Source organism: Idiotropiscis lumnitzeri, chromosome 1 (assembly GCF_059441095.1).
Source record: "Idiotropiscis lumnitzeri isolate Australia: NSW breed Sydney's pygmy pipehorse chromosome 1, RoL_Ilum_1.0, whole genome shotgun sequence".
NCBI classification, from domain to species: domain Eukaryota; kingdom Metazoa; phylum Chordata; class Actinopteri; order Syngnathiformes; family Syngnathidae; genus Idiotropiscis; species Idiotropiscis lumnitzeri.
Genome location: NC_142391.1, coordinates 9,473,412 through 9,595,307, shown reverse-complemented (window position 1 = coordinate 9,595,307; position 121,896 = coordinate 9,473,412). Strand labels below are relative to the sequence as shown.

Genomic DNA, 121,896 nt, shown 5'->3' with positions numbered 1-121,896 from the left:
TATTGTGATTCAGGTTTAATTTAATCATTTGTTTAACTGACACCTGGCAAAAACACAATCGTGGCAGCGCATAAATATAAAAGCCCAATTCCAATATCCCCTTAACCTGCATTAATGAACTATAAAAGCTGCAATTGCGCAAATGTTTCCATACGACGTGCACTGTACTTTGATTGTGCTGCGCTAATTATCACCTGAACCAGACGGGAAGTCTAACATTTGGGTTCAAGTTGGAACAATCGAGGCCCCTGGAAAAGCCGCAAATAACCTAATGATAATGTCTCGCTGTAATGCTGGTGGTCATCGGAAATATCCCGCTCATTCATTTTGTTTACCTCTTGACTGTAATCACTGTCAGTCATCCAAATAAAAACTTTAAAAATAGACATCTGTTTGGTGTTTTCTTACAAGGAATGCATTACATTACAGTACCTCGTCTTTTTTTTTACTACCGGTAATTTGGTTATTTTCATATATATATATATACATACATATATCTCGTTGCACACTTGAGTACAATGACAATAAAGGGATTTCTAATTCTAATTCTAATTCTATATATATATATATATATATATATATATATAGAGAGAGAGAGAGAGCGAGAGAGACTGATATGGTATTTACATTTTTTATTTGGTTGATTATATTATTCACGTTTTGACACTTTTTATTCAGGTTATAATACAATCTTTTTATAATTATTTATAATTACTCAGTTGATAAATACCGAATAGTGTGAATATTTTTGTAGATTATAGCAGACATTTTTTTACGTATTGGCAAATTATTTCTAGTAATGATTTGACAGATTTTTTTTTAGTCAATGAGTCAATTTATTTAGTCAATTTTGTGAAGTATTTGTTTACTTCTGTAGTCGTTTAAAAATGTTTATGTGCGTATAGTCATTTTATTTCGTCAATAATACGGAATAAACCGTAGAAACCCTGCATATTTGAAAATTAGAAAATATGACGAACATGTTTAATTATAATCAAAAGAGGAACTCTTCCGCGGATGAACGTCAGAGGATAAAGTCCGCTCGAGAGAGGAAAAAAAGAATGAACACGTATCATAATGTTGTACGTCCATCTTGTGGTCAAAACGCAGCTACACGGCGTTGTCTAGACGTCTTGTGATTGGTTAGTAGGGAGCGATTTGTTTACCGTGTAGACTCACGGGATATGAATGCTTTTGGCCGTGCTAATAATGGGTCAAATTTAAAACCGCACTACAACTCCCACAAACCATTGTTTAACCCCTCGACAACATTGCGTTGGCTCGCTCCTGCATATCCTAACTGTATATTGATAGTGGTCAACACAATAATACAAAACATTATATTTAATAAGGCTTTAAGAACGATGATAATAATAAGATATATTAAGCGCAAACGTGATTGTAGTTTTCTGGAAGGACCACTTTTGTTGAACGACTGGATTTAAACACAACCAAGCTAGGATAACTATGCGATAAGTACGAGTTTCATAAACCGTGTGACGCATTCCAGCACAGTACCGACACACGTGGCCGTCATTGGAGAGAAATATTATGATGCTTATATTGCAGTATCCCTGCAAGCCATATTATTAAATCCCATCATAACAATTAGCTTTCACCTTGCTAGCTTAACATTTGGAATGGACGTTTTCTTCTAGCGTTCAAATGGAAAAGGCACAATGCTCCACATTGTACCAAATAGCAGGAGACACATCAATAAGACACAGAAAGACCTTGCAGGCAACCACTCCTAAGTCTACTGACAAAACCACCACCAAGGATAGACACTTGACAGATGATGACACTCAGCAAATCAATGGGACTTATTACAGTAAAAGAAGAAGAAGCTCCACCTGTGATGAGCTCACCAGCAGAGGACTTCTTCTCTTGGTGGCTGGACTGTCCTTCTCCACACGCCTCTATAAAATAAAAGAGCCTCCTCATGTGTGGTGAGTGTGCAGAACTTCCATCCTTCCATTGAATTTCGGTTAACTACATGGCTCACTATGCTGCCTTACACGAAAAACGTCTCATTATTTTAGATGCTTATTGTGGCTCGTTTCTGTTGTCTTTAAGCTGGGACGAGACACACTTTGGGAAAATGGGAAGCTTCTACATCAACAGGACTTTCTTTTTTGACGTACACCCACCTCTGGGGAAGGTGAGATAATTGGTCTGAATTTCACCCAGGGGAAGGAAATTTAACACTTTAACATTTTTTGGGCTTTTTTTCCCAGATGTTGATTGGACTAGCCGGACACATGAGTGGTTATGATGGCACGTTTCCATTCACAAAGCCAGGAGATAAATATGAACATCACAACTACTGGGGGATGAGAGGGGTATGTTACTCACATCATTTGGGAATCATACCTTATAGGAGACCTACGGTGAAAAAATAATGTGCAATTTCTTGTTTACAAATAGTTGGGTCTCTAGAGTGCCTGATCACGTATTAGCTCTTTCTATGCCTGTCATTACAAAAAGGGAACCTCTTGCGTGCCTTCTAATTTAGAGCATTCTGACTGAAGGCTCACAGAATATTGTATATGCAAAAACAGAAACTACCAAATGAAATATTAGACTCTCTTCTTTCATCACACAAGAAAATTCATGTTTATTGACTTGTCCAGCACATACACATAGTAGAGTGTACTTTCAATTACTTTCATTGTTGCATTTTTTCCCACCACACTCTTGGTTCTGTTTCTATGAATAAAAATCACTCTAGTATATCTGCTTTTCTAAGCAAAATGCTTTTTTTCCCCTCCAGTTATGTGCTGGCTTGGGCTCCTTTCTCCCCATCTTTGCCTACCTCATCGTACTGGAGCTTTCTCACTCTCACTCAGCTGCTCTCATCACTGCTTGGCTGCTCATATTTGGTAGGTCCCAACTCTAAATCACTCCAGTGGTCCTATGTGAATAATCTATTACTTCCTAATGTCCGCTTCTTCCCAACAGACACAGGCTGCATCACTATTTCTCAGTACATCCTGTTGGACCCCATCCTCTTGTTCTTCGTCATGGCCGCAGTGCTCAGTATGGTCAAGTTCAAGCAGCAAAATGACAGGTTCCTAAGCTTTTGCGTCACATTCTTCCTTCAGCAGCTTTGCATGTAATACAAATGTCTCCAAGTGCACAAGCGTATTAGAAAGAAAATAAAATCTGGATATTATTGCATTTTGTGGTACATATTATATACATTACATTTGGCAGAAAAAAAATGTTACTAAGTATTTTAATTGTGGAACTCTACAAGATGCTTAACAAGCTGTTAAATGTATTTTTTTGTCATGTTACTTTATTAGTGTAGACATTTTTATTGTAATACTGTAACTTAATTCTTGTAAAACTAAATTTAAATTGTTATATTTTCTGGTAAAATGAGACTTTTCATGTCTTGTAATATTGTGAATTTATTCTCTTTAAAATCGTGTATTTTTTTCCTTATATATTTAGTAATTGATTGTTTATCGTGGTTAATGGGGACCAGAAGCACTGTGAATGGTGATAAACCGCAAAGTGGAGTTTGGCTTTTTTTTAATTATTATTGGTATTATTACTACGTTAAAGTGTTGATTTTTGTTATAAAATTGGCTTCCCATAACTATAATACCATGGTACATTTTGACCCGAGGTGCAATCCCGATGGATTCATGCACTTTTAAACCCACAAAGAAGACGCACTTTCGCAGAAAGTAATCATCGATTAACTTTTGCTTTGCACAATTACATCAACAAAAACCTTAGGACAAAATGCAATGCAGGATTCTAGTTTAGGTAAGCTACTTTAAGACAAATTTTACCAAACACTTTTAACATTTCATTTGCCGATGTTTTGTCGTACTGAGCGAGTCGTGCTTGTCAGGCACCTCACAGCTTCTCAACACAGCTATTTACGATCCGCTTATCCGACTCGTCTCTGACTAACTGAACGGCACATTTCAATAACGTTGTGAGTTTCCAAACATAACGTTGTTTGAATAGTGCCGTTTGTTTAGTAACGTGGATGTGACTGGTGAGATACAACAACAAGGGTAAATGGTTGGTCATCGCAGCCAATCAGCTCACGGGATGAATCCACTCGTGCTCTCATTGGTCGATATCGCGGCGGGTTCCAATCATCCGCCTTGTATGAGCGCCCGTCGAGGGTATGTACAAAGCCTCCGCGTCGACTCGACTCTTTGAAAGAACGAATCATTCTGCAACATCGCTGCTGACATGGCTGTATTTATTTATTTGTTTTATGAATATTTTGGAAAAACTTGCGAAGCACTGAGGCTGCAAAATGTGAACCGTGAAGTGACGAGGGGACACTGTATACTGTATTACAACTTTTTTGTTTGAATTTCTTATAATACAAGTTTGTTTTTTTTTTTGCAGGTATTTCAACTTTATTCTCTTAAAGTCTAGTATTTTTCTTGTTAGTGTGACCCAAATGCTTCGTCTCGATACGTGTCAAAGCAATAAAAAGAAATGTTCCTATTGGTGCATGTCACTAACACAGATTCTTGTTGACTTGTATCTTTTCCAGACCCTTTTCTGCACTCTGGTGGTTTTGGATTGTACTCACTGGTGTCAATCTTGCTGGAGCGCTGGGGGTGAAGTTCGTTGGCCTTTTTGTTATCCTGCTGGTGGGACTGAACACGGTTTCAGACCTCTGGAGGCTTTTAGGAGATCTGGACTTGTCACTGGTAAACGGCTGCATGCAATTAACTGAAGTGATGAAGGTGCAGACGAGTATAATGCAATGTTGTTTCCTGGTATTAGGTGGACGTCGCAAAGCACCTCCTGGCTCGGGTTGTGGCGCTCATCCTGCTTCCCGTCTTCCTCTATGTTACAATATTTGCGGTCCATTTTGTGGTGCTGAGCAAAAGGTGAGTGTTATATGCAGGTTTTTATGTCACACATGGCATTGTTTGATTCATCACAGTTGCACTCTTTTTCAGTGGACCAGGAGACGGTTTCTTCAGTTCTGCCTTCCAGTCTCGTCTCATCGGGAACAACCTGCACAACGCTTCAATGCCTGAATGTAAGTGTGATGTAACATTTATTATTCACACTACATGAGCTGACACTTGTGTAGCTTAATGGGCGACAGGGTTTGAAAACAAACTGCAGAATAGTAAATTTTATGCCCGTGACACATTTGGCTGTTTTGCTAATTCGTCAGTAAATGAAAAAAAAAAAACGGTGTTTCTCGTAAATGTTTTTTAATGAAATAATTCCTTGTTTATGGAAGCAAATATGTTGTCCGTCTTGTGTAGACCTGGCGTATGGCTCCACCGTTACTTTGAAGAACCTTCGCATTGCTGGAGGCTACTTGCACTCTCACTGGCACTTGTACCCAGAAGGAGTTGGAGCAAAGCAGCAGCAGGTCAGGAGGACACACGGAAACATTGGCATCATTTATAATGCAGTATCATTCAGTAGCTCACAAACGTGTCTACTCACTCGGGGTTGAACCAAACAATAGCAAGTTAGCCTCACTAGCTTCGGCTATTCCGCGAGTCTGAATCCAGCCTTTCCCGCTTTAATGCCAAAATGTTAATTATCTGTGGGCAACAACTGTGTGATAACGAGAACTTTATTCTTATCATAACACACTCCAAGCAACATCATGACACTATGTAGTAACAATTGTTGATGATTTTTTTTTGGAGTTTGCATCAAAAAAATATGAAAAAAAAATCACTGCTGTATAGTACATGCTGTATATACATTCCCCTTTTTCCTCGCTAGGTTACAGCCTACCTGCACAAGGACTACAACAACTTGTGGTTGGTTCACAGGCACAACGATACAAACTGTAAGGAGCCTTTTCTACCTGTAGCTGTATTTTTCAATCACATTTATTAAATTTGTTATTTTTTCATAGCTCAGTCCAAGGCCCCTGATTTGGTTCGCCATGGTGACATCATCAGATTGGAGCACAAAGAGTCAGTGCTTAAAATGGAAATTGCTTTGTATCCATTGTTTCATATAAGTAAATAAAACGACATAATCTTTCCCTCGTTCTCTCAGGACAACTCGAAACCTTCACAGTCACCTCCACGAGGCTCCACTGACCAGCAAGCACTTCCAAGTGACGGGATACGGCATTGTGAGTAAGATGATGAGATGTTTCATATTCCTCACATATTTTTTTTTTGCCTGACATTTCAATGTTCCGACACGGCAATGACTCCATCCTTGTATGCCTGAAATAACTCCTCGCAATTGGGACTTGTCTGTCCTTAGAATCATACAGGTGACACCAATGACCTCTGGCAAGTGGAGGTGTGCGGAGGTCGCAAAGGTGACCCAGTGAAGGTTCTACGTAGCAAAGTTCGCTTTCTGCACAAAGCAATGGGTTGTGTGCTTTTCTCCTCTGGGAAAACACTCCCCAAGTGGTAAGAATCAGCTCATCCGCTTGGACCCTCGAATAATTCCAATTTGGGAACCCTGACCGCTTGCTTGTCTTCAGGGGCTGGGAACAAGTGGAGGTCACCTGTAGTCCTTACTTGAAGGAGACTCCAAGCTCTCAGTGGAACATTGAAGATCATGCCAATGCCAAATGTATGAACCGCTTCTCTATTTCCTTCTTTCTTTTGCTTTGCTTTTTCAAATCAAGCATTTAACGTTTTGTTTCTAATTCTACTCGTGATCTTGACAGTGCCTAACATCAGTCTGTCAGTGCTGAAGCCTCATTTTCTAGAGATCCTAATTGAGTCCCACATTGTGATGATAAGAGTAAGTGAAAAAAAGATACTTGCAGCCGTATGCAAATGTAATGATTATATATATATATATATATATATATAATTTATATAATTTTTTTTAATTTAAATTTTTTTTTTTTTTTTTTTTTTTTTTTTTTAGGGTAACAGCGGTTTAAAGCCTAAAGACAATGAGATGAACTCCAAACCCTGGCACTGGCCCATCAACTACCAGGTGAGCTGTGATGAAATTGAGTGTGACTTGCATAAACAATTACAAGCAAACACTGCCTGTCTCTCACACAGGGTCTGCGATTTTCAGGCGTGAATGAAACAGAGTATCGTGTGTACTTACTTGGCAACCCTGTGAGTATTCAGCTAGAAACATTTCTTCCATTGTGGGCTATGCCGGATTAGCACACTTTAAATTGTTGTGGTCAAACTTTTTAAGGTGGTCTGGTGGCTAAATCTGGCAAGTTTGGCATTATACCTGATTCTGGCAGCAGTCGCTTCAGTTGCCTTCCAAAGAGGCATATCAGTGTGCCAAAGGAGAAGAGGTAGGATATATTTGGGAGTTCTGTTCAAGGGTACTGCTAGATATGCTTCGGGATCCGGGATGGGTACAAACTCAGCCCCACGGTCGGCATTAGTGAACCTCACCCAAATACATATACATATATATACATTTATGGTGATGGATTGTGTTTTGATTATACCTTGGGTCCTACTAATTCTGTGCAAATAATGATATCAGATGAAATGGCTTATTTTCTGGCTTTCAGATCATTGTTTTGTGCTCATGAGGGGAGGAGGCCTCCTTTTCCTTGGCTGGCTATTGCACTATGTACCTTTTTACACCATGGGCCGGGTCCTCTACTACCATCACTACTTCCCTGCAATGCTATTTAGCAGTATGCTGACAGGTAGCACGACCCGTTAAAATATGGCCGCTCATTGTGCTCGAAAGGGTTCAAATATGGAGCAATGTTTGCTGTTGACAGGAATTACATTGGATTTCGTGTTGAACATGGCCGACCTTCTGCTCCATCCACCGTATTGCGACAGGCTGCAAAGAGTTGGGGAGGCGTTACTTCTGGTAATTGTTCTTTACAGGTGAGACATAATATATTTCACATTGCATTGCTCAAGGGTCGCGTTTGATTTTTAAAATGGTCAAGTCATTCTTTAATGAGGTTATAAAAAAAAAATTCAGGTAAAATGTGCGTGTAAAAATTGTTTATTTTAATAATAAAATAATTATTCATTCTCGTTTATTTAATTTGACAATTGTTTCATAAAATATTTTTTCCATATGCCAAATTTATGTGTAAAATTATTTTTATATTTTTTGTCATTTTTATTTCATTTACATCGAATTATTGAGATTTTAATTATTATAATTGCCTTATTACTTTTGAGTATATGAGTTGAATTAATAACAACCAAAAGAAAATGAATGACTACATGTACTGATCTAAAAAAGTCATGTTTAGTTCTAGTATTTATTACTAAATTATGATTAACCTTTTTTTTCTCTGTCAAATGTATATTTTATTTCTTATTAAAGATTTTTTTAAATTAAATCAATACAATATAAATAAAAATTAAATCCATCTCAATTAGCCCATTTGAGGAAAAACTGCTAAATTAATATAACAAATATTACAGGACCACCTGTATTGATAGTAATAATAATCGATGGCCGGGAAAGAATGCTGCAGCCCGTACGTGGTTCGCGGGCCATATTTTTCTTTCCCCTGCTTTATAAAATAAATTGGTTAAGATAATTTTCATGTATCCTGAATAATGGCAGGCAGTCTTTCTCTTTGCCAGTTTCTACCTGTTCCACCCGCTCACCTATGGCATGACGGGGCCTCTGGCACACGAACCAGGCAGCTCAATGTCCGGATTGAAGTGGATGGAGTCCTGGGAGTTCTAACGAGTTTTTAGTAAACATGACTCTTAAGTTATAAAACAAATCGTCTTGAGACATGGAGGACTTCAACGAAATGGTCGATTATTTCACAGTCTTATAGTGTTAATGAAAGTGTTTTGTCACAGTACTGTACCCAGTCAGGGTTTATTTGCGTTTACTGTTTTAAGATAGCAGACTGGAGGCCAAACGTAATCAGTGCCAACCTATGGCGCATTGCGTCATAATTATAGCATCATAAATCTAGAATGATCTTAAGTGCCTCAAAAATCTTCAAATGTGATGGTATTTTGATCTGGATTTTTAGTGATGTGGTTTTATTATGCTTTTTATGCATATATTACAGTCCATGTTAATAAACCATGATATTCTTTTAGCCTGTGTTTTCGAGTACTTCAATTGTGATAAGCTCCACCCATTTTCTTATTATGGTTCTAGCTGAGCGAGAGCCTATTCCTGATGACTTTGAGACAGACCTGAGGTACACCCTGGACTTTTTGCCAGCCAATTACAAGGCATATATAGACAAGTAACCGGTCATAAAGCTTGCCTCTCAGTAGAGATGTATCACTTCAAAATACTGGTTGATGCTACTTTTCCTATTCTGACAGGCTTATGGTGGCATTTTAGGGCCCTCTAAAAAGTGCAGAAAAAGCCCAAACATGTGAGACTTTCAGCAAATTGGTTCAGCACGACAAGAAAAAAAAGATTACTTTATTCAATTTATATAAAGTGTGTTTTTTTTTAGTGGGGGGGTGGATTTGATATTGAAATCCCACATGAGCTTCGGGAGAGATGCAAACACCACATGGAACCAAGAGTTGACTTTACTGAAGTAGATTTTTCAGGTCTATGTAAATTTGAAAACAGATATCTGTACCTATACTTCCTTGGTCAAGATAAGCATTGTCAATTTTTTTTTAACCTCCACCAATGATGATGACACGCCGTGAAAAAACATTAACAATGACACAAATGGCCTTATATGTACTTATTTATGAAAATAGGTTTCTGCGGCTCCATAAATGATTTGTGGCAAAAATTTAAAAAAATAAGCAGTTAAAAAAAAATCTTTGCCTAATATGAAATCCCACACACATATAGTTAAGTTGTATTTTTCCATCTGTCATCAGCAGCTTCGTTAACATTTTTTGATAGTGAGTTCAAAGTTAGCAAAGCTTTGGATCATGTTTTGATGAAAGCCAGTTCACTTATTTGTTTCTTTTTAATACAAGAAACTATGAAATGCAGTACAAGTGGTTTCCTTTTTTTGTTGTGTACGATTATCAAAATGCATATTGTGGAAGATTGACAGCGGAAATGTTTATTTGTGTACGTAATTACATTTCAGTCTGTACTTTTTTTTTTTAATTATTACTTTAATAACATTGGTGAATCACAGCCAACTTTGTGCCGTACCGCCAACTGTTTTGTAGGGCCCTAGCGTCAGATAAGGGGAATTACACACTGAACGTTATTTGGAATACGCCTCCTGCTATTGGTTGACTTAAGTCACGTGTTCTTTTCGAAGATGGCGTCTCCAAATGGAGGTAAATTCTAAATCTCTACCGAGATGTTTTGTATCTATGTTCGTATTTCGGTATTGTTTCGGCTTGTATCTCGCCCTCTATCCAACCCAAACGCCACAACGGGCCAAAGCCTACACATTCGTTGTTTATGTCTGCTGATAGAATTTCAGTTTTACGCGAACACTTCAACTGGACTTGGTTGTTTGTGTTTGTCGAATGTACGTTCAGCAGCAAGAGTGGACATTTGACACACGCAAACAGCTAAATGTGTTAGTTGCTTAGCTGCTACAAATGAACGTTTCTGCTTGTGACACACTGAGGTTAAATCAGTAATTTATATTATCGTTAAACAGCGCCTGCACACTTGTGCGCTGTATAGACATCAATGTTGGACTGATCAATGATATTGTTGTGTTGATTTAACGTTGTCGTGTGAATGCTGATATTTTTAACGCATGTTGTTCCTATTTTTACAGTTAGAATTGTCTTTTTTTTTAAATTCTGGATGGTACCAAATTTCCCTTTACTGTTCAAATTTAGGTATCTAGTAACAGGAATGCTTGGACTCATATAAAGGCATAATTATGTTATATTGTGGGCTGGGGGAATAACCAATTTCCCTGAGCTTAGGTAAGACACAAGGCCTCATGCTCTAGCCACTCGCCTACTCTGTATACAAACACAATGCTGCTCAGCTTCTGTCTAAGAGACCACAATGCTAGTGATGTGTTTTGAGCAGAATTTTTAATTTCTTAACAAATTAGAAATAACCGCTCACAAATGCCAGTGCAGCATGAAAAGAATTTCATGCTATTCAATACAACACAATTCAACTTTACTTGTATAGCGCACACACAAACGCAATGTTTTTTTGTTTTTTTTTATTACTTGCTTAAAATGGACATAAAACGTCACCTGAATTTGCTCAGAGCAATTGACAAACAGTCTGCTTAAACTAATACCACACAAGCAATTAAACGTTTCTGACTTAAATGGACACAACATACTCAGTCACAGTGCAGGGTCAAAAACAAACATTAACCCCCAAACTAATGATAGAAGAAGTTTGAAGGTGTTGGATAAAGCTGTCTTGCCTTCCTCTAAACACTCAGCATGTCCGCCGCCTTTTTTTTTTCCTATTCATCGGAAGTAGACGTGAACCAAACCACGCTCAAAAAAGCTCAGAAAGCCTACTCTTAAGAAATGTTAACAAGCATGAAGCTAGAAATGGTCAAGCCTTGATGTTTTCCATTACATGGTAAGACAAATTGTCTATACAGACAGAAATTTCAACATGGTCACTGTTTCTTCTGATAATAATTATAATAATAATAATAATGCATTAAAATACCTTCAAATAGTAAGCCATTTTCTTGTCCTTATAGCTGAAGATTTTGAAAACTCTTTGCTCAGTTATGAGAAGCTGGACAGAGCGTCGCCCGACCTTTGGCCTGAGCAGCGTAAGGCCTACTTTTCTTTTCTCTTTTATTGCATTGTTTTTGATTCTTTAAGTAGCTTGTTTTTAGTCCAAGTCCTCTTTTTCGCAGTGCCCGGAGTTGTTGAATTTGCTGCATCATGTAAAAATGTGAGTTTCTCTCGTGAGCGCCTCAGATTTTTTGGGACGTTATTCAAATCCAATGCTTGTTTGTGACTCCGCAGCCCATCACAAATTCACCGCCCAAGTGGATGGCCGAGCTTGAGATCGAGGACATCGAGATGTTAAAAGGTAATACACTGAATACAAAACATTGCAAGAAGAAGTGGGGGGAATCTGGAAACTTTACCTGTGTGTATTTTGCAAGAGGCAGTGGTTAACTATTGAAGAGGGCGATTGAACCACTTCTAAGAACTGTCTTTTGTGCCACCACATTTGCACAGGTCCCCATGTTTTGAAACTGTGACGAGAGATCACACAAAAAATAAAAAAATAGAAATAAAATAAACATATGGAATAAAACACACTTTCCATTTTTGTGGAAACATTAAGGATTTATCCATTTATTAATTTGATATAGATACAGGCTACATAATTGTCGTGGGGATATTTTTGGCCCCAGTTGACCTAGAAAATATTTTCATTATCATTTAAAATGAACAGGATGTAAGGATGAAATGTTTTTTCCCCTGCAGAGTTGGGTAGTTTGACAACAGCTAATCTCATGGAAAAAGTCAAAGGCCTTCAGAACCTCGGTTACCAGCTGGGTTTAGAAGAATGTAAGTACCATGGGCAACTCAAGCGCTTTGCAAAAATAATGTTAATAACAATGGCTTCCATGCAAGTATGAAAACATGTCGAAAGTGTTGAAAAGGTTGAGTTAAAAGATAACACACGTAAGTTATTTTTGGCCACTAGATGGCGACTGTTGCCTTCAAATTGTGAATTGCAATTAAGCACAGCATGATCCTAGGTACAAATGTGTATTTGGAATGAGCTGCTCAAGCAAATTGAGCGTCAAAATCTCAGATTTAGGTCAATCTTGTTACAGGGGGAAAGGTTAGTCACACAGTCACGACTATGAGTGCTGATAATAAAACAAGTGATGGATGCATGCAAAATCGAGTTTTTAATCCTTTCCCCTTTTACTACCTCCATTGTCATAATCCCGCTGGAGTGTGGATTAGAGAGCTCTAGCTAAGTGCTCAAATTTTCCAAAGCGAAAATGGCTGTTTATTTTTCCGGTGAAATAACACAAAAGTTGAGGCTGGTGACAGAGATCGTCTCGTTCATAGGGTGATCATTTTATTTTATGTTTTCGTATACAAAATGCCAAAAATACATTTGAAAACAAAGCACATAAAGAAAAAAAAAATGCTTCCTAAATTTTTTAAAAGAATGTACAGTGCACAGAAAAGATTTAATAATTGATTCGAAAAATGCTTTAAAAGAGATCAGTTATAGATGGGGGCAGCATCGTTTTTAACTTTTTTAGACACTTATAAGCATTCACATTTGTGGCTGACTTCACTTCTGTTGCCAGCTTTTCATGTGCAGCACAACAGCTAATTGCTGCTTCACCATGTTTGCGTTGAACTCTGGGTTACATTAATCAACCGGCGTCTCCATACCTCAAAGCCCACTGGGTTTATATTTCAGGAGCTTGTCTTTCATGTATTCAGGACCTAAGCCATTTAGTGATTTTTAGACCAGTAGCAGAACTTTAAAGCATATTCTACAGATGACGCAAATTGGAGCGTGAGGCTGCAGTAACATTAGTCAATGTGGAAAAACTTTGTAGGATCCCTGAGTAGCTTTAAGGCAGAGATTTTGCTTTGAGCTTTTATTGTAATCACATTATTCCATTAATGGTTTCAGCACTAGAGCAAACTGCAAACGGGCAAATGTTCTTTGTGCGCTAACGAGTATACGGTGTAGTAGTATGGACAGCAGTCAAGGAACACTCGTGGCTAGTTGCTTATTGAGAAGAAGCTGATAACGTCGCCTGTCACGATGTCACACATGACTGTGTTGTCGGAGGCATATTTACTTTGAACAACTGAAAAGGGGTAAACACGAAGCAAAGGGTTATGTGGATTGTGCAGCTTTTGTTTACAACTAACCTGGAGGTGCAAGTAATCTAGTTGGTATAAAGATGTTTGCTGTCACTGGTGGAGGACTGGAAGATTTGCAATCCTGTCATGCAGCCGTGCTTGATGGGACACAATGATGGTTATTATTGGTGTCAGAGCTGCCCTGTAATGGGGGACCTTTTTAAGGCTCTCTGGTTTAATTTTCTCCTTTTCCTGGCTGTCAGGCGAGAGCTTGTAAATCTCAGCTACTTTTTCATCACGTTTGCGGTCTTGCTCAGGACCCGTAAACGAAACTCGGTCGAGAGCGAGGGCGACGGGATTTACTGGCCCTCCCCCATGGGCATGGGGACCATTAAAAAGGAGGCTGCTCAATGGACAGGACACAATCAAGTAGCGAAAACTCAGCCAGCCTCCTGTAGTAAGAAAGGCAACCCGAGCTAGTTTTTAATAAAATGTATATATAAAAAAAAAAAACATTCCCTTGAGCAACGGAGCCCGTGTTGATTTTCTTTCCTGTAGCGCCATCATACTCTCATGTTAATTCATCAGCATGCATGCACTGGGAGGATGTAGCACATCCTTAGCCACCCCAACTGCCCCCGCCCACTTCCACCGGTGCCTCCAACAATGGCTGCGTGACGCTGGCCGAGTCTATTCCCATTGGGGTTTGACGCGTGCCTCTTCCCCGAGCCCAGCTGTTACTCCTCCCCGTGATGAATGCTTCAGTCGCGGGCCGCTGAGTGTGGGCAGCAGGCACCGCGTCTCCAGGGAAAGCCCAGTGCTGTGGTAAGTGCTGTTATTGGAGGTAATTGAAAGTCGAGTGTTCCTTTGGGAGGCAACTGAGGGGATCCAGCTTATGATTTTGCCGAGGTGGTGACGGTGGTAGTCTATCCTTCTCGTGTGCTCGAGGATACTGGCGAACACTTGCACTGGTTAACATGCTTTTAATTAAAAGTATCTACACTCGGCTTTGTGTCAAGTTGCACACTTTCTATTATAGGTTAATGTCATCCCTAAAGAATGCTAATAGACTCACCTGTTGACCAGTAAATGGACTTGCAAGCACATTTTGAGTGAGTCTAAAGAAGGTATTGGCTGAGCCGATCACTGTGGGTGCAGGAAGCATGACAGGATGCAAAAGTCCTTTTGGATCTCTTGTGACATGTCCCGTTTGTCACAACAATAATCAGATGTGAGGTTTTTTTGGAGTTGCCATAACCTCAAGAGCAGGAACTGTGGGCTAAGCCATGATATTTATGCAAACTTCATGTTTTCTTAAATACTGTTACTGTGGGTTCAAGTTGTTTTGTGTTAACTTGTATTTAGAAAAAAAATCATCCAAAAAAGAAAGTGTTTTATGGCCAAATTGGTGCGGCAGTTATTTGTCGTTTTTAATTGTGACATTGGGCATATTCTACTTCCCTACTTCAAACACTCTTAAAAACCTTTGCCTGACCTCCTTTGTCATCCAGCTATGTTTGATTTCATGATTAGAAAGTAGATGCCGGTCCGACTCTGAATTGTTAATAGATCAAAGTCGAATTAGAGCGCCTGTCGTCTGCTCTCCCCATCTCGATGCCACCCGTGTAGTCCTGCGCCGACCCCTGTTGCTTCCGCTTATGTGAAGGTGAGCCTGAAGGTCACCCTGCCCTGACAGTTCCTAATGGCCCCTCTTTCGGCACCTCCTCCTCCGCACCCCCAGGATCAATCTCCGGCCTATTAGAAGCGTACCGCCGTTGAATATGATTGCATTCACTCGGCCCAACTGGCACTAATGTGCCGCCGTCAATCCATCAGGGCGGGCTGACCAAACGACGGGCGGTTATGAAGTGCCTGTGCTGACAGCCGCTGAATGAGGATACCCTTCTTCGCCCTCTTCCTCCTCCTCTTTACCACTCCTAATACGCTGGGCTCATCTTTTCCCCACGAGCCAATTTCTTCACTGGCTCTATGCTATAAATGGCTGTGTGGTTTGCGACTGAATCTGGCTCCTCCATTTTCCTCTTGACTTCTTTTTTTTTTTTTAAGTAGCATTCCACTTTAAAATCACCTGGACTGTTGTGGTCCGGTGTTGGAAAAATAATTTGGCAGATGTTTTCCCACCAAATGACCCCAATGTGTGCAGCAGCCTGTTCATACCCTCGACAGCATCAGTGTTGGCGCTGTGTGAAAGGAGAAGAGGCAGAGCTTTATGAACACACACACACACACTCACACACACACACCGCTCCTCGTCTCTGCTTGCCTGCCTGCCTCCTCCCTGAGCAGATCGGAAATGACACCTCATTTCCATAAAGGCATTAGGAATTCATTGAATTTTCCTTCCCAGCTAATCATAGTCCGGGTGTAAAACCTTTTAGGCTTTTTAATGAATGATTCTTGACTGATTGCCTATTAATAAGGACACCTCTTGAACAGGCATAGTAAGGGGCCGGGGCTGGGAGGTGCAGGTGTGTTTGTTTAGGTGTGTGTATGTGTGTGTCAATGAGGCGAAAATGCACCGAGGAGGAGTATCCGCCCACCCCCTTCCCCCTTCCCCGCCCCGACTGGGACATAAAGAGGAACCAGTGGCTCCCTTGGGAAATCACAGCTCGTGTCTGCATCTTAAATATCCCTGTGAAGTATCAATAAGTGGGTAATTGAATTTTGAACACAAACATGAGCGTCAGGTGTATGCATCGCTAGGCGGAGGGTGGCGGGGGCTTGAATGTGTGCGAATGTTTCCATGCTTGTGTGTTTCAGCTCCTCTGCGTCTCCCCTCAACACACACACACAGGGAGGGGTGGGGGGGGGGGGGGACAAAAGTGGATGTTAAAGCCATTAAATAAAGCTTACAGGCCATAATAGCTGAGCAGCACTTGGAGACGGGCAGCGAGGGTCAGATAAGTCCTCTTAGCTCTTAATGAAAGTGAATGAGGGGCAGACGGGGCCGGGGTCCAGGACTCCTGTTAACCCAGGTGGTCATCTGTCTTTGGGGCTAACAGGGGTCCCGCATCGCACTGGGAGCGTGCCATCCAGCGGGGTGTGCAGGGGTGGTGGAGTGATGATTACTCTCATTTCATACGCAGGGGAATTGCGGTCCAGGGTGCGGGGGTACACTGTGACACAATGACACCCAGATCAATCACCATAAATGCGCGCAAGGAAGATGTTTCACTGCAGCGTTTCCTTTTCATTTACATTCCAACCACTTGTGATTTACTCCAAATGAAAATGATTTAATGGTGCAGAGCACGTAGAATACATTTCACTTGTGACACAGAATTTCTTTTAGGTGTCTAACTCCAGCCAGGCCTTTTTCATTTCGAAAAAAGCCACCATTTTAAATAGCAGCAAAACCCATTCATCTGTTTACACATGTACTTTAATCTTCTTAACGACTATGTATTCAGGAGTAAGCTTGACTTCTATAGGGGATTATAACAGTCTGGAGCCAGTGTAGAAATAGTCAGCCCCCACTTTGGTGACGACCCATCCAAGCTCTCTTTGCAACGGAGTACAACTTCCAAAGTCAAATTACTAAAAGTGGAATTGCTACAAAAATCATCAACATACTAGACTTCAGTTTAGTGAAAAATTAATTAAATCCCAATCTTTTTTTTTGTCTATCACCTCGTGTGGAGTAACTGTCATGGCCAAGAAAAGTGCGGTGATAACCAGAAATGGTTGTTATAACAACATAGGAAATGCGTGTGTACCTCTTGGCTGCTCAGTACAATATGGCTTTTGCAATAAGTTCATTAATAATTGGCAGAGCCGGGCACTTGACCCTTTTTTGCCCTCCGGCCGCGACCAGCCGGCCTTATTCTTAAAAATCGTCAGCCCCCGACGCAGTTCTCTGTCTGTTTGTTGTGTCCTCCTCCTTCTTATTCATCTCCTTCTACTTCTTCGTCTGCTTCTTCTTCTTTTTCCTCTCCTTTTTCATCTCATTCTTCTTTCTTCTCCACGATCATGCCAAATGCAAGTACACACAGTTGGTAGTGGCACTTTTGACACGTTCAGAGGAAATTTTTGTAATTTTTCCAATTTTGCCGAGTTGGTTGAGATGAACTTTTGGCCGCCTCTTGACCACAATGACACACATGAGGGCCGATTTGTGGGCCGGACTAAAATCCACCTCTGGCCTGACTTAATCAAAACCTTTTTTGAAATTTGTCACCCCCCCCCCGTCCCCCAGTCCTCGCCCTAAAAATGGGCGTCCTGAGGGCCGGACCGTTCCGCCCCCGGGACCGACTGCCCTGCTCTGGTAATTAAAATTAAAAAAATAAAAATAAAGATCAAAGTTAATGGGGAGTTCATAATAATACAAGGCTGACTCACTCAGAATTTTAATGTTGTGTAAGTCATCGCCTGTACAGTTAATAACTGTTTTGTGACCAAAAGAGATTTTATATTCTCTCAATTATTCTACGTGTGCCGGAATGAATTGTGTTCGACTTTGGAGGTTCCCCCTTTCCTCGTTGCAGGAAATAACAACAAATTACTTCAAGGCAATACATAGTGAAATGTCAGTAATTGCGTACAGTCTTCAGTTCCCCAGTGGATGCACGTACCAGTTAAATGATAATGAGATGGCGCCAAATCAGCAGGGCAAGGAACAAGCCCCGGCAATCCATAAGGTGTCATTTAGTATGGATGGCAGTGGTAACAAGATGCTGATTAACTTAGTGCAAAATTAGTAATTGACCTTTCTAATCAACTAAACAAATCTCTAAGTTCCCCTAATCAGTATTGATCTCGCCTGTTGTATGACAAAGCGTGTTCGTGCGTGCGTGTTGAGTGCTTATGCTTTAGAGGTGAGTTATTGTGATTGGAGTTTGTTCATCTCGTGGCCTCTCAGCATTGCCCTTTATCTTTTGCATCATTTGTTTTTGAGCCGTTGTATGCAAAAAAAAAAAAATGAAAACTGTCTTAATTCAACTCTTTTTGCTGCCATTTGTGCTATTAAAATCTAATCTATGAGGGAACATTGATCTCAATCTGAATTCATAAAATGAAATAAATACTGATTTACATTTTCCCAAGTTGTTTTTGCGCACGAAAAAAGTCAGATTGCTTCTCCTTATACGGCCCATCACAACTCATTTGCAGATATTGGTACGATAGCGCCATGGTTTACAGGCAACATAAAACTTGTTTCCGAGGACAAAAATTATTTGATAGTTAGTCTGAGTTTCTCAACAGGCGGCGCATGAAAACTAAGTGCTGATTTATGCAGTGAGTTGTAATTAACGAGACTCTTGGTGGTGTTGTGGGGCCTCGAGAGGCGTGGCACGTTCAGCTCGGGCTCATCAGAAGCTGAAGAAAAGACGAGAGGAGAGAGAGAGATCACGACATCATAAATGAAATATAAAAATTAACCGCTGCAGACAATCCTCAAGCATAACTGCTTCTAATAAGAAAGTGCGGGTTTTGGGGGGGGGGGGTCATCCTGGTGTAATTGCGTTCAACCATTTTGATGACTGTTCCAATCAGACGCATCGTATGCGTGTCCAGCTGTGCCCCAGATGTTTAGGGCAATGGGAAGAGATGGCAAAGTGCAAAATTAATTTGCGGCATTTGAATTAGCATCGTCTTTAACCTAATGGCAGACACCTCAAGGTGACGTGGAGCCCGCGAGAACCAGCGGCATTATAATTCCATACTGGGCACCTTATCCGAATTACCAACTAGGCCCGGCTTTTTTCATTAGCCGCCGTGTGCGGGAGGGGAGGGGAGGGGTCTTTGTTGCAGTAGACAGTTGTCTCTTGCAGGCATTATGAAGGTGGATGACATTCTGCTTAATGCCGTTTTGTAATCAGTACTCACTGATGCCCCGTACATTTATATTGTGTGATGTGCAAAATGAAGTCACGGAGGTAATTCCAGCTCGGCAGCTCATAAAAGCACCAGCGGAGCCAAGAGCTTCTTCTCATCTTCAACAAAGAGTGATTACTGTACCTGGATGGTGTCTCTCCGGGTTCTGTGATGAAGTGGGCCATAGCAGTTATTGGTTGCCCTCAAAAAGCAACTTCCAAATAGGGACATATCTGTTATTGATCCCTCGTCTTACTCATCTGATACACTTCTAAAAACATGCACTCTTTAAATATGACCTCAGTACACATTCAGTGTGTTCTGTAATTGGGACAAAGGCTTGAACCCAGGAAACGGAATGCCCCTTGTCCTCTGCACGGTGCCCCCTACAACCGCCACTGCTCTACAGCTCACGCAATTCTATTGGAAAAAACACGTACGCAAACTAAAGTGAGTAGAGTCGCAAAGAGCTGAAATGGTTTTTAGACATTTTTTTTTGGCCTATTCTTGAAATTCTCATGAATCCTTATCCAATGCCATTCAATATAATTTAACATGTTTTCACATTTTCTGTGCAATAACAGTTAATTCTTTCTTAAATATGTTTACAAAAAAATAAATATTGACTGATTCGAAATAATTATATTGTGAAACCAGCTCTATTATGCACATTTTTTTTCATCTTTATATTGACCATTTATTTGATGTTTCCGTAGTTGTTGACCTCTTATTAAAAATTGAGTGACATTAATATTTTTTTTGATATTGTGCCATGCACACAATAATACGCCCACCCAGCCCGCCTGGGTTTGTACGACACCAAACAATCAGTTTTTGATGTAAAACCTTCCCTTACAATACGCCTTTTTTCATTTGAAATCATGAGAGGTAATGTTTCAGAAAAGCCTAATGTCAAAAAGCACCGGCTTTTACATCAACTTCTTTTGTCAGTTATCTCGCACATGATCATGCCCCTTAATGACATGATAAAGTGAATAGAGACATTTCGCCTCTCGGTATTCTGCTCTTCTTATCTTGATGCTTTGCATACATACATAATGTTCAGGCACGAGCACATCGGAGTGCTTGTGCAATCAAGCGATTCACAAGGCTCCTCTTTTTTCTTTTTTTTTTTTAATGTTGTTTACCGTGTTGTGAGTGAACAGATGTTTGTGTAAATTACCTTCCCAGTGTGACACTGCGCGTATTAAATTCATGCTTTGCATCACTAATGGTGCAGCTCAAGAATGGATGGAGCTGCGAGGTAATGCTGATCACAAATTGCCTGAAGTTGCTTGGTGCAAACTTGTCTTGAATTGGGTGTTTTTTTCCCCAACACTTCTTAAAATTTAGTGTCTTGTTTTTTTTCAGCCAGAGAAATGACCAGAGGGAAGTTCCTGAACATCTTGGAGAGGCCAAAGAAGTGACATCTAAAGACTTTTTAATAGTTCCCTCCCATAGTCCTGCAAGATGAATTCAACTAAGTGTTGCCCCAAAAATATTTTTTTAAAGTCCCGGTAGTTAAAAAAAAAAAAAAAAAAAAAAAAGGATTTTGATATAGAAAACCAAGCGCAAGAAAAGATGATTTGTTCATGCAGAAAACCTTTCTCTGGCTTTTGTCCTCTCATATTCTGTATTTATTTACTTTGTACTTATGTTCAGATGACCTACCCAGGTTCAGTCCTTCTTTATTTATAATCATATCCATGTTAACATTGCATTAAATGTTGTTGCTTGTTTTGGTATATACGAACTTTCAAGTCATTCCAATTCCACAAAACCTGAGTTTGAAAGTGAATGTTTAATTAGGGCAATAACAGCCAAGGAAGGAGCGTCTCACTGCGCCACCAGTGCAGAGCTTTTCCTTTAATGAGCTTTGGAAGCAGGGTCGCTTATACACAAAACATTGCGCAAAAATAATATTGCTCATTGTGGTCACCTTTAATCAGAGTTGACGTAATTACTAGGACCATTTCTCTTCTAATTAGCACACTTCAGCATTGTCGGAGCGAGCGGTCAGGCAAAAAGAGAATCAGACAGGCATGCCCAAATGGGAAACAAAAAGAAGTTGGTCGGCCATAATTAGGTAAGACAATGCTTCCGACTGTTCCCGGCTGGAGATGTCGCTCAGTTTCTGGCCGCTCGCTGCCAACAAGTTACACTTCTCCCGGGCCTCTAATAAGCCCCCAGTCGTCTTTCCGATTCACACGGACAGAAGCCGCCTCTGCTTCGGTGACTTCACCTCCCTCACCCACCCAGGTCACCCATCTGAACAACACAGATCATTTGTACAATTTTGCAGGCCACAGAGAGACGCTGTGTCTCGTTGGAGCGGACCAATGTGGCGATAATAGTCCTCGTTTTTTATAACCTGGAGTGTAGTCTCTCAATTTGTGGCAGTGAGTGTGTAATATGGAGTAATTCACTGAAAATAAGAGCTATATATATATATTTATTTTTTTTATATGGACTCTCATTTTGAGGTTAGAACTGGCCCTGAACTACTCCCGTTGACATTGCACTGGAGGTTCAGTTTTCACGTTTAGTGTATATTATGTGTCCTAATTTTTCACCACTGGTTTAGGATTGGTAATCTACAATCTCAAATGTTACTTTCGTTTTATGGTTAGTCTGTATTTTGACATATCCACAACAGTCCATTCGGAGTTTAGGGTTAGTTTATATTCAGAATAACACTTCAGGTCACATTCATCAGGGTTGCGGTTGGTGTATACAAGATGTTTCAGAATTTTTCCAGGACTGGTGTTACAGAATATAGGTTTCAAAAAGTCAATATGAACCAGATGCTCAACCAGTATGTTTCAAGAAAGACCCTGTGGCATTTCCTGCGTTCAAATGAGTCGAGAGTTGTGGCAGTACTGCTTCACCATGACAATGGCTTGAGCATCTGACAGTTCCTGGCTGAGAAGAACATTGCCATACTGGATCCACCTCTCAACTCACCTGACCTATTTTTTTTTTGTTTGTTTGTTTTTTGACAAACTCCAGCAGATCATCAGGGGGACGTGTCAGCGGAAAGGATCCCAAAAGAATCCCCCAGGAGTGCATAAAAACTTAGTTTTGATTTGAAATATATTCTTTGTGACATCGGTCCTGGCACTTTTCTGACATACCTATTTTGCAGGCAAAGGCTTTAATGTAGTGTACTTGCAACCTTTTGTCTTATAGTCCATATGTCGTCGATTCCAGCCCAGAAGAAAACCATAAAAAAAATCCAGCCTCAAATAACATTGGTCAACATTTTTTTTAAATAAAAGATGCGCTTACTTTTCTATATCTTTTTTTTTGTTGTTGTTGCGCTGACTCCGAATCTGCCTTTGTTTTTCTCTTGCACATCAGGTCTTCATAATGTAATATATAAATATATTTATTAATATGAATTAAGTATTAGGTTCAGCAACAGGTGGATTATTTTTCCTGAAACGTCACAATGCATAGAAAAAAAGTCATTTTTTTTTTAATCTGAGTCAAATATACGATAATCTACACATAAAAACCTTCTCTGATTAGATTTTACTGTTGACCATGTGTAATCAATAAAGTAAACAATATTTGGTTCCCACAGTGAATTTATCTCTAATCCCCAGCTCCAAATTGACCACGTCAGATGATAATGTTCACGTATCACTCCCCATGCGGCGCTGACATGGGAACTATACTGACACTATCAATATTGCCTGTCACCACGTTTGGCCGGCTCACTGTCCGCAGGCCTGCTCCTCCACATGGAGGCAGACGGCCTGGCGGGGTTGCTCCGAGCCTTAACCCTACATACCCTGTGAGCCCCAACAAATGTCAGTCCGATGTGCCCCCCAGTTCTTAAATTAGCCGTCAATTAGTGCAAATTAATCAAGTCCTTGCCTAATTAAGCAATGTCTGTGGGCAGCTTCCAAACATGCCAGTAATTATAGTAAGGCCATGAGAAAGCTGCTGACCTTGCAAAAACTTTTTTTTTGTATTTTTTTTTTTATAAGGGGGGATGCTGGTGACTCTGCTCCACATGGGTGCTGTCATCAAGTTGAAGCCATCTCCCGGAGTTTTTTCCACTGCAGCGCACCATCGTCATACATGGTGGTGCTCTTGTTCCTCTTCAGACTTTTTTGTTTCACAGCATCTGTTTACTTGTTAATCCGCATGCTCTTTGATGGGCACCACCATTTACACCAGATAGATACTGTAAATCTTCCCTTAATCTGGAGCCTTATTAGGCGGCGTCCTCTGCATACAAATCAGCATGCCGCCGTGCACATGCGGGAGATTAGAACAAGCCGAAAAGTGTTGCTCTCCATCAACAAACAAACAAGTCGCTTCTGTAGATGCGCTGACCATGACACAAAAATCACTTAAATCTTCACTTTTGGGAATGCTGCTCTTGACTTTGGTTTGTTCCTGTTTAGCAAGGTTTTAGGTATGTGTCATTTTATTTCATGAAACCGTGACTGTGAGTTTCAGGACTCAGACTGAGCCATTTTAGTTGACAACATTTTAGTCATGATATACAATTTGACCCTTATTAGTGTATCAATCAATGATAGTTTACCATTCCCTTCAGTTACATTCATACCATCAGTTTATTTGAACAAGTCTGAGAAGATACCGTTAAAGGGGACTTTTTTTTATACTGACAAGACACATTCATCAAACTCTGTTCAACAAGCAAGATTAAAGCGGTTTACACTGCACTTTGTTTTAATAATTTGTGTTTGTGTCATGATTCTTTAATGAGTCATTTCATACAGACATGGTTTTATGTGTCAGCAGTACTGCTGTTTGTAGATAATGTATTTGGCTTGCTTACCGCAAACCAAATACATTCAGTAAGGTAATGGAAATGTTTAAGTGTTGTCAACAAATTTTAGCCAGGCCCAGCGGGAATCAATCAGAATGGACAGATGACTCACTCCGGGCTTGATGGAACAATGATTTCTCAGCAATGTGATTTGCTTGCTTTGGTGTGAAAGGAATGAATTTCATTGATGTTGACTTGTACGAGTCACCTGTTCTTTTCTTAAGACTTTCTTTTAGCATTCAGATCAGTTGTTATTTGATTTTTCGTTTTTTAAAATACGTAGTTAATATAAATTAAGTGTGCGAATTGATGTGGGGTGGCCAGATTGTGACCACCACATAGCTCCGCCACTGACCAGGCCACCCCCCTCATCCTTTTCCATGTTAATAAATGGCTGGATCCCAACAGGCTGATGTTTCATTAACATATCCTAATAACATTGATTTCTTCATTAATGGAATTTCCACTAAATAGGCCCTAATTACTTCCAACAGGCCCGGCACTAATTGGAGCAGCAATATGTTCCTGCCTCCAAATCAGCGGCTCATTTCCAAATGTTTGATGTGAATTACCACTTTGTTAGTGGATCAGTGGATGTGCACACAGTGATGACTCTCGAAGTCAATATTGCACTTTCTCAGTTGTACGCTGAAGATGATATGGTAATGTAGGCAAAGGATGCCAACTGACTGGAGCACCTGAGGTCAGTATTATAGTAAATAAATACTGCGCCATGCATTTAAATGTGCTGTTAATTCTCAACTGTTAAGGCTGTTTTCCCAACAAAGCATTGACGAGTCCGTCACTGCCAAGTGAGTCAAAACACATTAGGAGGCATGTTTTACTGCAGCCGTTGTGCCAAACGGCTCTAAATGGCAACACAGTGCATTTGAAAAGTAATAGATGAAAGTATTGTCGATTACTGTTATTATTTTTATTACTATTGCATTCTCAATGGCAAACTGCTTTTTCAGTATTTTTTTTCTCTTTAGTGAAAAACAATATGAATTGGCCAAGATCCCCTCTCCCTCAAAAATGTGCTGCCTCCGCCAACAAATAGTTGAGTAATATTTCAGATACACTTCTTTTCATTTTGTTTTGTTTTGTTTATTTTTGGTTGAATAATTTGATAAGGGACCAAATTATAAAAATGCATATTTTTATTCCATATTTGTTACACTATTAAGAAATAATTTGGACACAAGGCACCCAGGACTGTGACGTATAAGAATTCAAATTTTCCATCTTGCAGCCGAATGTATTTTCGTTAAAAAAATGCTTATATTCGCGTTTAGAATTGCATGCTATCTTTTTCTTTTTATTTTTTTGTTTTAACCTTATCCTCTCGGGATTAAGGCCCATTTTGACATTTTCATCAATTTTTGGATGAATGATCGATAATTTTCTGTATACATGTGAAAGGTAATAAAACAAATTCTATGCAATTTTTTGTATTATTTGTAATAACAATATGCATTATTATTGTTATTAAAAATAACAACAATAATAAACCTATAATAATCATAAATATAATAATTATTAATATTTTAATAAAATCTATTAACAAATTCTAATGTGATTTGATCTGTCCCTTTCCCAGCCTCTTTTGCCCAGCCACATGTATCATCTTCTTGTCTTCTGTCTACTCTTTAATCTGCTGCTGTGGGATTAACACGCGGTGCGAGACCCTCGTATGCAGCCAGCAAACAAGCACACACAACACGCTGGCTCCACGTCGTCTGTCCACCCGTCGTGTTTTGTGGAGGGTCTTTGATTATTTGCGTGTGATGAATACCCAACGCGCACACACACAGCATCTGGAGATATATTATGCGTCGATGAGCTGCAGAAAAACAAAATGAGAAAGTGTTTTGGGTGAGGATTTTAGTTCCCCAAAAAGGAAATTGATGTTTAAATGCACCTAATTTTAAATTATATTCCCTTTCCTACCGTAAATTGCTTGTGTCTTTCTAATCACAAGATTTTATGAGTGTGAGGAAAGGGCGTCTGTCTGTATGCATCCATGATGATCCACAGGAATTCTGAATCCTCGCTGCTGATTGGCTGCTGGGCCCTGCCGCTGGACCTGTTGGATAAAGGGACCATTTTGTAAAGAAGCCCCCGCATGCACTTGTTGTGCACAGAGGACCATGCACTGGGGAGCAGCCTGTTAGATACACACACAAAAAAAAAAAAAAAAAAGAAAGAAAGAAAAAAAAAAATCCTTGCCGAAGCCAAGCCACCATGACGGGCAAACAAGGCGCGGTGTTGTCGGCAACTTTGAACTCCGTGGAGACGCGAAGACCTCCTCTGGGCGCAAATGGAGGCAGCAGCGTCAACAACCAGCAGCATTCGGCCAAGACCACCGTGATCCACCCGCCCAGCAGGTGTACGGGCTTTGGCATCCAGGAGATCCTGGGACTCAACAAGGAGCCCTCCGCGGCCCCGAGGAGCCCGCTGAGCTCCTTGCCGGCAGGGGCGCATCTCATCGCGGCCAGGTCCGTCCTGGGCCACGCTGGCATGGGTGTCGGGATGGGATTAATCGGCCCCGGTGGGATTCCGGCGTTTTACCGCCAGCCCGCGTTTTTGGAGGGCGTGCTGGACCCGCAAGATGTTCTCCTGCGGCCGCACAACAACTCCTCTGCAGGGCGGATGGACGCCGTGCAGTCTGCAAGCTCCGGTCAGCCTTTCTTTTCATCAGTTCATGCTGGAAATCAGTTTGCCTTTAGGAAAGAAAATGCATTTTTATTTTGTAAAACAACGAAACAATATAAAAAAATGACTTTTAAATTAGTGTATTTTGATTTGTGGTTGTATTAAAATGGCAATTGTCTTTTTTATTTTTGTCCACGTAAAATATTAATCAAATGTAGTATTGTCATTTTCCTTGTGCAGACTCGGAGGATTTGTCCTCCAGTGAAAGAAAACTGTCCAAGTCTTCAATAGCTCAGAGCAAGAAACGCAAGAAAAGACGACACAGGTTAGTGATGATTTCAGCATTGAAAATCTGCTAGAAAGAAAGAGAGAAAAATAAATGTCAATGACAATTTCTGATGTACAACGTTTTTTTCTGACATCAAACTATTTCGCCTTTCTTGTGCCATAAAGAATTCTAAAAATAGAATAACAATTGATACAATTTGTTATACGATATGTTAAATGTAATTCATTTATATTGATACTTTTTTTATTATAAGCACCATTTTTGCAGTAAATATTTGCTCTAATTAGGTGTGCATGGTATGCTTGAGATCACGACATGTTTTACCCGAATATAATTTGGATATATTTCAATTTAAAAGAAAAGATATGTAATTCCATAAAAAATGGGGAATGATTGGGTTTGTGTTTGAATTGAGCATTGGATTTTTTTTTTTTTGTTCAAAAAGGACCATATTCACCTCGTACCAGCTTGAGGAGCTCGAAAAGGCCTTTAACGAGGCCCATTATCCTGATGTGTACGCACGAGAGATGTTGGCCATGAAAACAGAATTACCTGAAGACAGAATACAGGTCAGACTCATTCACACACACCTAGGCCTACATTGTCACCACAAATCAAAGATTTTCCCCAATTTCGTATTTAACAATCCTCCACTTTACATTATGTACATTTATATATTTTAGCACTGTTTTAATCTCAAATAAAACTGGTTTATTTAATTATATTTTGATATAACTCTAAGGATTTAAAAAAGATGTACTATAAATTACAATCACCTGTTGAAGTCTTTTGAATTTCTGCTTTTGCCTAGACACCTCCATCGCAATCTTAAATATGTATACAGTATTTATATATGTATATATGTATACATGACATGTAGGTATACATACATATATATATATATATATATATATATATATATATATATATATATATATATATATATATATATATATATATATATATGTATATATACATACACACACACACACACACATATATATATATATATATATATATATATATATATATATATATATGTATATATACATACACACACACACACACACATATATATATATATATATATATATATATATATATATATATATATATATATATATATATGTATGACATGTATATTACAAATATCTGCTTTTACTCTGAAAACCAATGATCATCACATGTGTTAGACTTGACCTGTAATTGAATCATAATTTTCCTGTTTATTTTTTCAAATAATGTCCTGTTTTTTAATTAAGGGTTGGGTATTAAAACATGATCATCAATAATCAGCAAAATAATTGACAGGTTATTTACATTTGTGTGTATATATATATATATATATATATATATATATATATATATATATATATATATATATATATATATATATATATATATATATATATATCTAAGCCAATTAGACAGATATCGTTTTGTATCGCCTATAATGTAAAAAGATCATTCGTTCATTGTTCGTTCACACAACGCTTTATTATGAGCATTTGCACGACATTTGCATGAATTTGACCATTGCAAGCATAATACTCAGTTTTGATTGACACTGTCTGAGGGGAAATTTAGGTTTTATTATGGTTGTAATGTGCACCATACGTCATCAGAGTCAGCTGTTTCCAATATTTTTGGCTGCTTTTATTTGTGTACGAGAGGAGCAAACATCAAGCACAAAACAAGAAATATTGCGAAATCCCCAAAATTTTGGGGGTAAAAGTTTTTATCAGTTTTACCGTAAAACAAATCTAAGCGTACCTAATGTTCTGGCCTGTGAGAGTTCCAAAATGCCCCGTTTTAGTGTGGCGACGTTTGCACAAGTTTTCCATGCACCTGTGCACGTTGCACGTTGCCGTTGCTCATCTCTCCGACACCTGAGTGATGCCTTCCCTCGACCCAGGACACATCGTTTCTCTTCAGGCTCACTTGGAAAGTGAAACAATTTGTTGTGTGGAAGCAGACACTAACGACCTAATCAAGCGATCAAGGCGGCAGAAGATTGCGGCGTGACCTCTGCACCATCCATCTGCCTGCGCAAACCCGCCTTTTAATCTCGTTTCTCATTAAGGCCCCGCAACACATCCCAATAAATAATAGCACATGCAAATAATTTAAATAAATAAATAGGATCGGGCTGGCTTCTCTGCTAAATAAAAATTAACACCCAATTTCTGCTCATTGAGTGTAATTAGTTAAATGAGACCGGCTGCGGGGGCTGCTGCGCAAGGGGGATGGCAGCTCAAATGAAATAAGTACATTGAATTTATTAGCGCGGGTCAATGGCGTTGCTCCCCCGAGTCCCGCTAGTTTAATTTCCCGTGATATTTGCCCGCCTGGCCGCCATCGATCGGGCCTGAAATTAACTTATTTTTCAATCAGATGGCGGTGTGCCCCAGGGTAGCTGCTCTTCCTCGCTTACTTCAAACGTCATCTGAAAATTGTGTTATTTCCACAAACGTTATGGAACCAAGGCACATCTTTGACATCAGAAAAAAAAATCTCGTCACTCCTCTAAACAAAAATGTCAGCAACATTATTACCGTTTGGATATTTGACAGCAATAGAAAAAAAAAACTCCCCAAATGTCTTTTTTGACACAAATGTAAATATTCAAAAGTGTATTTTAGGTGCTACGAAATTTGTATGTACTGAGGCTGTACCAAGTCAAGTTTGACTTTCAGGTTGAACATTGTGTGTTAAATCAAGGGACCGTAGCCACCGTGTCCCAAGAACTATCTCTGTTCCCACCACATTTGCTCCAAGTTCCTGCAGAAACATGCTCCCCATGAACGATCATGGAGGCTGATCTTGAAACAGTAAAACAGTCCAAGTCAAGTACTGTATTTTTATTGGACAATGGAGAATGTGTTGACATAAGGAGCTTGAATCAGTCTTTCGAACTGTCTATGTTTCCACCACATTTGCGCAGATCCCGTAAAAAAAACAAAAACAAATTGTGTTGTTTTTTTAAATGGGTCATGAGGAAAATATCAAAACAGTGAAAGAGTAAAATCAAAAAAGAATAATCCCGTTAACATATGGAATTGAAGTCACAGGTGTGCAATTTACACCAGCAAAAATCCCAATTTCCCTTTTTTCTAAATCATTGACTCAGGATTAATGAGCACTTTCACAATGCCAGATTGGTTATTAATTCAATTTGAAAAAAATAGATGAAGTTTATTTGGCAATATCTAACCTGTATTTGACTTTACCATTCCACTTTGTCATTTTTTACATCAAGTTGAGATCTGCAGAGGTTCCCAACCTACCAATGCTCAGAATTTTCAATAGTAAACTTTTGTTTCATAGTTGCTTCACAGTTTTTCATAAATTCAACATGGCCCTCTGAGGACTTGCTCAAAACAGAAATAAGACATGTGCCACACCCACGACACATGTTATCTGACTGATTGCATCGACACTTGACATCTATTTTCCGCAGTTGGCGCCACCTTAAAAAAAAAGAAACAACTCATACGATTTTAAATTATTTTCATAATGAATGCATTCTGTCTGTAATATTTGACTATATTTTGTTAATGGCACTATATGGAAATTGATCAAACATGCTTGTATTTTCTTAGCAACATATAAATAATAATAGCAGATAGTCGGGAAAAGGAGATATTTTTGCACATACAGTCCATTTAATATATTTCATGAGTAGGCTTTTTTGCAATGATTAGTTTAAAAAAAATAAAATTTATATATATATATATATATATATATATATATATATATATATATACACACACACACACACACACCCACACACACACCCCGGGCCACAAACTGAATCAGGAGGTCGTCTGATGTTTCCAGCCTAGTATTGTACTCCATTTTGCTTCAATTACTTCAAGACATGATTAATCAACAATTAATTCCCGCACGATTGAACTGATCAGTTAATGGACTAATTGGTCATTATGCCCCGCTCCAGCGTGTACGACTCTTAACAGGTCCATCATTGTTAATGAGTTCCTCATTAGAATGTACTCATCACTGCCATATTGAGCACAAGTTTATAACCTCCCAGAGTTGGGGGGACTGGCGTCAACATGACTTGACCCGAGTCAGACTGAAGTCTCCAAGTTTAGGATTTGCTCGGCTACAACTTATGAAAGACTCGACTAAGAAATGTGCGAGCAGCGTTGTGACCGAGCAAGCTTGCATGACTTAAGTCATGACTCGCTTAACTCGAGTCATTTCTTGACTTGACCTGCTTGAAAATAAGCGGGCACTCAACTTGACTTGAGATTCTATTCCGTCGACGAGAAACAGCTGTCGGCAGAATGCGCTCCAGTTGTTAGTGAATGCAAACTACAAGCATAGTCAGAAGGTTGTTGTGTCCTTCCAGGTGTGGTTTCAGAACCGCAGAGCCAAATGGAGGAAACGAGAGAAGTGTTGGGGTCGCAGCACCGTCATGGCCGAGTACGGCCTCTACGGGGCCATGGTCAGGCATTCCATCCCTCTGCCGGAGTCCATCCTCAAGTCAGCGAAGGACGGCATCATGGAGTCCTGTGCCCCCTGGTTGCTCGGTGAGTCGCTCTCCTCGTCGTCTTCCTCTTCCTCATTCTTACGTGCTCATCCATCCATCCCTACTTTGAATGCTGACATTGGATAATTAGCATTTACCGACATCCTCCTAGCGATGCTTCCTTCCTTCCGACTCATCGAATTTCCTCGGATTAATATCAAGATGCGGCCAATGCCAACGACTCTGTGATTGGGTCCTTGTGTTTGTTTTTGGCAACCCTACACTGCTAACTTACACGAGAAAAGACTTGCTAAGCTTAACGGAGTCTATGCTTGAAAGTTTTTTGGAGATGTTGCAGAACCCTGTGGAGCACGGAGGCAACACCGAGTAACACAGTTAAGGTCCCAAAAAAAAAAAAAAGACTGCACGTTCTGCCGCTCTTTGTTTCATCGTAGTTAGGCTCAGTCAATGCATCCTTGACGCCACGCTACAGGATGGCCGAGTGGTCTAAGGCGCCGCGTTCAGGACCCAGTCTCCCCAGGAGGCCTGGGTTCGAATCTCGAATTTCCCCATTGTGGGACTAATAAAGGGAATATTATTATTACACCTTCTCAGCTTCCAACTTCACATTATGAACTATTGGGGTCATCAAAGGGCAGCGGAATATATACAAAATGTTTTTTCTTGCTATGGTTGCCTTTTACTGCAATACTAGTGTGGCTCATCCCACCGGATACAAATTCCTTGTGCGTTTCTGGCATTCTTGGCCAATAAAGACGATTTTGATTCCTTCTTTTATGAATTACCTTTGCTTCATTCATTCCGACTGACCAACATTTCTTTCGGCCTGCCTTCCTAAATTTCTTCCTTTTTTCCATCTATCCATCCTTCATCCTTCCTCCCCTTCTCTTACTTTTAAAGTTTCCTATCAACCTTACAACCTTCCTCAATTCTTTCCTTACTACATTCATCTCTTTCTACTGTTCAAGTCTCGTAAGTTCCTTCAGATTTGATCTCCTTCCTTCCTTCCTTTTTTCCTTCCTTCAATTCTACCTGCTAACCTTCCTTCCTTCCAACTCAACTACTTCTCTAACCTCAAGCATCATTTTCTCCAACCCTTCCTACTTTGTCCCTGTCTTCCTTCCTATCAATGTAGAGTCTGTTCCTTTGTAACATTCCGATCCATGCACTGTCAGTCTGTTCCATCCTTCCTCCCGTACTTCCTGCCTTCCTTTCTTTCTTGCTTCTTTCCTTCATATACTAGGCTACATCTATTTTCTTCCTCCTATATCAACTAGCTGTTTTTTCATGTTGCACCTTTCTGTGCTGTACTTCCTCACAACCTACCTTTCAAGTCAGTGGTACTTAAACATTTCTTTCTTTCTTTCTTTCTGTCTGTCTGTCTTTCTTTCTTTCTTTTTTTCTTTCCTTCTTTCTTTCTTCCTTTCTTTTTTTCTTTCCTTCTTTCTTTCTTTCTGTCTGTCTGTCTGTCTGTCTGTCTTTCTTTCTTTCTTTTTACCACCTTAAAAAAATATATATTTGTCTCCGGTATCAGCCACTAAAACATTAATCACAGTTTGAACATGTTATTTTTTTTAAATATTGGAAAATAAAAATCCAATTAAAATGTATTGCATGTAAAAGCTATTCATTTCACGCATAAATGTTTGGAAATGAAGTGCACAAAAGTTAAATGCAAATGTATTTCACTTAAAATCTGAATTGAGCTGAATTGTACTTAACAAATGCTCTGCCGTGGATTAAAAAATGTTCAAGCCACTGTCACATTATGCACGGCTTGAAGATTTAATTCAGTGAAACCACTTTTGGTATGCATCGAGCATCATCCTTTATGTTTTCTGCAAAACCGAACATTCCACGTTCTCCATTCCATTGAATATGTTCACCCTCTAAGCTTGTTCCTTCACAGCTGTTGTCTTTTGCAACATTCTGTTCTAAACCACAACCTTCTTTGCTTGCTGTTTTCAGTTCAAGATGGCTTACCAATCAACAGACGCTATTCTAAATCTGAATGCCCGCAACTCTTTGCAGGGATGCACAAAAAGTCCATGGAGACCCCGCCGCCCCCTCAGCCGGCGGCCGGCAAGTGTGACGAACCGCCGCCACCGCGGCCCAGCTCTCAGAGGGCCGAAGACTCTGAGGTGGAGGAGAGGAGGTCGAAGGGCGAGTCAACTATTTCTAAAGAGGAACTGAGAGAGAACAGCATCGCTGCTCTTAGGGCCAAAGCACAGGAGCACAGTGCCAAAGTGCTCGGGACAGTTTGTCACGACAGACTGGACGAGGATGAGCAGGAGAAGTCCGCCGCCACTCGGAGTCCCGCCGAGGAGGCGCACAGCCCTTAAAGACTGAACACTCAATACGGGGCGCTCGCCACTCATCGGCTCTTCTAAAGCAGCCTGCATCTGGACTCTCACGAGGATGTTTCACTGCTACACAGAAGATGCAAAAGCACTTTTTTTCTCTAATTTTTACATCCTGAATGTTGACATTTTCAATGCAAACCATCCAGCAGTCGGTCCTCTAAAAGGAGAAGGAATTCAATTGTTGTTCTGTGTTATGCTGTTTATCAGGGGTTCTCACACTTTCTGGGTCCAGGGACCCCTGATAGTAAAAAAAATTAGAAGGACCCCCCCCATTAATTTTGACACCAATTAACCATACCTCCATGTGCACCCGTCAATGCCCTGGGAATTGTTTTTCATCTCTTGAATAACTATGACCTGTTTGATAGAAAGAAATGTCCCGAATTCAACTGAATTAAATATAGTATTCATCCACTGCACCACTTAGTGTTTCCACTTTTGCAATTTGGATGCTATATTTAGCAACTCTTCTGATCGCTCTTGCGACTACATTTCGAAAAAGTGACTAGCAAGTTCAATTCTCATTGAGAAAAAGACAAATCATTTTCACATAATTTTCCGCATGACAAGATGAGAGCCCGATTGAAGGCAGTCACTGAGTCAGAAGGGCAGAACATTGCCAAAGATATGTTGCGCATTTAAAGTTGCAAAAGATGTGATTTATCTACTACTTTATCCCCAGGTATGTGTTTTCAAGATGCAAATATTTTGGCTCTCCAACATGAACAAAAAAAAAAAGTGGAAGAACTAAAAATGCTGAAAGCATGCAGGATTATTAGATCTGGCATGCCACAATCATATCAAATCTTTTAACTGTCCAAAGGAAGAGGTAGGGAGGAGTAATTGCTGTAGTATTTGTTTTATTGGCACACCAGTCCCCATATGTAGGCAAATACGTGAAAAAAATGTTCCAACATTTTTTTTTTTTAATTATTTTGCAGACCCCCAAATTACAGCTCATGGACCCCCTGTGGTCCCCGTATCTCGGTTTGAGAACCTCTGCTGTATATGACTGCTGTTTTCCATGGCACCATTTGTTCCACTTCCAAAAATGTGTCGCTCACAGAGCCGCCAAAAGAAATCATCTTTTATTATTAAATGTGACTTTCTGGTGTCCGTCGTGGAACTCTTCTTCGGTCTTAACTGGTCTGACACTGCAAATCGCCTCTTCAGTGCAGAAGCTACTTGTTGATGCTCTGCTGGCTCGCCTCATTAGCGCAACCCCCCTCCCTCCCTCCCGCCGGTTACATGCCAGGGTTAGCTCCTATAATCCGTCGCAGTTGAGAGCCTTCAATTTCAGATGAAATTGGAGGGGAGGGTGAGGGGCCGGGCAACAAGAGCGAAAACAGCCACAAGCAGAGATTGTCTGATTTGAAATCACTTTAACAGCCAACACTTAAGCCGCTCATCCATCCTCTTATCTACATCCAAAGAATGACAGCTTGACTTCGCACCGCTCCTGTGTGTTCAAATGTCTTGTATCAAGCTACTTGAAGGCCACTTCACTTTCTCCAAAGTGTTCCACTTTGTTAATTTAAACAGCCGTTTAAAAAAGATTAACTTCTCAGAGTGGACATTTGGTTGGAACTCGAATGTCACTGGAAGATGATGAAAATGTTGATACAGTATACCTACAAACGGTACATGAACACTAAAGAAAAAGTAACAATCAATACAAGCGTTGGCAAGTATACTCACATTGTCCTTTAGATAACCTCATACAACTAAATTAAAATACATAAAATATTGTAAAAATAATAATAACATTAAAAAAAAGACATGAAAGCATATTAAAACATATTTCCTTTCCAAAACAGCATTGTTCTTTTTTATGATTTGATAACACCTTATTTAAAAGAAAATGCATTTTTTAAATATTGATTTTCAATGTCATATATATTTTGTATATCACTTGCGTCGAGCTGAAACCTCCATTGTCACGATTTTGTAAATTTCATATTTTTTGCACAAATCTATACTATTGGTCAGTGGGTGCTATTTATTATTTTTATTATTATTATTTTTTTTTTTTACAAATTACAGACCAATCAAAAGTGTTCAAAAGAGCTTTTGCACTTTGAAAACGTAATATTTATGGTTAAACAAATATGTCATTTTGAAGGGATAAGGATTCTGCCTGACAACAGCTATATAAATTATCTATGATATTATAAATAATTAATACTAACTCTACACTGATTTTTGGAGATCAGATTGTGATTCGTTCTCAAGATGCATCATCTCAAATCAGTTTAATGTGTTCCAACCCCACCAGAAAACAGCCAACAACGTTTTTTTCACAAGAATTGTGAACAAAAACACAGTAAAACATTTGCACTCCTCTTGACTTGCATACACTGAAAATGAGAGCACAACAAATAGCTGTACCTAATGTTTTGTCCTTCTTTACACATCCATCCATACATACATTTGATAGAATATAAGACATTTAACAATGAAATGTAATTTTCATTGTGAAGTGCTTGATTAACATTTAAGTAAGCAACTATTTTGTGGAACAAGTTGACACCATTAATGTTAACTCTCTATTTCATGCTTTGAACGCTGCATGATTTTTTTTCTCTTCTTTCACTTTGCTGAAATCTTATTAACCCTCCAACCAAACACCGTAAATATCTTTTAAACCCATCCAGTTTTAATGCATTTTAAAAATTCACACTAACTCATCTGTAGGATTCAGATCACATTTCAAGCAACGGGATTCACTAAACTTACAACAACATGCTTTCAGTCCGAGCTGAGTGTTGCCCTCATCTGCAAAGTTCCATCCAAATTCATTTATTGAGGCCAAGACATGCAACTGAGTGAGGATTAGTCCTCTAAGTGCAAATCTATTTAATCCTCCGAGATAGAGAGAAAGAGGAAGAGGTTATGATAGATCAGATTTGTGGAAGATCCAGATGTTTACACTGCAAACCACGAGGTCATTCACAGTGGGCCTTACATCACTGTGTGTTTCGCAAAAGACCACCATAAGATCATCTCCATCCATGCAGAGTGAGATCAGGGGAGGGTTTTATGGGAAGATTTTCCACTAATGCAATATTAACATTCAATTTCCCCTGGAGCAATATGATTGACATTGGTGCGATTAATAAGTGCATGCAGCTCATTTTGGGAAGCCTCTCAGCTCGAGTCTCATCTAAATAGAGACGTACTCTTAGTGGAATGACGCGAGGGTGTTACAAAGTGGTGTTATATCGCCCTCTAGTGTTTATATTGATAACAGCAAACACATCTATGTTTTTTTTTAAACATTTTGTCATTTAAATCAATGTCACTATTAAGTTTTTTCGTTTTGTCCCTTCATTTGGAATTGTTTCTTTTTCTTCGGATGCTCATGATTATGGCATGTTTCACACACTGCTCTGCTAAACATAAGGCGGTTAAATGATAACATTTTTGCATGGCTTTATTGTCTACCAGGCGTTGTAGTCAAAACGAATCGTGCTGATCATAAACATCCTTCTTTCATAATCATACTGAAATTTTTTCGCATGCCCTTCAAATTGCTGTCTAACATTATAATATATGAAATATTTATTAAACATAATCAATATTAAACATAATCATATCGATTCCGTCGTCAGCTTGCTAACGGAATTATAAAACTAACACATTATTCTGTTTATGCGTACACATAGATTGCTTGCAGTAAATTCGTTTAAAAATAAACTTTCCAAACATAGCCTCTTCCTAATGCAGTGAAAAAAGGGATTTTTTTTTTAGGGTGGGGGGGAGTGAATGACCAAAAATGTTTTTTTACCCTGCAAGTGCACTCATAGATATGTAGTTAACTATCAAATAGGAGCAGCAATGAACAGTTGAAATGGAAAAAATCCTAAATGAGTCTTTTTTTTAATACAGTTTATTTATCATTCATATTTTTACTACTGTGTATGTATCCAGGCATGTATTGTTCTCTTATATTCTAGAAGTTCCTCTGGTATGAATGAATGTGTTAATCTTGCACTTATTTTTTATCAGGGGTCAAATAAAAAGTAGGTAATTTTCGGGTGCAATACCATAATAGACCACATGAGGGCAATGTTACGCCACTAATATAAGAAAATAATGCATACGCCAGCTCAGTGGTCAGAATGAGCAACTACATAAGCATGAAGCATGGAAGTATATTAGTGTACATTAGAGTTGGTTTACTTTTTACAACTGAAATGGCAATCTTGAAATGGATTTACACGTATCAGGGTAGGATGGGCAAAAAAACCCAAAACGTACATAGTGTTTAGAATGGATATGCTGTAACTTGCTGATCAATGTTTGTCATGTGTCATCAAGCCTCCAGAGATGAGGCTGTCTGCTGTGTGTGGATTAATGACGGTGGTGTGCAGACTGCGGGTAAATGAACAGTTCTGACTGCTTCCATCATCCATCAAGTTGCAAAATCGCCCAAATCACCATGTGGAAGTGTGAGGTACATATGTAAAAAAAAATATTGATGCACTTCTGGAAGAATGGTCCAAATTTCCCATCAGCACATTTCTTCATTGTAATGAGGACAAACACTACAGAAAATAGATGGATGGAAATGTCAGGGTGGAATGTCATTTCAGTTTTGCACAAGTTGTAAAAGTGGATGTAATTACTTTGACCTAATGTCGCGATCTTTACGCAGCCAAAAAAAAGAGCAGTGTATCCTGGACCCCCACTATTTTGTATTTGGGATAAAACCTCATTTTTGCAATTTGAAGGATTTGTTTATTTGTTCAATTGCATGACACACACTGCAACTATTTGAAGTACGATGTCCGTTAGATGGGAATTTAAATTCAATGAAACATAACGAGAGCGTATTCTTCGGGTTTTCCAAACAGTCAAATGGTCAGATGAGACCAAATGACCGTTTGTTGTGATGTGAATTAATGATGTCAGCTCTGTTGTGTCCCCGGTTGGCCTTTCGGCCGCCCCAAATGGACTTGAGAACGTATCTCAGAAAGATTTATGATGCGCAACCAGACATCAGCAGCCACCGGAGCGCCGACTTGGGTCAGGGGATGTGGAATTGGTCTATAAAACAAGGCGCGTCTGTCGGAAGTCTTTCGAGTTCAGTGTGATGATCTGCTAGGGGCTAAGTTGTATGTGGCTTTACCATACCAGCACAGCTCAAAAGATTGCTATGATGAATAAAAATATTAGAGAAGGTTTCTCCTTGGCCGGACTCATTTCACCGGATCTATCATCTCGAGCCAGGTCTGGAAGTTTGGGTCAAAGGCAAAGACCTGCACCCATGAGGCCACCCTGGGCAAAGAAAAACAGAAGGTTAATGTGCGTCCTCTTTTCCACGGGTTCCACCTGCGATGAGGGGAGGACCTTAGTGGCCAGGTGCAATGCGAGCTCGGAAGCAGCCAGAGGCAGAAACCAGGGCAGTCCGATCCCTGGCGACAGAAGCGAGCGCTAGGAATGTGGAATGCCACCTCTCTGGCAGAGAAGTGTGCAAGATCAAAAAATTCTAACTAACTTGAGCAGGGAGTTTTGTTTTGAGATGATGTGGTGAAGATGGTACAATATTTGCAAAATTCAAGTTTCCATTGGGCCTTGCAAACCGACACTTTTGGAGTGTGGTGCTTTTGGGAAGTTTTGAGAAATGTTTCTTAGAAAATGCCGGTACAGATGTCTCCTTTTAGATAGCATTGAAGAATCAAAGAAAGCGATTGGAACAGTCTTTGATTTAAAGTACACTTTACATTTGGTAACCAACTCGAGATCCGATTGGCTATGGCAACTTTCTATCAACTCTAAAAGCCCCCTTGGGACACAGAACAGATTCCCGCACGATTGTATCTGAATGCCTCCGACGAATGGTGTGTGCTACTTGTACTAAGAAATCTGCCTGGCAACTCAAGCTACCTGAATTCTGATTGGATAAAAACTCCAACCTAAAAATCCAACACTAGAATAAGTAAATGACTAAAACCAGATTAAAAATTACGTGTGCGCTCCCATTTTTTTCAAAGTTGTTATCGATGTTTGTTTAAGGAAATTGATAACAAATATCGTTACCAAGGGATTCCAAATATCGTTACCAAGGGATTCCAAATCACCACATGTTGGTGTGTTGGATAAAGACAAATCATTGCACACCTGTGGAAAGTAACATAAATGTATTATTATAATTTTTTTATAATTTAATTTTTTTTTTTACTTTGCGGTGTTTTTTTTTTCTAAAAATACATGACTTGAAACAACCAAACATTTGACTGCGGATGGTTCCACTGTCTTAGATTGTGGACGAGCCGTGCAGGCAACTGCTGAGCGAGTGACTACTTCAAATGTTATTTTCATCATCTCTTTGTTCCCGCTTTATGTTCTCGGCCAATTAAAATGTCATCACCTCTTCCTATAAAGCGCCTAAAAGCAATTAACAGCCTCCGTTCCTTATCATTTTTTTCTCCATGAAAACAAGTGAGGCAAGGCCCCGCCCTCCTCAAAACGTAGTCAATGTACATTTTTCAAAAGAGTTGATATTCAACGTTCCCTTTTTTGCTTCCAAATGATAAGTGAACCACAGGATGTGGCCTCTTATCAGTGCGGAGAGCATCCTGGCAAGCAGTGTGTGGCACCGCAGGGGGAGCCATGTTGCTCTATGACAAAGGTGCGAGGCGCGATAAGTGACGTGTTTAGTCACAAAGGACGCTATGTCATCTTTTTCTTAGAAGAGGACTGAGATGATTTACCAATGCGCTTGCGAAATATAGACCAGTGTTAAAGAAGGATTACATTAAGGATTAAAAAGAACGATCTTTGTTGTTCCAATTTATACTCGTAATCCATCTTAAATTGTGGAAAGTAATGCCGCATAATACTAAATAATGCAGCACCTTAAAGCATCATGCTTTCTTCTAGTTGCCAATGCTGGTCTGATAATATAAAATAGGCAGGGGCGGGCTGTATTTAAAATGTTTTTTTTTTTGGTACCTGAGCCTTCCATGGGAATTAACAACTCTTATAACCACCACAAGCATTTTGCACTTAACTCATTCACGACCAGCCCAGTAAAAAAAAAAAAAAGGATTTTGACGTATTTATCCGTCTATGGTATTGAATGAGTTAAAGAAATCATCAATACTTCAACAACGCAACTATGCCTTGTACATGATCTGGAGCAGTTCAGAATATCAAAAATATTTTCCCTAAACATGATCACACTCATTTATGGCCCTGTCAATGAAGCTCCCTTGATGGACTCGGCTCCAGAGTCGGCGTCACATACGCACTGCACAGTGCGTTGTGACAGGCCTTATTAAACACATAACTTAGCTTGAGATGCTGTGTTGGTGGCAAAAGGGAATTGGGCAAAGTATTAACAACAGGCATGCTCACAATTTCCTGGGAAAAAAAATTCTCAACAGATATTTTTCATTCTGAATAAATACATTTGAATTAAAGGTTGGATTTTTGTCATTAATAAATAAATAAATAAATAAATATATATATATATATATATATATATATATAAAATAAATAATAATTATTGTATTATATATAAATTATATATATATATATTTTTTGTTGTTGTTGCAATATTTAACATTTAACATTTCCCTTGATAATATTCGACCAGCTTGACAATTTCGAGGCTGAGTTGATATATATATATATATACATCTTTCTACCGTTATACATTTTATGAATATGTACTGAATGTTCATGTTTGGGAGACCAACACAGTGCTTGAGGAAATGAGGTAATGGCATCTCAGACTTCAGTACGAAGAGAGTTCCAGCGAGGGGGTTGGGAAGCCTGCGGTACTTGGGGCTTTGTCACCAAATTTCTGGTGTTTCTTGTTTCCAGACTATTAAGCACTATATTGTTCACAAGGAAAACACTGCAAAAGTGTATCTGAGAAAGTGGCACATGGACTGATGAGAACCCATTTCACAAATGCGTATATTGAATTTCATTTCAAATATATTCCCCGTCATCCATTAGAGAGTCCCACGAGAACTACATCGTTACAGGGAATCTAACTACATCTGCATTTGACTCTGGTGAGCTGAATGCTGAGTAAGTGTTTTATTTTTCTGTCCTCTATTCATTGTTAGTGGATTCACTGGCGCTGACCTAGAATGTCTCCCTGGAATTATCAAATATACATTAAATGGATCTGCAAGCATGTGAGAATAATCTCTGGATGAGCTTCAAACAGCATGCGAGTACATGTTATCATCCACTAGATTAAATTACTTAATTTAAAAGATTGTACACAGAATGGAGCAAGGCGGGTTTGATGTATTTTTTATACATTATTATTTCCGCAAGACATCCTCCTCACAGTGCGACCCAGAGGACCAATGGTTAGCATGTGAGCCCCGAAGTAAGTTTGGACCTCAGCTTGGAGGGGTCCTCCGGGTACTCCGCCATCTTTCCTAATTACTAAACATGGTCCGAGCAATACCTTTAAATTTTATTATTTTTCAAGTATGTTTTTTTCTTCTATATTAAAGCACAGAGTTAATTTTCAAACTGTGCCTAATGCGACAGTGGCTAACACTAATGTGAAAATACAGCTTTTAGGAATAAAACCTCTGCCTCTTTTGTCGACTTCGGGCCCCTGCACTATAATATTTACATTTTTGGGATGATGGTGGTTTTTGGAATAAAAGTGTTTGAGAAACACTGACCCAGTCCATCCGTTTTAACAATTAAATTATGACTGTCTGGAACAAAAATGTGCTACTCTTACGCCACTGAGCTAATCATAGTTAATAATAACCCAAACTACAGCAAAAAGTCATGTGCTTCAGTGGACTAATAAGTCTGTCACGATATTTGGCGGCTTTGAGCGAGCGCTCACACTAAGTTTTAATTTAAAACCACAAATGCGATGAATTGTGTTGTGCAGCAGTTTGCAACAAGCCAAGCATATTGTTTATGCGTACGTTGTCCCCAGGCTGGCTGACAGGTATTTCATTTGAGCAGTGATTGGAATCAAAGGAATGCCTTTTAGACGAGCGAACAGTCAACAACAACGTGCTCATTATAAATGTAGCACTCAGCTCTAATCGAATTTTCTCTTTCCAATGCGTGCTTTTTCCTCTTTATCAATTTCGCCTCAGGACATTCATCACTGTTTTCCGCTTCTGCTTTAATGTCTGTCATTATTTAGGGTGATGCTCTAGTAAGATGTTAAATCGCCAGTTTCAGGACTTGGGAATTGTTGGGCTCAAACATATGAAAGGCTCAACTTGACATTTAGATCCAAGAAGAGAGAGAAAACAACTATGAAACATGACTTCATCCATCATTCAGTTTCAAAATCACTATTAAGTGTAGTAATAGGTATTTAGGACTACATGTCCCATAATGCTTTGTATTGAAGTGTGGTGTGGAAAGGACTTCCGGGGAATGACTAAACAGTATGTTAACAAGTACTCGCCGTGTCTCGTGTGATTATTATACATGGTGTCAGAAGTGGCGAACTGCAAGTCTTCACAATTATTGTCGGGTCAGTAAAGTGTAGTTGGCTGCCGGAAGACGTTTTTCGGGCAGTTGCAACGTAAATGACCGGCGTGGAAGACGACGGCAGGTAGCTTCGGCGTTAGCTGCTATTTTTGCCGCGTTGCTAGGATACGGCTCGGCACGGCGCGAAAAGAAAAAGTAAAGAGAGGAACTTCAAGCGGATGTCCTGAACGTTAAGAAACCAGGGATTCATCAGCCGGGATGGCGACAACAGTGCAGTTATCCCCCCCGGAGCCATTTGACTTTTCCTGTCCGTCAAGTTGGCCAAAGTGGATCAGAAGATTTGAAAGGTTTCGTATTGCAACTGCGTTGGATGGAAAAACTGATGAATATCAAGTAAACTCACTCCTGTATGCGATGGGAGACGCAGCTGATGACGTTTTAGCGGTTTTGCCGTTAAATTCTGAAGATAGGAAGCACTATGAAGCTGTTAAAGCAGCATTTGAAAACCACTACGTGGGAAAACACAACGTCATTTTTGAACGAGCACAATTCAACTCCAGACGTCAACAAGATGGCGAGCAGGCTGAGTCATTTATCACAGCAGTACACAAACTAGCAGAAAATTGTGGATTTGGAGTGCTTAAAGAGGAACTTATACGGGACCGGATTGTAGTTGGAATTAAGGACAAAAGACTGTCAGAACAGCTACAAATGGACTCAGAGTTAACACTGTCCAAAGCTATACAAAAAGTCAGGCAGAGTGAAACTGTGAAGATGCAGCAAACGATTTTACACAGCAGCTCTGCAGAGGACAATAGACTGAACATGGACGCTATAAAGATAAACACAAAGAAAGGAAAAATTCAAACTAAGCAAGTTCCAAAGGAGTGCAGCAGGTGTGGTCGCAAGAACAAACACTCTTGGAAAGATTGTCCAGCCCGAGAAGTACAGTGCAGAAAATGTCAGAAAAAAGGACATTTTGCTGTAGTTTGTCGCAGTAGTGAAGCTGTAGGGCTCAGGGAAGTCACAGAAAACCAAGATTATGCAGACAGCGAGGAATGTGTGTTCTTGGGCGAGATTGATGCAGTGAAGTCAAAGCCCTGGGTTGAAAAGGTCAACTTAAATGGGGAAAATATTCAGTTTAAACTTGACACAGGGGCAGATGTTACTACCATGCCAGTGAGACTGTACAAACGTGAGAGGGATGGTAAACTACTCCCATCTAAAAAGAAACTTCTTGGGCCAGCTCGTTACCCACTTGAAGCGAAGGGCTGCTTTAGGGCACAGTTGGCAGCAAAAGGTCGCTGCACATCTCAAGATGTCTACCTAGTTTCAGGTTTAGTCCAGCCACTGTTAGGTAGACCAGCTTGTGAGGCATTGGGGTTAGTTTACAGAGTGGACACAGTCAAAGACACTGAGATAGATTTTAGGGCAGCATACCCAACAGTGTTTAGGGGTTTGGGCAAGTTGAAGGAGCCTTATCGCATTGAGCTAGAGCAGGGAGCCATACCTGTTGCTCTTTCCGCCCCACGGCGTGTTCCTCTTCCCCTCCGGGATGCAGTCAGGGAAGAAATAATGAGGATGGAAGAAATGGGAGTTATTTCAAAAATAACTGAGCCTACAGAATGGTGTTCTGGCATTGTTGTTGTCCCCAGACCAGGAAACAAGTCACCCAGAATATGCGTGGATCTTACCCCCCTGAATAACTTTGTGAAAAGAGAACGGCATATTCTTCCTGCAGTGGATCAGTCTCTTGCTATGATGAAAGATGCCAAAGTGTTTACAAAGTTGGATGCTCGCTCTGGATTTTGGCAAGTCCCGCTCGCTTTGGAGTCACGGCCACTCACAACTTTCATCACGCCGTTTGGGAGGTACCATTTTAACCGCCTTCCTTTTGGCATAGCATCGGCACCAGAGCATTTCCAAAGGAGGATGTCGCAGATGCTGGAAGAGTTGGATGGAGTAATCTGTCATGCTGATGATGTGCTTGTATATGGCAGAGATAGGCAAGAGCATGACCAGAGATTGCATCGTGTGCTCCAAACCTTCCAGAAGGAGGGCCTCACTCTTAATGAGAAGTGTGAGTTCGCTAAAAGCGAGATCTTGTTTGTTGGACACAAGGTTTCACATAAAGGCATCGAGGCTGACCCGCAAAAGGTGAAGGCTATCCAGCAGCTCCCACAGCCAAAATGTGTGGAAGATGTGCGACGTCTCATGGGCATGGCAAACTACCTCGCTAAGTTCATGCCACAGTTGGCTACCACAACTACACCGCTTAAGGAGCTGCAAAAGGGGAGAAATGAATGGATTTGGGCTGAGCCACAGGAAACGGCGTTCCAGAAGCTTAAGGAGATTCTAAGCTCTCCTGAGGTGCTCGCTCAGTACTCCAATACAGCAGAAACAAGAGTTGCTGCAGATGCATCACCTTTTGGTATTGGAGCTGTACTCACACAAAAACAGTCAGACGACACATGGCGTCCAGTGACATACATTTCAAGAGGACTAACAGACACTGAGAGGCGCTATGCGCAGATTGAAAAAGAAGCGCTTGCTGTCACGTGGGCGTGTGAAAGACTTTCATCTTATCTTATGGGGCTACAATTCACTCTGGTAACAGACCACAAACCCCTGGTCCCTCTTTTGAGCACAAGAGGATTGGATGACCTTCCACCGCGCATCTTACGATTCAGGCTTAGATTGCTGCGCTTTACTTTCAAGATCATCCATGTTCCGGGAAAAACCCTAGTCACAGCTGACGCGCTGTCACGCGCTCCGGTTGGAGGTCCGCCCTCTGCAGGAGATCTACAGTTGGAAAAGGACGTGGAGGTTTTCGTGGACACTCTTGTTAGCTGTCTTCCAGCTACGGACAAAAGGCTGGAAGAGGTAAGGTCCGCACAGGAAAAAGATGAGCTGTGCCGGAAAATAAGGGACTATTGCGGTGTCGGTTGGCCAGAGAAATGCAAGCTAGACCCAGAGCTGAAAGTGTACTGGCAACACAGGATGGACTTAAATGTGTGTCGCAGTCTTCTCATGAAAGGAGAAAGACTTTGGATCCCACCACTTTTGAGAGCGGACATTCTGCAACGTCTGCATGTAGGCCATCAAGGAATTTCCAAATGCAGAGCAAGAGCCAAGGAATCTGTATGGTGGCCCGGCATCTCGGTACAGATAGACAAAGTGGTGGGTGATTGTGATACATGCAGAAAATACAGAATACAGAACCGGGAACCATTGTTAACCACTCCACTTCCGGACCGCCCGTGGCAGAAGGTTGGAATGGATCTGTTCGAATGGTCAAAGAAGCATTATATTTTGATTGTTGACTTTTTCTCGAGGTACATTGAAGTTGCACAACTCAAACATATGACCGCAGATGTCACTATCAAGGCTGTCAAGGAGGCCTTTGCTCGACACGGAACTCCAGAGACGGTGATATCGGATAACGGACCACAGTTTTCATCTGAGCAGTTTAAACAGTTCGCGAAAGAGTTCCAGTTCACCCATGTCACGAGCAGCCCCCATTACCCCCAGGCCAATGGAGAGGCCGAACGTGCAGTCCGCACAGTCAAGGAGCTGTGGAAAAAAGATATGGATCTTCACAGGGCGCTGCTGGCATACAGGGCCACCCCTCTGGAACACGGGTTCTCGCCTGCTCAGCTGTTAATGGGAAGAAACCTGCGCACGACCTTGCCTCAATTTACTACCAAGCTGGATCCCAAGTGGCCGGACTGGCTGGCTTTTCGGAAGAAGAGCGGAGGCGTGAGCAGGAAAAACACTACAATCGGAGACACCGGACACGACCACTCTCACAACTAACAACGGGACAGAAAGTTTGGATTACATCGGAAGCATCTTCAGGCGAAGTACTTGGACCTGCCAACACTCCCAGATCCTACATGGTAGAGACTGACAGGGGGATTCTCAGGAGAAACCGAAGTCACCTTCGACCTACAGGGACTATTACGAGGTTCGGTCGTGTCGTGAGGCCTCGTGATAGATTGGATTTGTGAATGATGCTGATTGTTCATTTAAATGGAAAGCAAGTAGTTTAAAATGCTGTTAAGAAGAATAACAAGAAAAAAAAATAATATGGTGTTTCTGTCAATGTTTAGAACAGAAAGAAAATGTTTACATTACTTTAATGGTTATGCAAATTATGCCTGTTTACTTGTAGGATTACGTTCAACTAAAAGGAGGAGGTGTAGTAATAGGTATTTAGGACTACATGTCCCATAATGCTTTGTATTGAAGTGTGGTGTGGAAAGGACTTCCGGGGAATGACTAAACAGTGTGTTAACAAGTACTCGCCGTGTCTCGTGTGATTATTATACATTAAGTGTCCTTGGTTACCTCATCAGAATCAGCCAGTCATGAAAATGCAGTGTAACTACCCATGTTCATATTTTTGGAACAGCAGCGGTGATTTTTTTTTAAATTTTCGTTCCAAATTTGCATTGAAAGGTGCTACTTCCGGTTTAAGCTATTTGCTTTTATCTTGAATGCAAACTTCCTGTTCACCATAGTTCACACGTAAGGTAACTTAACAAAGAGTACGGCCACGAGTTTCATATTGACGGTCAGAAAAACGAACATTTCTTTTACTAGCACCCGCTCCGAAGAGGCAAAAGTTGTGTAAATGATGTATATTGGTATTTTGTGTCTGAAAATATTGAGTGTTGAATGTAAAATATGTCCGCTAATTGTTTGCGAGTGTTTTGAAATGTGTTTCAGCTCTTATGGTGATTAGGTTTGAAGGTTACACGGTTATGGATAAATGTTGCTCAAAAAATAAACCGCAAACTCATCAGTAAAGTCTCATCCTTGGTTCGGATGCAGCAATAAAATTAAACTGTCGACCATTTCATTTCTTTAGGACTCAGCTTGCGAATGTCACACGACCAAACCCAGAAAAAAGGAGAGCCGTGGCCTGAGCTCGGAGCAACTTTGATGTTATTTTCAGTCGACAGCAAGTGGCAAAATGGCCGCTCATTGAGATGGAGAAAAATGGGTGGATTTGGCGGATTCATTTATATTCCTCAACTGCAATTTTAAGTCTAGTCTATCGGGGTCATATATTGTAAAGAAAATAGTTGACTTGACTTCCCCTTTAAATCCATAATGTGTAATTTTCTTTCTTTTATGTTTCGTTTCGCAATAACCTTCAGCGGAGAGCGGCCAAAACATCTTGAAGCCACCTTTTCTGATCAATATTTGCTAATTATATCTGTCCAACTGACGCTTACTCTGAAGGCGTTTAAGTCAGCTGCCACCATGTAGCGTTTACAAGTCAATGCAAAAAAATCAGCAAAATCGACTTGACTTGCTCGATTTTCCCCGCAGTAACTTGAAACTCGATGGTTAAAACTTGAGACTTGTGACTTTTGACACTTATTTGACTTCCTCCCACCTCTGCACATCTGTCTAAAAATAGACAAGCTGATCACATTTCCAACGTTGGCTTAAGACCCCGCTGCGCCGCTGTTATATATTTGCCCAGGTTGTGATCTGACTGTGCAGCTGCAAGTGTTGTGTTCACTCGGGGGTGGATGACTAATAGAGGCAGCCGAGCAAGCGTGGGTGAAGCCTCCTCCTGAATCCACAACGCAGAGGGAGAGAAAATACGCCACGTTTGCTGGCCGAACGAACCCACTCCAGCGCCTCGTCGAGCTCCCGTTGATGTGAGCGTTACTCATGACCCCCCCCATCGAGTCACATTTCACGCTTGTTTGGAGAGACGACAACATGAGTATTGCAGAGGCCAGCCACACTGTTCTTTAAGGCGCACTGGACCTTACTGAAGGTTTAAAGGAGACACCGTGTTCCCCTGATATTTTTGGGTTGATTGTTTGCAACGGACAGTAATTAGCCCATGTGTGGCGTTAGACATGATATGTTAGCATTAAGCTAACTGAAATTTTCAATCCATTCTTGTTTCATGTACAATTTGGGCGGAGCTTCTGCATGTGCCGTTCAAATGTGATAAAAAAATAACCATAGAAACAGATCGTAACATTGAATCAAGTTGGTGCATGTTAATCATAAGACATTGATTTACTACAACAAATATTAATCAACATGCTATTTGCTATTCACATAAGTGACTTCATGGATTCCGGTAATACTTTATTTGAAGTTTGTTCATAAGACTTCTGTCATGAAGATGAATGAATCCTTATGACAGATGTCATTAAGTGTCATTCGGTATATTTTTGTCTCTTTTGATGCAAAGTTGACATTGAGCAATGTATCGAAAGTGACGCCTTCGATGCAGAGGGGGGGCGGCACCGTTCAGGAAGAACAAGACGGTGCTGCCCCCCCTCTGCATCGAAGGCGTGTGTGTGGAGAGGGTCCACACGTTCAAGTTCCTGGGAGTACAGATCTCCGACGACCTTTCTTGGACTCACAACACCACAGCAGTGGTAAAGAAGGTCCGCCAGCGTCTGCACTTTCTGAGAGTCCTCAGGAAATTCAACCTGGACAGGAAGCTGCTGCTAGCCTTCTACCACTCGTCCATCGAGAGCCTGCTGACGTACTGTGTCTCCACCTGGTACAGCGGCTGCACTGAGGCGGACAGAGTGAGGCTCCAGAAGACAGTCAAAACAGCGCAAAGGATTATTGGCTGCCCTCTCCCCTCACTGTCGGTCATCTACACCGCCCGGTGCCTCAGAAGGGCTCTCAACATCGTCAAAGACAATACCCACCCAAACTCACACCTGTTCGACCTGATGCCCTCTGGCAGGCGCTACAGATGCATCAAATCGAGGACCAATAGACTGAGAAACAGTTTCTTTCCGAGAGCCATCTCCATTCTGAACTCTCACACACAAACGAGAACACCCTTACCTTGCAGAACAGCATTGTGATGTGTTTTTACATACACTATTCAGTACTAAATTCCGTTGCACTCTCTTATTTATTTATCTAATTTATATATTTGTCTGTATTATTGTTGTATTGCACTGGAGAGGGGAGCTCTCTAATCTCGTTGCACACTTGAGTACAATGACAATAAAGGGATTTCTAATTCTAATTCAAATTCTAATCATTTACCAAATGACATTTAACTCATTTAATCCCAGCGGTTTTTACGAGATGAATCTCAATCACAGAGTGTTTTCTGGATTTTGACTGATTTTGCAAGGCACACAGATACTACACATGAAAAGTGCTATATAAATAAAACGTGATTGATTGATTGATACTACAGAATATTGTGTTCTAAAGATCTTAAAAAAATGTGGAGCTATGACGCAAAAAAAAAAAAAAAGGCTAAAACGTATAAATTCGTCTTTGGGAGGCAGGGACTACAATTTTGAAAACGTATATATAGTCTTATGGATTGAATGAGTTAATGACATAAATTTAGCATCGAAAATCATTTGAGGTTTAGGTAAACCTATCATATATGTACAGCATAAAGTTTGTGATGTGACTTCTTTGTATCTACAAGTAGAAACTCATGCTATTGTTCTTTAAAATATTTTCGATTCTTTTCCCCGAGTTTATGTCGTATTTTCCAAGGCAAACTTTGTGACTGTGAAGTGGTGCTAAAATGCAAATATGAGTCCAACTGCCAGAAGGGAATAAAGTGCATTCTGACATCCTAACTGCGCAGAGCAGTTATTGTTCCCCGGGCTCTCTTCACTTTGGCAGCAAAAGTCACCTCAAGCGCTGACAGTGAGTGATGCCAAAACAGTGTTTGCAGCGCCCGCAATAGCAAGCAATATCAGCATGACCGACAACCAAAAATGTCTGAAGCACACTGCAGCAAACTCAGACAAGGGTAAAAAAATGACTTTGCAAAATTACCAATATTCTTAGAGTTAATCCGAAACAGTTCATTAATTTCCAACACATTCTGTAGAGTGTTGGAGCAGCTATTAAATAAATTAAACAAAATATTTTTTTCTGTGGTGTACTGCGATGCCCTCACCTATGGGAATGGAGACTCACAGTTTCCGATACACTTTTCATCGATTTGACGAATGTCGGAAGAACAATAAAACACGCAAACACACTCAGAGCACATTCATGTGTTCAAATTGCAACAATAAAAATAAATCAATGAAATAACCGATGTTCCCTATCGTGGTCGGCTCTGGAACTGCTAACTTTGAGACAGGAAGAAATGAATTCACCTTTGCGTATTTCCTACAGAAGCAATAATTTTGAGATGAAATTAACGTGGAATGAAAGCAGGATTAACAGATCAGATTGTGTTTGACCATTTCAAAATCAACGAGTTCATCTTTTCAGCCTTATTCCATCTCTGCTTCTCCTTCTTTGGAGAATTAATATTCATGAACATATAAATATTAACGAGCAACGATTTGTTCATTGCGTAAACATTTTTGCACGACTCATGACTTTACATAAATTGTTGGAGGAGATGGACATTTGTAGGAGCGACGTTTCATTATTCATGCCAAAACTGTTTATTTCATTTGATGTACAGTACAGAATAAACACAAATATCTCTAGTGACCACTGCTCAGCAGCTTTTGTCTACACAAAGACAATCTAAATCATGTTTTTTTTCTCTGAATCCAGACAATATAAAAGCTCATTTTTGTCTCAAGAGGGAATACATCAATTATAAATTATGTTGGGAATGATGTCTTAAGAGAGGAGGCTCTGTCCTTTTTTCTTTTAGCAGGCGTTTATCCCCCCAAAAAATTCAAGGTCAAAATAGAGTCCAAACAGTCTTGATATCATTTCTTGTCCTTCCTTTCCACTGATTCGGCTTTCACACCCAGCAGCCCGCCGAAGTGATGAAGTCCGTCCTCCTCCTCTCGTTTTTCTGCCTCTATTGTCAGTGTTATACATGTCCAGGCTTGGACAGGTAGGCGATGAGAGCCACCACCACCCCCACGTACATTCCTGTGCCGATGGTAATGGAAAGAGCAGCCAGGAAAAGGGCTCTCCTGGAGCTCATCCCCGCTCTGGAGAAGTCTCCCTTAGCGACGGCCTTGCCGGTCTGACACACACACACGCAAAAAAAAAAATAAATATAAATCAGAGAGTGAAATGAGTTAGTCATCATCTGCGGTGAGTGCATGAGTAGGTGGTTTGGGCCACAGTTAGCGGCGAAAAAACTAAAAATCTCTCTCTCGCTGGCATTCGTTGCCATGGCAATTAGGTCATGGCTCTGACAGTGACGAATGGCTTGTTTGGGTGTTTTTGTGAGCTATGAAAAAATATGCCCTCCATTGTAAATGTCACTGTGTGGTTATACCGAGAGAAACACTCAGGGTATGCAGTGCTTTGCAAAGTTGTGACTAATGGCCGCAACTGCTCACTATTCATCACACATTAGCATTAGCCGTTCAGCGTTAAAGCTTCCCACACTAGAACGTATTCAATCACGCCGAACAGGACCAAGGTATGTGGGCCAGTAAAACGACCTGAAATGCAACAACAGCCTGACATGACATGCTGGAGGTGATGTTTATACCTTGTGAGAGTAGCAGAAGGCAACAATGCCCAAAGGCCAGAAGCAGCAGAGCATTGAGAAGATGGTCAGGCCCAGGTAGTCCCGAGGCGGAAGTACCAGGAAGTTGTCTTCACTCTCGCTCTCACTGGAGCTGTCACTCTGTAAGAACACATCAGGAACTGGATGTTTGATCAGCACTTTAGAGCTGGTGTGGGCAAACTACGGCCCGGGGGCCACATGCGGCCCGTTAAATGTTTTAATCCGGCCCGCCAAACATGAAAAAAATTAGATGAATAAACCTTGTAAATGTTTTATTTTCTAAATACTGTGGTGTGTCATGCTTTCGTTGACTTTCATTTCAAATTAAATTATAAAATTATTTCTCCGATGAGGTGAGGTGACCAAAACACTCCAACCATCTGTTCCTGGTCCGGCCCCTCTGTCAAATTTTAGAACCCATTGTGGCCCGCCAATCAAAACGTTTGCCCACCCCTGACTTAGAGTCTTCAAAGGGCCAAACATGCGTGTTTTTGTAATGTGGGAGGAATCAAGCATGCAATCTCAAACAATACAATGACCCACACACACACAAATGGCTGTGGAGAGTTACATTGTTATTAGCTGCAAATTACAGAGTCGATCACGCCCTCGTTGCTGGACCACCAACACAGGAAGTGCTTAGCCCAGAGTGGATTTGGAGCCTGTCAACTAGCCGTGAGCGGGCTGACAGATAAAGCGGGATTAACGGATTGTTCCATCACCGAGAGGTGACAGGGACACAGCCAGAGGACAGCGCCATTTATGTGCTAAATTGCTTTTCCAGCGTGCTCCACCCGCCGCCGCCGTCGTCGTCGCCGTCGTACTGCTCCACACGCAAAGACTCACAAAGACCGAGTGGGGCTAATTAGCGACAGACAGACATCGATCGGACCGAGGCGAGCAAAATGAGGATGGAGATGCGAATGGCGGGGTGACCTTTGAAGAGGCCGCAGCCCTCGCTTCGCTCAGCGGTCCTGCATGTACAGTGGACGATTGCGCCAATAGAAAGAAGAGAGCAGCTTTCATTAGTTCCGCCGCCTGCAGCCATCAGTCAAGGTGGGAGCAAAATAGAGTGGATATTGTGCACTTCCGACATATAATACCTATAGTTGTCGTACTCCAAATGGTGTACAACTATCTAATAAATGTTTTCGATCAATGTCCTCTTTTTAATTAGACAGTGGTGGGAGGTCATGAAGAACTAATTCTGGTACTAAATTTTTCAGGTGTCCGAGCTTCACTGGAGTATATATTTTTCAGATAGCTGTTATACTGGCTAGATTTGAAAACTGATAACAGTGCTTTCTACTCCTTACTTTGTCAAAATAGGCTTGTTAGTTTTTTCAACCGGCGCAAATAATGATATGACATAAAGATATAACTAGAGAGAGGGAAAGGTTATTCTTTTTAAAATCTGACAAACTAAATACAGGATGTCATTGGCTAATTGACCATTTTGTCGTTGTTTTGATTTGATGTGTTTGTCATGGCCTGATTTTTTTTTTTTTTTTGATGACCTTTTTAATTTGCTAAGCTTTGTTTTCATCTGATTTGATTTTGTTTCCCAGTGGCTTGTTTGTGCCAACATTGTCCGATTATAATAACGGTTATAATCTTTGTCATTTACGTTTGTATTTAGCCTCAGGGTTTCTGTACGCCAATTGTCAATTAAATGTCAAGTACATATAACATCACACCAAGACATGTTAATTATGTCAGTATGTTTATATTTAGTTCACTTTTATTGCTTCATTGTCAACGGGACATGTCACACATCATATCATATCACGACACCGTGCATCATGTCATGTCACTTCACATGTCCTGTCTTGTCATAATATGTTCTGACTTGTCATGTCATGTTTCAATGCATCATGTCATGTCACATGTCTTGTCATATCACCCCACATCACGTCATGTCACGTCACTACATGTCGGTTTGGGGTTCTAATTTTGACTCCGGCCACCATGTGGGGAGTGTGCATGATTTTACCCGTGTTTGTGGGTTTTTTTTCTCCAGGCATTTCAGCACGAGTTAGCAAGCGGGCAAGTAACCGACCATATGGACAAGAAATATTCCGAGACTATTGACCGGCAAATGTCACCTTCTATTTGACTACATGATAAATAATCTCCATTGTGACAATGAGTCTTATTTATTTAGACGCAGTAGCACAACACTAAATTATCCGGACTTGTTTCCCAACAGCTGCCCCCTGTGCCAAGACAAGATTACGAAGCTGCCCCTTATCTGTTTTATGAACATGCTGCACCTGGACAGGCTGCTGTTTTCCATCCCCACACCGACTGCTCATAACCGCGCCATAACGTGACACCCCATGAATAACGTTGTGCGCACACAGAATCTAATCTACCTTTATCCGGTGAGCCGTGCTGGATAAGGACTGAGTGACTGGTGCTTTTTGACGCCACTGACACTGACTGCAGACACTCTCCCGCTGTGCTTGTTTGCCAATGCAAGTGTCAAGACACGTGTCATCCTTATTTAGCAAATAGCAGAGCAAAATGTCACCGGATTTCTCGGATATAACGGTCCGCTGGCTTTTAACTACAATGTCACTCAGTAGAGTGCAGAATTCTGTCAAGGTGAAACTGTCTCAAAGAGAGATTTTGTGACTCTATACCCAGAAGTCATGTCACCTGAATGTGATTGGATCATCAAGAGGACTTTTTTAAAGCTCCCGGAGAAGTCGGCAGTTGCACGTTGAAACTAGTAGAGGTAAAAAAAGAACTTGCGTTTGTCTGAACAAATGAAAAACAAAAAAATCAACTAATTGTTTTAAAGAAAGTTGTGACATGTCATATTTGCCAGTCTGAAAAGCTTTGCAAGCACATGCTGGTAGCTGACATATTGGGACAAAATTGAACAAAGGATTCACCATCGTGAATATTTAACAGAGGGAAATACTGAGTCATCCAGGGGGCCCCTCCACATGTAGGACTGCGGAATTTTGGAATATTAGTTTTTCGCTATACAATGTAGAAAAAGATAAAGGTCAGTGGAAACACCACACGCTGGCAAGGCAACTCTTACTTAGCCACACTTGATCTGAAGAATTTGCTCGCTTGAATTGAGAGGGAATAACCTCAGCCAGTGGCCACCTGCTCCAGGGACTCTTAATGCACACAAGGCACCAACTGCATTACTTGCAGCAAAGCTACATCTCTATCTGTGCGCCAGAGAAAAAGCAGCGCTCTGATCAGGGTGTGTGACCGAAATGATATTTCTAGCACATCTGAAATGACTTTGCTGCTTTGCTTTTGTGACTTTTCTTTGATGAGCACTCTAGTCATCCCGAAGAACAATAGCCCTGACGGAGAGAACCGCATATGGCAATTATAAAGCACGAGGAGTTCACAAGAAACCTTGAAAGACTTGCAGTGAAATGCAAAATGATTGCGAATGGATCCGAGGGTCTCTTAGGTTGTTAAAATAATGTAAATGACAAAACATCCCCGTGGCCGCCCGTCTGCACAGAGATGGGCTGACCCCTTAGAACTTAGTGTTAATGAACTAACTGACTCCGCGCAGAGTATTCTCCTTTCCCTTACAAAAAGTGGATACTGTCTCGTTGGGAACTGACATTTCACTTCTACCTATGATCGTATACACTTTAAAATGAACACACTCCTATTTTTTTAATTGCTAATGATTGTGAAAAATAACATAAAGATAAAGATAAAGATAAAGATGTCCTTTATTAGTCCCACAATGGGGAAATTTGAGGTGTTACAGCAGCAAAGATATAGATCACACAGAGTCGGCGGCGTTATGTAGCCGTTAATGTATAACATTAGCAGCAGACATTCATAAAAAGCATGCAAATATACACAGTATAAACGTATCTAAGTGGAAGAAAACACTCCTAATGCCTGTCCATTATACAGAGGGGGAAACGCTGTAATGATAAAAACTACTGAATGATTGAAAATACTGCAATGATAAAAGTACTGTAATGGTAAAAAGTACTGCAATGATAAAATATACTGCAATGGTAAAAGTACTGTAATAGTAAAAATACTGCAACGATAGAAAAATACTGCAATGATGAAAGTACTGTAATAGTAAAAGTACCGCAATGATGGGAAATACTGCAATGATAGAAGTACTGCAATGATAAAAGTACTGTAATAGTGAACGTCCTGCAATGGTAGAAATACTGCAGTGATAGAAGTACTGTTATAAGAATACTGTAATGGTAAACAAAATACATCATTGGTCAATATTTAAGTACACCATTGGCTGAAAGTACAGTAGTAGTGTATATTGCATCCTAGGACCGCACAATTGCACTAATGCCCTCCCGTTTGTAGGCCTGACCCAATATTCTTGTTAAAAAGTCTGACAGCAGTCGGCAGGAAGGAGCGGCGAAATCTCTCTTTGGTACAGCGAGGGTGTAAAAGTCTGTCACTGAAGGAGCTGTAAAGTGTTCTCAGAGTGTCATTGAATGGGTGGGCTGGGTTGTCCAGCATTGATGACAGTTTTGCCGTCATCCTCCTGCCCCCCACTGAGTCCACAGAGTCCAGGGAGCAGCCCAGGACAGAGCTGGCCCTCCTCACTAGTTTGTCCAGTCTCTTTTTGTCCCGGCCCGAGATGCCTCCTGCCCAGGAGACCACTCCATAGAAGATGACTGATGAAACCACCGAGTCATAGAAGTTCCTGAGGAGTGTTCCCCGAACGCCAAAGGACCTCAGCCTCCTGAGTAGGAAGAGTCTGCTCTGACCCTTCCTATAGCGTCTGTGTTGTCGCTCCAGTCCAGTTTATTGTTCAGATGAACACCCAGGTACTTGTAAGTCGAGACCCTCTCAACGTATGTTCCCTGGATATTCACTGGTGCAGGTGGAGAGTGCCGACGCTTGCGGAAATCCACCACCAGCTCTTTGGATTTCACAGCGTTGATTTGGAGGCGGTTCTGCTGACACCAGTCCACGAACCCCTGCGTAACCCCTCTGTACTCCCGATCGTCACCGTCAGTGATGAGGCCGACAATCGCAGAGTCATCAGAGAACTTCTGCAGGTGACAGGTTGTGGAATTGTATTTGTAGTCCGAGGTGTAGAGGGTGAACAGGAAGGGAGGCAGCACAGTTCCCTGCGGCGCTCCCGTGCTGCAGAGGAGCACGTCAGACACACAGTCCTGTGTCCTCACGTACTGTGGCCGGTTTGTGAGGTAGTCGTGGATCCATGTGATGAGGTGGTGGGCCACTCCCGCTTGCTCCAGCCTGTCTCCCAATAAGGCGGGCTGGATGGTGTTGAAAGCACTGGAGAAATCAAAGAACATGATCCTCACCGTGCCCCCGCCTTCTCCAGGTGGGAGAGTGAAGTGTGGAGCAGGTAGATGATGGCATCATCCACACTGATGCCAGGCTGGTATGCCAACTGGAGTGGGTCCATTGAGGAGCTGACCAGGGGGCGCAGATGGACGAGGACCAGTCTCTCCAGGGTCTTCATCAGATGAGACGTCAGCGCCACTGGTCTGAAGTTGTTGAGCTCCTTCGGATGGGGTGTCTTTGGAACGGGAACAAGGCAGGATGTTTTCCACAGCTGGGGGACTCTGCCCAGCTTCAGGCTCAGGTGGGCTCGCGCATGCTAGCTCGCGCATGCTAGCCCCCATGTGGATAAGGGATCTCCGTCAATAGTAGCACTTCAGACCACCGAGTGCTTTTATGGCAACTCATTTAATAGGCAACGTCAGGGGAGGGATGTCACTGGTCACCACACTCCTTAGTGTCACAGTTTCAAATCAAAACAAAAAATATCTCTGAACAGCATACAGGCAAACAATGAAAAAAAGAAATAAAATGAACACAAAAAATGTGTCACTTATGCCATTCATAACCCCAAAAGATATAAAAAACACAAAGATTACAGCAATGGCTTCTTGGGAGCCAGTCAGCCTCAGCCAATCACATGGCTGTTAAGACAGATGTGAGTGTTGTCCTTTGGGCAGTGTTTTTTTTTTTTTTTTATATATATATATATATATATTTTTTTTTTTTTTTGCAGTCTGTTGTCTAAACCAGTGATGTTTCTTGCTTGCAATAACATGAATGATAAGACAGACTATGACATTGTGGACAGCTGTCCCTCTGTCCAGCTCCAGGCCCAACTCCATCTATACAATAGGCGCGTTTCATTACAAGGCGCACCGTTAGTTCTCAGGGAAATTTGGGACTTTAAATTGTGCCTTATGGTTGTGAAAACACTGTACTTATTTGACTTTTGACGTTGTGACTGACCTCATACTCAGGAACCTGCTCGTCCTCGACCTCATACGACACCGTCTGGATCTTCACATCCTTCTCTTGCGTGCTACCCAGCTGGTTTTCTGCGCAGTCATCTCTCGGCGCTGCGTCCTTATTTTCGGTGAAGGTGGTCTCAAAGCTCTCGCTCTTGGAGTCTTTGCTGTGCAGGCTCACGTCGTCCTTGCACAGGATGAAGTCGGGCTTGTAGAAGGCCTCCACCGCCAGATGCAGCGAGGTGGCGTCCAGGAACTGTTGAGACTTGTGTTCGTCATGGCTCTCGCTGTAGCGGTAGCCCGCGAGACCGTCCTGGTGCTGCTGTTGGCTTGGGTAGTCGCCATGGTATCCCTGGACTAGATGTTTGCTGCTTTTGTCCAGAAGAGGATTCTGGAGCTCACTAAGGCTCTCCATGGTGATCCTGCTTACTCTGTTGTAGTCCAAGACGAGATGGGCAGTCTGGAAGCTGAAATAATACATATGATAAACATTTATAAAAAGGCTAAATGATAAAAGTTGACGAACATATCATCTTGTAATAAGTTTGACAACATAAAATCTGTCGTAAACAAGGTTAAGTCATGCAGTGCAAATGACACTCGAAAGCACATTAAATGTTCAGCAGGGTCAGGATTGGAATTTTAGGTGGTCCCAGGACCTGGATACTAAAAGTTCTGGGAGCCTTTGCCAGTGCTTTATCTTTAATACTCGCTACACTAACAGTAACCACTAGATGAGTTTATATTTCCAAATACAAGGAAGATACACGGCCACTGGGTCTTTTTCTGCCAGATGGATAATCTCACACAAGCAAAAAAGTAACGGTAATTGAATAAGTGTGTTATTCTGAGTTCCGTCCTGTTATCGCTTGTACGAAGAAGTTTTCTATAGTGAGGATTGTGATTCGTGACCAATGCTGTGAAAAATTATCAATGTCATTAAATTTTTCTGAAAATTCACACTGATTCCGAATCTGCACATCAAGTTTTCATAAAAATTAAAATATAAAAATAACAATACTCATCATAATAGTTTAAAAATGTGTAATATATTTACCAATATTTTTCTATTGAGGGTTAGGTTGATAAAAGGTGGATTCTTTTTCTGAAATGTCAGCGCCATGAATTACAACGCACGGTAAAATCTATACTGCAAATCTTTTTATTGGTCTCACAGACAAAAACTGAAAATATCTCAAAAACCTGACATGCTAGAATAGAAGAATGATCACAATCATCATCAAAACCACATTTCTTGACATTTTAAAATCTACTGTTACTGAGTGTTAATATTTACTCCAAATGCATTTTTTTTCATCTATCTCTGCCAACGATGCACAGTGACAGTAGCAGAACCATTAAATGCTCTTCCACTCCATGGCAGAAGGTACAATTGACCTTCATACTTTCTTTTACCATTCATATTATGTATAACAGAATAACGGTTAACTATACTAAACAGGCCGAGATATTATACTGCGTAAGTCCATTTTTAAATCAATTCAGATGTGATTCTCTTTATTTCAGTATACACACTTTTTTGTGGTATTTTTATTTGGTGGTGTGTCGTAAGATTTTTTGACTGTAAAATGCCTTGGCTAAATAAAGGTATTATTTGCCAATATTCAGTACACACACTCTTACCATCCTGTGCAATGAAATCACCATCTGCTCAATGTTTGTCTCGCTCCCTTTCAGACACGTACACACGCCCACGCACGCACGCACGCACACACCTACACGCGTGCACATGCACGCGCATATCAGCATGTAATGGAAAACAACCTCCATGGTGATAAGCAATGGTCATATGCAGCCGTTGAATTCGGATTGCTATGTCTGCCGAGTCAATTTTACGAGCACACCTGAAGAAGTACAATATACTGTATGATCAAGTTCCACCCACTGGAATAATAGTATACAATGGAACCTTGGGGAAAAAAAAATCATAGAAGATGCCAGCGAATCTCATGAGACTTGAGCTCAATAAGAACCTAAAGTTTTGCCTCCGCTGGTGTTTTTGATGCTATGACAGTAGCGCACCAGTGTTGGTTCAGAGGAAAGACTAATGATTAGTATAGAACCATCATAAGTTGACACAAATTATAAAAAGATACAATCTAGGCCGCAAATTCAGGAGAGTTTTGTGTTATTTATTTTAACACTTGTATGACAGTTAATAATGTTAAAAAGCATGAAGCCCATCAACCAACCAATCAAAATTTATTGGACGGACAACAAATTTTTTACAATTTATTTTAAGCAGAAATGCAAGTCAACTTTTCTTTTTTTTTCTCATTCATAAGATTGAAATAATAATAATAATAATAATAATAAACAACAACAATAATAATAATTTAACTTTTTTTTTGCTGAAACATCATCACTTGTGCTATCGCATAGTCTACTTCTATCTGATTCCCTGATTTGCTAGTTAACAGCCAATCGGAATGATCAATCGTCACCGATGGCCTACGACATTTTGCATACTTTGCAAAAGGCACAGTGACACAAAAACCTCTTAACTCATTGACTGCCATTGACGACTAAAGACGTCAAAAAATTATTTATTTTTTTTATTCGGCTAGTAGTGAATGAGTTAATTCTTAACTGTATTGAACATTTCTTTTTAGTTTGGTTTGTTCCTGTTTGTATTTTGAGTGTGCATTTTATTTCACGAAACCATGACTGTGGATTGTAAGATAAACAATGACTTCTCAGCCATGTTGTTTGCATGCTATGACGTGAAGTCGTGATTTAGAATTTTTTTTTGTTAACTGTTTTTTTTGTTAACTGGAAGAGTCAAATGCTTTCACGTTTGCATTCAAATCAATTTTATATTCCTTAAATATGTAGTTAATATAAAAAAAACACCCGGGGGGCTAGAAATCCTGTATCCAAGTAGCGCAAAAATCATAGACATCAATTTGTCACATTTTGTGGGGTGGCCACCGTGTAGCTCTGCCCGACAGTGACGCTGCAACAGGGAAGCCAACCCACACAATTGCATCGAACCCCAAGCTGAAGGACGCCCTGAAAAATGGCAGATTTTGGTCGAAATCAACAATTGAACTGCTGCCCACCATACACACTCCAATGACATGTATGATTGATTTTTGTGGGCTCCCATGAGAACGCAAGTTGATAAAATAACTCTAAATAATGAAAAAAAAAAGGATTTTGTTCTTTGAGGAGCTCTTCCATGCATGGTCCTTTTTGCCCGAGGCCCTGAAGGGTCTAGAAACACCTTTGCCTGAATTCCACAACATTTAGCTGTAAAATAAGATCATAAATCCCCTAAAGTGCATCACACTGGAATAGAGTAGCAAATTGCTTGCATTGTTGTTGTGGGTGAAAGTCAATAAAATGTGCATAATGGGGATTCTTTTTTTCTTCTTCTGTAGAATAGCACGGCTTAGTTTATGGAGAAAACATACTGTTGAATGGGATGCACATTGAGTGTTAGAGTGTGTTTCCACGTGTGATGGCATGCTTGCAGCCAAGCTTGTGGTCTCAGCGCACAACACAATAACAGGACGAGACACAAATGTTCCGCCTGGACAAGCGTGAACGATGTGGAAAACGGTGTGTGTGTGCATGTGAACATGCACACACACTTGTACACACAAGACTCACTTATCTTGGCCAGAACACACGCTTCTATTACACACAACATTAGACAACAAAAAAGCCCATGCATCCTACATGCACAAATAATTAATCAAAACACCAGAAGATGTGCACTTAGCAGGTGTGTGTGCTCCTCAGTTATGAATAATACATGCTCTCTCTTTCTCATCATTTTATTTGTTTATTTTTCTTTTCCTGCAGCCATAGACACACTTTAGAGAATATAACTCAAGATGACACCAGACCTGTTAAACAAAAAAATAACAACAAAAACAACCAAGCACCTCGAGGATGTCAACCAGCAAAAACAATGTTTAACACAGTAGTAGTCTCTCACCTTGGTTTAAATGTCCTCCCGCAGCCTCGCTCAGCATCCTTCCTCCGCGCAACTGACTCGCCCGCTTCTGACTTCACATCATCATTTCGAGGGAATCCGCCATGCAGCTTTCACTCGTTAAAAGCAAGTTTGTCCGTCGGTGTGCGACGGAAGCATGCCGTGCCGTGCCGTGCAGCGACGCGCACGCACGCAGCTCCATTTTACGCACCAACGCAGAACCGAGAGGCTTAGAAGGATTCCGATTACGAACTATTTAGTGTGAAAGGACACGAGTGGAGTGAAGGATGTCAACTCTCGACTGGGGGTGATCGCGGATTTGCCTCTCCTGCTGGAGCATCACGGGTTGGATATGGTTTTACGCATCGGTGCGTTGTTCTCAGTGGAACAGGTTGGGTGGGGGTGGATGCGCTCCTTCGAAATAGTTGCAATAGTTAACGCCCCCAAGGATGCACCCACCCCCCATTAGGTGGCAAAGTAGGCTACTAGCACTCTGTACTGACGTAGAAGTTTGTTTAATGTTTATTTTGTCATCATACAGTGTAGTATATGTATTGCGTAATACATAGTCTATAACAATCATGATTTATATATATATTAGGGGTGTCAAAATAGCAAAATTCCACGGATAACACAACGTGTTTCTAAATGCTGATTAACACAGGCCCCGTATTTGGAAAGTCCAGTACTTGGGGAATTCAGGTCACAACACAGTGGCCATATCTATTTATTAATGACGTACAAACTGCACTAGTATGCCAATATACATAATGGTTAAAAGGGAGAAAACTACAGTGGAGGAGTCATTTGGTCCGTGAAGCACCACCACTACTTCAATTCGAGAGGGGAGTGCACTCGGTAGCCTGTTGGTTAGCAGTAAACACCAATCTAGGTTGTTACAGCTCTCAAACGGGACTGCACGGGCACTCCGATGTGCCTTTGAAAGCAAAAAGCTGAGTTATGCTCGTTTTCTCTTGAGGAATGACTCCAAGTCACTTGCTCTGTCGACATAAGGCGTGTGTCACCAGTCCAGAAGAGAGTTTGAATCTATTTCAGGCTTGTTTTGCAGAAGGCTGCATCTTTAATGACAATGAGCATCAGTATAACACTTAACGAAACAAAATAAAGGTATGCACGTTGTGGAAAAGCGTCTCTATAACACAATTTTGCAATTTTCTTAATTAAATGATTAAAAGAAAAAGTCGGATGCTTATGTACACACATTAATTTTGGTTTAAGATTAATTTCATACCATTTGGCTTGTGGGAAGGCCCCTCGACTAGCGTGCTGTTCATAATCTTGCCAATTTGGTTGTGCCTTTATAGTATCCTCTGCAAAGCTTCTTATACTTTCCCGTCAACATTTATCACAATAAACACACTTTACATAACATTCATACAAAATATAAATTGCCCGCAAGGCGACGTGTGGCAAAATAGATTAATCCGTCAACCTAATTTATTCGGCTTCCGCCAGTGAATAATTATGACCTAATCGCAGCATTTAAAGGGCCACAATACACAGTCAGGAAGAGTGATATGATGGCAAAAACTAAGCGTGATCGTCAGTCACACGGTGGCCACATATCTTATGCAGAAGAGCACTCTTGTGCCTTGCACCGCCTCATAAAAACGTCTGAGTTAATAATGTGCAAAGGTAAGGCTCTGTCACTTTCACTGGGAGATGCATTATGGCTCTGATGGACACTTTAAGGCAGGAACATGGAGCTGCATTTTACACGAGTACGTCTTGCGCCACGCGTGTCATAACAGCCCTGCCGTCTCCATGATGGATACCGCTCCCTCGGGGGACGTGGATATTGGAAGTGGGGGTTGGAGAAGAGGTGGAGGGCTTGGGGTCAAAACCATTTAGTTTCTCTTCCTCCTTCATCTTCTCATCAGCCTTCTGCAGCTGAATCCCACAAATTTTAAATAAACAACAACAAATAAAAGGAAATTTGTGGAAGTAATGTGGATATTAAAGATTCATAGTCATCCAGAGGAGAATTTTTCGCATGTAGATGACAGGTCACAGTTTTATTTTTGATCATATCAAATTTCATGCAATGGTTATCAAAGTTTACACTGTAAATGTAGGTCAGTGCTTCTGATAGTATTGAGGGCAGCAGAGAAAACTTGACAGTGTGTGTGAATACTTGCTCAGTGTGTCATTGAGAATGTGTTGGTGAATAATTTCACCAATGTGAGTTGATAGCATTTCATTAGTGTGTGTGAGAGCATTTCAGTAGTTTGTGAATGAGAGTGTCTTAGAGAAGTGTGAGAGTAACTACTTTTTGAATAGAATGTGAGAGGGTTTCAGTTGTGGGATAGCATTTGAGAAATGTGAGTAATGTAGCAATGAGTATGCGAGTGTTTCAACAGTGAGAGAGCGTTTCAATTGTGTGTGGAAGTGCAAATACTTATTTAAGTAATGTGAATGGTAGCATTTCAGTTATGTGTGAGAGCCTTTCAGATTGAGTGTGAGAGTGATTTTATAGTGTGAGAGGAACCACATTTTCTGTATTGCCCGTGAGAGTTATGTGTGACCAGCAAATATTTTTATTTAGTAATGTGTATGATAGCATTTCAGTGTTTCAGAATTATGTGTGAGTGATTCAGTCGTGAATGTGAGAGCATTTCATTAGAACGTGAGCGTTAATCATTTTTCAATAATGAGAACATTTCAGTAATGGGTGTGAGTGAATCATGTTTCATTAGCAAGCGAGAGTATTTCATATATGTGAGAGCATGACAGTAGTGTGAGTGTTACATTGTGGTGTGTGGGTTAATCATTTACAGTAGTTTCGAGAGAGTCCGGTTGTCAGTGTCTCAGTAGTGGGAGGGTGTAAGTAATAATGTAGCAGTAATTTGTGTGAGAGGATTTCAATAGTGGGAGAGCGTTTCCAGAGTGAGTGTGAAAACAAATATTTTTTTCACTAGTTGGAGCAGTACAATATTGTGTGAGAGTGGATCATTCTTCAGTGATTGAGTATGAGAACGCTTCAGTAATATGTGTGAGTGATTAATTTTCAGTACTAAGTGAGAGCTGCATTTCATCATGTATTTCAGTAGTGTGAGTGGGCGCCCTTTACGACAGTGCGGGAGTTACCATTTTTCAATAGCGTGTATATGTGCGTATGCTAATGCAAGGTTGCTAACTTTCCATTTTATTTATTTTGAAGACTGTCACAAGTGCAGCCGCACATAAAAGTGTGCAGCATGTGAGCCCTGCTGTGTGTAGCTGGACCGTGAATATTTATGGTCCCCACTGTGCCCTTTTCCTGTGCTCCATTTCCCTTCTATATTTAGCTATCATGTCCTGACAGCGCACGCGTTTCACTTGGACATGATTGTTATATCGACCACGTGAATCGGAATAATATCAATTTGCTCTTGATTGGGCACTAACTACAAAAAGGAGCTCACCGGTAGACATTATGACGCCTGTGTAGCTCAGTTGCTGAATATGAGTGGCTGCAAATCTTCCGAACAGCCATTAGCTTCAATCATGTCCACACTAGCGGGAATTAGTCAGCCTAATCCGATGGGTGCAGAAAGTAGCCAAGCACTTAAATTGATCTGCAGGAGGTGAAGCAACAAGTAGCCTACATTTATGAGGCTTTTCCATCATGACTCTTCTCAACATTATTACCTGCATGATGACTTCACAAACAAATGCAGCAATGAGGCAAAGATGAGAATAACGTTGTATTACAGATAATAACTACAAAATATATGGGCCACTGCTATTGTGTGGCTGTATAATTCAATGTGAATTAGTCGAATTGTAACATTGCAACAGTGGTGGGCGGTCAAGGCCTTCAAGGCCTTCTCTGCTGGTTTAACATAATCGAGAAAAAAATATCCTAGTGTTGTATTTTTAGGTGAGAGTTTTTATCCAATCAGAATTCATCTCGCTCTTGTTGCCAGGCAGATTTCACAATACCAGGAGCACGCACTATTTGGCCAAGGCCTTCAGATGTAATCGTGCGGGCATCTGTTCTGTCAAAGACAATAAGCTTTCAGAGTTGATTGACAGTTGCAATAGCCAATCAGATCGCGAGATGGTGACAGTAAGCCTTCTCGCTGGCCTTACGCTAAAGGTGACGGGTTTTGTGATTGGATACTCACTCGTGAGGGGGCAGCGCTATGCGGAATCAACACACCCTAAAGTCGGAACTGGTGACCGTCCGATCTAAAATATATTCTCTCTTTTTTAAACCACAATGGCTGAAGGAGGGAAACGTGTGGATTTAATTGCAGATAGACTTGCATATTCAAGACAGACCTTTCATGAGAAGCTAGGTCGTTCAACACTCACTTCGTACAGTGTATGTGTGTTCCTGTATATTATTTGTCCAGCCGTGGTGTCATGAATGATGGTAATATGAGGGGGATTTATTCAAGTCGGATTAAGTACGACTTCACTGAAGGTCTACGTGTGAAATGCACGGCCCGCCACTGCATCACAATATACGAAACTTCGACTCGCTCGCAGATTTACTCGGTTTAATTTCACACTGTAGGCGATCCTAGCAAACTTTGGGCGAGAGGCGCAGTACACCCTGGGCTAGTTGCCAGCCAGTCACAGAATTCAGGAGTAGATTACGAGTACATTTATTTGTGTTTCAAGGAAAGTCAGGAATGCCAGCAAAGCAAGCATTAAATTCCAGAGAGATGCGGCGTGCAGACAAATGACATTGTCTATGTCCACATTTGATAACACCTCCGGATGGATCGCCAATGATAATCTATTTGGACAGCAGCGCTGCTGCGCCATGAATAATAAAGTTGCCTCAAGATCATTAATATGATGGATTTCCTTTAATGTAGACACACTCTGCTCAAAGTCCACACAGCTGTGTACATTGACTGCATGGCTGATTTGTAGAAGGGAGTTTAATACCATTTGACACGTAATAACACGGCACCACTTAACGGTTCTAAAAGTATCTTGTAAAAGCAGATAGAATGCTCTTGGGTCAGTTCTGCTTGGGTGACTTGTTGCAGGGAATTGGTTTTATTTGTGCAGCCACCGAGGAAAAACTATTAAACGTGTCCAACCTTGACTCTGTTGTCAGCATGCGTGTCACAACCTGTGTTTTGATTATATATGATTATATATTGATTTTATATATATATATATATATATATATATATATATATATATGTATTTTTTTTTGTGTTCGTCCTTATGTCTTGTCTTATACTACCTGCACATCAGAAGACTTGGAAAATACCCTTGGAAAACACCCCTGCTCATTTATAAAGTCAAATTGTATAATTTGTAGTCACATTCTAGTCTCAGACTGCTCACTGCAAGGTCAATTAGATTCTTTCAGCATTTTTTCCCACAATTCAAATTTTTCCCATCGTGCTCTTGGTAGAGTTTCCTGTTGTCATTATGGACGTTTTTCACCTCACGTGCATGCCTACTGCCGACTTGTTTTGAAATGAAGCCTTTTATTTTTAAGGGCGACGTACGACAAAATTGAAATTATAAGTATTTTGGGATCATACTTTTTCTCTCATCACATCATGTCAGCCACCCTGTTGTCCACCTTTACTACCACCGTGGACTCACTCCTGCTCCACTTATGGTGTTGTTTGTGAACACAACAGGCGGTGAAAAAAAAAAAATCCACCAAAAATCACTCTGCTTGACCAGAGCCCCGACTGCGCATAAAAATAAAAGAGAGTTCCCTGGAGAGCTTTAAAGACACCACGATGATACCGCGTTCCGCGTCCTCTGCAGCTCTGCTGGATTGCAGCCACTTGATTGATGGCAGTGTATTCACGGAGGAAATAGACATTCGCTATCAGCATGCAACACATGATTATGCTGTCATGCAGTAGACATCCTCCTCTGCGCGGCAAAGCCGTATTGTGTTGCGTAAAACAACATACTCAACTCTCAGCGGCTTTTGTTTTATGTGCCCCTGCATCCACCTCTGGATTCAATCAATATTTTTCTTTATGTTGCTCTTTAATTCTCCCCACTGAGGTGCGCTTTCAGGTGGGTTTATTATCCGTGCCCTGGCAGCTGGCTGCCCACGCCCACATTTTCAAAAAGACATTCTCAGCGTACACGGTCGCTGTGGTGCACTTGAGAGCGGCAAACTATCTCGCGGAGGCCTTGGGATTCCGCTGAGGAGGCTCAAAAGGGAAGAAGGTCAGGCAGAGCTTCACTCCAAACCCCGCCTCACTTTTTGAGAAGCCTCAGATGGACCATTAGGAGACTGTGATACTTGTTTCCACAGTGGAAAACCAAGTGGGACATAATTATTGCGCGCCACATGACTGCACCATGTTTTTTTTTTTTTTTCGTTGTCACACCGTCAAAGGATGTGTATTGATCTGAAGAGCGAATTGAGAGCACCACTTGCGGTGGTTTGTACTCATCACTACTTTGAGGACAACAGGTCTTCAAAAAAAAGGAGATACCATAATAATCTTGGCCCAGGTTGTTTCTTCAATGTGTTCTGTACATGTACTAAAATCTGTGTCCTAGATTATGTCAAAAGACCAAAAATCAGGTCAATGAAAAGAATAATGTCATGATCCGCGTCGGGCATGACAGCCTTTTGTTATTGTTTTCGTCACCTCCCTGCCATGTGTCTTTTGTTATTGTTTTCGTCACCTCCCTGCCATGTGCTTTGTGTTATTGTTTTCATTCTCACCAGCCACGCACCTGTTCCCAGTTCACGATCACACACCTGCTCCCCATCTGCTCCCCTGATTACCGGACTACTTATACCTTCCATGCCCTCAACCCAGGGTCGGGTCATTATCCCGTTTGGCTCCCTGTTGCTGCACCACGGACTCTCACAACTCGCGCTTCGTTCCCGTTATTGCTCGTGTCATCATTCCCTGTCCGCCTGGTTCGTTCCCGTCTCGTTTTTGTTGCCTTTTGTTGTTGATTTGTCCACGCCCCGTTGTTTGTCCCTGCTGAGAGCTTCAATAAATCCCCTTTTAAGTTTCACCTACCCCGGCTTCCTCGCTTCTTGGGTCCACCTCCTCATCACCGCAAGGCGATATCTTGACAGAATGACCCGACCCAGAAAGAAGGACCCAGCGAGGGGCTCGCGGCGGCGTCATGGACACCGCCGCACGGACCCCCCCCACCAACCCGCCGATCAGCTCAGCACCACGTCTGCCACGCTACCCGCTTACCCCGCTTACGAGGACGAGCTCGCAAGTGTCGTCTACATGCTGGACTCCCGCCGCACTGAGCTGAGTGCACAACTGGCCCAGATAGCGGAGCGGGTGGCCTCGATAGCGGCGAAGGGCGCCGCCGAGGCACCACCCCGGGAGACTCTCAAGGAGCTGACAGCTCAGATCGCGGCGCTGAAGGTCCAGACGGTGGAGAGCATGAGGCAGTCTCTCTCGCTGCAGGCCCAGCTGGCTGACAGAAAGCAGGCTGAAAGGGGTCACGCCTCCACGTCAGCTGCCGCAACCCATGTCGCCTCCACGCCAGCTGCAGCAGCCCATGCAGTCTCCCCGCCAGCTGCTGAGCCCTGTTCCGGCTCCTCCCCAGCTGCTGAGCCCCGTCCCGGCTCCTCGACAGCTGATGAGCCCCGTTCCGGCTCCCCGCCAGCTGTTGAGTCCCGTCCCGACTCCCTGCCAGCTGCTGAGACCCGTCCCGGTTCCCCGCCAGCTGCTGAGCCCTGTCCCGGCTCTCCGCCAGCTGTTGAGTCCCGTCCCGACTCCCTGCCAGCTGCTGAGCCCTGCCACGGCTCCCCGCCATCTGCTGAGTCCCTTCCCGGCTCCCCGCCAGCCGCAGCGTCCCTTCCCGGCTGCCCGCCAGCGGCTGAGTCCCTCCCCGGCTCCCCGCCAGCCGCAGCGTCCCTTCCCGGCTGCCCGCCAGCTGCTGAGTCCCTTCCCGGCTCCCCGCCAGCCGCAGCGTCCCTTCCCAGCTGCCCGCCAGCTGCTGAGCCCAGCCCCGGCTCCTCCCCAGCCGCAGCGTCCCATCCCGGCTCCTCGCCAGCTGCTGAACCCTGTTCCGGCTCCTCCCCCCCTGCCGAGCCCCGTCCCGGCTTCCCGCCAGCTGCCGAGCCCCGTCCCGGCTTCCCGCCAGCTGCCGAGCCCCGTTACGGCACTCCGCCAGCTGCCGAGCCCCTTCCCGGCTCCCCGCCAGCTGCTGAACCCTGTTCCGGCTCCTCCCCCGCTGCCGAGCCCCGTTCCGGCTCCACGCCAGCGGATGAGTCAAGTGCCGGCTCCCCGCCAGCGGATGAGTCCTGTTCCGGCTCCTCCCCAGCTGTTGAGTCCCGTCCGGACTTCCTGCCAGCTGCTGAACCCCGTTCCGGCTCCCCGCCAGTTGATACGCCCCGTCCCGGCTCACCCCAAGCTGGGGGGGCCCGTTCTGGCCTCCTGAGAGCTGCTGACCCCCGCTCCGGCGCCTCGCCAGCGTTTCAAGTCCCTGGTCCGGCGGAGCACGCCCTGCGTCCGCCGCCGGTCCCTGTTCCGGCGGAGCGCGTCCTGCGTCCGCCGCAGGTCCCTGTTCTGGCGGAGCACGTCCTGCGTCCGCCATCAGCCCCTGTTCCGGCGGAGCACTCCAGGCGTCCGCCACAAGTCCCTGTTCCGGCGGAGCACGTCCGGCGTCCGCCACAAGTCCCTGTTCTGGCGGAGCACGTCCTGCGTCCGCCACCAGCCCCTGTTCCGGCGGAGCACTCCAGGCGTCCGCCACAAGTCCCTGTTCCGGTGGAGCACGTCCTGCGTCCGCCACAAGTCCCTGTTCTGGCGGAGCACGTCCTGCGTCCGCCACCAGCCCCTGTTCCGGCGGAGCATGCCCTGCGTCCGCCACAAGTCCCTGTTCCGGCGGAGCACGCCCTGCGTCCGCCACAAGTCCCTGGTCCGGCGGAGCACGCCCTGCGTCCGCCACCAGTCCCTGTTCCGGCGGAGCACGCCCTGCGTCCGCCACCAGTCCCTGTTCCGGCGGAGCAAGCCCTGCGTCCGCTACAAGTCCCTGTTCCGGCGGAGCACGCCCTGCGTCCGCCACAAGTCTCTGTTCCGGCGGAGCACGCCACGCGTCCGCCACAAGTCCCTGTTCTGGCGGAGCACGTTCTGCGTCCGCCACCAGTCCGGGCTCCGGCGGAGCATGCTCTGCGTCCGCCACCAGTCCCTGTTCGGGCGGAGCACGTCCTGCGTCCGCTACCAGTCCCTGTCCCCGCTGCACCTGGCCCGCTGCCGCTCCAAGTCCTGGCCTCTGGTGCGCCCGGCCCCCGGCCGCTCCAAATCCCTGCCTTGGCGGCGCCAGATGGTCCGCCGCCACCCCAATTCCCTGTCCCGGCGGCGCCCGAGGACACGCCATCGCTTCCCGTCGCTGCCTCGGCGGTGCTCGACGATCCGCCGTCGCCCCACGCTCCTGCACCGGTGGTGGAGGACGACACGCCGCCGCCTCGCGTCTCTGCCCCGGCGGTGCCAGATGAACCACCGCCCCTTCTCGCCTCCGTGTCGGCGGCGTCCGACGATCCACTACCGCTCCAGATTCCTGCCTCGGCGGTGGACGATGACCAGCCGCCGCCTGCCGCCCTTGCCTCGGCGGCATCCGACGAACCGCCACCACTCCACGTTCCTGTCTCGGCGGGGCTTGACAACCAGCCGCCGCTCCACTTTCCTGTCTCTGCAGGGTTCGAGGACCAGCCACCACTCCACGTTCCTGTCTCGGCGGGGCTTGACAACCAGCCGCCGCTCCACTTTCCTGTCTCGGCGGGGTTCGACGATCAGCCGCCGCTCCACGTTCCTGTCCCGGCGGGGTTCGACGACCAGCCGCCGCCGCCGCTCCACGTTCCTGTCTCGGCGGGGTTCGACGACCAGCCGCCGCCGCCGCTCCACGTTCCTGTCTCGGCGGGGTTCGACGACCAGCCGCCGCTCCACGTTCCGGTCTCGGCGGGGTTCGACGACCAGCCGCCGCCCCAAGTGCCTGCCTCGACGGCGGTCGACTTCCCACCGCCGCGTCTCGTCCCGGCTCCGGCGGGGTCCGGCGTTCCACCGTGCCTCGTCTCCGTCTCGGCGGCGTCCGACGTCCCGCCATCGCTCCAAGTTCCTGCCTCGGCTGCGCCCGCCTCAACGCCGGTCCAAGCTCCGTCCTCTGCAGCACCCAGCGTCCCGCCGCCGCCCCTCGTCTCAGCCCCATCAGCGGACTCAAGGTGGCGTTCGGGTCTTCCCGGACGTCCGCCTGAATGGCCCCATCGGGACGCACTGGTCTGGCCACCCGCACGGCCCCCTGAAGGGCCACGAAAGGACTCGCTGGTCTGGCCCCCCGGGCATCCGCCAGACCGGCCTCGATCACGGGTCGTTGACCCACCTCGCGACCCCTTCCGCCCACCCTTGTTTTTGGGACATGGTTTTTTCTTTTTTGTTATTCTTGGGGACGGCTGGAATCCGTCCCTTGAGGGGGGGTACTGTCATGATCCGCGTCGGGCATGACAGCCTTTTGTTATTGTTTTCGTCACCTCCCTGCCATGTGTCTTTTGTTATTGTTTTCGTCACCTCCCTGCCATGTGCTTTGTGTTATTGTTTTCATTCTCACCAGCCACGCACCTGTTCCCAGTTCACGATCACACACCTGCTCCCCATCTGCTCCCCTGATTACCGGACTACTTATACCTTCCATGCCCTCAACCCAGGGTCGGGTCATTATCCCGTTTGGCTCCCTGTTGCTGCGTCACGGACTGTCACGACCGCTCCTAGATCTCGTTCCCGCTCTGGTTCTCGTTTCCGTCCTCGTTCCGGCCCTTTATCCTTGTCCCAGTTAGTCGCGTCCTGTTTGCCCTTGTTGTTTTGTATCCTGCCTCGCTGTTTGTCCTCGTTTGATCCCTTCAATAAATTCCCCTTAACATCATCCATTTCCCTGCCTCCTCGCCTATTGGGTCCACCTCCTCCTTGCCATAAGGCAATCCTGACAAATAAGCTCATAAAGCCAGAATAACTTCAATCCATTCGCCGTGCATGTTTTTTTTATCTAAAAGAACGTGTACGATAACATTTTTCTGTTTATGGGTACAAAATTAGTTACAAGGTTACAACATCGGCAAGGTGAATAAATGAAACAGCTAAAACTAAAATTCAAAGAAATAAAAAGAAAAAGGCTTTTAAAAATGAAAATTAACTGAAATTACAGCACATTGTACATTTATAACTCAAACTATAATATAGTAAAAATGTCCTGAGTGAGGCGGCATGGCAGACTGGTTAGCCCAGGTGTGGGCAAACTTTGGCCCGGGGGCCTCACGCGGCCCTTTAAAAGTTTTAATCCGTCCCGCCGAACTTGAAAAAAATTAAATGAATAAACCTTGTTAATGTTTTATTTTCTAAATACTGTGGTTTTTTTTTTTCAAAGACATATATATTGTCGTAATGCTTTTGTTCACTTCATTTAAAATTAAATAATTTTTTTTTCTCCGATAAAGTGAGGTTACCAAAACACTCCATCCATCTGCTACTGGTCCGCCCCTCTGTCAAATTTTAGAACCCATTGTGGCCCGCCAATCAAAAAGTTTGCCCATCCCTGGGTAGCCTGTTCGCAGCACAGCACAGAGGTCGTGGGTTTGAATCTGGCCCAAGCCTTCCCGTCTGGAGTTTGCATGTTCTCACCGTGCCTGCGTGTACTCCAATTTCCTCCCACATTCCAAAAACATGCATGGTAAATTGTTATTTTGGCTGTATTTGTGATTCTTTTTAACCATGTGCTCTGTTTTTCATGACTGGACGAGGGCAAGATTCTGCTACATAGTCACGTTAGGGGGACCCGTCGATAGATCCCTGAGTTTTTAATGTTGTGGCCCATCCCGACTTTTCTGTCGGTGTTCCACATGCGATGACCAGCGTAGACAATTATTGACAACATGCAGTCGCGGACCTCAGAAAGCAATAACATCACTCCACAGATCATATTTATTTCACAACATGTCTGCACTACTCTGCTTCTTGTCAGGCTTAATAATACATGTCATGTGGTGCATAATTAATTAAAAGTAGCAGTTATTTTTCACCCCCTCCCCTAAGAAAGAGAAAAAAGGAGGGCATCAACACAATGTTATGACAACATCGCTGTCGTGAACAGAATTCAGTCACAGTGTTTGAAGCTTTTTATTTAGCTATACATCAGTAGTATTAAGAATTTATAAAAAAAATATATATATATTTCTTTAGTTAGCTATTATATATTGAATCTCTTTGCAGGTGTAGCTTAATGGACCTGTGGAGATGTCGTTATAAAAACTCCACCAACAATCACAGTATACGCTATACATATTTTATTGCCGTGTGTAAGCTTACAATTAAGTGCTCATAATGTTGAGTGATGACTCATGAGGAGATTTAATTAGATCCACTTATCCTCCCATTCATCTAATAGAGATTTTTTTTCATGCTGTGATTTTTGTCCTAAAGAGCATTTCCCTACACCTACAAACAGGATCATTTTTTTCATATTAATATTTTATCTTGTCAAAATGTGTTGTTTGTGGTCATATACGGCATGGAGATTTTCTAATTAAATATAAGGATGTGCGTGTGCTCAACCATAAGTGTGACCAGAAATATATTCAAAAAGGGAGTCAAATATAAAAATTATGCAAGTATAAAGTGTCTGCATGAACAACTCCCTCCTACAATTTTTGTACGCTTGTGTGTATGTGTGTGCGAGATTATAGTTTCTTAAAATAGGTTGACAAAATGACACCTAAGGTAACCATGGTTACCAAGTAAGTAGAGGAGGTAGAGGAAGAGCTTGCAGAGGAAACGCAAAGGGTTCTTAACTCATTAGAGACTGTGTAAAGATACTCGACTCTCAAGTACGTACAGTATGTGCTCGCGACATGCATTTAACACACTTTCAATTCGTAGAAGGCACTGTTGACTTTCCTCGTGTTCAAGTAATCGCTCTGGCATAATGCACTGATGTGTGAGTGAGATTGTGTGTGTGCATGCGCGCGTGTGAGAGGAAGTAAGCCGCGTAGGCAAGCAACACATTTGTGTTTCACACAAACGGCTCCACACTGGCAGCTGATAAGAATAATAGGTTCTGCATGTATTTACACTCCATTAGCTGAAACTTCTTTACTGAGATTGGCAGCAGTGGAAGGCATAGAAGCAGCAGAATTTAAAGTGAAGCATTCAGAAGGTAGTGACAGTCAAGAAAAACAATCTGTTGGTTATACTCGGACATTCTATTCTATCATTCTATTTTTAGTAAATGTATTACTGTATATCATTTTACTTATTAAAAAGATTGGTATCAATGCTGTATATGTAGTTTATGAGCAATAGTCATTATTATTATTGTTATTATTATTATTATTATTATGATTACATATTAATTTCTAGTGTACTTAAGAGGGCACCTTAACTATGAGGCAAGTAACCATATTTGGGACCTTAAGTAAAGTACCAGGGACCATATTTAATACCTCAGGTATTAGAAATTTACCCGTATTTTGAAAAGGATACTACATTTACTATATTATTATATTATTGGGACCTTAAATACCAGAGACCATATTTAGTACTATAATTATCAAGAAAAGAGTCCTATGTGGGACCTTAAGTTCCAGGGACCAGATTTGGAACCATAAAATAGCTGTCAGCAAACCACATTTTGTACCTTAACTATAAGGAAAGGAACCATCTTTGGTACCGGAAATATCAGCAAAGGAACCTTATTTGGGACCTTAAGTACTTAAGTATGGGGATCGTATTTAGTACCTCAAGGACCAGGAAATGAGCCCCGTTTGGTCCTGTGACGACCAGAGAAGAAACCATACTTGGTACCTTAAGAATAAAAAAAGAACCATGTTTGGAACTTTATGTTTCAGGGTCTACGATACAAATATATTTTGTACATTAAATGTCTAGAAAGGAAGCGCACTTAGTAGGGTAACATTTGGTATACTAAGTCTGAGTGACAGGAGTCATAGTATTTGGTAATGCATTTGTCATATAAATATTGTGAAAGTGACAATATTAGGGCGGCACGATGGCCTCACAGTGCAGAGGTCGTTGGGTCGATTCCCCCGCTCTGGCCTACCCGTGTGGAGATTGCATATTTACTCCGTGGGTTTTCTCTGGGTACTCCGGTTTCCTCCCACATTTCAAAAACATGTATAGTAGGTTGAACACTCTAAATTGTCCCTAGGAGTGGTCGATAGTGGTTGATAGTCCATGTGTGCCCTGCGATTGGTGTACCCCGCCTACTGCCCAAAGGCAGCTGGGATAGGCTCCAGCACCCTTCGCGACCCTTGTGAAGAGAAGCGGTACAGATAATGGATGGATGGATGGACCATATTAGCCGTGCCTTACGTCCCTGATACAGAAGTGTATGTTGTATAGTCAGGACCGGAAAGCACCTGTAAGTATCAGAGTACCCTTATCTATCAGAAAATCGTTCCAGTCTCATGCCATTAAGGGTTGGTGTTGATTGGTGATCAGGAGGTCGAGTGGACGTGAATGAACCACTACTCTCCAGAGACAGCTGGAAGGGCAGGGAGCATTAAATCTCGTTCATCTTTTTACCAGGGAGCCTAAATGCTTGCAGATGGTGTATGTTTAAGTGCCATGTCTTTAATTTCCTTCCAATTAAACAAGATGCACTTTCACTCCAGAGTTTATCAAGGTGATCAAGGCTTCTTAAATACCAAAAGGATTCTTCCAAGTAAAACTAATAAGAACAGACTTCTATCTTAAGTGTTTTGGAGGTTAATGCCTAGTATGGATAATAAAATAGAAGTAGCTGCAGGCGAAGAAAACTTTCCAGATTCCCCTGACCACCTTCTGATGGAATTGATGCCCTCAGAGGAATGACTTCACGCCTGACCTTTTTACTTGACGTATCAGCAGCCAGCAGTGAGCCATTTCCTTGGTTACGACGGCAACGCGTGTCTTTGCATCCTCGGGCATTTCAAGCTGAGAGCTTTTCAAAGCCAAAAGTGTCTCCGGTTGCTCGGGAGGGTGGTGGAGGGTGACCCAGCCGACAGCAGACACTTTAAACCGCTCTCATGTCCTCCATTTAAGTCCCGTGGCTTTAACAGCCGCCGCTGATGGGGAAGCAACTAAGTGTCAGCGTGATGAAAAGCACATTCTCGCTGCATTATTGTGTCAAGGCTTGCAAGCGAATATGCACACTTCCTCGACCAATTCAGATAAACAACCACACACAGTCACATTCATTCCTCTGGACTGCTTTCAACTCGAGCACATTTTGAATCTGAGGCAGGCATGCATATTGTTATAAAGTAAAGATAATGAAAGACAAACTCATTTCAGAAGTGTTTTTTTTTCCATTTCAGAAATTCCACTTTAGGAGAAACATACTGTACAAAAACTGCATCCATATTTGTAATACATTTTCTGTACTTTATATGTCAGGAATGTGCAAGATATTAATGAGGGGCCACCTACATTCTACTCTGTTCTTTAATCTGACCCATCGAGCAGCTGCATTGTCAAGTCATACCCGTCGCATTATTTTAGCATTTATTTATTTATTTATTTATTTATTTATTTATTTATTTATTTGTTTGTTTGTTTATTTATTTATTTATTTTTGCATTTTTTTATGTATGTATTAATGTATTCATTCATTCATTTATTTATTTATTTATTCATTCATTTATTTATTTTTGCATTATCATTAAATAATCCAATCGCACATCATAAAATAAAAGTGTGTAAATGCATTTAAAATGTACAATACTTTTTTGTATTTAAGTAAAGCAACTGAAAAGTGAAACTGGATTTTTACTATTTGCAACATTTTCACATTATTGCATTTTTCTTTTATCGTCTTTTGTTTTTGTTTATACACCTCCTACTACAAATGACCTGGCCAGTCTCAAACTCTTTAGAAAATCAAATGAGGCCCTTGAGCACACAAGCTTGCCCACAGCCATGGTAAAAGTTTACAACAGTATTTTTCTTGCAGTTTGTTAGAGGTGAGTTGTGTTCATTTCACCACACCTTGGCAAATGACATCCAGACTTGAATTTATTTTCTCTTGCTGTGGAATTCTCAGTTGGGCTGCAGCTCCCATCTGACTTTGCCCCATCAACATGACTATGCTGTTCCTTCATCACATTTCTTCACTACAGACTTTTATCTTGAGATGTGTGTGTGTGTGTGGGGTGTGTGTGGGGGTGTGTGTGTGTGTGTGTGTGTGTGTGTAGTTTCAGTGCATATTTGCATGCAGCTGCTCCTCTTTGCTGAGCACTTCTTTTTTTCATGTTTTATTTATTTTGAATACTTTGCTGTAAGCCTTACTTATTCTCGGATACACTACACCTTTTCTTGGCAGCGATGAGCAACTTTTACATTTTTAAATCAATTTCTTTTGAATTTTGGCATAGCAGAGCATTTTGGCAGGCACAGTGCACAATCGAAAACAGTATGCTCCATTACTCAGCTCGACTACGATTGCAGGCTGTGCTCTATGCACTGAGTAATGAGTAATGTTAGATTCATTACGTGTTTAAGAGACTAACAAGAGCACAACAGGGCTAATTTTATGAAGGTTAAATGTGAAAATTTGTTGGGTAAATGCAATGTAGCTAAATTGTTACAGTTTCTTGGCATTTCTACTTTGGTTTTTAAAGCATTTACTCACACATAAAAACAATAAAACCTCAACATACTTCTCTCATGACATGAGAAGATGTATATAAAGTGGTACCTTGACTTAAGAGTTTTACTCAAGACACTTGTACCTCAAGTCATCTTTTTCTAGTGAAATAAAATGCCATTAACTCTGTTCCGGAGCTCCGTGGTTTCTATAATGTACGAGAGCTGCAGCTAATAATCACAGCCGGATTCGGTTTGGCCTCATAGCTCAGTGGTTAGACCACTGGTCTCGTAAACCAGGAGTAGTGCGTTCAATTCTCACTGGGGCCTCACAAGGCGTTCATGAGTTGTTAGAGGTTGTACCAAGTGTGATGTGGTTGTCAGCACCATCCTTTGAAGATAACCAGGAATGTTCTTTAACTGTTGCAGGTAAGACAATGCAATTATATTTTATGTAAAAAAAAAAATTAAATAAATAAAAAAAGAATGGTGAGACCACCAATCTTTAGATGAAACTATCCCACATGTTTTAGACATTTCCCTCCTCCAATATACCTGCTTCAAATGATCGGGATTGTTTTCAGGCTTCTGCAAAGTTTCCTGAAGAGCTGACTATTTGAATAAAGTGCGTTGGAGGAGGAAAACATCTAAAACATTCGGATAGCGGCCGGAGTTGCCCACCAATGCCTGGGTTCAATTCTCACTGAAGCCGGTTGCCATGATAAACATTTGCCATACATTAAGCTAAACGGTCTTTGGCTAAAGCAATGCAGTCGTCCTCAATTGTTAGAGTGAAACAAAAATCAATAACCGTTTTACTGGTGTAAATGTACTGGTCAAGTAACCAGAAGTCATGATTTTGATTCTCAATAGGGGATGAGGAGAAATGAAGGATTGCTAACCAAGATTATCTTAGGGGTTAGGGTTCTGGTTAATGTGCTCATAGTGTAGCTGGTTAGTACACTCATTTATTTCAACTCATCACCTAAAATGCTGACACTGTTTCGCCACAGAAGGCCTCAGAACTTAGTGGTTACAGCACTGGTCTTGTAAACCAGGAGTCGTGAGCTTGATTCTCACTGGGAACGCACAAGCTAGCAGAGTGTTAGCATGTTTTGATAACATGCCTCCAGAATGACGAAAAAAGTTCTAAATCAGGAATCAGAGGTAAGATTATCACTAGGGCATGACAACAAATTACAAAATTGCTCTCTTACCTTGACAAGTGTGAGACTCAAACATTATGATGCCTGGTTTACAGGACCAGCGATTTAACCAGTTATGAGGGGCATGTTTAGAAATATGTTGAGCGCACGCTTAACTTTGCCAGAGCATTGCTAAAATGTGCCGTTCAGTTATTCAGAATGTACCACAAACGGAGTGCTCTAGGCGCTCCAACTGGGGACACAGTGGGCCCAAGTGTCAGGCAGTACAGATGGAAACAGTTCAAGCACAAGCTGCGGCCTGGTTTTGAACATGGGCTGTGTTTGGAAAGTAACAAGGAGGGCAGGGGAGGGGGCTCTGCTGATCCAAAAATACTCAATCGCAGAGTATGTTATATTTTAATTAATTTTTTTTTTTTTTATATATTCAGGTATCTAATGGACCTTTCGTCTCGGATTGGTCGTCAATCGCAAGGCACATAGCGACACACACTAACATTTACACCAATGGACAATTTCTTCAATGAACTATGCATGTTTTTGAACTGCGGAGCAGTGAGAGGAAGCCGAAAGTAAATCCACAGAAGCCTGGCGAGAACAACAGATTCGAACCCCCAACCTCAGAACTGCGAGGCAGATATGCTAATCATTAGTTCACCATGCTATATAACAATAGGCAAAACATTACTGCGCAGAAGTCTTAGGCATCATTATATTTGTTCTTTATAATAATCATGTACAATTCAAAGCGTATACTCGTTCATCTGTTACGTAAACAAGTGAAAAAACATTTATTTCGGTTGGCAGGCAACTTCCTTGATTATGGAGGAAGTTGAACAGAGGTTGACACAATGATTGTTTCCAAAACATTATCGCAATGTTTTATGGAAAAATTTTGCATAATCCTCCGAACTATTTGCCCTATTACTTACTCATTGTCAAAATGATTGCTCCGAAAAGGGTCATTAAAACAACAAAGCTCATGCCTGCCAGTGCTGTGCACAGTACTGTGCACAAAATAACTACAAAATGCAATGGATGTAAACACAATAATGTTGTCGCCATGCCAAAATGACAGACAAATTAATTGAGGGCTACACACACACACACACATACACACGCACAAATTTTTATATATATATATATATATATGTAATCATTCCATTTTGCGCCTGTCCTCATCTAGTTCTTCTCTGACATGTGCATCACCTCCAATAATGAAATTAAAATGAGCTATGAGACAGCAGAGATGTTTCTCTTGGCGAACAACCTCTTCATACCAATAAGGTTAATTAAAACATTACCAAGTCGTCATGCAAATTTGGCCATTTCAAGTAATTCTCCTTTTGATTATCGCTACAGGCTCCCTCTGCGGTGCCCACGCGGCTCCTTTGGCCATCATTAAGAACCGAATGAACTCACTTTCATAATCAAGAGAATTAGAGCAGCTTGGCAACACCCCACAGGCACTGTTGTTCTTTTGTGTTCAAATGTGTGTTGAAGGCACTTTGTTGTCATGGTGCTTTGTGTACCAGGGGGACACAATGACAATTTTACCAAATTAGCTTAAAGAACACATTCATTAGATGGAGTTGATTTATGAATGTCTTCCACCAGTGTGATTCCACAAGCACAATGAAGCCTCTTCGAGGAGAGCAGTGTAGAGAGCTGGTTAGTTTCAAATTGCTCTAATAATTTAAAAAAGTTTCCCCCCGGGTACAGTGTTGTGCTTTAATATATTAGGGACGGCATTTATGAGATTTAAGATACAAGCAGTTGTTTCGACAATTTACATGCGTTGACGAGTGTGCAAAAATTTAAGATACGAGCAAGCGTTGTTCGATGACAGTCAACGAATCTCTATCACAACAAGAAGCAATTTGGCAATGTGGTAAATATTTAAAAAGAGCCTTCAGGCTATTTAATTCCACTCTAAATTGAAGTTTACAAACTAAACAAAAAAGAGGGTTCACATTGCAATTTGTGAGTGAATCTTGGCATTTTGCGCCTCATATAGACACATTGAAAAATAATAACTTCGAGCTTAATTGGAGGCGGCCGCAAAGCTATGTGATCGACAGCATGGAAAGATGGCAAAAATATTGAAACACAAGACAAGCACCGTGGCGAGCTTGATGGATCTTGCTCTCCACCAAAGATGCAGAGTGTGAAGCCGAGTAGAACCCCAAACAAGATCAAATTAATGGTCCGCAAATCATTACGCTTCATTATTCGTTAATGTACCGTGCGAATATAACAGTAGCTCTGCGCAGGGGTAGGTCCCGGTTAATTATGACTATCAGCGAATTTGTGGCATGTTTATTATCAAAGTGACAAGTACAGTGTACGCCAGCGACCATAATTACTACATACATGCAGCTTCTAAGTTTTGCTGAGTTTAAGCACGGCCAGTGTACTCCAAGTGGTAATATTTTGAAGGGTTTGGGTATTACCATGAAAAACCAGAGGGTGGAGCCAAGGCTACTTTGTGCTACCATTTTAGTGACTTTTTGCTATATGTACTGACTATCCCTTTCTCAAAATCAACAAACGTAGTGACAAAGTGGTAGAGAGTTCTCGAGATTGATGCTTCCACTCGAGAAGAAGTCCATCCTTGCATGTCCAGACTGCAGATGAATTCTTTATACTTCCACGTCCGATGTCCGTGCGTACGTAACTGCGTCAATGTCACGCATCAATTGCCTTCACCCTCTCGCTCACCCGCACGCGTCTTTTTGAAAATCTACAACAGATGCAGTATCACTCCAAGTCGGGGGGTGTCCGTACGGAGAATTTGTCCCTCAAAATCTTCCACCTTCGCTTACACTCGAACAATTCCAAGCCTACGGCTGGGGAAATGTCACGCCAGGCGTTGGCTGACTTTTGGCCATCTTTATAAAAACCGGAGCTTGCATCATATCGATGAATATATTTGCGCACAGTCGCTCGTCTACTCGATCCATGTTTTCTTTGTTCGAAATGGCGCAACTTGCCAGGAAATCCGATGTCGCCATTACAACGTTTGACATAACGGACCAATCAGGAGAGAGAATACGCGTGCCTACGTTTGCGTAGCAACATTCTAACGAGTATGCGGCCAGTGTTGCAGACGTTTTTTATTGTTGTTGTTGTTGTTAGAAATTGAAGTTTTACTGGAGTTTTAAGACATATGCTTTGGTTTCACTCCAAATTGTTCCGCTTACAGGGTGTTAAGACTGGTGAACAGTGAAGTCTGAGTAATAAATCCTCTCTCTCTCTCTGCCTGTCTCTGTAATTCGGCAGACTGTTGGCTGCTTTATAATGCGATGTTTCGTTTAGCCGACATACGTCCTTCAGGCTAAACCATAATAGCTTGTCTCGATTGTGGGTTGTATATTGATTTTCAGCTGATTGATTTGTCAATGTGTCCACTAAATTGTCATTTTCAAGAAAGTGTAATCGCCTTTTAAAGATGTTTTTAAAGGACAACCCCCCCCAAAACCCTCCAGTACGCAGCTATCATGATATGGGAACCTATTAGTCCGTCCTGTCCCGCTGGACTCGGGCCGGTGTTATTTGCCTTTCCCATTCAAATGGAACTAAATGAGCTGTCAGTGGCGTTATAGACTTGGGAGGCGTAGTTACAAACCTCAGAGGCAATTCTTGAGAGAAATGTACACACGTTGACTCTCAATGAGAGATTTCAGTTGCTTATGGGGGTAAATACTCGCTGAAGGAATATAGATTTTGACCACATCATAATGCCAAAGACAAAAAGATGCATCATTTGGGGAAATGATGTGGTATTTAATTTGATTAATTAATTAATTTATTTTAAATAAGATTTTTCTTTGAGTAACGTTTAAACAAAATGTAGTAAAATTGACATAGTTTGTTTGAAATCAGACCAGAACTGATAGGATAAATACAGACTATTCTCATGTGAGGGTTTATAGCGCCCCCAACTGATGAAATGGAGTAACACAAGTAATGCTTTTTCCACTGAATGCACAGCATTTATTTTTAACAAAAAGCTCACAATATTGACATCAAAGATGAGCAGGTAGGTAACTTAACTATCATTGTGGCACTGTCAATCAAAGCAAACACTTCACTTTCCATTTACAACACTGACCATAAAAATACAAAACAAAAGTATGCTATGAGCAGATATGCAAAAAAAACAAAAAAACATCTAACAATAAGTACCAAAGTACAAAAAATGTATAATTCCACCCTTCATATGAACTGTGTAGTGTTTCACAAAATAAAAAGGTGCACTACAAGTCAGTAATTAGGGGCCATTCAACTGCAATTATTACCCGATATTTACTTGACACGAGTTTCCTGTACAAATTCTTAAAGGCATGTGATTCCTAAAATTTGGTTGAACATAAATATCTCGTTTTCACTCTACATATTGGCACTCAGTTGTTCTCAACTCAAATTACAGAGCATGACTTTAATGTACATAATTTGATACTAATTGTATCTGACCTATTTATCGTATTCAGTTTTTCCAATATGGTCTGGCTTATATGACACTACAGACAGTGTAAGATGTCTTCACATAATACAAGAAGGCACACTCCGCATTTTTCATTAGATTTTTTTTTTATTATATCTGTGGCGTCGATGTGTTTTTCATTTAAAAAATAAAAACGTTAATTTGGACTTTGCTGCATTAGAAAGATTAGAAAGATTAGAAATCCCTTTATTGTCATTGTACTCAAGTGTGCAACGAGATTAGAGAAAAGTTATAAGGAGCGTAGGTTAGTGGTGCATTCCGACAAACAAACTTCGGTCACTGTCGTAGGAGCAGTGTAATATCTGTAATGTCATTTCCCAGTTCGGAATTGTCTTTTACTTGGAAAATAATATTTTGCCACAAATACATACAAATTTGGGTGTGAAGGGATTGCAAAAAAAAAAAAAAAAAACACACAAAAAACACAATTTTAGAATCCGAACGGGCACTCAGTGTGACATACATTAGGAAAGGATCTGATTGTTCAGTACATTATCAGCAATAATAATTAATTAATGATTTAATATTAGAAGCTTTTATTCATTCAGGCAACCGACACTAGGTGCCAGTATCACTCCGCAAATAACTTCCTGTTCACTGTCCATTACCGCCTGTTTCGTGTCTTCAAAGGCAAAGTAGTTTTATTTCTGTATTTTAGTTTCATTTTACCGTTTTAACTTCTCTTGATACTTCTTTGACAGTTAGTAAATTTCTTAAAACTTTACCTGTACATATAATTAAGGATTCGACAATGGCTAATTTCCATTATACCTTAATGAGACTATGAGAAGTCAAACTGCAACCTAACAGAGCCGCTAGTGTTCAACATTCGAGGTTTCATTGCTTAAACTTTATATTGAACATTGTAAAATACTTTTTCAATTTTGAATTGAATGTATGTGGGTTTTATTTGGCACATGTACTGATAATTAACAACTGCGTTCTGTGGTGATGTTTAATCTAAAAGCAAAAGAGGCAAGATGCCCTTGTTGGTTGTCGAAACAATCTGACTGGCTGGCTGGTTAAATGTTGAAATGTTGATCTGATAATACTTTTGTTATGTACTTGATGTGTCTAGTATGATTCGTCCTCCTCCACAGGATGGGGCACGTGACTCTTCAGCAGCGTCTTTAACATCTCCACTTCCTGCTCGGCATCCTTCAACATTCTCTGTAGTGTCTCGTTGGCTTTTTGGAGCCTCTCGTTTTCCTTATTTAAAAAAAAAAAAACACACCAGATGATTACAAATTGCGATGCATTCAAGTACCGTTGAAAAAAGTGTGACAATTACTGATTGCAGGGCTTCAGTGTTGGATTTGTTGTCTTCCTCTGGCTCTCGGGGTTTCTGTACAACAGAAATTCGGTTCTCCCACTTGGCACAGTGGCGCTGTTTGCTCTGGGGCAGCGGGCTGAGACAGGTCGTCGAGGGAGAGGACGCCGTCGGGAACAGCAACGAGGGAGGAGGGTGAGCGGCATCGGGGGACAGCGGCGGACCTTCCGTCTGAGTGGCCGTGTGGACCCGGTTTAGCCTCAAATGGGAGGTGACTGGAGAATCTGGACTCCAGTCATCAGGCGGGTACTGGAAAGGACACTCGTCTGAACCTTAAGAGGAGACATTGAGCAGCGTGTTAGTTTTCTTGCCACACAACATTTTTGGGGGTTGAAAGAGATTAAGTACATTCCACGGAAGGGGTGTCCATGTTGTTGGTGTGCTTGTGTGAATTATGTCTCCAAAAATGCAAACTGTGCGGTACAGTTTAGCCCAAAAAGATTCATGCACGATGATGACAAAATGCAATCCTTTCCAGCATAATCTAGAGCCATTTTATCAAAATATATATAACAACTGTGGGTATGACTAATTTCCATTAGGAGAAAATTAGAATATTTCTGAACACATTTTCTTTTCATTATTCCTTTCATGTGCCTTTGCAGCTCATTTCCTTTTGTCCAGATTATGAATAATTTTGGGCTCAAAAGCCAATTTGTGGTTCAGAATTCTAATTATTTTTGGTGGAAACTATCCTCCACCATTCAATGAAAAACTCACCTATTTGTGATTTTTGTGCTCTTTCTAAAGAGCTCAGAGCTGTCAAAGCCCCATCTAAACAGGAAAGTCGTGTCAAGGAAGAATGTTGAAGTGGCATAAGTGCTTTGAATGTGGGGGAGGAGTTCAATTTAGCCTGGGTTGTTAGTGGAAGTTATGGAGAGTCTTCACCTTGGATGCATCATCATATGGAATTCTGGCGCCTTTTTTTTTTAAATCCAATAATCTAGAAGCCATTTATGTTCAAGTGGAAGAGAACATTGAAATTATATTTATGTGAGGTTTTGGTATGGTGGTTGAGGTGGAGGAGGGCCCAAATGCAGGGAAGAAAGGTATAGGAGTAACTAAATTTTTTTTATTTAATGTAAACAAAACAGGCAAACAAGGAACTGGGATTAAATAAACATAAAGTACAAAACTACAAGGATCAAAGTAAAAAACAAACTCTAGAAAAATAACTTGGACGAGGCCTAGACAAAAGGCACTAGACAACATGACTGTAAACAGCTGACATGGACAATGAACTGACAACACTGAAAGGAACCAAGGAACTAAATGCATACAAATTGACGAGACGAGGAACACCTGGACAAAACACAAAAGGTTGGAGGGAGCAAATTGGTCAACACAAGGGAGTAGTTAAACAAACACAGGTGGACACAATAAGCATGACAAGACACAAAGGAACACAAGAAAAAACAAACTAAATACTAAACCAAAATCAACAAACACAAACTATGACGATTTAAGCATTTTGGCCTCATAGTTGGGTATAGTTATGGTTTAAACTATGAATATAAGCAGTTATTAAAATATTTTAGTCATTTACTCAAGGATTTGGGTAAATGAGCGAATGTAATGTAAGTTTTCCTCCTATAATTTGATGCAGTGGATGTAAATTTATCATCTCATTCTACTCAACACCTGTGTGCTGATTAAAAAAATATATTATTAAAGAATATTTTTTTGTGCCGACCAACTTCTGCTCCACACTTTATCAGCAATAAAGTGAAAATGAGTGCAGTGAATATTTATTTTGCAAGTCACTTAGTTTGCCCATTAAATTTTCTTCTTGCGCCCCTAAAATTTCAGGATAGAAGCCAGTGTGCTCCCCTGATAAAAAAAAAAAAAAAGAGTAGTCTGGAGTAATGGAAGAAAACTTTGAAATGTTAAAATGCAAATGTGTGTTCTTAAAGTAATCAAGGAGACAGAGTTTGACTGAGGGGAAAAAAATCGAGAAAATAAGGTAAGTTAATCAGAGCAGGTAAGAAAAGGATATTGATAAGATGTTGAGGTGGCAATATAAAACACAACACTATGCACAGTTAGTGAGGACAGAATTTCTTATTCTGGTGCAGAACACGCTGATATGTTTAAAAATTGTCCACAATAAAATGGATGTAGAGTCACGTTTTATTTGAGTAGGAAGCTCACTGTCTCACACTTTTAAAGGACCATGGATCAAGTTATTTTTATACCGCACACACGCACACCCCCACACACACACACATTGCGCTCTTTGGGGTACGTAGTGAATACAAAACAAAATGACTCAGATGAAGTGTCAAAATACAGCATCACATCTAACCTGCAGTTGAATAATGACGATTTCTTTTCGCAGGTGGGAAGCTTGCTCACTTTTACGGAAAAAATGCAAGACGGCTGGAGGGAAACCACCCACCTAAAGCAGGCAAGTGATCTAAAACCTTTTCAAAAATTTTCTTCAAAAAAAAAAAATAAATAAAATGATGTATATGAGATTGTGGCCATATTTCAAGGACAATTTGAGAAAATAACCATGCTTGGTTGATTCTATGCGCTACCACCATATGGCCGTTTCAGAGAAACTTCCTGTAAACCTCATAACACAGTCGTATTATTTGAATAAAGACTGATAACGTGATGGTTTGAGTGTAATGTCCTGACCCACCCTCCGAGGTTCCCATGGTAACAGGCGTGGAGCTGGGCGTGGGACTGTCAATGATGTTGTTGTTGTTGTTGTTCACTTTGGTGTTCTTTTTACACTCAAAGGCCACCTGGTCCTTACACAGCTTGTGGCAGTTCATCCCGCAGTCTGTGAGAAGGCAGCGCAAAGTCAGAACAGGAACTCACCTCTCTTTGAATCTCTGCTGCAAACGCAACTCTTAGACCTTTGCATGCTTGCTCACTTTGAAGAACAAATGACTGACACAGGTCTAAGTTTAGCTAGCAACATGTGAGGGAAAAAAAAAACCATACAACTGACAACATTGAAAGAGATCAACAATTGTGCTTGGAAAAGCAATTCCAGTAACACCAGTATTAACTAGAAACTCCAATGATAATATCTATAATATATAATTTTGTAATATACGTTAAGGCAAAATACATTTTACATATATGATTATTCGATTGATAAAATAATCGATCCTAAAAAAAAATTGATAGCGTTGAATCGCCCTATTTGGCTGGGAAAACATCATCAAATGGGATAGAAAAAATTATTATATTCCAAATACTGAGTTAACCTATTCTAGTTCTCAGAGATATCGTCTATATCGAGAGCTCAAGAATACAGCTCTTGTGGCTCTAATTAGATTTTTCGATTACCTTTGCATCTGTAGCCTTGCTTGATGATACCCCATAGCTGGCAAGAACATACAGACAGAACAGTCGTGTCAAAAGTCAACATCAAAGAGGGAAGTTCTTTTTTTTTAAGGTGTGTGTTTTATTCATCTGGTCACTTACAAATCCAGAGCAGTTGTCACAAAAGGTTGGCTTCATATACGTGTTCTCCTGAAAGTTATGGACAAAGCCCAGGCCAAGTTTGGAGCAGATGACACTGGCCCGCATGAAATAAGCTGTGATCTCATCTCTGCTGACAAGTCCTTCTCTGCACAAACAAATGAAAAATTGGACCATGGTTTTACTAATGAAACGCACCACAATATTTACACTGACAGTCTTTGCTAGCGATTGTATGATTTAGCGTGGTCTGTGAACATTGCACATGAGTGAGTCCGCACGCAAAAACTAGACTAGAAAGTGGTGAGGTTATGGTTAGGTGTGCAGCTACTTGACGCTTCCTGTTGCCGCACTTATCACTAGAAATACCACTTTGCGCTCCCCTGCAGCTGCAAATGAGTACTCACTTGTCTTTGTCCATGACACAGAAAGAAAAGGGGAAACTGGCAGCAATTTTCTCAAAGTCCTCTTGTGAAATGAAGCCGTTCTCGTCATGATCGTAGTTTTTAAACACGGACTGTACAGGATAACAGGGAAACAAAGTAGTTTAGAGGCTGTCAAAATAATCGCCACACTCTTTATAACAGGGATGGGCAACTAGTGGCCCATGTGACCCGTGACCATACTCTGAGTGAGCACTTGATTAATTTAGAAAAAAAAATGAAAAATACTTTTTTTTCCCCCAATTTGATTTTTTTTCTTGCAAACACAAAATCCCAGAAAAATGGGGGGAAAATCCCACAAAATGAAAAAAAAAAACCTGAAATATCAATTGAAATATTGAGCTTATTTGGTAGAAAAAAAATTGTTCTTGCACTTAATGTTGGATTTGTGTTCAACAGTTTGTACCATCCTTGAATGGTCATTTTTACGCAAGGAACCTTTGCATTGGGAAAAAAAAAATAGAGGATGGGTTTAGTTTTTTGTTTGCTTCGAACTGTTTGTTGTTGGGTTAGGATAGTGGATCTTTTAGGCAGTAATTGAGGAATGTATTGTAATAAATGAAAAATATTAAGAGCATGTATTTTGTCCATATTTAAAAAATCATTTTTGTCATACATCTATTTAGGAAGTGGTGGTCCCCTCACAGTACCAGTGGTGAAAGATCGTGGCCCCGCTAGCATTTAAGTCGCCCATCCCTGCTTTATGCCAAAAAAAATCGAAAACAAAACACATATAATAAGCAAAGACTTACGTCCACCATTCTCTGCACATGTTTGCTTATGGTTCGAGGATCCGGTTTAGGAGCCACTCCCGATACCCAGTCGACAACCACTGGAGGTCTAGATGGCGTGGCTGGCTGATGGAAAATTAATTCATAGTTGATAAAAAAGTCTCGACTGAATATGCATATTTTCTCAAAACTGTATTGCCTACAAGTATATTTTATATTTGTATTAGTTTCTCTAATGTTGTGACCATGGATGTACGCAGCTATGACTTGTGGGTGTGAAGTGGCTCACAGGGGCTTTACAGTTCTTGGGCTCCCGGGCATAAGACAGTTCGTAGATTTCATCTTCTGTGTAGTAAAGGTCCAAGGACAGCTGCATGGAGAGAGCGAGAGAAAAAGTGAGAGAGAGAGAGAGAAAGAGAGAGAGAGGGGGGGGGGTCTCTGGTAGATGAGCACATTTTCAAGGACATACTGTATTCATGTAAAGCACCGCAAAGATGACACACACAAGTACAGCGCAGCAATTTCAATTCACTCTCGTTCACACTCAGTTTGTCACCCACACACTCATGGAACTAGACTCTCATCGCACCCACGCGCGTGCAGACAAACCACATGCTGGAGCTAGGCCTGCCACAAACGATTGCTTTGCTAGTCGACTAGTCACTGATAGTAGTTGTGATTAGTCAACTAATCGGATCATATGTAAATTGCAGCACATCACACCAGCAAGCAGCTGCTCGTATATAACCATCATGAGCTCACAGCTTGAACAAATTACAAATTAATAGTAAAGACAATTAAAATGTAAGTATATTCAACTGCAACCTGTATGCTAACTTAGGCTTACTTCAAGGCACAACTTTTGTAAGAAATGGAATCAGGCATCAGTCACAAAATGCTTCCTTTTCAGATGCTCATGTACAACCGCGGTGATGCCATGAAGGGCAGGTTTGCATCGCATTATGTATTTTGGGTGGAATGTACTTAAACCTTCGGACTCTGTTGCTAACACTGGTTAGCCATGACACAGCATTAGCCACAAGCGCTTCGACATCACAGATGTCACAGATGATTACAACTATTGTTACAGACAGGCAGATGGGCAGCAGGAGAAGCGAGAACAGAAAAAAACAAAACATCAATTAAATTACAAAAATATATGAACAAATCTGTAAAAACAAAAACGACGCGGTGACTATTGAATCAGCCGTCAACAGATTTGGTTGTCCACGTAATCATGACTAGTCGACTAATTTTGGTTGCCCTTGCTGGAACACACTCATTTGCATCTGCGCTGGAAAAATTTGGTGAATCACGCAAATGAGAGAAATAGTCGGTGGCGAGCTAGGGGGTTACTATACCGTCAGGAGGTGGACCAAGTCCTTGTTGGCGTCCAGCTTGGGAGGGATCTGCTGGAGTTGCATCAGATCATTGATATGGCTGTAGAGGGCCTGCAGCTTCTGAACATTTACTTTATTGTCTTCCACATAGTCTGGCATGGCCTCGTTCACTGAAATGAGGTCTTTAAGATGCACGCCAAGAATGGGGATTTTAAATCCTGTGCACTTGTTGTATGCTTGTCTGTAGTTATCAAAGTTTCTGCATGAGGAGAGCAGATCTGTCATTTCATTTAACACCTGAGGAGAAAAAATAAATAATTTAGTCCCTTTGAACACTCATGAGTTGCTTTCTTTTTGGTTTAAAAAAAAAAAAAAACTGCAAGTGCATAGTGTAAAACGAATTGTAGTAGAAGAACAATAACGTGCAACAACAAAAAACAAAACCACAGACGAGGATGGCAGCTCAAGAGATGGTGCGGCCCCCACCGTTCAGCAGAGCCACTTTTCGTAAGACAAAAATTCAATAATTTAAACGAAATTTAAATATTGAAATAAAAATACTATTATGCACATACTTGTGACGTTGAAAAATGAAGTCTTGAAATGTAACACTGGGCAAAACCTTCCATCCAATAAAAATCTAAATAAATTCGTTAATCCAAACATTTAACTTTTTAGTTAGTCTGCTCTTGACGAATACAACAACGGGGCCCGAAGCAGGTGCTGAGTTCGCTTACGCCTTGTGATTATTCATTACCTTGATGACCTCACTGGGTACATGGGAAGTGGTGTCCTTGAGTCTGGATATGGAGCTGTGACAAAGCCCTCCCACCACTGCCATTAGCGTGTTGTAGTTGTGCATGACGTGTAAATCCTGGTGGGGGATGCACACAAACACATACAAGGTCATTCAACTAGACACTGCACAATCCATTGAGATCCAATAAAAAAACAAAAAACAAAAACAAGCTCGGTTTAGATGGTCAGAGAATTATTTGATATAACAATACCTTCATGATTGTGGTTTTACTTTGCAATTATGATAGCTACATGTGTTAAGTAGTTCTGGTTATATAATAGACACAACCACAGTTACATAAAACACTTAAATTGCTGTTACCTTTTCACACTCTTTTTTTTTTTTTTTTTTACTCAAAGCACTTTCCCATCTCTTCTCAGCTCTCTAATTCCTGCTGTCACTCGAGAATGATGGTGTGAAATTTCTTTCCACACCCCATGGGCTTTATGCTCAGCAGCAGTCTGGTGATTTAATGGTACGAACCGATGCAGGCTAGCAGACCCGCCAAATGAAGCGCTGATTCGGTTGTAGATTACGCCAAACCATTTTTTGAAGTTTGTTAATATGATAAACGAGGAATAGCAAAGGACTGTGACATTTCTAGACAAATTCAAAGCAAATGTTTGGAATGCATGGCATTTTAGTGGAATTAGCTATAACTTTCGAATAATAAATACAAACAAATAAGAAGGAATTAATGCATAATAAAATATATGATTTATATTAGTCCTGTCAAGTGATTTCTTTTAACTTAATAATCACAAAAAAACCCATGTTAATTGCGATTAATCACAATTTTTTTGCGAAGCTACTATTATTTTGCGAAGATATTTACTTAGATATCTTGGAATTAATGCAAAATCACCCAATATGAAGTATATTTAATTCAAAGACTGTTCTAATAGCTTTTTTTGATTCTTGAATACAATCTAAATGGAGACATCTTTACAAGCATTTTTCATCGAAACATTTCTCAAAACTGTCCACACAAAAGCGCCACACTCCAGCACTGTTGGTTTGCAAGGCCGAGTGGTAAGTTGCAAACGATGATTTGTTCTGAGACGTGCTATAGATGTACAGCCAATATAGCACAAAATTTGCAAAGCATGCAAATTATTGTTTAAGTAAATCATATTGAGTTAATTGAGTTAAAATATTTCATGAGTTAAAAAAATGTGGATTAATCACCTGAGTTAACACTTTAAATTTGACAGCCCTAATTCATATATATCATTGACTGGATTTGGAGTTCTGCTTTAGAGCAAACAGAATTGTTCGGTAAAGGAAGGTCAGTAGGTATGTTTTGATCGGGACGTACTTCTACATGACTGCAAATTGCATGTTGTCTATGTTACCCGATAAACTTCTTCAGCATTTACAGAAATATTTTTAATGGTGTTGCTTTCAAACACTTTCATTTTGAAACCGATTCACACATGTTCACATGCACAGAATCCAAAACTAGCAGTGACGTGATTGAAACTCTACCTTTGCCACATGGATGAACTTGGTGAAAACCTCAGCTCGAAGCTGAGCAGTGGGCCTGCTGAGCACCATCAGCTGAACCCACTGGGAGACACCATTGCACAGAGCGATGGAACGCTCCATCACGGGAATGTCCTTCATGCAGCAGTTGCGGATGTAATTCTGGTAGTCTATAAACTGGCGGTGAGAGCAGAGAGTTAAGACGTGAACAAGGCATTTCCTTTGGGAGGAAATATGCACCTTGCATGCATGACAAATACACAAATCACCATTGCACCAAAAGTCTTTTATGCTGTTATAAGAGCGCACTCACGGAAATCCTGCAAAATGATTTAAACTCCAGGAAGGTGAGATGCTCGGCCAGTTCAATGGGCTCCAGGTGATCAAATAGAAGAGATACCTTCCTCTTTTTGCTGCTGTTGGCTTTGATCTTCTGGCTGGCCTTCCACGACCAATCCCGCTCGTTTCTAGAACACACGATGGCAACACCGCGTTTGGTCTGGACAATGTGATTGGAAACGTATGAAATGAGCCGAGGTCACGGTAACTTCCTGAGGCTTTTGTCTGGCAACCACGAGCCATGTTGTGGTGGCCCTGCCAGAATCAGCGCTGATATAAACCTTCAAGAAACGATTTATGATGAAAATGGCCAAAAGCTTACATCCAAATTCTTGAAATAAGGGGACAATAAATTCAATACAGATTAGTTTACAAAGCGCCAAATCACAACAGAAATTGTCTCAGGGCACTTTAGAGAAAAAACAAGGTTTAAGAACTGCACTCCTCGCTTATTTATAAAGTGACCAACCGAACCCTCCATGAGCAAGACTTGGGTGACAGAGACAAAGAAAACTCACTTTAGTTAAATTATCAATAATAATGTTGTGGTGATTTGCAGTGTTAAGGTATCTTACTAAATTAATTGGCAATAATAGCAGCAGAAATCAAATTCTTTCTGTTTTAGGCGAGACTTTTGGAAAGCAAGCATTATAGAAACTGGATGGATGTAATGCATAAGCACAAGTGCACCAGTGGTTAGGCACTAACAAGTTATTCTGCAAAGTTATTATAATCGTGACTGCATTCATTTTTTTTCCGGGCTGATTTGAGAGTCGTGTTCAGACCTCTCAGTTGACAGCTGGTCACACATTAACACTTACATCCATTTTGTTTCGAGTAGAGAGCAGAGATGCTCCTGTCCCTGCTCCCTGATCAGCTCCCGTAGCTGGTCCAAGCTGTCTGACAAGCTGTGGTGCAACCTGAACATCATCCAGAATTCCTGAATCCAATGCCTGGAGGTCAGAGGTGACAATGTGCATTACTGAAGCAAAACATAGCAATGGAAGTAAAAACTCTCGAATGAACAAACCTGATTAGGTAGCATATTCTCTGGCACTCTGCCGGTTGCTCGTTGTCCATGGCACTTTTAAATGTAAAGGTTGTAGTTAAGGATGCTGAATGATATCGAGCAACAAGTGATTTCTGTGGATTTTATACACGTTAATGTTACTATTACTATTACTGGCACCAAGGCTCAACAAAGTGACATTCTGCAATGTAGGAGGCAACTGCATGAAGCCAAATTGGTGACCACCACTCATTGAATCACTGTAGAATACACCCAAAAAAAAAAAACCCTGAAAAATCAAGCTGTAACATTATTGCGATTTTACAGAAATATTGCAATTTCCAAATGTTTTAAAAACATGGAATAGTGGCACTATTTCTCAATGGAATTTAAAGAAATTTGAGAATAAAAATTAAAGTAGTTGAGATTATTTTTTCAGGCCACACATGCATTGCTTCTAAAATATTAACGTAAAAGAAGTAGCTCATTTGTTACAACTGTATAACTTGACGATAGTACGTAAGTGAAGCTATGAATAATGTGGCCACGTTATAGATTAGAATCACGGTCGCGCTAGTGAGGGGCGTGGATTTAGTCAGAGATTCCAGTGAGGCTACATTCAAATCTTTGCTAGTTTTAAAAGTAGTTTTAAAAATAAAAAGGCCCGAGTTAAATTTGGAAGTATTTCAACAATGACCGAGTTTTTATAACTGTTTTTCCCTTCAGAATCCAACACAATGGATTTAGAGTTAAACAACTAATACATGGTTGAGATGTTACATTTTAGAGGGAGTCCTTCTTTGTCAAGGATATAGAAAATATGTCTTAATGGATCACTTTGTTGAAATACAGAAAACATAATAAATCTTCCCAAAAAATACAAATAAAAAAAAAAAATATATATATATATATATAAAATAAATAAATAAACATGGCAGTTAATGGATTGGTGATGATGGATGGATGAATAATAAATTAGATATTAAATTATAAAATATATACAAATATGTAATCATAATAACACTAATAAAAACTCTTCAATTAAATCTGAGTCTAGACTTCAATTGTACCATTTTTATTTATATTTTTTTATTTCTTAAATCCACTGTGATATGTTTTATAAATACACAACCAGGAAGACTATTAATGTCCAAATACTTTTGGACCTAACTTGAGATGAAAAAGGCTGATGTTAAATGTTATAGCATAGCCGAGTCGAATAAAACAAATATTTTTTTTATTTTTTTTGGAACAATGCAACTCCTTTTGTTTAATACAAACAAGTGCAAAAGTCAACATAAACAACTAACACTGCACAAATAAAACAAAATGAAAGAATGTAGAAAGATCCGAAGTAGAAACTCTAGGAAATAAATGAAAAGTAATTATGAAATGAATCAAATAAGGTGTTCTCAGATAGACCAGAGCAACGTGGTGCTGTTATAAACAACACAGGTACAGTAGATACTGTATGCTAGTGAGCAATTTTGGGCTATATTGCCATTGAAAATACATAATCCAATTATATCTTTGTATATGAAAAACAAAAAAAAGCACTCATGGAAATAGAGGCCCCGAGGCCAAGGACATAGTTGAAAGCAAACTGGGCTCATTATTTTCTTTGGCATTTTGGACTGTGAACTGTATTTTTGAGAATTTATGCATGCACATGAAGTTTGACAATATTATCTTGCTCCATTTTCCACATATTGACCATTAACAGACTCGGCCGCACAAAAAGGAGATCAAGACAAGGTGTGATGTGAGAGTCAGCCCTCATAAATAATAAATAAATGGACTGACACTAAGGCTCTCATTTGGCAGGAATCATCTTGAAGTGATGCACATAAAAAGGCTAATGGCGTCATGGGAGCAGAAGAATCGCCCACGCAATCCCTGGGCCGGACTGTGATGATGAAGGCTGTTAATGGCCCCCAAGTCTCCTCCCTGATCATAACACACTCTCTCAATCTATTTGATGGATTCTTCTGGGGCTTGGGTTCCGAACGAGAGGGTTAAAAATAGCAGAGGGACATTTGGTATTGTGCTCTCTGACGTGGTTTGTGCGAGCAGGCGCCTCTTTAAGCTGCAGAGGTGTTTATATATAGTTGAAGAGGATGCGTGTGCGTGTGTGCCTATGCGTTTGAAAGAAACATAGGTAATTAACACCTGAAACCTCAAAGCTGCGCGCTAAGCCGTGGTGCTCCTCTAAGAGTCTTATGACGACGCCGTTATTTCCTGAATGGTAACCGATGTAAAGGAGGACGTGTTTTATTTGCACTAGCGCTGCTACAACCGATTATTTTGCTAGTCAACTACCAATAATAGTCACAGTTATATGACTAACCGGATCACATGTAAATCGCAGCATATCGCACCAACAAGCAGCTGCTCCGATAATAACCACAACTGAAATTCTTTAATGTATGTTCAAATTAAAAAAAAAATAAAAGTAGATAGATAGAGCTTTTATCAGCATTATTGACATGTTTATAATTGATGGAGCAACTTAAATTAATAGGGTGGTCTTGATATTTTTAGCTGTAAATGTTAAGAATAGAGCCAAAAAACTATACACTACACTAGAGTTTCACTAATAATACAAAACTACTGTATTTTCCAGACTATAAGCCGCTACCTTTTTCCTAGCTTTTGAACCGTGCGGCTTATACAGCAGTGCGGCTTTTCTGTGGATTTTTCTTTCACCAGTAGGGGCGCTCTATAGTTCAGAAAATATGCAAAGTAAATCTAGATTTTTTTTTTCTCTCTTGGGTCTGTTCTGTTTTAATTAGCAAAGTTGTTGCCGTGTTAAAAGGCACTGTTTTAACAATCTGTTTATGTACCTTTATGTAAAATCGTTCTGTACACGTATCACATAGTGTTAGTTTGAGTCTTTGGATTTTCCAGTTTAACGCATCACTGTTCGCGAAAGATGGCAAGCGTCCCGTGTCAATTATGGGCATACATGTGTTTTGATTTGTCAATAAATGTGAGTTCACTGACTCCGTCATCCATAGTAGACACACAAATATGTTACCGTATCAAACAGGACATTGTGTTACAACTCACAACGCTAGATCGATTGTGTGCTAATTCCGGCACATACAATTGTCTCTATATCAGAAATCTAATCAGATATCAGCCACAACATGCTTCCTTTTTAGATGATCGAACATGACTGACTAATGCCTCCCTGATCCATAGTAGATTCAACAACATGTTCAAACACACACGGTAACCTGTGTGGGCTATTGCTAGCTTCCAGACATGACTCTCGATATGTCATAATGAAATCAGGCTTCAACTACAGTCGTGCTTTTTTTTTTTTCCTTTTATCACCACCGTGCTGCCATGAAAGGGATGTTTGCATCGTAATAAGTATGTTTAGTGAAATGCGTCTGTTGTCAACACAGGTTAGCCATGACACTGCGTTACTCACAATACTTCTGTTTGTAAAAAAAAAAAAAAAGTCTTACAGCCAGTAAGGGGAAGTGTGAGCGAGGTAGTTTCGAGACAAAAACAAAGCGGCAAAGAAATAAATACAGAAATAAACAACTCAATGTTGACGATTTTGATCAGCGTTGACTTTATGACTAGTCCACAAATCAGCCGTAGTTAACACAATGGGAAAAGAAGGAACAAGACTAAACAGATGAATTGCAAGTGTTGGTGGATCAATACTGCAGTAAGTTATAAGCCCATGGCACATTTGCGTACTGTGAGAGAACATTACGTGTGCAGCTGTAGATTATCCATTTTTACTAAACTGGTTCAGAAATTATTATTATTGTTATTCAATTATGTATGCTAGTTACGCATAGTAACAGTTAACAGCCGTGGCATTTTGTATTGCCGCGTACGAATCCACTCCTCTATAAAGTTCTGTTTTTGCACAACCCTACAAACTGTATCTGCAATATCATCGACTGTTTTGCTAAATATATAGTTTTAGTCTGAATATGCACTTTTAAAAACACATCAAAATGTGCTCAATTTCCTCCTTTTTCTTACAATGAACTGCTCCATCTTATTACACTTCATGTGATGACCCAAGAATTTTGCAGAGAAATGAAGGCAGAAGAAAATCCAAACCTGCCGCTGTCATTTTACGCAGGCGAGCCAGAAGTGTGAGCCAAGCATTGGCGGTCGCTCTTGACAACCAAATACGGGCAGCGCACGACTCAGAAGGCTACAAATGTATCTGTGATATCAATAACGTCGTTCTGTCAGGTTGCTGAAGGATATAGATCGCCGAGCTTCTCCAGCAGATCACTGGATGAGATGAGGAGCCGATGCATGGTCAGGGTGATGTTCAACAAGTGGCTCCGCTCACATATGTTACCGTCTGAATCTGGAGAGGGGAAAAAATACACCTGAGTGTGGCAATGTGGGGATATTGTTTGATACAAAATGTCAAGTTATACCCTCCGTATAAAACCATCAGTGACTCACGATCGCCCTTGTTTTACCAAGGCAGAATCTGTGTGATTCATCACATCTGGATTAAAAGGTGCACTGCTGCATAAACGCAGTCATTTGCATGCAGTGGAGGCGGACAGTAACTGTCAGCACTCCATTTTAAATCATGCTAACAGTAAAGGTTCCAAATTTACTGTGAAAAAGATTTGATTGGAGCCAATAGGAGGAAGAAAAGAAATAATTATTTCTCCCTCCTACATTGTTTTCTTTGGATTGTTTGTGTGTGCGTGGATGTATATATATCTGTATATATTTCTGCGTGTGTGTGTGTGGGGGGGGGTGTAGGTGTGTGTGTGAGTTTAAACCCTTTGACAGTATCAGTGATGATTAGCCAAATAGGAACGACCTAATAGAGAATGGTTGGGCAAACTTTGTGATTGGCGGGCCACAATGGGTTCGAAAATTTGACAGAGGGGCCGGACCATGAGCAGATGGATGGAGTGTTTTGGTCACCTCTCCTCATTGGAGAAAAAAAAATACATTTAATTTTAAATGAAAGTGAACAAAAGCATTACAACAATATATATGTCTTTAAAAAAACAAGTTCAGCGGACCGGATTAAAAAGTTTAAGGGGCTGCATTTGGCCCTCGGGCCGTAGTTTGCCCACGCCTGTAATAGAGGGTTCAACTAAAAATTAAAGGCACTTATCACGAGACAACATCGTCATTAAAGGTAAGATTACACAATAGAGTAAACAACAGTGACTTGTATAACATTTTGGCATTAACATGACAATTAAGGATGACAAATATACTAAAAACATTATCTTACCCGTACAGTACAACATTCTACGTCCATAATTTTTGATGGTTAAGATTAATTGCACAGCCTCGTGGAATGTATTGTTATGTTCTGACTTATATTTAAATGAATGACATATTATAACTTCATTGTGCTTCTCAGAGCAAAATATTATAATTTTAGCGGCGCAATAAACATCATTACACTGAAAAAAAAAAGTCTATTGGATTTACGGAAAAAACTATGGACATTAGTTGCATGCTGCATGCATGAAATCGTAGCCATGTCATTTAAACATGATTTTAATGCGTACAACCAAAGTCCATACTTTATTTTCAAGTATAAATTCAACAAGGTGTTGAAAAGGCCATTTAAATACGTATCACAAGAACTTTTTAAATTATTTTATTGTGCATTAATCAACTGATATTGATTTGATTTGAAAATAATGAAATGTATTTATTAATTGACAAAACAGGATCAACACAAAACATGGCCCATGTAACCAGGGCATTTTGATGATGTCATTGTCATCTATGCAAACAATCACAGAGGGGAAATCACTGATGGGCACACACTAATGATGTCATATGGTCCATTGACCTTTGGAACTGTGTGGACTTCTGACACATGTGTGTCTCCACAACATTTTCTGTTCCTCTTTTCCTCCAATTTATACTGAATCACTTCTTCTACCGTCTCGAGACAGACACAAAGAATGTAAAATGACAAAATGCGCAGAAAACAGTGCAAAACCACACAACACCAGCGCTGAGCTCCAATTTCAGAACATGCAAGCCTTTTCCTGACCATTTATCTTCTGAGAAAAACCGCCACTGCTGCATGCCGCGATCTAGTGTTTACACAGAGAGGAAAGGCACTTGATGGTAGACAAGATGACAAAAATGCATCACAATAAGCTGAACATTTCAAGAGCATGCGCTTCATTCATGGTTCAGTCTAGTAGATCCTCTCGAGAATTTAAGGCCGTCGGGTGATTGGACACACTTTTATCACCTTGGATAGACTTCGCACACCATGGCAACACATTTTCCAATCTGTGTTATCTGTAAGCAAGCAGCCTCTCCAGCGGCACGCCAGCCCTCACATCCTGCTTGGGCAGTGTTTCCGTTGGAGCCACTCAGCCATTACCTGCTTGAAGAGGAAGTCAACCCCAAAAATGTTTTTACAATAATTCCTTCTATGTGCCTCCACTACTCTAAACACGGCAATCTCATTCATTTTGCGTTTGGGGAATATGAGTTAACCCGTTGTTAGCCATCTCAGGGGACAGTTATTTTGTCACTTTCCGTCGACTGAAAATGACGTCACAGTTGCCAATCGCGGCTCACCTGATTTTTGAAGCTGAGTCATGATCGGTCGTTGTCTGAATGCTGCGCAACTGTGATGTCATTTTCAGTCGACAGCAAGTGGCAAAATGGCCGTCCCCTGATGTGCAAATACGGGTGGATTTTACTGCTTAACTCTTATTCCACAGTATTATAATATTAATCAGAATGATGTGTTTCGACAAGTGGGGCTGCATGAAACATATTATTGTAAAGATAATTTTGGGGTTGACTTCCACTTTAAATCAGCGGACTCACAAGCCCACATCACGGTAAATTTTCATGATATACTTCCGTTTCATTCAAGCGTATTTGCTTACTATTTACCTACTTTTATAGCCACTGCGAGCTGCAAAGTGAGAACCATAAAGGTATAAATGCACAAAAGCAAGGTGAACAATTACCCCATGTTTGTTTGCACAACCTTCTACCACTAAATCTACCCAACTTAATTTTTGGTGTAAATCCCCTCTGGAATATCTGTTACAGCCTGGAAAATTAGGAAAGACGCCCACAGTGGTGGAAAGGCACACCAGATTAGTGTGCTGCTTTTAAGGTTATCCTGGACGCTCATCGGCAGACTCCAAATCTGTGTGTGGCTGTTCCTTGTTTTGAGAGATGTTATCAGACTAGATGATCCTTTTATGGTTTACCTTTTAAATCTGGTAAACATTTAGACTTTAAGGGAGGCATTCTGTGTTTGAATAAGAACGCTGAGCTAGAAAGATAAAGTAGATGTCTATTCTAATGTTTTTTTTTAATGATTAAAATGGACACTCATTAATAGGGATGAGCATTTGACTACATTAACTTTATTGATCACTTTTTTGGGGTGCACTAGTTGCCCCGCGTGGCTAGCCTGGTGTGAGTCCACTAAAAATATTAAATAAATCTCTGCAGTATATTGAATAATAGGAAAAACCTACGAGGAATTGATCTCGGCAAAAAAGGAGTTCTGTACTGTTCTGTAATCGTCAATAGATGCTACAAACAAAAAAAAAACATTACAGTACTTTTATCCCAATGAACTCCTCAACTCACTTGAGTATACCACATTGCCATCAAAGCAAAAATGTTATTGCTTTGGCCAAAAATCTCAAAGATGCAGAGTTTCACTCTATTCAGTTTGGATAGCTGAAAATAGTAGATGAAGATATGTTGCAATAAACGATTTGTAACTGAAGTAACAAGAGAATAAACCCAGTCAAGCATTTAAGCCTCTTCAACATCCACCCGTTCATTTTGTGTCCTACTTGGGTGAGCTGGAGCCTATCCCAGCTGACGTTAGCAAAGAACTTGTTGTCTTTTAAGTTGTTGACAGATAATTGGGTCTTTGTAGAGCTCTCCCACCCATCGAGTTTCAAATGAAACAACCAAGTAGTTTTTTTTTTGTTATTGGACTATTTGTGAAAATGTGTGTGGAACCGAGCTGTCCCACAGTGGGCTCGGCACGACAGAACAATTTTCTGCATTTCTAATCCAGAGACCCTGCCACTTTAGCAATTACAACATGCATTTTCTCCTTTAATGGCTTACATAATAACTGCCTCCAAGTTTCTCCAACAATTGGATGATCAGCCTGATTGGGTGACGATCCAGAACCGCCTTCAAGTGACCCGACTACAGTGGCTGAAACGTTATCATGCAGGAACACTCACATACCGCATTGGAATGACACCCTGCTATCATGTCATAGTCCAAAGGTAAGCAAAGCTGCATTGAGTTGTGTTTGCTGCACAAATTCGTGTTAGCTAACAGTTTTGTCTTCTGCTAAGCTAGCAGGGTTAGGGTGATGTGACCACGCAGCATATGTATGAACGGAACTTTTATTTTCCGTCATTCAAATTTTTCCCACAGTCTGGGCTCTGATCTCATAAGAGGGAAACGTTTACTAGTTAAATCCCTGAGTTTTACTCTTCAACATCATGGTAATGAAATCTATACTTGCCATCGGAGTATATAAGCAGAACAGTATACAGCAAAACAAGACACGGGGTGTTTAAAGGATGCTATATAATGTTTTTATTATTATTTTTTTTTTCAGAAAGCATGCCCCAGCATGTTATTAAAGCCGCAGACATGCCGAATGCGTTACCTTTAAAAGGTAAATTTAGTTGAAGCACAGCAAACCACTCGAAGCACAAAATCTCCCGATTGATGGACGATGATGTCAGAGGCTATTGATCGACGCCTCACAGCGGTGTATTTTTCAAAGGCCAGTCACCATGTGAGCGACGCGGTGTGGAGAGTTGACCTTTGGGCTTAGCTAAACCTGAAGGTCCCATTGGGTCATCCTTCAAATAACTCTTACCTGCTCGCTTATATTTGAAGAGCAGATGGAACTCGCTGACCTTAGGGGTAGTTATGTGATGTGGGCACATGACGCTCAATAACAACGGTGTCAAACTCTCTGAGCTAATAATTATGGAGGGGAAAATATCAATATCACGATATCTCGGATAGCGTTGTTGTTCGCATTTTGTGTAGCTTTAAGGGAAGTCTGATTTTTTTTACGTGGCGTGAATGCGTGCTTGTTGTCAATGTTCTGTCAACATGGCACTTATTGTATTATTTTTAATAATTGCTGTTCCACTACTTGCTGCGTTTGGATTTAACAAAGACAACAATCAACAACTAATTGATTATCAAATGAATCTTTTATTTTTGTTCAGATACATTTTTTTAAATTTGGCCGAGTGGTCTAAGGCGCCGCGTTCCGGACCCAGTCTCCCCAGGAGGCCTGGGTTCGAATCTCGTGGCTGCCAGGATGGCCGAGTGGTCTAAGGCGCCGCGTTCAGGACCCAGTCTCCCCAGGAGGCCTGGGTTTGAATCTCGAATTTCCCCATTGTGGGACTAATAAAGGCATTATTATTATTAAAATTAGATATGTGTTTTTCACAATATACAACTTGTAGATGATTGCTCATTGCCAGCGGTGGATGGTGAAATAATTGTTATCGTGTGCAAAATATTGTGAAATCGGAGCTTGAGTTACACTACAATTCTCAACATCATCCTTGTCCCGTCAAATTAAAGCATTTTAAATCCACTGATACTGATATTCATAAAACTACCCACTCTTGAACAATACAACATATTTTGATGCCTTCTAAAATTCTACTTTCATTTTTCAATATCATTAAATTTTTCACTTCATACCTTTTAATAGTCTTTTAAACACTACACACACACACACACACACACACACACACACCCCCACACACACACGGTTATGTTTTATGTGGCAGCACAAACCTACGCCTGGTTCTAGCTTGCCACCGACAAACGCTCTTTATGGGATGGCCTTTTATGTTCAGTTCATTGTAACGCCTCCCCTATTGCTCCATTTGCGTAACCAGGGCAACGGCACTTTGAAAGATTCTCTTTCCAGAGATATAATCACCAAAACTCCGAAAGCTCTCCTGACAACTTAATGAAGCCAATTATGTTGGCTTGATTGATCCAACCTACTCAACCAACCTGCTGTGCTGTCGTAAACACCCCCCCACCCCCTCCACCGGGATAAGGCAAATACATTTCATCAACACCTGCAACATACAAAACACCCACTCGAGTCTATATAGAGATTTAAGTAAAGTTGGCTGGAAGTAAACTCAAACAGAAAAATCTACATAAACAGCTATTCATTGAAATAAATTTTGATTTGAAAAAAAAAAAAACGGCTGATATTAAAAGTCGACAGACACTTGTTCAAATGTCAGGCTTTTGGGATATAAAAAATGAGAGCAAGACAAATCAATTCAAAAACTTTGTCATCATTGATGTGACCCATAACCACAACAACTCAACTGAATTTATATTTAAAATCTTTTTCTAGAAGGGATGTAGACATAAACAACTTGGAACTTGGATTTGACTGTGTTCATAATTGACCAATCATATGCAAACTTAGCAACATGCGTGTTTAGACTTTGGGAATCCACTCAGTGTTCATCCGCACATGAAAACATGTGAAGGAAGGCCAGTTAAAGCTTACCAAAGGCCTGCAAACAAGCCCGGACGAGCTCCTCCCAGCTGGCCCCCTTGGCGAGATGGCCCACTGACACCGTGGGTTTCCCCATGGGGGTCTGGACCTGATTTGGCTTGTGGAACCTTTGAGGACGTCCTGGAGGGGAAACTCTAGACCTGGGGCCGCATCCCGGAGTCCCTCTCCTTTTAGGAAATGCACAGGATAGTTAACACAATAACATTTTTCCACGAGGAAGGGTTTATAACCGCTCATTTCACATAACACATAGTTAGGTCCAAACGTATTTGGAAAATGACCTATTGGATTTGAATAATAGCAATCAAGTGTAGACTTGTTGGCTTTAATTTGCAAAGTTTCAGAAAATTATGACATTTAGCATTTTGGAATTACACCCATTTTATGCGGAGTTAATTGTGAATGTAACTTTCATTGTGATGGTTTGCTACTCGTCCAAAGTGAGTAGGGATATGCTGAAGCTAACCCGCAACCATAATGAGAATATAGCATAAATAGAAAAAGGTTGGATATGTCGCCATTTTTAATACTTACTGCAATATCAACAACACAAGTTTATTCTGAATATAACAATATCAAATCTCAAGTCTGGTTAGTGCAAAATGCCAAAATGTATGTCAAAGCAAAAAAACTCAGTGATCATCCAACTGCTTCTGCAACTAACTTTAGTGACGGGGATATAACCAAGTACAAATACTTTATTACGGTACTTAAACTATGCAGTATTTGGTAACCGCAAAGCAAGATGGCATTTTTGTGACTACTTGCAAAGTAGTTATTTTGGAGATGAGACGATTCGGCCTGAAAAATAGCATATGTAGCTTGTTGTTGCTGAATGTCTAATAATGGTTGCCAAAGTAAATGATTCTCAGGAATTTGCGTTCTCAGTCAAATTTTCAGAAATTCACACTCATGTGTAAGTAAAAAGACCTAAAAATTGCATCCCTCCTTAGGCACGTACACAAAGACAGATGTGATGTTTAAATTAGTATTTTTTTTAAACAATAAATCTTCTGTGAAGATCTAATTAAGCACCAGTTGCTAAAGAAGATAAGCACATTTTAACTATAACAAAGGTTTGACACATTGGGTTTGAGACTACTTTCTGCTGCCTAACGATAGCACAACCTCCGTCACACAAAATGTAAAGTACAAAAGATGGCTTCTGTTTAAAGGAACTCCCATGAGATAGTGTGCATTGTTCTCATTTCCTTCCTTTAACTGTGGGAAATACCACTTAATTACGGACATCCACTTCAGCTTCACGGTTGACCTGCAAATAATATACTCTTTTCTTTTCTTTTAGGGCAAACAAAGCAACCTTTCCTCATTTTTGTGCTATTTGGCAGATAATTCACATCGGTGTCACTCTTATCTTGTTTCAAAACCAAACAAGCATATATGCCTCGACAAAGTATGCATACACTGTACTAATTGAAAAGTAGGTTAACACAAACATGTTGAGCAAGCATTCAATGAAAAGAGTAAAACATTCCTGTGACACTTACGTATCATCCTTCCCCTTGTCATCCGTAGCAATGTTCTCACTTCTGCTGTTGTCTTTTGATTGACAGCCCATGGCGAGGTACTGGGCGACGAGAGGCTGCACTAAACTGTCCATCTGCGTCCTCCTCGTTGGGAGCATCTGATCACTGTGCTCGCCTCACCGGTGCTCTTAGCAGCATGCTGCGCACACACACATACACACACACACACTCGTCAATGGACGTGACACAGGCAACAGGCAACATTCAGACGCAGCTTGTCTGTGGGCGGGAGGCAGGCTGCACTGTGGCCGGCATGTCATTAACTGCACTGCAGAGTGGGCAGAGGAACTCCTCTGAGCGTCACGTTCTGTTGGAAGTCACTTTTTCTTGACTAAACTTTAACCGGTGTTTAGGAGGGTGAAGTCTTTCACAGATTTTAGTATATGATGTAATTTCGGTCATTTTTAAAAGGAAATCCCAACATTTTCTTCAATAGAAATCCCTTTCAGATCTAATGCCATATGATTGAAAATGGCTGTGTGTGTGCAGGGTCATAAAATATGTAAAACCAAATTCAATCCAAAAAGAATCCAGATTGAGCAAAAGGCAGCATTTCAATACAAGATATTATCAATCCAGTTTGTGCATTAGGAAGCGATGCATATTTAACATTTATGATCTAAAGCCAACAGATTAAGATGCGCTGTGGGTATAGCAGATCTTGTAGTGCCAAATTGAATTTAATCCAGGTTCGATCCTGATTGGGCATTTGTCAAAATTTTTTATTTCACATCAAATCAGATTTAATGTTCAGCATCTTGTAGCTCTGCCAAATCGTAACTAATTTGTCCTGTGTGTTTGGTAAGAAGGTGTTGTGTAAAAAGAAATTTAATCCAGATCGGATTCTGACTATACAATGTGCATATTACGGCTATTCAAAATTAGAAATTCACTTTTAAAATGTTCTTTTTTTTTTTATCCCAATGGAAAGAAAAGCAATGCAAGGTCAGATGCTGTACTGACAAACCAGTTCACATCCGATCCAGTTTGTTCATTTAACGGTAATGTACATTTTACATGGAAAAAAACAACTAAACAAGTTAAGATGCCGTTATCTCACTAACATATCTGATATGTACTAAACCAAATTAAAAACTGAATATGAATACTGAATTGAATTCATCATGGTATGTAAATGCAGGGTCGTGGTGTCTAAACAAGTTTCAGGTCAGATTCAGATGGGCATTTGGCAACTTTCTCAATTTACAGTAAGATGCCCGAGTGAAAGTGTACAGTTACGTACATAAAGTTTATCTTTGACACATCTTAATCAATTTGAACAAATTAGCACTGTACATGCAAGGTCAAACTAAATTGAATCCAAATGTGATCCTTATTTTGCAATGTGCATGTGACAACAGTTTAAATTCACAATAAAAAATCCAGTTGAAGGTGTTCAATAGTGTCTTGTCATATCGTATCTCATCTGAATGAGATGTGCAGCATTAGATGCTGTAAAGACAAATCAATTAATTCCTGCACTGATCCATTTTGTGAATTTGGCAGTAACATATAGTTAACATGGAAAATCTAATTTAACTTGTTAAAACACACATGAACAGCTGAATTTGATCTAAATGATTTCTGTATGAAGATGTAATCTAAAAGCAAATTTAATTCAGATGTGATCTAGACCAAGTAGGTTGGCATACACGAGCCATAAAACAGTAAGAATTGACATAGGTCAATTAAAGCTTTTGCAGAACTACATAACAAACACACCCACCACGGAATATTTTCCAGAGCTTTACTATTTGTGCAAGGCTTATATTATTTGCGCATTTTAATAAATCAATAGCTGATATTAGTATTTCCTTTTGTTTAATTGTGGCCTACAATATCCTGCATGCAATAAGACTGCCCCCATGTGGCTAAACAGTAATGTCATCATGCATCGTATTGTTCAGCCCATTATTTCTCACACGAGTAAAAAAAAAAATAATCAGACATATAAATAAATAAATACAAAAGTTTTTCCAATCATATAGGCGTGAGACTTTTTATTTTAATCAATCAATCAATAAATAAAGAAAGAAAGAAAGAAAACCGTTTGTATAACCTGTGATCATGATTTTCTTTTTTTCTGGCCATCAAATCCAGACAATGTGAACCAAAACCCTCTTTCACACCAGACCTTTCAGCAAAGAAAATACATTTAAATTGAAGAAAGAAGAGTTACAAGTTAATGGAAAGGTATTGTATTTAAACAATAACATTTACATTTTGCATAAATATCTCATTCTTTCGCTATTTTATGAATTTATTTATTTACTTGTTCATAGAATATCCCCTTCATTTATCGTCACCTACGCTTGAAGGACGCTTTGGGATCACATGGGAATTCATACAACTACTATGCGCAACAAGTGATTACATTTCAAGTCTGTGATGTGATATAGCCCACCACAATTTTGTGCAATTTCCATATTCAATATTTGGTAATACAATAATAATAATAACAACAATATAAGAATAATAATATATATATCAGTGAAGTAAGGAATAAATTCATTTTATTTCTCAACATCAAACACGCGGGTTGTTCTTGAACGCAACATCAAGTTAGCTTAATTGCTTCTTTACGAAGTTGGTTATCGCGTTCGAAAGTTAACTTTCTCAAGTTTATTTAAATTAAATACACTCGCGTGTTATACAACAAAAAGATGGTCGACGACGATACCCACTTCACTAATATTTTCCAAGGGAAACGTATTAAACTTACCCTCAAATCGTCGTTTTGCTTCGGTGTTGTGCAGCGTATCACCTCCAGCAAAACAGTCGCCCTCACCAAAGGTTCGACAAAAGTGGCTATTTTCATTTTTGTTGTCGTAACTATTTGCTTGAACATTTAAATTAATTCACAATTTGTTTCGATTAAATGACATGAATTAAATCGGTGTGTTTCAGTTGTATATGGTGGTGACGGATGTGAACTTCCCGGAATTAGATTATTCTACGGTCATGAGATTTTGAACGGTGAGTACCAAACCCAACAAATATAGTTGAAAAGAAAACTCCACAAATGATCATTCTGTGAATTAATAGTGGAGTTCGCCAATGAAGAGGACAACGAGCTTGGGTAAGTCGTTATTAAAGTGTCACTATTTGGGCGAGCGGGGAAAATGGATTTAGAGGTGCTAAATGATTCACAGAAATATTCCTGAAGACCACTTGAAGTTGGCAGAATTCCAGCCATTCAAGATTTTTTACCGTTGTGAGTAACACACAAACATTTCTTGTCATTCAAAACAGAAACAGTTGTTGGTGATTTTAAATGTGTTTATTTTAATAGCTGATGATGATGAAGAATACATCAAATTTGAAGTTATCGATGGGTTTCATGAGAAATTTGGACCCGCTGTAAGTAGTTCTAATCTTTGCATATATTTGGGAGAATACTAAAATAACCGTTTCCATACGCTTGTATACTCTACAGTCAATAGATTGAATGATGTTTGTGATGTTTCTTTTTAGGTCATGGAAATTAAGAAGCAGCATGTGGTTAGCGTTGGGGCTGACGGGGTGGACTTGTACAAGCATGGCCGACTGTGTTGGCTTCAGGTGGGTCTGGTGTTTTTTCAGTTTTTTTTTCCAATGTTACAGCAAAAATATTTCAAGGTTATGCTACCAGAATTATATATTCACCTATTTGCGTATTGTTGGGGGGACCCACCCTCCGTTATTCGCTGAAACTCACTTATGGGAGAACCAGGGATAGTTGTAAAACAAATCATTTGTAACGCTTGCAATTGCTCCCATCAGAAAGAAGTTAGGAATCACCTGATTCGCCTTACACCATACTTTGTTTAGTCCTTGGTCCACTTGTGTAAATGTTTTTTTTTTTTGTTCCTCAAATTGGTAGTTGTAGTTGAACTCATTAAAGATAAGCCTTGTTAATTAACTGTTTCTAGTTGTGTTTCATTGAAATTGTTTGTGTTAATGTTACGACTGTTTGCTGTAAGTCATGCTAGCGCTTTGTAAACGCACTCAGGGATAATTGTAACAAACTTGCTGGAATAAAATGTAACATTTATAGAATACATAATTATTTGAGGAGCTTCATTCTGAGAAATGCCACGCTTTGTGATAATTTCCAGAGATTTGTAGGATATCATTTATCTTTTTCGAGAGGTTGTCATTTACTTGAAGATTTTCGGTATTTGAAGCAACGTTCAGTCCCCATCGAGTAGTTTATATTCATGGTTGTTATTTTTCATGGTAATTCCAAATTGTTCAAATTTAAGGACCATCTGAATGTCATCTGTATCTGTTTCCTGTTTGTGTCTTAGATTGCCACAAAACACAAGGTTTATCTCTTCGACATCCTGTTACTCGGAGCGAAAGCCTTTAAAAACGGTCTGTGCATGATTCTTGAGAATAAGCACATACTGAAGGTGAGCAGTGTAGTCGCACGTGCTTCTCATTTTGCTTGGCCTTTGTTGAATATGTTATGTGGCACAGGTCATTCATGACTGCAGAGCTATTGCTGGATGTCTGATGACACAACATGGAGTAAAGCTGACTAATGTTTTTGACACTCAGGTACAAGAGAGAATGGTGGTGCAAATATGACATCATTGTTTGAATGAACCTTTATTTCTCTTTGACCTTTTTGGGCAAAGGTGGCAGATGCCTTGTGCTTTCACTCTGAAACTGGAGGATTCTTTCCACACAGAGTGAGCACTCTTCATGAGGTGGTGAGTCTCCACCTGAAGGTGCCCTCCTCCCACCTCTTCACTCTGGAGACCAAGTCCCAGCTCACTGAGGTACAATTTGATGGGGGACAAAAGTTATACTTCATGCGTGTGATTTTTTTTTTGTGTTTGTTTTTTTATTTTGTTTTTTTCAAATTGCAGGAGGAAACCAAGGTGTGGTACAAGCGTCCGTGTCCTTTACCCATGCTGAACGTGATGGCGCTGTCAGTGACCCACTTGCAACCTCTCAGAATGGTGCTGCTGGATTCTCTCCTAATGGACTACATGGCCTTAGTGGACGCCTACCTTTCAAATAGCCAGTACCCGCTTGATGATTTGGAGAGCATCAATATGGTATGTGTGCGTTGTCCGGGTGGTATTACATTCAAATGTATTGCAAGTGTCATTTAATAATTTCAAGGGCCACCAAAGGAGGCCCGCAAGTTGGATGACCGATTGTTTTTGTGAGGGTCGACACCTACCATCTTTTCTCGCTTTCGCAATACAACGGCCGCGTAACTCCGTCCTTCTGGGAAGCACAAGTTTTATCTTCTCAATTGTCAGGATCTTCCTCTTAGGCTCACGACCAGAATTCAGAGATGCTTGATGCTTATGGAGCATTGTAGGGATGAAAATGAAACTAAGCACTCTATCCATGAACATGTGATGTTACCAGCTTTACATTAAGATCACTTAAAACTTGAAATAAATTATTTCCTTTGGTAACATTTTTTTTTAATGCAAACAACTTGGAAGTTAACTGTATGTTGGAAGTTAACAATATGGATTGAAGTAGACATTGGAGGTGGATCCTGTGAGGAAAATTTAAGATTTCATTTTTTTGTCTGTCAACCATACTTTTCATTCATTTTTGAGTTGAGTTACTTCTGGTTGATTTATCTTCCGGGTGGCACAAAATTATTGACTACTGTTGAATTGAATTGAAAAAGACGACTTTGTGTTTGGGGGTTGCACTCCTAGATAGACCCCAAAAGGTTTTTGTTTTGTTTTTTCAATTCACTTTGAGGAATAAAAATTATTCCAACGGAGCCTGCGGGTGAAGAGGATAAATTGAGTGGATGTCGTAAAGAGTTGTACAGAGAAGATTGGAAGCCTGCCTTACAAAATTCAATTCTAAAAGGATAGACCGGGTACCAAATTGCAATCGTTGGGGTTTTGCAAGACACTATTTCACAGGTATGTGTAAAAGGTTTGGTTGGCTTATCTTTGACTAACAGAATGCCTGTGAGTTAACATTTGCTCTGGAGCATGCTCAAAAATGCACGTTGGTGCCATTAATCCAAGTAACAGAAACATCTGATAGCCTTTCCCTCAAAGAACATGTTAACAATGTTTGCATTTTCCATGTGTTTTTTTTAAATCAACTTATGTGGCGTAATATAAACAACTGCTGGCATTCCGCATCCCATCAAAGAAATGTACCTCACTTAACAAATTCTTTACTACTGACATTTCACACGCTCGAACTATGGCAGTGCAGAAGAAGGCTAAAATCGTCTTTCAAGCCATTACTCTGTTGTGTCAATCGATAACTTGTGATGGTTTCTTAACTTATGGTGCAGTCAGTTTTTGGACCCTTAACGCCTATCACGTTATCCTGAAAATATCTTTGCACCGTTTTTTTCCTCTATCTACAGGATTGTGTGTTTGACTTGCCGTCCGAACTCAGGCTGCTGGAGCAGATGCGCTGTGAGCGTCGGGAGAGTGCCGCAAAACTCTACCCCATCACAGAGAAAGGTTTGCTGGTACGCTCCAGTCCTCGAACGGAGCCCCAAACTCAGAACTCACCTGAGGCAGAGGAACACAAAAGCACACAGCCTACTGAGGAACCATCATCGCCACTTCCCATGGAAGCCGATCAGAAACCGCCCCCCGCAATTGTCAATGCGGCCCCACCAGATCCAGTCCCAAACACCCTGTCAGATCCGGTGAGCAAAATGCCTTTCAGTGGTGTAGGCAGTGGTTTCACATCCCTACTGATTGGGGTGATGGGTCGAGGGAGTTCTTTTGGGAAAGAAAACACAGTGACCAGGGTCCGTTCTTCTCATTTTGAGCACGGACCTCTAGGTTCAGATACTACTAGTACAGATCCCAAGCGGGAGCAGTGGGAGCACAGTCGGCATTGAGATTGAGGCAGCTCCTCTCCTGCTGGAAATTTCCCAAGAAACAATCAGCACAAGCCTCCAACGGAACTGAGCTCCCAGTCAGGATGTCATTAATGTTTGTTAGTTGATAAATTGACCACTAGATGGCAGTAAACATTTTGTTTTGTTCACTGTGTATGTGCGTCTGTATTTTCTAATGATGCCAGTTTTGAGTTCAGCATTAAAGTAAGATTTTCATTTACAGACGTGAGTGAAGAGTGATTCTTGTGCCACATATATCCTGTATATGACCACCATTATGATCACTTGGTGCAATATAATGGGATCCATTTCAAGAGCAATATCCATAAATTCTGCCTTTACAATGAATCGCTCTTCGTATTGTGGTTGTAGTTTGCAGTGCAGTAACAGAGATAAACTATGCATTTTTAAATAATAAAGACAATAACTTTTTTGTGATGTCCAAATTAATCGTCAACTAATCAATTATCAAATTAATTGACAACTATTTTAATAATGGAGTTATCATTTAGAGCTAACTTTAAATTCTCCAAATACGCTGATTTTACCCTCACAACATTAATTAATCTCGGATTTCTGTTGACCTCATGAACGAAAGCTGATTTTCTTTTGTTTATTCAAATTAAAACATTTACAAACATCTGCTTTGTCTTTGGAAAACAATGACAGAACCAGTAGCTCAGTCAGTTTCAAAATGGCTGGTGAGTACTTTTTTTCTAGCACATCAGGTTTTTGAGATTATATAGATATATATAGATATATATAGTTTTTTTTTAAGTTTGACCTGTAAAATGTTGTGCAATATGGATTTTACCATGCATTGTGCTTTCTATCTATCAGAAAAAAACCCTATTGACCAACCGAACCCTAAGTTGATATACTGTTTAGACTATATTACATAGATTGTTGTTGTAGGGACGACGTGTGTATTTTTTCCCTTGCGTTTGCTGCAGATGTCCACGGGTGGCAGTGCAGGTGCTCCACAGTCATTATAAGCACAGATATGGGTGATAAGGACACATGGGAGTGGCAGGTCACGCAGGTTTTACTGCTCGGACACTCAAACACGACACTCATTTACAGACAGAAGCCCAACCAACGTAATCTTTGTATCAGCATCTAAATTTAAGTTATTGTTTCAATCATTGTCATCATTTGTGTGCAAATTTACCAACGCGACCAACATGGACAGTTATTTAGCAAGTGAAGTGCGCCAAAAACATCTCCCATATGCACGGTGACTACAAGAGCCAAGAATAGTCACTACAGTTGTTATTATTATTATTATTATAATTATTATTATGAAACATTGATGGACTAGCGCAAAAACTGGGGCAATTTTGGATTTGGTGCAAAAAAATGGCTACCCTGAAAAAAAAATTCAAAGTGTATTATGTATATTATATAATAGATTAATTAATTGGAAATATTCTCAAAAATATCGGTAATAATAGTTTTACTATTCCCATGCTGTTGTGTGTATATGGTTCCCCAGAATGCATTAACAGCTATATCTTACTTTACATGGACTGATTAATGCCCTGGCTTCTGCCTTTCTTTTAATTTGTAGTGAAAAGCAGAATGACATTGATGGATGTAGTTTTAATTGAGAAAAACAAAAACAATTCAGACCATTTTTTTTCCAAACGACAAAAAAAAAAAAAAGTCAAGTGGCCAACATCTGCTATGTTCTCCAAGGGCACACAATGGAGATCTTATCCATGTAATGTGCTACATGAGGTGCCATGCTGATCTTGGCAAAAGGGGGAAATCGCTGCAATTTTCCTCAGACGATAGCGGGGTGCAGTGTGGAATCAAAATAAGACATAGCCAACAACAGCAGGACATTGCTGCAGCCTGCACAGCCTTGTCGGCTGCCAGTATCTCCATTTGGAGGATTTGGCCCTTTCCAGAGATGTCTAATTGAAATCATTAAACAGATAAAGGCAGATTTTGATTAACTGGGAGGCGGCCCGCTACAAAGCCTTGCCTCTCTCTTAGCAACCAGCCCCTCCTGAGCACGAGTGGTAAACACATGTCCCCATATTCCCGCTTTCAAATGTTGTTATTCAGGCTGTCTTATTAATATCCATATCTGGGTTTTCTTTTATGATACATGGATCTAAACTAAAAGCCGTATGTCACAGTTACTGTTAGAGGTGGGTCTGTGGGTGTGTGTGTGTGTGTGTGAGACGGTGGTGTGGGGGTCTCTGTGGAGGACAAGTTCCATGTCATTGACAAGCAGATTGAGGCTCCTATTTTAGAGGACCTTGCATTTCCTCTCCGTCACAATAATGCCTTGTGTGTAGCACTTCCTGTTTCCCAGGCCTGGGAGGAAGGAACAGGGCGCTTGTCACACGGTAGTCACCGTTTCCTTCCTCCTCCTCTCCCCCTTCTCCCTGCTCCCAAAACTTCAGACAGTGTTGTGTCCTTCACAGGGAAAGATGACTACACTGTTAGCATCCCAGCCGGATGCACAGGGGCTATTTTTAGCCTCAAGTTGGAAAGGTAGCAAACAGACATAAACACAAAAAGTTTTAGGGTGTCCAGCTGTGTTTATCTCCTCAAAACGGAGGCTTGACTCTGCAAGGCCAACGATTGTTTTGACTTCAAATATGGTGTAAATAAATCATCCGCATTTCAATATATTAAACGTTGCCATTTGCTACCACACAATGATGTACATTTTGAAAAAGAACCAAAATGTGTGCTAGGCTCTTTGGAGATATACCCATGAAGCATCATGTCATGTGAGATTTCTGCAAAATTTTGTTTCCTTTGTTTTAATTTATGGTGGAGTAGCGATGCCAAGTGTTCTGATTTTAGTTCTGTTGTATTTTTCTTGCAGGCAGTTATGGATGAGTTAAAATGTTTCTGAAAAAAAATGCTGTCTACTAAGTTCACTTGGGCCGAGAGCTGTACGATATAATGATATAAAGATTTTATGTTCATTGCGGGATATTGTGAAAGCGTTGTTGCTAAGCTAACATAGCGTGTGAGACAATATGCAATACTAGTGGCCTTTCAATTCTGCATCCTCTTTGTGTCTTACTCTCCAGACATGACCACCCCACGCTTAATGCAGTTGTTTTTGTAGTCTAACAGTCGGATTGAACATAAATTGATTAGTCATGCGTGACGATTGGAGTGCAGGGATGACGTACTATGGAGGCAAATTATTACTGTTACGCACTGGTCACTTGTAAGATGAATTTAGTAAATGTAAATTAAAAGGTTTGTGCATGTGTAGCAGTTCACGCTGTCCAAAAAGTATGTTGGGAGCCATAAGAGTGGTAGCCAGTATGCTAACAGCCCAGGTTCTAAACCTGCTATTTAGCCCACTCAACTCTCAACCTGCAGGACTTGGGTCACATGCGTTTGAGCCAATCCAAATCGACGACCTAGCTATTTACACTTATTTTAAGGTACCTATGCATTTATTGATTTTCTATCGTGCTTATATAATTGAGCTAGAGCCTATCCCATCTGACACTTTGGGTGCGAGGCGCCAATCAAAGGGCATATACAGTGGATCTAAAATTGTAATCCATCTTTGTTGAAGCTCCAGGGTTTTTTTTATGTTAAAAATGAAAGTTGACTAGCCCAGCTGAACTTTATTCATTGTTCATCAGACACATTATATAAATGGTAACAGGTGTGTGCTGACTCCCTCTCAACATGAAATTGAATGTGATAGGTCAATTCTGAAAACAGCCCCATTCCTCATTATGAGGGTGTGCACACTTGTGCCACCATCTCACGTGTGAATTATATATATATATATATATATATATATATATATATATATATATATATATATATATATATATATGTGTGTATTGTTTTTTTTGTCGATTTAATGGTATTGGTTATTAGTCACATTAATGGTGGTATTTATCCTGGTTTCATTATTTTAATTTTTTTTTTACCTGTGTCATCTTCAACAATGCTTATCCTATACCAAGTTGTTGGTGACACTGACCCTGAACTGCTCAACAGCTCGTCACAGGGCACACATAGACACCATCACTGGGAATCGATCACACACTGCCCACACACCAGTTAGGCATGTATACCACGACACCATCATAACGTCCTAATTTTTTCACCCAAAAGAATTTGTATTTGAATAACAGGAGTGTAGATGTTATACACAATTTTTCACACACATTCCCAATTAGACACAATTTTTTTGTTCGCGGTGCCAGACTCATGGCATCCAGTTCAAGGCGCTTTCCGCCTATAGCCCTAAGTCAGCTTGGCTAGACTCGAGCTCACTCTTCTAGAAAATTGCTGAATCGGTGCATGGTTGGATGTGCAGAGGATGAAGAAGTGTGCCATCTTTGTTGCGGTTTTAAAGCTTAAAAAGTTGAAGAAAGTCTGGTTTAGTAGCTCATGCACGGCTAGGCACCAGCATGTCCAGGGTGCCGGGTAACAAAGCAAGCCAGACACGTGTCAGAGTGCATTATTGAACACTTGGATTTGTAGCACGCTTGCGGCAGCCCTCACAACAAAGGTCCCCGCACCCGCTGCCTTATTTACTTTCCACCATATTACTGTCACGCTGCAGGGTGTCCAGTTACGAGCACCATGCAAGTGATAGAACATGCCAGCGCTACTAAGCAACAATCCCTCTACTTAATGAGTGTCCAGCTGCAGATTTGTTCATAATTAATGGACTGTCATTAAAGATTAAAAGGCGATTTACTCAAAAAGTAGCGCAGTTGATGCATTTCATGTTGGGTGTGTTTGCGCATCATTATAATTGTTTGTGGAGTTTGCTGAATGTGCGTACACTCGGACCACGGTTCATTTTGTCATGACTGCTGAACAAAGGGAAATGTTCCAAATAGTTTTGAGCGCTGGACCATTAATAAGCATTTTGTTTTCCAGCTTGTTAAATATGTTCTCCTGATTGCACCTGCTAACATGGACATTTCCCCGCTAATTAATAGCCTCACTTCACGTGAGAGCTGATCACAAGGAACTTATTTAATTGGCCCGCTGGAGGAACATGATCTGCTGCTCCTTTGTGGCATTCTGCAAGGCCACAACAAATTAGATGCATGTCAACAAAATAATCTCAAATTCATTATTCATGTAACCGCATGTAATCCCTTTGTATTTATAGGCTGTGCTGGACATAATCAGATATCAGGTTCTACTATGACACTGAACTATAACCCCACACACTATCATCCATCTGTTAGCCAAAGCTATTGTTGAATGCTGCTCAGTCCCCCTCCCAGCACCTCTCCCCCGGTCCTCTCTCACGTTACAAAATGACCCTCTTTTGCTCTCCCCTGGTCACATTCACCAGGCCAATGAATATTTAACGTGAGAAAGGACGATCTATCCAGATGGCCTCTCAAGTATACCAAAAACTAAAACAAAACAGGGCATCAATATTTCATGCTGCCTTATTAACGGTATGTGTACCTGCATTCAGGAAGGCCCCCGAAAATGCATCAAAATATAAAGATGCACACAAACCTGATTACTAATCCAATCAAGAGTAGTAGTAGTAATCATAATAGTAGTAGCAGCAGTAGAAAAAGAGGGCAACATTTTATACAGAGCATGGTGCAGTGTAGTGATGTACAGTTTGGGACAGTAAACCTCAATTTGGCCCGTGTTTTCACTGTGTGGCGTGTAGGCAGGATGACCTCATGTGTGACATCATACCAGCATCCCCCTTAAAACTGTCAACAAAAAAGAGCAGCACAGAAAACAAAGGTCTGCAATGGAAAGCATTGCATGTCCTCTTCCTCATTATGTTACCATTGTCAAATTGAAGTGAGCACTGACTGTCAACTAATTAATAATAATAATAATAATTTGCCCTTTATTAGTCCCACAATGGGGAAATTCGAGATTCGAACCCAGGCCTCCTGGGGAGACTGGGTCCTGAACGCGGCGCCTTAGACCACTCGGCCATCCTGGCAGCCTGAAATTCAAGATTCGAACCCAGGCCTCCTGGGGAGACTGGGTCCTGAATGCGGCGCCTTAGACCACTCGGCCATCCTGGCTGGAGTGTGGTGACCCCAACTTCTTAGGTAGTACCATTTACCGTGGAAGCTGAACTAGTTACCCTGGACTAGTTGCCTGTCAAATCACACTGTCCTTGAGTGAAAACAGATTCCACACTGACCAAAAATGAGCCACGACACATTTTACGCTCAGTGATAGAGTAGTGGTTCACCTGGCACCTGACTTCCATGCCAGTTCGCAAGTGTTCAGTTCAGCTCCTTACAAATAATTCACTTGTGGTGTGTTTAAACCTGTTGCACATCGATTTCACGGCTGTGCGCAGTGAGTGGGATTCAACAACAACTTGATGGTTAACATTAATGCTTGTCCACTGGTGTTGCTGTGATTCAAAATACAATTAGGGTTAAGGTTATGAATCGCCGGTTCACGCTGTCACAGTATCGCAGATGTAACAGCCAATCAAAATTGTACAAACATTTTCACACAAAAAAATTTTCCAGGTCTCTAAAAAGCCTTAATCCCCAACAGCCACTCAATTAATCCTCAC

General features: G+C 41.0%; 6 protein-coding genes across 8 annotated transcripts; 4 read left to right on the top strand and 2 right to left on the bottom strand.

Moving 5' to 3' along the window:
* The first annotated feature begins 1,269 nt into the window (after positions 1–1,269).
* pomt2 (protein-O-mannosyltransferase 2) lies at positions 1,270–9,007 on the top strand. Its single transcript, XM_088315482.1, has 21 exons — positions 1,270–1,949; positions 2,077–2,161; positions 2,238–2,342; positions 2,774–2,882; positions 2,962–3,070; positions 4,535–4,694; positions 4,771–4,877; positions 4,950–5,032; positions 5,268–5,377; positions 5,743–5,809; positions 5,879–5,939; positions 6,025–6,103; positions 6,241–6,392; positions 6,467–6,558; positions 6,656–6,732; positions 6,862–6,933; positions 7,005–7,064; positions 7,150–7,255; positions 7,481–7,621; positions 7,700–7,811; positions 8,532–9,007. Exons 1-21 carry the CDS (start codon positions 1,666–1,668, stop codon positions 8,635–8,637), a joined length of 2,277 nt encoding a protein of 758 aa, XP_088171608.1. The 5' UTR covers positions 1,270–1,665; the 3' UTR covers positions 8,638–9,007.
* A 1,051-nt stretch (positions 9,008–10,058) lies between these two features.
* Positions 10,059–21,231, top strand: lin52 (lin-52 DREAM MuvB core complex component). The gene is made up of 6 exons (XM_088303899.1): positions 10,059–10,181; positions 11,546–11,620; positions 11,708–11,745; positions 11,820–11,886; positions 12,291–12,374; positions 20,856–21,231. Exons 1-6 carry the CDS (start codon positions 10,163–10,165, stop codon positions 20,909–20,911), a joined length of 339 nt encoding a protein of 112 aa, XP_088160025.1. The 5' UTR covers positions 10,059–10,162; the 3' UTR covers positions 20,912–21,231.
* Positions 21,232–25,975: 4,744 nt separating this feature from the next.
* On the top strand, positions 25,976–35,233 carry vsx2 (visual system homeobox 2). 3 transcript variants are annotated; one of them, XM_088303870.1, is made up of 6 exons: positions 25,976–26,169; positions 26,276–26,974; positions 27,190–27,274; positions 27,684–27,807; positions 31,614–31,794; positions 33,723–35,233. In XM_088303870.1, exons 2-6 carry the CDS (start codon positions 26,539–26,541, stop codon positions 34,094–34,096), a joined length of 1,200 nt encoding a protein of 399 aa, XP_088159996.1. In that variant the 5' UTR covers positions 25,976–26,169; positions 26,276–26,538; the 3' UTR covers positions 34,097–35,233. The 3 variants fall into 3 exon arrangements, with proteins under 3 accessions (XP_088159996.1, XP_088160001.1, XP_088159989.1); XM_088303875.1 differs by having other exon boundaries at positions 25,976–26,974; positions 33,786–35,233; XM_088303863.1 differs by having other exon boundaries at positions 25,976–26,974.
* Positions 35,234–51,978: 16,745 nt separating this feature from the next.
* LOC148343107 (synapse differentiation-inducing gene protein 1-like) lies at positions 51,979–63,627 on the bottom strand. Its single transcript, XM_088315472.1, has 4 exons — positions 63,258–63,627; positions 59,292–59,757; positions 53,016–53,153; positions 51,979–52,538 (listed from the first exon to the last, which is right to left on the bottom strand). The coding sequence occupies exons 2-4, from the start codon at positions 59,703–59,705 to the stop codon at positions 52,380–52,382; spliced, it is 711 nt and encodes a 236-aa protein (XP_088171598.1). The 5' UTR covers positions 59,706–59,757; positions 63,258–63,627; the 3' UTR covers positions 51,979–52,379.
* Positions 63,628–86,265: 22,638 nt separating this feature from the next.
* On the bottom strand, positions 86,266–108,760 carry LOC148343106 (RAS guanyl-releasing protein 1-like). The gene is made up of 17 exons (XM_088315460.1): positions 108,479–108,760; positions 106,962–107,137; positions 100,640–100,745; positions 96,416–96,478; positions 96,207–96,338; positions 95,360–95,513; positions 95,050–95,223; positions 93,520–93,636; positions 92,784–93,059; positions 91,712–91,792; positions 91,444–91,548; positions 90,656–90,765; positions 90,252–90,396; positions 90,114–90,150; positions 89,455–89,598; positions 86,769–87,079; positions 86,266–86,686 (listed from the first exon to the last, which is right to left on the bottom strand). Exons 1-17 carry the CDS (start codon positions 108,613–108,615, stop codon positions 86,552–86,554), a joined length of 2,403 nt encoding a protein of 800 aa, XP_088171586.1. The 5' UTR covers positions 108,616–108,760; the 3' UTR covers positions 86,266–86,551.
* A 2,142-nt stretch (positions 108,761–110,902) lies between these two features.
* Positions 110,903–115,580, top strand: exd1 (exonuclease 3'-5' domain containing 1). Its single transcript, XM_088305676.1, has 11 exons — positions 110,903–111,310; positions 111,425–111,493; positions 111,563–111,596; positions 111,670–111,731; positions 111,810–111,877; positions 111,992–112,078; positions 112,807–112,911; positions 112,979–113,059; positions 113,140–113,283; positions 113,374–113,565; positions 114,870–115,580. The coding sequence occupies exons 1-11, from the start codon at positions 111,181–111,183 to the stop codon at positions 115,356–115,358; spliced, it is 1,461 nt and encodes a 486-aa protein (XP_088161802.1). The 5' UTR covers positions 110,903–111,180; the 3' UTR covers positions 115,359–115,580.
* Positions 115,581–121,896: the final 6,316 nt, after the last annotated feature.

What these genes read in the sequence shown, in the direction of transcription:
- pomt2 (XM_088315482.1), top strand. Translation starts at nt 1,666, where the DNA reads ATGGAAAAGGCACAATGCTCCACATTGTACCAAATAGCAGGAGACACA. An exon ending in TACACCCACCTCTGGGGAAG is followed by an intron (nt 2,162 to 2,237) that starts GTGAGATAATTG and finishes TTTTTTTCCCAG; the next exon opens with ATGTTGATTGGACTAGCCGG. An exon ending in CTGGTAATTGTTCTTTACAG is followed by an intron (nt 7,812 to 8,531) that starts GTGAGACATAAT and finishes TCTCTTTGCCAG; the next exon opens with TTTCTACCTGTTCCACCCGC.
- lin52 (XM_088303899.1), top strand. An exon ending in TTGCTGCATCATGTAAAAAT is followed by an intron (nt 11,746 to 11,819) that starts GTGAGTTTCTCT and finishes GTGACTCCGCAG; the next exon opens with CCCATCACAAATTCACCGCC. An exon ending in CCAGCTGGGTTTAGAAGAAT is followed by an intron (nt 12,375 to 20,855) that starts GTAAGTACCATG and finishes GTTTTTTTTCAG; the next exon opens with CCAGAGAAATGACCAGAGGG.
- vsx2 (XM_088303870.1), top strand. Translation starts at nt 26,539, where the DNA reads ATGACGGGCAAACAAGGCGCGGTGTTGTCGGCAACTTTGAACTCCGTG. An exon ending in CGCAAGAAAAGACGACACAG is followed by an intron (nt 27,275 to 27,683) that starts GTTAGTGATGAT and finishes TTGTTCAAAAAG; the next exon opens with GACCATATTCACCTCGTACC. An exon ending in TACCTGAAGACAGAATACAG is followed by an intron (nt 27,808 to 31,613) that starts GTCAGACTCATT and finishes GTGTCCTTCCAG; the next exon opens with GTGTGGTTTCAGAACCGCAG.
- LOC148343107 (XM_088315472.1), bottom strand. Translation starts at nt 59,705, where the DNA reads ATGGAGAGCCTTAGTGAGCTCCAGAATCCTCTTCTGGACAAAAGCAGC. An exon ending in AGCAGGTTCCTGAGTATGAG is followed by an intron (nt 53,154 to 59,291) that starts GTCAGTCACAAC and finishes GTGTTCTTACAG; the next exon opens with AGTGACAGCTCCAGTGAGAG. An exon ending in CCTTCTGCTACTCTCACAAG is followed by an intron (nt 52,539 to 53,015) that starts GTATAAACATCA and finishes TGTGTGTGTCAG; the next exon opens with ACCGGCAAGGCCGTCGCTAA.
- LOC148343106 (XM_088315460.1), bottom strand. Translation starts at nt 108,615, where the DNA reads ATGCTCCCAACGAGGAGGACGCAGATGGACAGTTTAGTGCAGCCTCTC. An exon ending in GACAAGGGGAAGGATGATAC is followed by an intron (nt 107,138 to 108,478) that starts GTAAGTGTCACA and finishes ATTTCCTAAAAG; the next exon opens with GAGAGGGACTCCGGGATGCG. An exon ending in AATCATTTTGCAGGATTTCC is followed by an intron (nt 95,224 to 95,359) that starts GTGAGTGCGCTC and finishes TCTCACCGCCAG; the next exon opens with TTTATAGACTACCAGAATTA.
- exd1 (XM_088305676.1), top strand. Translation starts at nt 111,181, where the DNA reads ATGGTCGACGACGATACCCACTTCACTAATATTTTCCAAGGGAAACGT. An exon ending in AACAGTCGCCCTCACCAAAG is followed by an intron (nt 111,311 to 111,424) that starts GTTCGACAAAAG and finishes GGTGTGTTTCAG; the next exon opens with TTGTATATGGTGGTGACGGA. An exon ending in CGGTCATGAGATTTTGAACG is followed by an intron (nt 111,494 to 111,562) that starts GTGAGTACCAAA and finishes GTGAATTAATAG; the next exon opens with TGGAGTTCGCCAATGAAGAG.